The following is a 144,179-nucleotide window of genomic DNA, read 5'->3' as shown; positions in this document are numbered from 1 at the left end:
GTGACAAAAAATATCAGCACGAACATATTTTGTCATTAAGAACATAATACATTGTGGTTTATTGACTAAAACATTCATATTATTTTGCAAATTATTATTTAGTAAAGTAATCACAAAGGAAACACTAATATTTACAGAATACACTTTCAAATGTTTTGGGGGACAAAAATAGCTGTTTCAAAAATTGGTGGGGATGTCCCACTAGCTACATCCCCAGCAAATTATGCTTATGAGTGTAATGTATCTTTACATAGTTTCCAGTGAGTATTCTGTAAACATTTATAATTGTAAATACATTGCATCTTTATATGAAAATCATCAAACCATTTTTATATTTGTATAATTTTCATATTTCAAATTAAAATTTAGTAAACGTGAAACTCGGGTAGGTGAGGTCTAACAGTATAAGAACCAGTCATTCCACTTATTATATGTATTTCATTTATATTTTTAAACATTTTGTTAGTACATGTTTATATTTTGCCCTCTGATTCAGGCTGGAAGCTAATTTGACACAAATATTAGGTTAATAAATTTGTATGTGATTCAGGTTACAATATGGGCCGGCCATACCGAATGCTATGCTGTTTTATAGTGTGTAATAAATATTGATTCTAATTTGTGGGGTAAAAATGGATTAAGGCACAATTTTGCTACACTATCACAACATATATTTTGTAAAGTTTTTTTTTTCTCAAAAAATAGTCCTTTGTAGTACTATAAAATAAATATTCAGTTAGCTGTGCTTTGTGTCTATTTGCTTTATAAAGAAGAATAACTCTGCTGTTCACTGTTTAGTGGACATAATTTGAAGAGCTTTTTTTGTATTAATTGTACTGGTGTTTTCCTGCAGAGAGCAGTATTGACATTGGTTATGTCTACATCTATAGATGTAGCAAATCAGAATCCTATATGAACAGAGCAGCAAAATAGGTGATTAAGCTAACAAAACCCCTTCTATGCAGAAACTGCAATAAAGCACTCGATAGCTGTTCTCTTGAAACCACTATTTTGTACTACACAGTATATGATGATTTATATAACTTGTTCAAATGCTGATTTATATAACTGCTGTCCAATTGCCCGACACTGTTTACAAGCTCACTGGTGAAGTTGCTGAGCAAGACCCTTTTACTATGAACAGAGTATAACAGCACACACTCTGTCACCCAGCCCAGCTCAGTATAAACAATTCACACAAACCATTCTTGCTTATTGTTCAAGCTTGAATTTGATTTGGCATAAAGTAGTGGAGTGAGGTGATTGTATACTCTTTCTACCCATCTGCAAGTTTAGAAAATGTAAAAGGTTTGGAGTATGTAAACAACAGCACAACCCTATCTGTATGTTTTAAATGCACAACACTATCTGCACAAATCACTTGTAGATGTCTCACACTGCTACTTTTTATTGGCTGAGAGTTTTAAAACAAATGGCACTGTTCATGCACAGAGTCACTTTATTTATGGGCCAAGAAAAACACTGTCTTTTACACTGCAAATTATTCAGCACCCAGATTCACTGATGAACTGAAGGACTAACAAAGAGTGCAGCAGACATATAGCATGTTCTGTAGAGTATTCTAAAGTAATACACTTTCCATAGCACAATATCTTAAAGCAATGCACAGGATTTATGCATTTGGTCACCTGCAAAGGAAGAATGCTGATGAAAGTGAAAGGCTAGGTGCTGTTATATTTAGGTATGGGTATCCAGCTGGCCTGACTGAGTGCCAGAGTTCACCAATCACATTCCCTTTGTTAAGAACAAGTGGTATGCAATGTTAGAATAAAATGCCTGCAGACACTGTAGCCGTTAGTAGATACATTGTGCAATTCTGTAATAACTGACTGGAAAATGTTCATAATTTTGATGGCTGTTCTTTTTCATCAAAGTTCAGATGGAATTCTGATTTGTTCTAGAAGGGCTAAACCTAAAGTATTAAAATGCTGAACTTTTATTGACATTATTCTTAAATTAGTACTTATATAATATGATATTTGACTTGTCTAATTCACTATTAGTGAATGTTTTGAATTTCTTTTCATGAAAGCTTTTTGTGCATCTTCCTGCCTGTCTATTTAACTATTCTGATTAGATGGGTTAAGGAGAAAGAAGGATTTGCACATTCTCTTCTTAGTGCTTGTGTATTTCATGTTGCTCTTTTTGTGGGGGCCCCTGATGACAGTAAAATATGAATTTTGGCATGCTGGACACATTGGTTTCACACAAAATGAAATATTTACTAAAAAACTAACATTTGAGGTTGCTGTTATTACATACACATACACATAAACACCAGAGGTCAGTTTCTAGCTATGATCTTTTTGTTTCCTTACTATTATAGCTTTACGTTCGTGTACAGTCAAACCAATAAAATAATGAAAATTAGACATTTCAGTTACTTTCAGAATGATATGCTACTGCAAATATTGGGTATGACAGAGAAATTAAATTTGGATGCAAGATCTGCTTGGTTGGCTTTCATGAGAGCTGGTCAGTTTTCAAAACTCTTCCCAGCTGTTTACATTAAATTTCCAGTGATATAGAGTATTTTCTATTGGGTTCTTATAAAAATGAAACACTACATTGTTATATTTACATTTCTCAGCTTCATTGAAAAACTGTCCATGGCAGTTTATCATCACACCTCCTCCTTTTATTTCTGTTCTGCTCCACTGCAAACAGTGATGGAGATGGTAGAACTCCCACCTGATTGAGTTGAACTTTGTAAGTATCCAGTCACAATTATTAAATGACTAGTCTAGATGGCATATGGTCACAATCTTTGATTACATTTTAAATATTTTATACATTAAATGTTCCCTGTACATTATGTTTGTTTATACAGTTGTTCATGAAAGAAATTTTCCACTGACGTTTCCATTTTTTAATGATTATTCACCTGATTGTATCTTACAACTCACTGGCATTTCCTGCACAACAGTTTCCCTCCCACATCAGTTTTCAAATCGCAGTCATTGAGTCATGCTTTTTTTTTTTTTTGGACATCTTTAAAGTTCCCCAAGGCACAGCAGGTATAGTGCCATGGCAACAACTTCCCACCTGCAGCCCTGCTGTGCCTGGGTCGTACAGAGTTCTCCTTTAGGAGAACCCATTTTGCTCCCAGCTGTTTGTTTTGAGTAAAGCCATGAACAGGGGCACAACTGTCTCTTTGAGTCATTTTAATAGTCTGAATAAATCAGTGAGCTCTCTAATGGGCTTCTGACCACTAATCATACATGTGCAAAGTGTTCTGTCTTCCCATGAGGATGAAACTCCATTCCCAAGATTCAAAAACACTGTTTGGTTCTTATTAAGTAAAGCATCTATATTTAAGCTCATTTTCAATCCAAATTCAAGTTTAAATGTTCACTCTGCGACTGTTGCCAGGAATACTGCTTTTACTTACTAGATGTTTTCTAACATGTTACTTACGCCTCCACCTACTGCCAGTCTTGACAAGAGTACCATGAGTCCAGAAGTGCAACTGGCCCTGCATTATCACCCTTCTCTCTCTGTTTACTTCAGTGACACTAGCCCATCTCATGTCTATTGGGTCACGTGTAGAACTGGGTAGTTAGTGCTCTCCTCCAAGTGCATGCAGCTGTGCTGTGATGTGTCAGCAATATTTTAAAAAGGACAGCAGAAAGCCTCACATGGTTTGGAGGAAGCACATAAGCCCTTACTCTCCCAAGCTGGTAGCTACACTGCAAAAAGGGGAATAACAGGTTGGGAATTAGAAATAATTTAAACTGGGAGAAAACTGCTTTAAAAAATCTTGACAAAAGCAGATGTAATATAAATAATAATACTAAATTTATATAGCACCTGTAATACATAGTACTTTACAACATATGTGATAATTAGTATTACAGTATTATGAGCAATAATCAGTAAACTATGAATGAAACAGTATGAATGGGATAAGGAAAAAAAATAGTGTAAGTCCAAACACTAAACAAAAGTAAATAAACATGCCATCTGTTTAATAATAGTAATAAAAGTATGGACTAAAATGTAAATCTTATAAATGTATTAAATTAGAAGAGTAATGGAATAATGATTATTAACATAAAACATGAGAATGTAAATATAACAAAATAACAATTATAAATCAAAAGTAGGTACTAACAAAAGCTAAACTAAATAAATGTATTATTAGCTGTTTTTTTAGAACTCAGTGGAGGGTGCCTGAAAAGATTTTAAATATAGGGAGCTCCAATTCGTTCATGCATAACAGCCAAAGACTGCTAATTGATTAGTCTTTTTGTTCTTCTTTTTTACTAAGTTCTATAATTCAGAACTTGGCGGTCTTAAAACCTGTTCTTAAAATCACTTCTAAAAGAAACAGACACAGTGCAATGATGCAAAAACAGATGTAATGTTTTGGATCATTGCCTTGTATGTGTTAATGTTTGGGCTTAAATGAGCTGCAGTTTGTTGTGGTTTTGGGCAATCCAATGCATTATAGCAGTACAGCCATAAACAAATATTTAATATTTAATTATAAATGCCTTCCCACCTATCACAATTTTCCTATACTTATAATGCATATTATAACGTGATTTGAATGATGCACCAATACATTGTTCTGCTGTCGCTGGTTAGCTAATACTTTATGTAATTACAGATACAAGATTCAGAATAGTTTCACTGACCAAGAGAAATATGTATTTGGATCCCTACATCTAGATAATAAAACAGCAATATAAGGAGACACAATTCCAGATTCATAAAACATTTCGGTCAAGCAAAATGTGCGAGACAGTGGGCCTTTTTAATTCACTTTCATAAAATTACACTGACAATAATTAGCGCACGGGTGCCAACTTGCCGCTGCGCTAAATTCACCTGTGCACAAGGTGAAATAGTCGTGAGAACAGTCGTACGATGAAAACTGCCAGTTACATAAAAGTGTTATACATAACTCACCGAGACGGGAACTGCATAGTGGGGCTGGATTGAGGACTTCTGTGTTTCTTCTAAATCATGTTAGAAGCAAAATTGTAACTCTCATCAGCCTATATCTGTTTCTAGTTTCTTCATGTCTAATAGGCCTACTTAAATTTGCATTTCTTATGGAAAAGGTTCCTGACAATCTGAGATCCTACAAGTTACCTCCCTCTTAAATTCACGATCATGCTCACTCCAAATCGACCAGAAACGTGCCTTTTAAATTTGTCGATTAGCTAAACAGCTAAAATGCATGTGCAGAATTTTGTGGATAACTTGCATGTGTGACCAAACAAATTTAGAGAAAATAACATCCAATCTACATAACCTTATTAACCTTATTTACCGTCAGCCAAGATTTTTTTTTGTTGTTCTTGTTTTTTTGCGGAGCTGTGTTCCATTATGAACTGCTAACGTGGTATGCAAATAAGCATATATAACACAAACGATAATATACACAGGTAATCCACATTTACGAATGAGGAAACGATCCGATTTTAGGTTAACGTCACGTAAAATCCGGGTATTTATGAATTTGGCCAAACATAACTAAAATAAATTCTGTCAGCACAAAGTATTCAACTACAGCCATACAATAAAATATAACGCATTCTAATTAGTAAAACAAACTCCACCTATTTACCTATGTAAACAGTAATATAAACAGTTTTCAGAATGTGGCCATCGTTTGCATAAAGCTGCTCAAGATGTACACTGTCCAAGGATAAAATGATCCTTAAATCTTGTGGCACATGCTTTGATGCTTTGGTATCTTCTGCCAGTGCCTAAGGGGACAGCAGTGTGTCACTTTAGTGGACTGGGTACTTTATTATTATTTTGGCCTTATTGTAACAGATATATCAACATTGTTCATAGCTGGCAAGGGCAGTTATAGTAGTTCTCCCAATCTGCTGTATGGCCCTGTTGTTGTGGAATATTGTCCCGACACACACACCAGACTGAAATGCTGGCAGAGAGCCTCTCCACAGTACTTGTGTCCAGGGGTGGAAATTACGGGGGTGTGGGGGCATCCTCATTCCCCCATTCCTGGCAAAAACAGAGAGTTGTTCCCTTCAGTATATAATTGTGAACATAACTATATAATTGTAAATAACAGAATAATATGCACTGAAAGACCTTTTGCTAATTATAGATGCAAAACAATTAGTTTTTACATTTTGGGTCTTCAAGGGCCATCATGATGGCAAAAGGAAGCTGCAGGAACAAGATTTAGTCATACTACCAAGGGTTTGACCTCAAGCATATTTAGAATGACTTGAGCTCTATCACAGACCACAAAGGTGGGAAAATCTGCTATATGGGACTATCTGCCTCACTACTAGATGAGCTAAACTCCTACACTCGATTTGAGGAAAGCAACACAGAAACAGCAAGCAAAGAAACTACTATTGGGCTATGACAGCTGCGCACTAATCATCTCTTGCCTCATTTGTGCAGATCCTTCAGGATCGATAGCTCATGCATGCAAGGCACTTGTTCCTGATGGCATCCATTTTTTCGACTGATTTTCAAGGGGCTTGGTTTGTTAGCTACCAGACAAATATTTATAATGCAGAACACTGGTTCTCAGAACCGACATTCTACATTCTATTGGTTATATAGTAGTAAAAAGGGTTTCCTCTACTTTAGTAATATTTAAATATTTAATGCAGTATGGAAAGGGAGAATATTAGCCAATGATTTATTAACATGGTGGGTGAACTGAAATGCTTCTAGGTAGTCAGATATTATGCTAATAATGTGTAAGATTACTCTTTATATTTATAATGATGTGATAATCAACATTAGTGGCAGAGAATGTCCATTTCTCCTAACTGGTGTCTCAATCAAGGATGGGTTCCACACTCTTACTTATATTTCAGCTGCTGACTGTGTGCATTATACTTATTTTGTTTAAAGGTAAGAATAGTGTTCAATATGTTGGTAAAGCTAGGTCATGCAAATTCTACGTCCCTTCTTCTTCGACAGTACTGACAAACTGTCATTTTCCACATACAATAACAGATATGGCTTCTATTTACAGATCCCTAAAAATACTGGATTGCCATCAACAATTAATTGAAATAACTTCTAATCCTAATTAATGAATTAACTCCTAAATTGTTTACATTAATATAATCCTCAACACTAGGCCCTTTGCTATGTGAATTGCAGGTCATATTTTATGTTAAGTTTGATCAAGATGAGAGTGAGTCCTGCGTGCTGGCTATGTATGATAGAGGGTATTACTGAAAAGGTCATATCCTAATCCTGGATTTATTCACCTTAAAGGTTGCTATTGTAGCTGATGTAATAATTCAAAAAGGTCTCCTTCCTTTACATAGAACCCCAGCCTCCACTGGTGTATAGGGAAAATGCTGAGGTGCCTTGCCCACTGTGGACATCCAGAAGCTGGAATACAGAACAGTATGGAAAAGTTTCTGGGTCTGCCAACAACAAAGAGAGGTGTTGCCCATGCCAGGCCCACATTTGTTTTTTTTGTTTTTCTTTTTGTTTTTTTTTTGCCAGGGGAGAAAATTTTAATTTCTGAAGGAGTTTGTTGAAGAGGCGAAGATCAAAAGCCTATCCAGGTACTGACTTACTTTTACATCTAAATAAAATTTCAACGGTGAAGGAGAAAAGGCTGCCGGCTTGACAGCTGAGCTGCCAGCTGGGCTGATGGGAGGTCGCTATTCATTTCAGTCTGCTTACAACCTTGTGAGACTGCACTATCAGGATATTTTAGCAAGGCTGACTGACAGGCATGCAGCAGGCCTCTCCAGCCACCTCCTTGCCTAAAGCCCCCAGGCACATCCATTAAGGTGGCAGTAATAATGTCTCCTTTAAAGTATCTGGGAATTTGAGCCAACCCTAACTGGGCCTTTTTATACACCACTAGGGAATGACTTGCTGCAAGTCTCAATGTTCTCTTCACTCCACAAGTAAAGTATGTATACACAAAATCCTATTTTTGTCTCTATTTTTGGCAAGTAGTAAACAGTATGTGAATTTTTGATCTATATTTTGTGTACAACAGTTGTTAAACATTTTTGTAAAGTCAGAATAAAACTTTTAAAATAGGAATACATTTTCCATTGGAATAAGCTTGAGCATTAAATGAAGAACTGAACTCAACTCTTTTACTAGTCATCTGTTTCCCTATGGATATCGATTCAGTCTCTGTTGGTTGATAACAGGCAGCACTCATCCAACTGGCTATTGCACCTATAGTATTGTATTTCAATAGCTCTCCCAGAGGATGGGCCTTCAGAACCTCTCTTCAGTGGAGCAGACTCATAGCACTAATTCGAGCTGATGTAAAAGTGATGCAGGAAACAAAGAATTCCACAATGTCAAGAGAATGTATGACATCACAAGACTGTCTAGAGGACAGCTCAATAGGCAGAAATATTTACTTGGCAGGATCCATAATGGCCATTACAACTGCACCAACAGCAACATGTCTTCTCTTGCATTCACAAACAGCAGTATCAACATTAGTGACACAGAATGTCCATTTCTCCTAATTGTGTTGTCAGTCAATGTACAATGAATTGGGCTAAATGTCACTGGCAACTCTTTACCAAGGCAACATTCATTGTAATCCAAACAGCCATATCACACTTCATAATCACATCCCTATTGATGCCAGCAACACAACAAGCTCTTTATCTTCATGCATCTGTTGCCTGCTATTCTTGACCTGTTCTTCGGCAGTGATTGCTGGCAATTCTAAATATAATCTGTCATAAAGTTACAGCATTTTAGCACAACATTATTTTACTTAGTATGTTATGCTTAATTTGTGGTAGAATGTGTTCTGGCTGTTATCACCATGTCAGTAGCTTGCTCTTTGTGTAGGGAGTTTGTTTACAGCTACAAAGTTAAATGTCCTATAAAAATTAAGCTTCATTTGTCTACAATACAGTAGATCCAGAACATACTGTGGGTGACTGGACCATTCATTTATACTAAATATAACCCAGCTTGTTTATTTCCTACATTTGGGAAAATGCTATGTGGTCCTGTGATGTTCATACAAATCTCTGTGACTGAATAATTTCATACTGTTTTACCTTGATGCAGTAATCAGGCAGGTGTACAGATATAGTTCAGCTGTGTCCTATGTGAAATATATTTAGAGCTTACTTGAAATTGTGTAAATATTACTGAATTTGTAGCATTTGTTCCACCTGTACCATACTAATGTCCATGTTCTCTGTCTGCATACAGAACTTGCATGCTGCACTCTGCTTTTTTGTGCTCTCTTAAATGGCTATGAATATTGATCCACCACTTATAAGAGAAAGACTGCAACAGAAGCAGAACACAGAATCGCTGCTCAGTAAATAATCTGTCCAAATTCGATATAGGCTTATTCTCTCATCATTTTTAATTCTCATTTGGTAACTGTCGACGAGAGTTCGACTAGGAACTTTGTCTTAATTTTGCTGAAAATTTGAATTGTTTATTTGAACTGGCCCACATTGGACAATTTCACATTGCTGTTGGTCAGTCTATGTTTCTGGCCAAAGTGGCAGGTTTTCAGAAAGTGTGGTAATGTTAGTTTTGTTTACCACCTCATCTAGGTAGGACTAGCGACATCAGCCACAAGTGCATCTTCTTAGTTGTGTCCAACATCCCCTCCTCATCGGACTTCATTTCTTGCTGATGCTGGTGCTGATGCGAAGAAACTGGTGAGTTTTGGTAAACGTTCTGTGTTAGACTTCTGTTCCTTAATTTTCATTGTTTTGGGCCACCGCTGCGACACAAGTGCTTCATGTTTGGGGCACTGGTAGCTGAGTGGTTAAGGTACTTGCTTGGTAATAGGAAGGTTGCTTATTTAAGCCCCACCACTGCCAACTTGCCACTGTTGGGCCCCTGAGAAAGACCCTTAACTCTCAAGTTGTATTCATTCATAATTGTAAGTTGCTTTGGAAAAAAGCATCAGATAAATGTTTGTGAGCTAGATGGTGTATTATGTTATCTTGAATCTATTTAGTCATTTTTTTCAGCTAACTGTCTGTGGCCTGAAAGATGCTCTGGGGCTTGAAAGATCTCTGGGGCCCCATGCATATGCGTGGTGGTAAAGACACTACCTACCTACCATGTGATGGCAGCACTTGATGAGTATCACATCCCAGTAACAATACACTGGTGGGCATATTAGTGAGGTATATACACAGAGCTCATGGTCATTCTCATTTTCTACATTTTCCATTTGTCACAGCACAGCCTTACATCTATTGACCTTTACTCCCACACTGCCACTTTATCATTCTGTATCACTGTCTACTTTAATTATCCCACTCATTCCTATTCATTACCACTCTTCTTTTGGTATCAGATAGTGCTTACTAGTATTAGCTTAATGAATGTCCAGCTTCTGGTGGAGGAATGCATCAACCACTCCCTTCACAAAGCTATCCTTCACTGTGCTTTTACTCTTTAGTATTGTGTTTTTCTTTGCTTTGGTGATTGATCTTTGGGTGCAGTGGAATGCTGTGGTTGGGGATTCCTCCACCTCTGCTATGTGCTGTAGCTGCAGTACTGAGTACAGTAGGATGCAGATGACTTATTAAGTCTGCGGGTCATATCACTCATTGAAAGTAACAGCTCAGCTCTTTAGAACTATTTGCCAGAGTAAACCCCTGTGGCTAATTACAGTTTGTCACCATGGTGCATATTTTAATTACCCACTAACTGGGTCTATTATGTCTATTGTTATTTATGAGCTCAGTTGCACTAGGGGAGGGCTCTGTTCGTGTCACCATACTGACACACATTATCTAAACTGAAAAGAGTGCAGAGAAGGCAATGAGATTGTTGTGTTGAGCAGAGTCATGCTAAAAATGTTATATAGAGGTTTATTTATATGCAAGTTGTAGAGCAATGCATTTTTTGTTGCAGAAATATCATGCAAACATTTTTACTGCTGATCGACCTACATGATTACTAACCATTTTAAAATTGACTTCTTTATGATGTAGCTCAATAGCAATATCATAGAGAAGATGTGCTATTTCTAATGAAATCTTTTGCATTTCCAACACTTAATTTTGACTTGTCATTTTGCTGTGGTTTACTAGAGTAATACAATATATTAATGCATCTGTGTTATCTTGCTGTGAAGTGCTTTTGGTGTTGCCTTTCTTAATGAACCATTTTCATTGCAGCTGTTTAAAATGTATGAAATAAGTATATGATTGACTATAAAAATACTAATTTATCACCACACCCTCATGTTTGTATTTTACTGTATATTCCGTGCATCTTTCTCTGTTTGCAAAATTGCAAGTGCCTTTTAGACATGTCCTCTTGCAGCTGAGATAGCGTGGGCTGTTGTGATTGCCTGTGTGGTGTATAGTAATTGGAGGGTGGGTGTTCACTTTGTTTTCCCTCAGCTGATATGGATACAACTTGTGTGCATGGTAGGTCATTATCCCTGTCCACTAGTGACCAGAGACAACATCTAATGTTTTGAGTTTCTGTTTCTCTGTCTCTCTTTCTTTTTTGCTTGCTCTCTCACTGTCTCACACAGACTTATAAATAGGACTACTTATACATAATTTTCAACATTTAATTACTTAATATGGTTTTAATGAAAGGTCTAATTTTTAAAAGACACACTTGTGCTTGTCACTTGTGAAATTCACTTTTACATTATAGCCTGGCAGTCATGGTTATCTTTTCATACAAACATCTCTACAGTCCCCCACTGCTGAGCAGGCTTCTGAACCTTTTGATTTCCTATCAGTGGTTTTGTTGACCTGTTCTCTGAAATCTTTTATTCCCTTCAGGAAAGATGAGGAAGGTACTGTCTAAAAATCTGGCATTTTCTTCCCTGGCCTGATTCGTGACCAAAGACAGTAAACCGTGGGAGCTGCCTCAAGAAATTCTCACTAGGACACAAAACAGAATGATTTGGGTGGAAGCACATCTTTGTTTACCTATCTGTTATCAGTAATGGTTTGTTCACATACACACACTGTGTGTGTGTGTGTGTGTGTGTGTGTGTGTGTGTATATATATATATATATATATATATATATATATATATATATATATATATATATATATATATATATATATTTTTTTTTGCCTGGAACTTGATCCGGATTAAATGAGGGCCTTGAAGATAAAGAGAGCTTCTTCCTTAAAGAACAAGACATAGATGCTTCTAATTACTATTTTATAATTCTGCTTGCTATTTTAAATTAATATCAATTGTTCCTGTTTTAGATAACCTATAGTGTCCTCTCTGTTGAATCATCCTGTTGTTTAATCGAGTTCAGCTCAGAGTGTGTCTGCAGAGTTAATGAAATACTGTTTTTCACTATGGCTCAATATGCCAGAAATGACCTCGAGCTGATGGGTTCATATCTGATTAAAGCTAAATAACTCCTCATTTGTATGAACTATCCACCCACATGCGTGTACACACATTTAAAATATTACTCACACACATAGTTTAAATATTTTTCTTCTTATTGAAAACATGCAGTTTTCCAAGTTGCTTGGATTTGCTGTCCAATTGTAATGTCCTACTGAGCAATCCGCCACCACAAATAAACACCCACTATCAAGTTACCATTTAAATTTGCTTTTGTAATTAGGGCAGAGCTCTCTACTGCTGCACAATGTCTACCCTTCCTGCCTATGAGCCAATGAGAACAGTGGTCAACAGCATACCAAATCAACACCCCTAAAATGTCCTTGCCTTTACAATGGGAGCGACAGGTTTTTATATAGTTAAAAATATAAAAAGGTTTTTTTTGTGTTTCAATAAGCACACTGGACTGTGTTTTACTGTAAAAAAAAAAGAGTGAAATTGTTTAATTTAAGTCCATCTTGCAAAAACAAGATATTCAGTTGGCTGGTGTATTGTGACATAGAGAGTATGCCAAAAATATATTTAGTAGAAGATATACAGCCTGTACAGTACAACAATGTGTGTCTTTCACTGTTTTGAAAAAACTCTTTCCCAGTAAGAGACTTCTTGCCACTACCCTGTTCATGTTGTAAGACCAGACTCTTCACTGACATTCCTTCTCACATGGCTGCATTGATGCTGGATTCACTTCGCCACTGGTCTCAGTTTGTTCCAGATGAGTGGAGTTCTGGGGGAGTCTGCCAGAGCACTACCACTCATTCACCAGCAACCTGCCAGGCTGTTTTCATGCCCCATAGGATGGTCATGTTTGAAGTCTCCACTCAGCAGTGTGGGTGGCAGTTTGAAGGTATTAGGGAATCATGGCACACTTCAAGGATCTAACTCCCCCTAGGCTTTTGCCAAAGTGAACAAACACCCACTCAGCTGAACTTTACTGCCCAGATCCATGGCCACCTTAATGACAAAAAAACACATGACCACGGACATGTCTGTGTGAGAAAGGGTCTCTGATAGACAGCCACCTGAGGGGACATTAATATGAAGTGTAGGACATATATAAATAAGTGTTGGACAAAGGGCCTCATGCAAAAGCCATGCCAGATTTGATTTTCAATTCAAGATCACTTCCTTCATTCAAATATTTTGTATATTTAGACTTTTATCTTAGGTACGAACAAAATTTACAAGTGGTCCAGACCTGTTATATTAGACATTTATATTGTTCCCCAAATAAAAGAAACTATGAAGTAATGAATTTTACCTGTTTGAACTGCTGAAAGTAATCTGACAATGATGATGAAATTAAACTCCATATATAAGATAATGGTGATGAAATTATTCCCGACAGCAGTATTTTACTTTTTACCCTGCTATTCTATCATTGCGACCTAGCTCATAACAACATTTACATAGAACCACTGCCTGTAATACTGAAATTATACACGGTGATAAATTAGACTTTTGCAAGAGTTCACTTATGCCATTTAACTTTCCCCAGTGTTGACAGTTGCTGTCCAGGGGAACATCTTCCACTGTAATGTCTGACAGTGCAACATTACATATTATTCTCTCATCCATCTTCCCCTTGACCCCCTCCTGTCACAATGTGAACATGGTCCGCTTCTGTTTAGCATTTCTAGGATTCTGCAGCTCTGTTTTCCTGATGTTGGTTTGGTGATATGTTTCTATTTACTGAACTCTGAAGGCAGAAAAGCGACTCTCATTAACCTTGACTGCATTTTTTAAAATGATAATAATGAATATAGGGGTTATTATTCCAATAATCATGTATTTGTGTGCTCTTGCAATTGTATGCACTGACTTTATAACAAAGGAACAAAAAAATTAAGATGTAATAATCCAAATATATTCTTTGAGGATAAATGCTTTCTGTGTGCTTTGTTTCCTGAAACTTCAACTGATAATTAACCTAATTTTTTTGTAGTCGGCATTATCTACAGACTACTGGCCTCTCCTAATTTCAGCTAATTGTGTGTGTTCCTCAGGGCCACCAGTAGCATTTTAAAAGCACAGCTCTCCACAGCCCTTTGACCTTTTTCACTCCACAAAATGCCAATTGACAAGTTCAGGTCAGTGTATTGGGATAGCACTGAAATGGTACTGCCTGGTAACACTAACTTGATATTTGATGTGAAAGCAAAGGGCTCTGGGAAAGACTCTGATGCAGAATGCATGAGTCAAGAAGTTTAAAGCATGGTAGTTTTAATGAAGCTTTTCCTGGAATCAGTGGTACAGGCAGAATGGTTAAATAATTGGGCAGACAGTATGATGAATGACAAAATCATAACCAGTAAAATGTAAGAAAAAGGCAAGCAATCATGATTGGAACTAGGAACACATCTCAGTATTGCTAGCAAACCTGGCAAGACTTGACACAACACAAAAAGAGACAAAGCCAGTAGTTAGTCTACCATAGCCTACCTTAATGAGACAGGTGTTTGGCCTAGTAAACAAAAGTACTGCCATACATGGGTGCCATATTAAAAGAGGAAGAATGTAGGTAATCACATTCATCATGTTGCAATGTTTAGGAGTAAATTGTCTATATGACAGTGTAAGCATTGTGTGGTTGTATCACTATATGCTGAAATGCATTTGGGTGCTTTCTAACATGTAATTATAAACAAATAAACAGACATGCACTCAATGCAGTATAATATATGGGAAGCAAGGAAAAGTCTGCTAGCTCATTTATCTTCTTCACTCATTACAGCCTGACACCAGAAAGGTGAAGATCATGAGGGTGACAGAGGGAAGCAATCTTGTGTGAGTAATGATTGCCCTTAGTTTGATTAGATTTAGCACGCTGTTGATTTGTCTTTTAATAAAAGCCAGCGGTTAGAATTGATTTTCTGAGGTGTTTTTGCAGGTGCATAAGTGATTTTATCTGGGTCATCCTCTAGACATCACTACATTATAAAGTACATTTTTCCTTGCATGTGCTCTCTTTAAGAATGTCCACTATTACAACACTGAAATTAAAATACTGAGATTATCAACCGTGATGAAATTAAAAGACACCCCACATGTGGTAGGAAGTCATCAAAGTAATCTGAGAGGCTCACTTCTGAGATGAAGCTAAACTATTTTAAAACTAAAGTAACATATTGTATTAGTTTATTATGATGGTAAACAAGAGGCAGCATGCTCATATAGCAGCTGTAGCTGCTTTGCACTTTTAAAATGGGGAAACTGGGTTCTGACTCATAGAAAGGACCTATTGTTTCTGGTAAATCAGATTAAGAATTAATGGCAGTTTATTTTAATCCCTCACATGAGCAGTGAATCTGAGTGAAGCTCAATCAGGCGTTCTCAAATTATCAAAAATTGCAGCGCTCAAATTCTATTCTTTGATTTTTTTTTTTAATCTGAAATGAAGATAAAATTAAGTCTTTCATATCAGATATATTAAAGGCCATCCTTATGCAGGTTCTTTTCCTAGCTCTGCTTTTGGTTGTGTTTTCATTCATTTCTGGAGGATAGTTACAATAAACAAACTTATTGAATGTTAATGTTTTGTGGAATTTACTGCACTCATTAACCCTCTGTTTCTTCCTTTAATTAATTTCGTTTGTAATTTCAGTGTCCTAAACCTTTTTAAATGTTTAACAAATGTAGCTCCCACACTATGGAACCTTCCTGTAAATGTTCGAGACTCAGAAAGTCTTAATATTGAAGACTAGACTGAAAGCCTTTCTGTATAGACAGGCATTTTATTAAATACTTCCAATCTTAGATAAAGGTGTACTCTGGGTCCATTGAGTTATGGTAAACTGGGATGTTATGATACTGTCACCACCTCTTTTTTTATCACTCATTTGTTGACTGAGAGCGGCAGAGTGCTGATATTCCAGGGATCTTCATGCCTGCATTTCCTTCTGGCTCTATCATTTTAGCTATACTGCCATAGATAGATCGATAGAGTCCATCTTTGCATATTATATTTCCCTAATTTACACACCTTTGTACTTTGACATGCCTAATAATCTATTCTCTCTTTCTGTCGAGGTATACCTACTACTGATGTCATGTTATTTCTGAGCCTTAACCCATCTCAGCTGCCATGGCTCCTCCCAAAAACCCCTGATGCCCCCCTGCTGTAGCCCACCCCCCTCCACCCTAGCCAACTACTTCCCCATTGCCCTTGACAGACATTTTCATGCTAGATGGGTTTCGTGACACCGTCAATCCAAGACTAGGACTTCTAGAAAACTGAAATAGATATTCATCGCTTATTTCTTTATTTTTATTGTTAATATTTTCTCTCACTGCTTATGTTGCCCTTTTTGTTTATATTGTTGCTATTGTAGTGTCTGTTGTCGGCCAGAGAAGGATGGACCCACACTTTGAGTCTTGGTTCCTCTCAAGGTTTTTTCCTTATGCTCTAGGTTTTTCCTTGCCACTGTTGCCTTTGGCTTGCTTACTGGGGGCTTGGACTCAGATATGTGTAAAGATGCTTTGCTGCTGTTGTAAAAAGTGCTATATAAATAAATTTGACTTCACTTCACTAGCCCTAGAAGTTATCATTACTGAAACACGTCCTCTGAAGAAAGAAAAAATGGCATGTGCTTTAAACATTCTGTTATATCTTCAGAAGACTAAATGATAAACATATTTGTTCTATGATGGACAATAGCCTATCCATTAATTGTTTCATGGGATTACATGTCATTAATATAAGTCTTTGCAAGGTATTGTGTGGCAAACAATCTCTTTCTTTTTTATAAATATGAGTGAACAAAATTATTGCTAGGGTAGGCTAAATGTGTTGATCAACAATTAGTGTTTTACAATTCAAGTCCTGTGCACATTTTTCATTGCGTATCTATTGTTTCCCTCCTATGTACATATGAAAAAATCAGCAGGCAGTTTTGCAGTCCTTCATGAATTGCTATGTTGGTACTACAACAGGGTTTGTTGGAGAGTAAAAGAATTCATTTTCCTGTGTACTGTTTTGTCATGGAGCACTATCTAGTTATTTTTATACAATGTGCCTTAGAGACAACAGTATTGATATAAACTACATAAATCTATTTTTTCTAAATATCTCCTTGTAACCTCTTCACAGCTTCACATTTAGATTATTGCTGTGTAAAAGTAATCTGTGTCATATGCAGGGGGAAAAAAATCTGCATGAACATCACCTCAGTGCTCACCACAATCCAGGGAGGCAGAGTTTAGTCAGTTTTTGAAACGTCAAGCACAGCACAAATGCTGGTGTTGCAGTAGTATCTACTCAAAGAATTCCACTCTTTTCATGAGAGGTTTCAAGATTGTAGGACACATTCTGTATTAAATGGCTCTTCTGTGCTCTTCATGTAGGATTCTAATAAGAGTGCATCCAACTCATCTTCTCAAAAATGCGCTACAATGGAGACCTTTGATAAAATAATATATTTAAGTAATAAATAATAAGTCTCCCCAGACTCATTCTCCATTATTGCATTAATATGACAAATTAATTATCCATATTAACTTGCAACTTGTTCATGCGTTTGTACCACACCTGGAGATAACTGCTTGTAGGTGACGGGGAGAAAATACGAATGTCTGAAAACAAGGCCATAGTCACAATACATATTGGGGGAGAGAGAGAGAGAGAGAGAGAGAGAGAGAGAGAGAGAGAGAGAGAGAGAGAGAGAGAGAGAGAGAGAGAGCGTTCACTGCAGTTAGGATCCGTCAGTGTTTCCATCTGTTGTTGACGAGACACTTGTTATTGTAACCCACCACTGCTGGCTGGCTAGCTAACGTCTCTGATTTGTAAGAAAAGGTAACCTTAACATCAGTACATCATTCTGCGATGAAACTGTAGTTGTAGAATTTAATAATATTTTACTAAAAAGTATCAGTCATTTTATGAAGTGGGAATAGACATTTTTTGGTGAAAATGGGCCAATTTGCGAATGCTAAATGAACGGACCATTAGTTCTGACGTTAGCTATGATAGATAAGTTTCCTGTAAAGTTGACGTGCAATTGGTCAAACATTCTTGCAGCTTCCAACAGTGGTCTCGGGAATATTCAGCTAACGTTAATATTTTTATATTTCGTTATATTAGTTAGAAATCCTACTTGTTTCCGTAAAGTGTCAATCATCATAGTAATGTAAGAGAGTAGCAGCTTTAATTTATTGTATATTCATACAGTATCATACAGTGTAGCTGTACTTGCTTAAAATGGCATTAATATTGTTTGATTAAAGTGAAAGCAGTTTTTTATTAGTCAGGTTTGTCAACTTTCATTCATAGTAAGTCTTGAGCAAGAGGAAGAGTGAGGAAAGGAGCAAATATTGATAGTGTAGACCAAATAATGACAGTAACAAGAAGTTAATAATAATAATAAATAGATATAAACTAAATATAAATAATCAAGAACAGTCCTAATTAAAAATAAAAACATTAAGACTAATAAAGTGGTCCCCCAGCAGGTTGTAAAAAAACAAAAAAACAAAACAACAACAACAACAACAATTAAATACATAACAAAAAAGAAATGAGACAAGGAATAGATGAGAGGAAAAGAGAAGATAGTCCCCAGAGGAGAAGAGGAAAGACATGGAGAACTGAGAAAAGATGATTGGAGAACAGGAGAGATCAGGGGAGAGGAAAGACAATATATGATTAGAAAGGAGATTAGAATATAGTAGAAGAAGAAGAGGAATAAGGGAAGAGGGAAAGAAGAAGTCAAGACGTGAAAATGAGAGAAGAGCAGAGCAGATCTCTCTGATGCTCACATGGTACGGCCCCTCCTCCCTGATGTCTCTCTCTGTGTGTGTGTTCGTTTGTATGGCCATGCCAACCCCGTGTTTCACACCTGCTCCTCGTTTTGTGTCATTATTGTGCATGTATATAAGTCTCTAGTTTAGTAGTGGATGTTGTCTGTGAATAATCTTGCATTAGCCTATGTGTTATGTTGTCTGTTGTCTCGTGTTAATAAATAGAATTTTTGTCCCACTCGGCTCATTCCTGTGTCCTGCCTAGCCTCCGACGTTACAGATGGCCACCCAAGTGTAGTTGTAAGTAAATAAAAAATCACATTTCCTAAAACTTGCATAGTTATGGTTGCATGTTATTAGTCTCATAATAATAATAAATAATATAAATAATAATTTAATCTCATGAGAATTTATTTGGATTTGTACTGGCAGAGTGTGATGCTGTGTAGAATGAACAATCTTTGAAAGTGTGGGTAGGCTATTCCAAGCTCCCATGGGCCATATTCCAAGCTGGCGACTTCAGCTACTTTGGCCAAATATTGGATGTATACTTTGGGTCTGTGTTGTATTGAAAGGTGAACTGTAATCTCAGTCTGAATTTGTGTGCTCTTTGGAGGACATTTTCTTCAAGAATGTTCTTGCATTTGGCTGCATTCGTCTGTCCCTTGTTACCAGTCTCCCTGTCCCTGCTGATAAGTATCCCCATAGTATGCTGCAACAAACAACATGTTTTACCATAGGAATGCTATTAGCCTAGTGATGTGCAGTGCCTGTTCTTCGCCAGGCATCATGCCAGAGTCCTTTGCATGTCATTTAGCAAACTCCAAGTGGGCTGACATAGGCCATTTATTGAACAGTGGAGCACTGCATAGATGGCTCCATCTTTCATCTTCATGGTTCTCTACCTTCCTTGAACTTTATGGCTTGGTTTTTGTATAGACCACACACACACACATATACAGAGGGGGATCTTACAATCTTGAGTGACTGGTTTATCCACCAGTAGCTGGTGATTGGCTCCAGTGGTGTTCTTGCCAATGCCTTTCTGGGCTCCGCTCATGTATTGAACTTGTTCCTACTCATGTTAGCTGTAATGATGCCTGATAACAGGAGCTTCCATGTTTTGTGGAGGCATATTATCGGTCGGTGGTTGGATGAAACTGCCCCTTTCTGTGGGTCCTTCAGGATCAGGAATGTCTTATTTTCAGTTAAGTAACCAGTTCTGCCTTTTAACAGTGCCTTTTAACAACCTAAAGAATTTTCTTTCTGCATGAAATTCGATAACTTTTCCTGAAATTAAAAAATAAAAAATTACTTTATAAAATATTTTCAAGAAAGCTGTACAAGTTTGGGGTACAAAGATTGTCTTCAGGTCATTTTTACCTGGCATTTTACCCGGAATGTGTCATGATTAGTCCCTCCCAGGTTCTGTGTTCCATGTTTTCCTTGTCTTGTGTTATTTTAGTTCTATGCCATAGTTTTGTTTTCTCCAACCCTTGTTTGATTGCTTACACCTGTCTCTCGTTTCTACCTTGTTAAGTTCGAGTATTTAAACCCTGTCGTGTTCCTGGTGTCTTTGCTGTTCATTGCATGTTTATTTGAATGGTTGTGTCTTTTGTACTCTGTGCCTTTGTGTTTATCCTAACTACCTGACACATAAACAGAGGCAAAACCCACACCTAACAAAAATTGCAGCCATTCCCTACCACCAGTATCCAACACCAAAGTACCATACACAAAACAACAGCATTTACAACAAACCAAAGTAGGAGGGATGAAGCTAAATTCTAGGTCCAAATGGGTGAAACAAGGTCATATACAAATCACACGAATTCCAAACAAAAGCCAAAACCAACCTCTGCAACAACCAACAACCATTTCCTCCATGCCTTACTGCCCCCCACTCTCTTCTGCTTCTGGGAGGGGCCTTTATGTAGGAGGGGCCAGCGGGCCAGTAGATCTGGAGAGGAACTGAGCAGAGTCAAGGTCAGAAAGGGAGAGGAAATCTGGCACTGGATCTTGAATACACCTGGAGAAAAGAAACGCACACAAACATGGACATAACAATGTTCATGTTTTTGTTTTGTATCTGTTGTTTTATTCTTATTTATTGTTGTTTATACATGTTGTGGGTGGGTGCAATGGTTCAAAAAATGGGAGAAGACTAATATTTTATAGTTGAATTCCTCCTTGTACAGTATATACTGTAAGAATACAGTATGCCTGAGTTTGAAATAGCCTAGTACATACTACTTGCGTACTGATTGAGCCCCAAATCAGTATGCCGTATGCAGTATGTGCCCAAAAGAAATATTTCCAGATGACTGATGATGATGCTATTGTTTCCCTTCAAAAAATGCATTCAGAACTACTTTTTATACAATTCTACTACTTTTGTAGGCTATACAAGTGCAATGTTTCTGAGTGAGCTCCACATTTTCCATTCTGATGTATATATTTTTAACATTCATAAATGGCAAATTAAGCTAAACCTCATCTCTTTGCAAAAATGAATGTTTACACCTTATTATTAAGTCCTCAACTTTCTTAAATAAAACAGGACAGGTGTGTTCTAATAAGAAATATGATGAAAAAAATTAAAACAATTAAAGATTAAATACATTCTTTTTGCACAGAGGGAAAAAAACATGTTTAAAATTCAATTAAGCTTTTTTAGGGGTTTAGTGAAGGCAGACCATTTTGACCCTTAAGACAAGCAGTATGTTGGGACAGAATATTTGGACAACCGGAGGGTTAACCATTCAGCGTGGGTTCCATCCATTAGCAGCTGGTTCATTTGTGCTCCCAGGCATTCACGGAGTGCAGTTAGCTTCTTTAGCCATTCTGCAGGCATTCACTATGTCAGGGCCTGAAGCTGTTCAGATCTTCTTGGATGTCTGCTAGCATGATGGTTACTGGATCTTGTTCAGGGAGGTTGCTCTGGAATGCTCTCAGGTTCACCAACCTGACATCAGATATCAACTGGGAATTGTTGTTGTGGTGCCTCCTTCTCCCATATGCTTTTCTAGTATTGTTCAGTCTGAGAGTACTGAGAGTACCTACTTTGAATGGAAGAACATCCTGTGTACCTCTTGGCAACCTCCAAGGCCTCAGGTATGGACAGCTTCATAATGCTTTTCTGCAGTGTGTGTGTGTGTGTGTGTGTGTGTGTGTATATATATATATATATTATGACCCTCAAACTGCGTGAGTGGCTCCAATATGTGGCTTCAATATATATATATGTGGCTTCAATATATATATATATATATATATATATATATATATATATATATATGTGGCTTCAATATATATATATATTGAATATATATATTGAATATATATTGAAGCCACTCACCCAGTTTGAGGGTCACATTATTTATACACACTTCCCTGGGAACATTCCCTGCTGGTGCTGGTGTTCTCTGCAGAATATTGAAATATTTAACATAGCCTGATGGAAAGTGTGAGTGGGTTAATGTCTCTAGATATTAAAGTGTAGGTGGACTGATTTCATGTCTAGCCTGCCTATTCATTTTGCATCTTATTATTCTGTTGTATAGACAACAGTTGTGTAGACAGTCCACAGTAAGAAGTGCTGGGGCCAGGGAGTGCAATGTACTGGTGTCATTTCATTTAAAAAGCATCATCCAACTCATAATGAAAGTTTGATGATAAGAGTCACTGAATGGAAAAAGTGGCAATGCTGACTTCAGAGCAATGAGACTTTAGAATATATGAGATATATTATAGTAATGAGCACGACCAGTCACAAGTAGGTGAGCCTCTCTCAAAAGCCCATGTATGTATGTGTGTAGAGGTATTCAAAATTGTAGTAAAGTATGCAGAGTTTCCAGAGAAACAGCAAAGGTTCTGCATCAGCGTTATCCTAGGACTGGAGAAATTCCGCACTACAACCTCAAACTCTGGTACAAAAAAAAGAAATGCAGACTTGCCACAGGGAGTCTGTAAGTTTATGTATATTCTTTAAAGCATGACCAATAGTAGTGTTCTCTTTAAATGCTGAAGAAATATTCAGTCCCCCCGAGTAAGGTTTCCTTTTGTCTGGATGTCATCTTTCAAAGAAATGATGACTCACATTAAACAGACATGTTGGTCTGTGCTATTTCATTTCTGTAAAAGCAATACAAAGATGACTTTCTTGCTGAGCTTTGCTTTAGAACCTTGCCACAGGCTGATTGGTAGTCTTCAAGTTGAAGAAGTATAAATCTTAATTCTTGTGACTGAATTAGATTTAAGGAGATTCATCATTTCCAAGCTTGTCATTGTTAAGATTCTCCTTTTATAAAATATTTTTGAAGGGAGGACCATCATTCTTTATAGAGTTCTAATGAAAGAGGTGATTTGACAGTCAGAGAGGTGGATGTCTGATCTCTAGTGGATCCCATTCTTTTCAATAAATTTACACCTCATTGAGGCACCTCATTTATAGCTTGCTGCACAAGCTATAAAATCTAAAGCGCAGAAGTGGTTCATATATTTAGCAGTTATTGAGAAATTGGCTCCTTCTCTTTACAAGAACTCATAGCAGCATTCACCTTTCCTGTTAATTGGTATTAGTTTTTATTTTCACATCTGCTTGCTGATGAGGTGCTCTCTTACCAAAACACCCAAAACAGTATGTTAGTACATAAAGGTTTATTGCCCATGTTCTGCAAATTAAACCTTTTAGACTAATGAATCTTCATTGATTGTGTGACTGCTGTTCCTGTGGTGTAAAGTGTCTCCTCCTGCATGAGATGAAGTGTGGAAGAGCATCCAAATCCACAACATGCCAGCGGTATTTTGTTTCTGTAATTGTTTAGATTTATAGAGCTTATACCTCTTTTTTCAAACTCAACTGACTGTAGATACATACTCTTTCTGACGTTTCATGCTATCAAAAACTGATGTTTAAATACTTGATGACACAGAGTTTCACCTTATCGCTTTCCCATTCTCTTCCTTGATGCTTTAATGCAATCTAAATTACACTGCAGAGCTACATAACTGACATATTACTGCCATCACTCTGTAGCTTCATCACTCTGTAGCATATTGCTGCCATAACTTCTTGATCTATTTTTGTTGTTTTCTTAAATGCATGTGGCTTTTTATCAGTTGGCTAAATATAGGAATAATAACAATTAAAAATAAATAAATAATGAAAATTTTTATTATTATTATTATTATTATTATTATTATTATTATTATTATGCTCCATTAAAGAATAGAATCTCAACAGTTGATTTTTTGTAATGTAAATGTATAAAAATTTCATATTATGTAACCGAATTGTGAGCTACTACATTATAATCTTTCAGCTTCGCCTAGTCGGAGACTGAAAAATAGTACCGGCGCCAATACCGGCCACGTTGACATTTCATGGTAATAGGCCTACTAGCATCTCAAGGGAACCAAGTGGTAAGAGCTATTACACATATTACGGTAAGAAACTTGCGTCTGTATTGTCTTTAGTACATTACGGTAAATTTATACTTCTGTTGGAGTCTTGCCCGTTTGCAAACGGAAAGAATATTGCGAGGTAAATTTCTCAATAGCATTCGCTAACGATCGTCCAAAATAAATAAATAAATAAATAAATAAATAAATAAAATACGCAGAGAAGGAAAACTGCCAGGATAGATCACTCTCTCCACAAAATCGGTAAGACATGTTTTTGCCAGTTTTACAAGGTGCATAATTTTGCATTTCATCTGTGTCACTTTGATCACGTAGTTAGACGAGAGTTTTCCCCCTAGTCTGTCTTATTTTGAGCTTCATTAGGAGTCAACGCAAGGTAGTCCGTTTTCTTATTCTTCTTGTTTTTTTAAACAACATTGAGTTTTGTGTGCCAGACGAGAAATTCAGTTTGATACTGAAATTGATCTATGCAAATTTATGTATTAAAAACTGATGCATTGGTCATAGAACTTACTGAACTGTCGGTACTTTTTTATTGTGCGCGCGTCACACAATACACGGCGGAACGTTAATGATTTAACGTCATGTAAGAAAAGTTGCCAATCAGGTCGTTAAAATATAACGAGGCGATCCGGAATGTAAGTTAAAAAAAAACCTGCTTTCGATCATGGGGTGTTTGTAATCTTTTATCACTATCATTACTGCATGGTTAGACAGCCTTGACTGTTTGGTTTCTGTGGGTACCGAGTGACAGTAGGTCTTTCTTCCCCGAAGAAACATCCTAGTACATTCTAGTATCCATTCGGCTGCTGCTTACACTTTTTATATGTGCATCTTATTGTTGTAGATTTTATGAAAAAGCGCGACATTTTCGTTTCTCTCCAGCCTTTCTTAACACAGTCAGTTCTGTTAGCTTCTAAAATTTATTTAGGGTTTAGCCATAAGTATCCTGTATGCTGCTGCGTTTTTCTAGCGCTTGATGGTATCATAATGGGTTTTCTTAAACTGAGTGTTATTTCCTAGGTTTGTTAAACCTTATTTACAAGAACACAAGTATCTTCTAGAGCATGGTCAGTCGCACTTGAAATGGATTTAAGAAACCTCGACTTTCAGTCATGAAATGTTTGAAAGGTAGGGTATGCCACAGAGCCTGCAGAGTTCTTGCATTTCTCAAGTCTCCACACTAATTCCTTCAGCTAAAGGCTACAAAGATTATGTTGACGTACACTCTCCACCCATTTATATAACCTGATTATATACTGGCCACTTTATCAGGTACACCTATGTTATAGTTGCATTTCACATGTGCACGATTACTTGTTACCACGCAATTCATGAAATACCTCATATTCCATTCACCGGAAATTAAAACAAGTGCCATACAGTAGCTAACACATGTGAAGCACAAGTATTTGGACATGAACTCGGCTTCATATCTGTAATTCTGCAGGAAATCAGTGAATCTTCTTGTATTCACACACTTCAGTTTTGTGTTGATGAAGGTAAAAAAAAAATGTTACTATTTAAAAACAAACAATTTTTTTTTTTACAAAGGTAAAAGCTTTCATACCATTTTTTTTCTTCCCCTATAGGAGGGTCAGTTCGATCTGATTACCCATAACATTTTCTTGGGCTTAAACAGCTAAAACACTCACTGAGCAGCTAATGCAAGCTGTTATCTTTTAGCCTATTCGTTATCACACACCAGGCTTGACTTGCATCTCGGCAAAGAGGCTAGTCCTCCTCAGCACCTACTTCAGGGGCTGACTTGTTTAATATCAAAGCATAATTATCACAGTAGTAGCTGCTACGTGTTCTCATCAGCCTCCTGCTAAGAGGCCAAGGAATGGAGGGAGGGTTATGTTAGCAAAAACGGAGAAGCAATTGGCTATCTTTGGACTCTGCTATACAGTGCAATTGAAAATCAGTGAAAGTTGCCTTTATTATAAAGATTGTCAGGCACTCCCTTAAAGTGCATATGGGAGGACAATGGAAACTATGTAAGGATGTATGGGACACGGGCATTAAAAAGAAAACTATAGTGCACTTCCTGCAAGGCTTAATATTTGGTCTGATATGCAGGGTTTGTGAGAACGCACTTACCAGGCACTCCGTGGCACATATCTGCAGTGCTTCTAGGCATTCAAGGTCCCACAGGCTGATTATGCACTCTCAGTTGGAGAGGCCAGGAGCTGATTCATTCCAAGAGATGTTTTCATGCAGGAGTGTGAACCATTTTCTTGAGTTCGTCATTTATCGCATCACTTGGGATGCTCGTTATTAGACTGAGTATTCACCTTGGTAAGGGTGTCCCTCGTGCATTCAGCATTGGACACAGAATTGTAATGGCTTCAATTATACAGAGCTCAGTTATTAGATGCCCCCACTCATCCAATTACTGTTGGTCAAGCTACTGGAGGGATGGAATCTGTTGTGCCTCTCCTTTTCCCATCCTCTGTCTTATCATGGGTAGATGTCTTATGTCGATGTTGAAACATAATTCTTATGACAAGTTTCAGTTGTTTCCAAATGCATGGATGCAACCTCCAAATTACAAAACACAATCATTATTTGTTTTAAAAGCCATATTCTTTAGGAAAGGAAATTTAAGGGTGTCTTACATTTAAGCATGACCTATTAAATGTCCCCTGTCATGCTTTACCAAAATGTAAGCCATATTGCAGTGGAAAATTATGGTTCAGTAGAGGAACCTGTGTTAGCTTCTTAGACATTTTCATCATTTTAATTTCATGTCTGAAGCAAATCTTGCAGGGATGATGGTAATGATGATTAGCATTAAGAGACACAGCTCTGCACTGGTTGCAAAGAGCACCACATTCTGGGCAGTGTGAGCAGATGGTGACCTGCTTTCTGTCCTGTCTTAATTCCTCATGGAGTTCATCAAATGTTCATCCTAGAAGCCCTCTGTTTTTCAGTAGAGTGACATACGCTAAACTGATTCTCATAGAATTCATACTATATCTAAGGTACTTTATCTAAGGCTCTCTTCAGCATTTGTCTGGAAACTGAAGTCTTCCTGGTGAGAATGGATTCCTGAGTATAACCTTGTGGTGTGTGTGAAACAAGTAGCATCTACATTCATGTCATATTTACTTTAGCAGGAACATAACAAGATGCGATTCAGTGCTGGATTGCTCTTCGACGCTGGATTGGTGTTCACTGCCAAATTACACTTCAGTATTCTTCACTTCTGGATTACTCTTCAATGCTGCATTATTTTTTGATCATTAACAGTAGTTGTGAATCAGTGGTGGCTTATTCTTGAATGTGTGTCTGAGTGTGTATGCGTGAACACACGCACGCACACACACACATGCATACATACGCATTCATTCAGGACGACATTAGATTTGTTGTTTTTGCAATGGTTATATAATTATTTCTCAGTCTATTTATGGCTTCTGTAAGGCAAAAGTCAGTATTTATTGTGAACTCCCTTGGTATTAAGTACATCTTGAACACTTTTTGGGAGACTATCCTGAAGTTTTCTGAGGTAATCTTGTGTTACCATTCCATTCAGGTTTAAGAAAGCCAGGTTCCTGCTATTGCTCAAGTGTAAGGAGAGGTCAATAATAAATGCTTGTCACTGTAGCCTATATAATTAATTCGTTTTTTTTCTTCTGATGTTTTTCTGTTTTTAATGCTGCATACAAATTTCCTGTATTTTCTGGCTGAAGAAGCTAACTGCACTCCATGAGCACCTGGCAGCATATATGAACAAGCTGCTAATGGATGGATTCCACCCTGAAACGTTAACTGAGGCCTGGACAGTCCTGATCCTGAAGGACCTTCAGAAAGGGGCAGTTCCTTCCAAGTATCGGCCGATAACCTGCCTCTGCAAAATATGGACGCTCCTGCCAAGCATCACATGACTCAATAAATTGAGTGAGCCCAGAAAGGCATTGGCAAGAATACCAGAGGAGACGAGCAGCAGCTTCTGGTGGATGAAACGGTCACTTGAGACTGTAGGATCAGCCAGACCAACCTGTGCACCACCTGGATTGACTATGAGAATGTTTATGATTCAGTGCCCCACACATGGATCCTGGAATGCTTGAGGCTGTATAACATCAACAGGACTCAAAGGGCCTTCATTAAGAACTAAATGGTGCTGTGGAAGGCAACCCTAGAGTGCAACTTCAAACCAATAGCATGAGTCACCATCAAATATGGGATTTACCACAGAGATGCCCTTTCCCTGCTGCTCTTCTACATAGGCCTGAACTCCCTGAGATCACCAAGACTGGCTATGGATACCGGCTATGGAATGGCAACCATCATTTACAATTACATTTATGGCATTTAGCAGACGCTCATGCACTGACTTACAAAAGTGCTTTGTCATTTACTCATAGAATATCCTAGTACAGTAGGTTAGAGTCCAACATACCAGTGCACTAGAATACTGTAGAATACAGGGATCAATGCTGTTACCTAGAAAGACCTTATGTATTTTGTACATCTTAAACAATGAGCCATCAGCCACCTCCTCTACATGGATGACATCAAGCTGAATACATGAAGTGCATGAGACATCCACTCACTAATGCATCTGAACAGGATATACAGTAATGACATCGGAATGTCATTCGGACTGGATAAGTGTCAGATGGTTACGAGGAGAGGAAAGGTAGCCAGAACTGGGTAGATCATACTACCAGAAGGTAACATAGAAGATGTTGAGGACAGCTGTAAGTACCTTGAAATCCCACAGGCAAATGGGAATCATGAAGAGGCCAGAAGGAAAGCAGCTACAGCCAAATACCTACAAAGAGTGAGGCAAGTCTTGAGAAGAATGGGAAGAACAAGGTCTGGGCTATCAACACCTATGCTCTACTAGTCACCAGATTCCCCGCTGGCATAATAAGTTAGCTAAAGGGGGAGATAGAAGCCACTGACATCAAGATAAGGAAACTCCTCACAGTACGTGGGGGATTTAATCCCACATCTAGCACTCTGTACACTAAGCAGAAGGAGGGGGTGAGGACTAGTGGGTGTCAGAGCCACTATCCAGGATGAAACAACCAAGATCCAGAAGTACACTAGGAAATTGGCATCAAGTGAAGAAGTGCTTAGTGAGTACCTTAGACAGCAAAACCCAAGGAGGATGGGAATGAGGAGGAGCGGGAACCATCATGGGAGGATAAATCTCTGCATGGTATGTATCACCAGCAAATATTGGAAGTGGCTTATATTAAGATATCTTGCCACTGGCTGGAAAAGGCTGGATTGAAAGACAGCACGGAGGCACTAATCATGGCAGCACATGAACAATCTCTTAATAATGAACAAGTTCAATAGAAGCTGGGATCTGCCACACCAGACAGGACGTCAGATGCAGGCAGTGCAAAGATGCTCCTGAGACAATCCAGTACATAACAGCAGGATGCAAGATGCTAGCAGGCAGAGCGTACATGGAACACCATAACCAAGTGGCTGGCATAGTATACAGAAACATTTGTGCCAAGGTCAAAGCGGGATACTCCAATATACCAAAGGTGTTGGAGAATGACCAAGCTAAGATCATATGGGACTTAACAGAATAACAAAATGGCAATGGTTAACCAACTGGACATAGTAGTGATGGAGAGACATCAGAAGATGGCTGTAGTGATTGATGTATAGAGCCCAAGTGATGGCAACATAAGGAACAAGAAAAGCTCAAGAAATAACCAGCAGCAGAAAGCTAGAAAAAATATAAGGAGAAGGCAACAGTGGTAGTTGGAGCACTAGGGGCTGTGACCCCCAAGCTGGGAGAGTGACTCCATCAGGTCCCAGGAACAACATCTGAGATATCTGTCCAAAATAGAGCAGTACTGGAAATATTTTAGATATTTTTTAAAATAATTTTTTTTGTTTTTTTTAAATCATAAGCAGTGTATTTTCTACTCGAAACATAGACAGAATAGTTTAAACTAATTGCTTGGCCCCTGCTTAATCACCAGCTTTGTGAGCTTTGATCTTGCCCTTATTCGGTTTACAGAGCTCAGGCAGAGAGCAGGGTGGAGGAGCTGGAAGCTGGAAGCTATATATCTCTGTAGTTTCCAGTTTAATTTCCTATGCTGTTTGTGTGTCAGCAGGGCACCACTCTGCCTCAATGTGGAGCAGATGTCCTCCCCTGGATTTCTTGGGCTAGATTACAATCCCTAGGTAGTGCAGGCACTATTAAAACTGCATTTTGCTTGCTTGAAAACATTGCAATCGCATTCGTAAGTATAGGTGCTAGCAAAAATACACATCATCTGGTTTTCACCAGATTGTGGAGACCTTTTAACATTACAATTAGAAAAATTACTTGTAGTATGATTGACTAAATCAACTTTATATTTTACTTATGTGTTTATTTAGTAAATCTTTTGTTTGGATAAAGATGGATTCAAGATGAAGGCTGAGGCCTAAAAAACTCACATGTTCCTCCAAACCAAAATGTTAATCCATAAAGGAAAACATTTCTGTGTATAAGGCTAATGCCTAACCATTCTTTATAAATATACTGTTGCAGTGATGTGTAATTTAAGAAACTTTTTTTAATCTGATCTGTTGGCAGAGGGTCTTCTTCCCATTTCTCCATACGCTGGTGGAACCCTTCTCTTTCCTGTTTATCCATACAGTAAGCTTGGAGGAATGCAGTCAGTTTCCTGACACAGTTTACACATACATCCTTGTAAAGATCACAAAGTGCTGTTGACCAACCAAGCTACATCTGTAGCCTGTTTTAGGTGTGAAAGTCCTGAGGAATAGAAAGAACCATGTCACACATTCTCTCTCTGTTGATTTATTATTATTATTTTTTTTATTAAAAAAAAAATAATTTCCTCAATGGAGTTGGACATTTCTCTGGACAAATAGCCACGGAGCAGTATTTATCTATCTATTTATTTATTTATTTATTAGAACAATTTCACTGGCCAGTTTAAATCTAGGGATTGTAACATGTCTCTTCAGTCAGTGGTATCGGTAATTCATACACTCCCTGAGCCCTAACTTTTCATCTCTCTTGAATACTCCTCCTGAGCATTCAGTATGCCAGAAGTCTATCAGCATTAATGTCTTCCACCAGTGTGGTCTTTCTCACTTGAATGAGACAATGTATATACCTCAGTATGCTAAACATAAAAGCCTTACTCTGACCTATAATGTTTTTTTTTGTTTTTTTTTAAATGCATTTATTTCAACTGTCTTTTAACAATTGTAGCACATCTGAATAAATTGGAGGAAATCTGAACATAAGTATGTGAATGTAGCCTAACAAGCAGTCCACATGTTACTATGTACCTTCAAATCAACTAGTTACAAAGTTACATTATTTATTCATATTTAAACTTTTGGGCAAAAGACCATTTATTTAACAGAAAAGATGTGAGCTATGTAAATGAGGAAAGGGAGGCAAAACACTGAGAGTTCTAAAGGAGAGTCCTAAATGAAAGACACCTGCATGCATCTGACGGGGATGGTGAGGGCTTCTAGGCCTACTTTAGGCTGCTTCTGAAGGGCTTTGATTTACAGACTTTCCTCTTGCTGCTTTAACCTCATCCATGTATTCCATGCTCATGAAAGACTGATAAAATTTTAATGAATTGAGAGGCATTAAGGGGTCCTATACATTTTGATTTTTTTGCACCATAAGGTTTCTCTCTGTGTAAGAAAATGAGTATTTCTTAAGTTGCCCTTGGAAATGTTCCTTTCTGTTAATGTAATTTTAAATAATATATATATCCTATATATATATAATATATCCTATACCTTGGGGGAGCATGGTGTGTGTTATGCCATGCCATGCCATGCCATGCCATTACAATCAGTGACTTTATTGAATCATATTAGTGCATTTTTTCATTTTGATTTATTTTACTGTGTAGACAGCAAAGTGCTCCCAGAAAAATGAATTTGATTTGAAACAATTTTAACCTAAAATGCGTCTTACTTAAGAGTTTTTGGTTGAATGTAGATAGTTTGTAGCTAATGTGACTGCCTTGCTACTTGCCCTATCCAAAAAAGTTGATTCATATTAAAAAAAATGATAGCTACTAATAAAAAGGTTGGGCTGTGTGGATCCACTTGTGGAAAACTATATCACAATGAGCACATAGACACGTGCAAACATTCATGTACACATATGTACACACCTCACCTGTTAACTTCAAAGAAAATCATTGTGTATATGATTTTATTATACAAATGAGTAGAACTAGATGCAATGCAACCATTATACTCAAGTTGTGCTCTTATGCAGCTGTTCCGTTATTACACACACCTACGGTTCTTGCTTCCATTTTTTTTTTTCTGGCCCAGTATTTGTAATGGCATAATCATGCATGGCATAAGTTAACTGTTAGCTTTACCACCAAGAATCTTTTCACTCCTCTAGCTTCCCATTTGACTGAAGCATAGTCCAGAAAGTGGCAATTGTTTAATCCTTCACAAAAACGCATATAAAGTTCCTTTTAAAAGGCAAGAAATTGCAGTGCAGCCATATGTACCTTTAGACCTTCTACTTAAAACAAAGACACATAATATACTGACTGTAAGGGTTTTGTTGTTTTTGTGTTGTAATTTACAGATAGTAGGGACATTCTGCATCAGTTCTAAACAGTTCCAAAAAAAGTGACATGAAGACCAGCTGTTATCTAAAACATGTTCTGCATAAACATAAAATATACAGAGTTGTCTTTAAATATTGACAGTTCCCATTTTTGAAGACATGGTTTATCTTGGTTTTTGAAGCCTTTAGTACTTGCCCCATTGCACCAACATGTTGCTGAAGAGTGACACTGTCTTTGTAATACTTCAGCTCATCTTCAGGTCTCTTTGTATGTCTAGGTGAATGCTCACATTCCATATTTAAAGAAAATACTCATAAGGCCACTCAGTGAACACTGGTAGCTAATAGGGGTGGTAATGTTGCTCATCTCGCAAATAACATGGAGAAAGGAGATACGGAAATGCACTGTAGACCTTCTGCACACTGTTTCAAAGCAAGTCTGCCTCCTCTTTGGATACAACATTTCCCTGATGGGATCCCAGAGGAGAATCTGCTGTTTGAATCTGAACTCTGCAGAACTCAGATTATGTAATGTAATCTCCAACCCTCCACTCCCCCAAATACAGAATGGCTGAGAATATTCATGCAGAAGCAGGAAACTCCAGAAGTCCTACAGTCATCCTTCTGAGGAATAACTAGATGTGTTGGTGTGTACAGATTTGCTAAGGCTGTTAAGTGTACAAGAAAAGGTACTGTGTACATTCTAATGTAAAGCCATTTTGAATTATATCAGATTGTACTGGCCAGGGAAACTGAAATCTTTCTGATTTCAATTTATTGCACTGTAAGTAACAAGGGACCAATTGCATCTCTGTGTGCGCATGTGCGTCTGTGAGTGTGAGTGTGTGTATGTGTGTTAGGAAGTAAGGTCATGATAGAATAGAACTGGTCAATATGCCAATATGCCAGATTTTCAGTCTGAGCTGGAGAAGCTTGTCCACAGCTGCTACAGGAGTACAAATATCATTGGAGACAAATGCATTTAGCTGTAATTAATACATTTAGTAATGGTATAGGATAATTAAAGCCTTAACAGTGAAGCGTACAATTTCCTTCTGGATCAATAAAGTGTTATCATACCAAAACTTAGAGAACATACTAGCCCATTACCTGTTTAAAAATGTTTATATAATAAAAAGCTGCTTTTAATTAATCAAATTCTTATCCTAGTCAACTAGGAGACTTGACAAAGAAAGCATAGCTACCATTGTACATTGTTCAATATCTCTTGTGCTATACAAGTAATATACAATTACTAAATCTATTACACCGGACGACAGAATTTTAACTTTTTTTTTTTTTAATAAAAAAAAGACTATAGCCCCCCTCAGCCCCATTCAAATCTGGTCATATTCAGACTACAGAACCCCTGCTAACCGGATATTATGTGTAGCATTCCATTCTCAACATGGCATTATCACTGACATGGTAGTGGCATTGTTGTTCCTAGAAGTTGGGTGTTCCCAAAAGCCTGTCTTTGCTTATAAGGATTTGGTGTATTTCTTTTCCTCAGTAGGTGTTTATTATTGGCGGTTTTGTAAATTTAGATTTGTATCACTATGCTGCCTCCTTCTAACTGTGGTGTGAGCTGCAAGGTTCAGAAAGACTCTCTGAATGACAGTCCAATGGATATGATATCTTGTTTGCTCAGGCCTCCAGTGGTATGTCTGATATGAATAAGATAAATACAGAGCAACTGTATTTGCTTCTGCTGAAATGCTAGAAAACATTGCTGCCTCCTTTAGGAAAGCAGGACGGGGCTTTGAATTGGAAATTATATGCTCTTTGCGCAGTAGGCAAAGGATGCTTGCACTTGCCAAGAACCCTTTCTAGAATAAGAACAAGGCAGATTGTCTTGGAGCCACGTCTTTGACCTTTATCAAGCAATTAATCACTCTGCTGAGGAGTGCCCCCAGGTGACAGGCATCCCACTGCTTTGTTGTCTGTCAACCATGTGGCTGCTTAGTAACCAGGTAGAATGACAGTGAGTGCAGGGACGGATGATGGTACAGTGAGTTGTGAAATTGACATGGAGGTTGTGAATAAAACAACTTGGTTGTTGGATTAGCAAGGACCAGAACTCTAAATTGCAGATACCCATGTGACTTTCACACCACACAGAGGGTGTTCAATGCATTATGTGATATTATTCTGTTTCTCAGTACTCGCATGTTGTTGGCTTTGTGGATTTTTGAGAAACAGGAATATTACTAGCCCGACTAATTCATATATTGAAAAGACCATGTGTGAAATGTTTTTTGTTTTTGTTTTTAACTTGCAGTTCTAATCTGGAAGTTCCCAAAGTCTTGATAAGACTCACTCAGTTCTTTTTCTCTGGGTGACTGCCGAGACAAAAAGAGTCCTCATAGTAGGACAAACATGCACAGTCATCAGAAATGGGACATTTCTCAGCCTGCTTGTGATGGGCTGTCTGTCAGTGATCCTGCAGGGAAGGCGGGTGATGGTGGCAATGATAATTTTCCCAGTGGTGTGAGGTATAATGTCATCTAGACTCCAGGGACCTACTGTCACTCACTTTAAACCACAGCAGCTGTATTAATCACTTGCTGCAGCGCAAGATAAGACCTCTCAGGCAGTCGCCACACTCACAAGAGTCATCTGATTGTGGCAATTCCTTTCAATTTTGCTGGGAATATGACAAAGAGAATTGTTAGATAGTTTTCTCTTTTCTTGGATCCAACATGGTTTATTAAACTAATAAAAAGATAATTATATCATGAGTACAATCAGATTTGTTCCAGAAAGCCCAAACTCTAGAAGGATTGTAATAAGATAGACTATGATAGGATTACAGTCATTCACTCTGATCAGCCTTCTTCAATCATTTTTGATAGTTTGTGTTAGGAATTTGTGAAAAGAAAATCCAATTTTACAGCTGTTTATAGTGGTTTCTTGCAAAAGCTGTTCTCCTGAGTGGTCCTCAAGCTGGCTGCCTTACTTTAACTCTTTAACTAGGGGGTCTTACTGGTAATGTGTTTTCTTTAGAGCATGTAATCTGCATGTTCATGTTGTGGATGTAGCTGATGATGGTCAATACCTTTCTGCTGGTTGTTGCTCTTGTTGGATAAATGGTGGCATGCCATATTGTTGGATGTCTGTTTGTTTGTTTTTTTGTTTTTTTTTTAAAGAATTCATTATTCCCTCATCTGCACTCATCTCCAGTGCATTATAGAAACCCAGCCTGTGTTAATCATAGTCATGACTGAGAGATATCAAACCTAATATAGCTACTCAGATACTATTTTTATGAAAGAAAAAAAAAATTTATATAGATAGATTCTATTCTATATTCTATACATGCCATCTTTCTATATTATTTCTTAGTATATTGGATAAATCGTTAGGATCCTTATTAGATCAGCAAAAACATTCAAAAATATTGAGTTTAATCTTGTCAGAAAAATGTAAGGCAAGTCTAACTTCCAGTTTAAGGTGAAAATGCACATATTCTGTATTTTTAAATTGTTCTCTGATGTCTATATACATTTTCTATGATTAAAATTGGAGTTTGGTGTCACGGCACAGCCCCCACAACTGCGACCCCTGTGTGTGTGTGTGTGTGTGTGTGTGTGTGTGTGTGTTTGTGTCACGCCCCTCCCTTGTTAGTTGGTTGTGTGATACACCTGTCCCTTGTTAGTCATCATTTAACATCTATCTTTATAGTAGCATAAAGTTACGAGCCATATAGTAATGCTTGTAGTAGTGTTTATCGCGTGGTGCGGTTTTTTTTGTTGTTTTTTTTTTTGTCTCATTTATACGTAGTGTCACTGTTTTGTGTTTTGCTTTCCATTTTGTACATGCTAATAAATGTCTGTATGTGATGAACAAGGCTAGTCTGTGCATCCTGCCTCGCCTCCCTAACGTGGTTGGGACAAAAATTGCCCACACGTGGTTTTACATGCCCATTCTCAAATGCTGTGATTTGGCCCTACAAGTCAAAACCAATTGTTAGTTAACTGTGAACCAGAGGTTAACCATTGAGCGTTTAGGCATCAAGCTGTATATGCTTGAGTCTGCACTGGAGGACCTTTCAGTTCTCAACAAATAACTTGTATTGTAAACTCATGTGACAACATGGGCTATTTCTTTGAAAGAGGATCAGGAAGGAAAATTAACATTCAATTCGTTATACTATTAAATACCTAGCCAGTTACTTAGAGCTAGCTAGTAGTTAACCTTACCTATAGTAGCTGCTTGTTTTCAGTCTCAACAGCACCACAAAATAAACTTGTTAGCTCACTACAAAATATTTGAAAAAAAGATATTCTGGCTTCCATCAACAAAAAGTGGACAAAATCACATTGCATGGCCAGTTAGCCACTTACAGGTCAGGCCTCTGATGCCACTTGTCAGAGCTGAACTAGGAAATCCCACCATTGACCACCAGAGGTCTTCATTCAGAGTTCTGAACGTCCCTATGGATAGTAATCATACTCACCTCACCTACTCACTGCTCTACCATAGTCCACTGAATAATACCCATGTCAACATCCAACCATTGTGAAGCATTGCCAGTCTACCTCTAGTCTGCATACCAAGCAGTTGTTTTCTCTGGATCTCTCTGTGTATGACCCTCTGTTTAATCTTTGTGTTTGTTGACTGTCATCCCCTTTGGTACTGCTTCCTATCATGTTTCTGGTTATCAAATCTTGCCTGCCCAGGTTTCAGTATACTGCCTCTGTCTCTTTTTACCTTTTGTCAGTAAGGTTCACCTGCAAATGGATCCCACCTCTGTATAAGTATCTTCTTTGTTACACCAATGAAGTTGGAACTGTCCCTCTTTTCAGTGTCAAAGGCTGAGCAAAGCCTTCCAATATGGTTTGAGAAACTGTTCAGAGTGAAATGTGCAGCGTAAACTAACAAATTGTTTGGGATCGTGTTATGAACGTCATTCATGCTCGTTGCTCTGTTGTTATTGTTTTCTTCTTCACAATACCTGCAGAACTGGAAGTTTTGCCTGTGCAGGTCCATTTTAATATTACCTGGGGTAGCACATGGACTGGTGTATGCAAATTTTAGAGGTATAAATATGAATCAGTCAAAACGGCATTTTTGACGACATTACAATTTTGACGACATTACAATTATAACATTGTAAAGGTGTTGATCTTAGAAAGGCTTTTGGGTCCTACTAAAATGTCAAAAGGTCATTCACTCAGAAGTGCATTTTGATCATGGAGCACCTGTTTTACTAAGATGCAGACTCAGCCACAGACACACACATAGAGTGCATTTACATGCATTTAATAATCCGATCACAATCGGATTTCTCCAGCTATCTGATTATTCAAGTGGTCATATAAACAGCATACTCCTATTTCTTAGACTGGGATATGGCCTAGAAATCAAATTAAGAAATCCAATAAAGAGAGATGGATTTTAGCTCAGTAATCTGATTTCTCCGAACATGTATACCATTACTCATATTTGTTTCAGATTTCTCAATCTGTGCTTGCATGCAAACGCAACCAGATAGAACGTAGAGTTGTCTCAGAAGCAGCTAGCAGAATTAAATGCAGCACCCACTCTTTGGGGGGGTGGGGGGGAGCTTGTATCTGTCTTTGCATCAATATAGGGAAGGCTGTAAAAAGGGCAGCATTGCACACTATATTAATTACCATAAAAAAATTTGATAACCAAATAACCCCCCCCTCCCCAATATCCATATTTGCTGCTAAAGTGAATCCATGTCTGAGATTATTGTCTTGTTGCATAGTAGAAATCCAGTAATTCCTGGAGTTTTCCCATTATCTGAATATCCAAGTACATGCAAACGCGTTGATCGGATTACTGGCAAAATCTGATTTCTGCAGTTAACGGATTATTAAGTGCATATAAATGCACTCATTGATGTAAAGTCTGGCAAATGTGAGACTAATTGAGCTGTTACTTTTAGTGTATCACTATCTGTCAGTTAACATGTACCTATCTATCAAGGGTACTGTGCAAAAATAGATATTCTTACCCTAATCCTGGAATATTGTGTTTGCTATTTAATATTACTTGTATATGGAAATCCAATTTCTGCATATTATTATCGAGTATGAAAAAGTTGAACTGAAGGAGATGTTTTTATAGTTTTTCTGAATTATTTGAAAAGTATCTGCCACATTGTTTGAATCAAGTGTTTTGGCTAAAACAGCAAAACCTTTTGTGCATCAGACTTTTGATTTAATCATTAGCTTTTCAACATGCATTTTATTGGCCATTTCATTTTAACATATTTATTTTTATTTGCATTTGGCCCTCAGACTGTGTGTGCACACTGGCAAGTAGCTCTCCTGTAGTGTTGTACTGTGTGGGGGCATACTCAGCTGGTGTCCAGGACTTTTCCAATCTTTGGCCTGTCACTCATAGTAAGCTCCTGGGACAGACCATAACATGGCTTAAATACTCTGATCCTATACAGCAAGCCCAACACAGGAAAACTCTGATCCTATACAGTAGGCCCAGCCCATCTGATGTGTCCAATCCTCTAGTGCCAGTTCACTTAAATGATAAATGTGTGCACAAGCTTACTTGTTTTGAGTTGCTACTAACAGCTCAGCTTCCAAACTTCACTTCAGTGGAACGTCTGGGCATTATTCCTACATTGGCCATTTAAATCACTGGTGAAAAAAAGCTCTGTAATACGTTTTGTAACATAGCCACTGAAAATAATTCTGGATGCTTATGTTTCTAGAATAGCGATGATTGAACTATTATGGAATAATTATATTTTATTGATTTATCAACATGACCTCTTGAACTGTAAACATTACCCGATTAAACAAATGTTATCAGTATTTAAACCATGCAGTAAATAAGCAGTAAACACATTGTGAGGAAGAAGACAGGTTAAATTACATTGTTGTCTTGTGATCATGGAAAAGAGTCCTCTGATCTCCTCTGAACAGCTGTTACACAGAAAACCAGTAAACCACTAAACCAGAGGCCGAGCCTGTCATGCCTGTTCTGGTGAGCTTCATAATGAGAGATCAGAGATTGATCTCTGAACACCGAAGACATATTGCTTTGGACTAGAATTAGATTTATTATAATTTTTTAAATAGTGTTGTGTAGTTTATTATTATGCATTCGTTTCAGATAATAGAAATTAATTTTACTTTATGTGTACTAAAACAAAACAATAACTTGAAGTGAGGAATTTTCACATAGGCCATGGGAGTATGCTGTGCTTCTTTGCTTTTGCTGACATTTGTAGTAGTGGTAGGCAGCAGGTTAAAATGCTTTCTATAATCATAGATCATCATGGTCAGACAAAAGAGGCTAGGATGTGGAGTGCAATAAAATGGTAGTTTACTATTTTGATATTGTGTTAAGGGCAATCACATATACTTAGCAAATATTTTTGTGTTTATTTTTAACCAGTAGGGAATGTCCTTTTTTCCTTTGCTGTTTGCTGATTGTCTTTTTAGTTCTTTAGTCTTTTAAAGTGCTGATTCGCTGACCCTCCTTGTTTTGTTTGTGTTTATTTGGGACTGTTTAATAACTTTCAAAAGTATATTCTTTAGATTTTAAAATAGCAAAGTATTTCTTTTTCTTTTTTCTAATTTTGATAGTATTTGCTCCTGGGTTACTGTGCATGTATATATACACACACACACACACACACACACACACACACACACACACACACACACACACACACACATACCTCCATGTGATAAGGCAGGTCCATAAATAAATAAGTAAGTAAATAAATAAATATGTGTGTGTGTATATATGTGTGTGTGTGTGTGTGTGTGTGTGTGTGTGTGTGTGTGTGTGTGTGTGTGTGTGTGTACCTCCATGTGGTAAGGCAGGTCTATAAATTATATATATATATATATATATATATATATATATATATATATATATATATATATATATATATATATATATATATATATGACACACATATACTGTATAAAATGTGAATACTGTACTATCAGCCACCTCTTGTATATGAATAACATCAAGCTATACACTGAAAGGGAAAGGGACATTCACAACCATCTGACCAGGATCTACAGCAAGAGCACAGGAATGTCATTTGGGCAGGAAAAATGTGGTTGACTGATGTTAAAAAGAGGAAGCGGGCAGATGGACATAGTTCAGTTCCCCCCATCACAAGGCTGATTAACAGAGCTGGAAGATAATAACTAGCTACAAATAACTAGGGAATCTGCAGCCACACAGGAACCATAAGACAGAAATGAGGATAGCAACATCTAAGTACCTCCATAGGGTAAAGCAGGTCTTCATGTGCCAGATGAATGGGGAATAATATGTGAGCACTGCCAGTCATCAGATACCCAGCAGGCACAACAAGCTGGCAAAGAGAAGAGCTGGAAGCTGTTGATGTAAAGAAAACTCCTCACAGTACATTGGACACTCCGCCCAAGATCCAACATCCAAAGACTGTACCCCAGCCAGAAAGAGGGAGGAAGGGGCCTACAAAGTGTAAGATCCACTGTCCAAGTTAAGACGTGCAACATCTATATATACATCCAAGACATGGCTTCCAAGGCTGAGCTGATGAGGGAATGCCTCAGACATATGGGGGACATGGTCACCATGGAAGCAGAGGAGGTGCCTTAGAAGGATAAACCTCTCCATGGAATGTAACACCAACAGATAGCAGAGGTGGTTGATGTAAGACAATCCTACCAATGGCTTGAAAAAGTAGAACTGGAGGACAACAATGAGGTCAAGCAGTAGCTCAGTCGAAGCAAGGGTGTATTACACTATCCAGAACCCAATGTGCAAGATGCTGGCAGGGAAAGCATGTGTCAGTGATTATATAAATAAACATATGCAAGGCATATGACCTGGACACTCCAAGTCCTGAATGTAGAATCCATAGAGCGTGGTGAAGAAACAAGTCTGAGATCCTGTGGGACCTCCAGATCCAGACACATAAGTGTTATGAACAAGTCTTGGCTTTGAGCCATAACATAATGGAGGTGTATTGCTAGATTAACTGTATGACTAACAATGGCTAAAGCTAAGGTTAAGTGGGATGAAGAGAGAAAAGAGAAATTGAATAGACACAGACACTGAAAATGGGAACACTACACAGATCAACAAGCACACATCAATGTTAACTAAGTTTTACCAGCTACTGAAAAAAAATATAAACAAGACAGCCACTTCCCTAACTTCCTATTTACACATACACATATATGAAACCCCCTCCCAACACAACCTTACACTTGAGTGTTACTATATACTGTACAGTAATCATACAAAAGGCATATATACAAAGTTAGCATGGATGACAAGACTATTTGCAAACTCAGCAAAGGTATGAAAAAGGGGCAAACCAAACTAAATCCAAATGACACGTAAAGCAGTATTACAAAAATCACAACAAACAAACAAACAAAAAAGGAGTAAAGGGTTCAGAGCTGCAGGACCTAGAGGACTTGAAAAGAAAAGACAGAACTAAGAACACACAACATCCAAAACACAAACAGCAGAGCATAACATAAGCAAGTAGTAATGAACCAACCAGACATCGTGATAGTTTAGATGCAGAAAAAAAATAGTGGTAAAAGGTGTGGCAGTCCCAAATGATGGGAACATCAAACGAAAGCAATTTAAAAAGTTGAGAAAATATCATGGATTTAAAAAGGAAACGAAATGCGGAAGGCTAAAGCCAAGGTTGTCCCAGTAGTGACTAGTGGCTGTGTCCCTTAGCTGGTAAAATGGCTCCAGCAGATCCTTGGAATGAGATGAATCTCAGTCCAAACGAATACAGTTCTAGAAACAGTGAAAATATTGTGCTACAGCCTCAAACTCTTAGGCCTTTAATAGAAGGCCCAATTATAAAGAAAAACGATATGACCACCCACTGGAAGGGTGAGACAGGAATTATTAAACAGTTTGTTTTTCTCCTTAATGGAGATTCCACACTGTTGTCTCCATGTCTCTCACTGATCCTTTTTGTGCTGTATTATTAAGATCTTATTTAAGGAGTCTAATCTTTTTCCATGACTCTAGGAATTTTTACTGTCCCAGTGAAGAAATACAAGAGGATTCTTCTCTCATCCTTCACTCTTGCATAGTGTTTCATGGTTACCTGCTTTTGTGGTTACCTGCTAGAGTATACGCATGTTGACTTTTATTAACATAACATAAAATTCTAGTTGTTCAATAATAGACGGAAAGTTGTTTTTTTATACTCATCGGAGATAGATATACAAACTTGCAGCACATGGCTTTCTTGCACATTTGTGTATCTTCTCATTCAACTGTGGGGAAAATGGATCCACAAGCTTTGAACATTTGGTCAATAGGTACTGTCACCGTCTGAGGAGAAGTGATTTGAATTGTGACCAAAGCAATTTATCCAGGGAATAATGAAGTAGGCTGACAGGTGCAATTGTGTTTGTTCCATTAATAGACACACCAGCCCCATGCCCCATTCACCTGCATTGTGACAGCTGATACACAGCTGGTGTCCTCTTGCTTTCAGGTATGATGGCAGCCTACAAGGACTGAATTTAAGCGTTTAGTGTTGTAAATGTTTGTATTGTAAATGTTTTTGTTTATTAAATTCTGATTCTATGTTGTTGTTGTTTTGTTTTTTTTATACAATATCTTTACAAGACAAGGATATCTCAGTCGTTGTGATTCTAACCCAATATTTTTAGGTTTGGGATTATGGGATTATAGGATGACTGAGTTGATGTGTATTTTAAAGATGTACATTGCGTTGACGTACATTATTTTGTTGTTGGTCTTTTGTGCTAATGATTAACTAGGTATTTGAGAAATTACATAAATGATTAGACTAGAAGATGGAGTCATATATGTCCATATATGAGACATATTTTATAAAGGAAGGGACTCTTTCTCTAAGTGATCAGTATTTGAACCTGCTTTAATAAAACAAATGATATCTTAACCACTGAAGAGAGTTCAAAATATGGCTAAGTTTTTGACCTTTGGAGCCTTTGAGCCAGTTCAGAGCAGTTCAGTGTTTGCTGACCATTTTAGAATAATATTTAAGCTTTTTATAGCACTGTTCTATTTCAATATATGCAGTATATTGGTTATATTTGCTGTATGTTTTTTGCCATATAACATTTCTGTACTTTCCAATATATTCTTATATCAGTGTAAATGAGGCTCTGGAATCAGCTTCCTCCCAAGTTGAAATAGGTTATGTTAAATGTTCATTCATTCCTGTTGCCTTTGTAAATTCTTTGGTTGCTGTTCAATGTTAAACTGCACTCATAATGTTTGGTATATCTGAACATTGTTCCTTGCAGAAAAAAGCAAATCCAAATAATAATAACCTACTAGCAGAACATAAAAATGAACAGGGCCTCTCTTAAAGCATGAAGCCTATGTTTTATCTATGGAAAACAGAGAATATCTTATAAAAAAACATGCCTATGAATATGATAAAGCATTTTTACATTTCAGAGAAAGGGAAGAGTTAATTCTCTGGAGTGTGTTTAATAATGTGCTCTTTTTTATGATATGCAAACTAAGGGTAGTGGTAGAAAAGCAACTAAATCTTTTCAAAGGCTAAAAGTACAACCAAAAATATCAGGTACCAAAATAACAAATATTTTACTCTGGAGAACTAACAGCATCTGTTTGTTGATTTATAAAAAGCCTAAGATTAGCATGTGACTAAACATTCATAATCTTAGGGGAGCAGAGAGCATAGCAGAGCCCTGGCTCTCAGCCTCATTTTCCATTTGGAAAGTAAAGGAAACAGAAGCCAGATCTGCATCATGGTATCTCTGTGGCATCTCTATTCTGCTGTCCCAGTGCCAGCACTTGTGCCTGGCCAACATCAAGAGGAGAATCCTCCAGCTGTGCTTTTTGTCTTGTGTTTAATGAAAACTGTCACAGGCTGTTTTAATAGTTTTGTTTCTGCTGGGCTGTTGAACGTGCTTCCCCACTCCTCCAGTGCTCACGGTGCTCCAGTGGGCAACAGGAATGACGACAGCAGTAACTTGGATTAGGACAGCAAGAGCTCCCAAATGCCATGTTGTCATTACACTGACATCTAGTTTGCAACAGGTCTAGTCAAGACCTGTTACTGGCAGCTGGCTACATTCTTGCTTAACTGGCTGAAGCCCCTGATGTGCAGCCGAACATATGTCATTCATTGGCATTACTGTTTGGAAAACTAGTGATTGATTCAAGGGGAAAACTAATCATTTCAGACATGCATCATCTGAAGGTAAGGAAATGAATCAGGGAAAGGTCTCAATTGTCTTAATCAATTTTAGGGTTATAATCAAATAGCTTAAGGGATCCTATTGTTAGCAGTGTTAGTCTGAAGACAATTTCTATTGCAAAAAGCTAAAGTCCATTTGGCATTACTGGATGAGTCAGTTCACCTTTAGTGTAAATCACCTATTTTGTCACAGAATATAAACAAGTTAGTGCATTAGTACTCAAAGGTATTTTGATGAGGCTTGGTTTAAAAATAGCAATTGTTTGATTCAGACAGCATAAAAGACCGATCAAGGGTTAATGTATATACAACATGTCCACCTGGGAACTTCTTGTGACTCTTAATGTTGTTGCATTGTTGTGGTCATAAGTATTGTCTTCAGCACTGGTGACAGGCTGTTTGCTAATTCTTTTAACATTAACAAGATAAGGCAATTCAGTAATTGTAAAACAACTGCAGATAATATAACTGAATGATACCATCCCCAGAGATACTGCTCAGGCAATGGAGCAACATCTCACATATTTCTTTTCTTTGCTCTTCAGGTTTTGCCTGCAAGGAACCTATCCATTAGCCTACACATTTTAACTAGAGTATATTAAAATGACTGGGTTTAATGATTAAAAGTAAATTTGTCTGCTTGAGCCCCCCCTTATATGTGTTACAGAGAAGGACACATCAAAAAGTAGTGGATTATGTTGTTATTAACAGTCCAGGACAACACAAAGTGTAGTTTTCTTTTTGAACATTTAGTCAAAACCTGAAGAAACTGCTGTGGGAATTATAATGCAAAAGCAATTTTTGCTGCTGTAGCTCACCTGATAGAGCAAGTAGAATAAGGTCATGGGTTTGATTCCTGAGGGAGCACATATATTGTCATACTTGATAATATGTAATATAATAATATGCTCTGGAAAAGAGTATTTGTCCAATTCTAGATCCTTCCCAACTGATTGCATTGGCTTCAGAAAGTGCACTGTGTGGTAAAGCTGTGGATTTATCTGCTACATAACATGCATTAATTTAGTTTCATGCAAATTCCAAATACTTTTCATGGTAGCTGCCCTTGTTTCCCAGAGCAAATGATCATCTTTAATTTTTAGTTGTCGTACATGGTTTCAATTAGTATATCTTTCAGGGCCAAATGAACTGGTTTCCTGTGAGAGGTTCTGAGGAGGAATGCTGGTTCATTTCAGTAATGGAATTTTCCAACTAGTATTAACTAATGTGTTTAATTGTAAGTGAAGCTTGTGACTATCAAAATTGTGTTTCTTTTGTGACCATCAAAATTGTTTCTTTAGAACATAGGTGTTTTTTTCCAGTATATAGTTAATTGTGCTAATGCTAATCAGTTCAGGATTGTATAGAGCTAGCTTTCAAAGCACTACAGAAGCTTATTTGGATGCAGAAACATTTTATTTTGTAGAAGAGTCTCAGTGTGTTTAGTCAGTGTCAGTGGGCAAATTTCAGGACATGTAGCCCAAGCATCTCTGCTTGGATGTAAAAAACAAAAACAAAAAACAAAACAAAACAAACAAACCAGGAAAAACAGGGGAGAGGTGTTACACACCCACATCGACTAATTATGAAGTGTGTGAAGTCCTAAGTGTGTAGTGTTGTCCTTATCAATTAGAATAATAGCTTTTTATTAATTTGTTCATATGTTCAATTATGCATTGTAATTAAGCATGATGACTCATATAGTGCATATATATTTCCTAACATTTTTTTCTTTTTCTTGACCAACCACTTTCATGACTCATTTTCATTATGAACTGTAATTAAAAGCCTCATAGATTCTAATACCTGCTATTGGTGCTTTGATGTAGTCGAAACACATAAAATCATGAACTAAACAGAACTGTTTACATAACTTATTAATGCCTGTTTTTTTTAGTATGCGCTGTTATTATTTCTAAACACAGTATGATAAGGAATTTTGAAACATATGTCCTTTACTTATGTTTATGTTTACCACTGGTATGTACTTCAATACTGACCATGCTGAATATGCAAGAGTGAACAGCCTACTAATAGGTGGGTACAGAGAATTCAACCCTTGTCACTGTGTGTTGTTAGTTTGAGGTTACATGTCATGTCATCTGTGGCTGGTGAGTCTGAGGGGTTACAGTCTATCTGAGAACGATAACCAAGACAATGCCCTCAGGCCAGCTCTGAACACTTGTGTGGAAGAACTTTTTCAGTTCTTCTGTTCATGGATTTCCTGCCATTAGGTTTCCTGCATCTGCAGCCAATTATTAATAATTGATGCAATTTGTCTGTTTTTGTTATCAGAACACCTCAGTGTAAAGACTGAGTCTTTGAATATTTCTCAGTGGGTCTGTGGGCTGGACTGAGGTTATTTGGCCTGAGGTTCTATGATGGGAAAACAAATCTCTCATTCTTTGAACAGATCAAAGAAATTCAGATAGCCTGACCTTCATATTTTCTTTTTCAGTGACATTGAGTTCCTAATGACACTTTTCAATGACCAGACATATCCCAACAGTGAAATTGTAATAATGAGTGGTCAATTAAGTGTCCTTAAAAGCATCATTTACAACTACTAGTATGATAACAAGGGAAGAGAGCATCATCCACAGGAAAGGAGCATCACCAAGGAATATACTTTGAATAATGAGAGACTGTCAGATGTAGTCTGGGGTTGCTAGGCAACTGCATCAGCATCACACCAGCAGGCGAGAAACAGATTGGTGCTATGCTGTTGAATAGGCATCCGAATGGCTGTGGAATGCGATTTTGCAGCACATTGATTGAAGCATACCCGTATTGGATCTCTCACATCTGTGATAACTTGGTTACACAGAGGCTGTGAAGCACAGCTGGAAATGTGGCCCTGCATGGCTTAGTGGAGTGAATTATGAGTGACACCATCACTAATGCTGTATGATGAGCATCTGTGGGTTAACTGATGTGGGCTTAGTGTATCATAGGTGAAGGATTCCTTTGAGCCTGGTTCCTCTTCAGAGCAAGCCAGCTGTCTGACACAGCCATCTGTTAATGACACTTGAGTAAAAGCTCAAGGGGACAGGCATTAGTGGTCAAGTACTGGCTATATGTTTTTGCAGAATAACTTATTGAATTGATAATCTAATAAATTAATTTAAAATGATACATAAGATTATAAGTAATTTGCACCTTACACATGTTTTCTATCAACACTGATGGCATACATTTCCCAATTATATATTTTATTTCTCTACACTTGACAACATATCTGGCAAATAGAAATTCCTCATATGCTGTAATAAGTAAAAGTATGTGGACAGCTGATCAGCACACGTGTATGAGCTTGTAGGACATCACTTTGTTCACAAGGGCAGAGTCATGCAAGAACAGGAAAGGGCCTTTCCCAATCTATTTACAAGATGCTTTAGCAGTCTGCTGCTCCATTATGTGAATTTCCATTGTCTACTGCTTCGTCGCTCAACTGTTGTTGCTCCTTGACATTTTAGAGTAGCAGTTACAGATGACCATGGAGGATCTAGCTGGGGAGAAATTTCATAAATCTGAAAATCTCATAAATCTGAATACAGATCATTTTTTGTTTGAATTTGCAAGCAGTTCCCTGGGTTTAGCAAACATGGTTTAGTTTAATTTTTATTTTCTTCATTTATTTTGCCTTACAAGGTGGGGTGGTATTTATGTGATCTGAGGTGAGCACAGAGGAACAGTCAGTGGTATGGTGTGTTGTATAAGGTATTTCCACTTTGTTTGTATGCTTGCTTATGTGGGAGGGAGTTCCTTATAATGCCACTGAAGGTCTTGAAAGACAGAAAGGAAGTGTCTTTCTAATTATACAGCATAGAGCTTTATCAAAGGAGGGCTGAGAGAAAGAACAGCCACAAGTGGATGAGCAAAGGAAGAACTAACTATAATTTGCAGAGTGGCCTTACAGCAAATTAGGCTGGTTTTTAAGTTGTTCTTGAAAAGTACACAGAATAATTAAATGGGGAATGATTAGAAATGTGGTGCCATCACTTATTTCTGTTTAAAAAACAACAACAACAACAATAACCCCCCCCCCCCAAAAAAAAAAACAAAAACAAACCCATCTAGAGTTATTGCTCCAGCAGGGATGAATTAGACTACATTTTATCTTGATTTTAGCTAAATCAGCATGCAGTCTGTCTTCCCATTTTTAAAGAGGGAGCCTGTATTATTATTATTTTTTATTTTTTATTTTATTTTTTTTTTAAATGGGAAGAGGCGGTGCATTTTTTAACTGACTGTTTGCCAGGTTATAGGCAAGAAACCTTAAATATGTGTCAGTTTTCCAGATCACAACCTCCACAATCAACAATGGCTTTAGACTCCTCATCATGTTCTTTTCTAGGACGACTGAGTAAACAGCTGTTTGACGCTTTCGAGCATGTAATAGCCTGGCTTTCTCGTTGGCAGTACAGCCTGGATAAGCTATAAGCTTGTGAGGTGCAATTTTCATTCTCTTCAGCTTTTACACCTCCTTGGCAAGTCTTGCCACAGAGGCAAAGACACTCAAAATGACATTTTTATTTAATGATGCCAGGTTCAAGGATACTGTCTATTGTCACAAGGTGGTGGGAAGTCCAGTTACCAGTACTTGTTTTACTTTGTGCTAAAATATTTACTTCACATGGGTCTGACACAGCCACATTATGGTGATTATGGCAATGGTAGCTCAGTGGTTAAGGTACTTGACTTGTTATTGGATTGGTTGCTGGTTCATGCCCCACCACTGCCAAGTTGCTGCTGTTTGGCCCCCGAACAAGGCCTTTAACCCTTAGTTGCTCAAGTTGTACTCAGTCATAATTATAAGTCACTTTTGATAAAAGCATCAGATAAATGCCATAAATGTAAATGTACTGTGGTACTGTACCTACATGTGTATGCAGAAATACAGCCATAGATAGTAGGTAGGTAGTCTGTAGTGCTACTCTGTGGTAGGAATTCAGAAAATGTGTCTTGCCTCACATTTCCTCCAGGCATTAGGGCATCAAATCTTGCCTCCTCTCCTTTATTGATTTTGGACATGGTACTTCTGTTTCCCCATGATGAGAAGAGACCAGCAGACTGCTCTGGTGCAGAACACCTTTGGACGTGCAGAGAAAGGCAATCCCTATATGAGCATTAGAGATGGAAGACAGTACTGTGGGGTTCTCAACTAAATCTGCCTGCAAGCTTTGGAAGAGCAGGAAGAAATACATGATGTGGAATTTGTGTAGTTTTGGCTGTATGGAGTAGTTCATTTTGCTTACTTATTTAAGTAATGGAAGGTTTGCAGTTGCAGTTACTGATGAGTTATTGTGGTGTAAACCCTGGAATGCATTAGTGTCATAAACATACTGGCATGTTTACTATGCTTTATGCTGTGTTTCATGCCAGGCTGTGTGCAGCGTAGTGGAATTCTTATTGTTTAAGAATTTATAATTATTTTTTCAAATCTCACTTTAACACTATACAAATCACACTCCTCCCCTTTCTTTCTACCCTTGCCCCATCCAGAGTTTCAGCATGACTGCCAAACCTCATCCACCGCTGATGAAGAAGCACAGCCAGACTGATCTAGTTAGCCGACTGAAGACCCGCAAGATACTAGGAGTTGGTGGAGAGGATGACGATGGGGAGGTGCACAGGTCAAAGGTCGGCATTTTTTTTGTGTTTTTGCTGTACAGCTAGAAGTCACTGTGTCACACCTTGCACTCCCTAATAACATCCTCCTGGAACAGACACTGGTGCAGTTACTCATTAGACTTTGAAACATGAGGTTTGCCACCGATTTAAAGCACTCATTTATACTCTCTTAAATTTATACTCAGCTAAAATATTTAGGGTTTTTTTTCAACAGCACTTCAGCATTTTTTTCACAGCACATTTATATCATATTAAAGTGCAAATTGATGAGCACTTGTCACTGCACCAGAACCCAGAAACTTAGAATGAGAATGAGAAATCACCTTTAATAATTTCTCACTTCAAAGTTATATATACTCTGTGTGTGTGTGTGTGTGTGTGTGTGTGTGTGTGTGTGTGTGTGTGTGTGTGTGTGTGTGTGTCTGTCTAAATTATAACAAGCTAAGATTCTGTGGGACTTCTAGATACAGATGGACATGGTAGTGATGGACAAACCTCAGAAGAGGGCCATAGTGATGGATGTAGCAATCCAAAGTGATTAGCAACATCAAAAACAAGGAACACGAGAAGCTTGAGAAATACCCAGGGCTGAAAGAAGAGCTAGAAAAGATGTGGCAGGTGAAGGCAACAGTGGTTCCAGTGGTAATCAGAGCACTAGCAGCTGTGACCCACGTACTGGGAGAGTGGTTCTAGCAGATCCCAGGATCAACATATGGGATGTCCATCCATAAGAATGCAATCCTAGGAACAGCTAAGATACTTTACAGGACCCTCAAGCTCCCAAGCCTTTGCAAAAACAGAAAACAAATCACAATCACTAATAGTACATGTAACAAGACAAAATGTTGTAAGTGCTAAACAGGACTCTATACATACATAAGGTTAAATACCGACAAAGGCTAACAACTAAACAGGACCTTAAATACATATGCTAACAAGTGAGATAACAAGGCGCAGGTGTGACACATGGGAAAGATGTGGCAACAAAGACTCTATCTATCTATCTATCTATCTATCTATCTATCTATCTATCTATCTATCTATCTATCTATCTATCTATCTATCTATCTATCTATCTATCTATCTATCTACAAGCATGTATGATGTTTTTGTCTTGTCTGTTGGAGATTAGTGGAGGATCCTTAAAAAAGGATGTGATCATTAATGACATCTCTTTTTGCATTGCCAGTTGTTGCTATGGCAGTAATTAAATTAGGAAACTCAAAGAAAAAGAACTGATCTACACTCCTGGAAATTTAGAACCCCATGGGATGAACGTTATGATTTAAACATCTACTTTATCTACTTCAAATATAAACTGTTTCCTCTTACAAATTCTGAAGCACTTTGCCCAGCTCATAAAGGAGCTCTGTCTGAATGATCCTGTTTCTCTGGAACCTTGTATAGTTCATTACAATTTTGTCTATCTCTACATCTTTTACTATTTTACTACAGTACACTGCAGTTACTCACCTAGAATATTCAAAGATATATACAGCCCCTAGTACTCAGATTACTATGGGTGCTATGATTACTCCAGAAATCTTCTACATCTTTTCTAGCTATGTATATATTTCTGGTGCACTTAATGCTTATTAATTTAGCTACCATAAAACATTAACGTTAAATGAGACACTTGTGACATGCTACATGTTGTTAAGTGTCAGCCATAAGTAAAAAGGTCAAGGATTTCTGGGCAAATCTTTTGGAAAGATCTCTAATTATTTAGAATGACCAATTCATTATGAAGGACAATTAATAAATAATGGGTAAAATAATAAAGTGATAATTAATAAAGGGGCAATTCTGATATAGAAGGAACAATAGAGCTATAACCTAGTTTGTATGTATAAAGGTCTAGAAATGTAAGTCTAAGTGCTTACATTTGGTCCTACATTTTTTCCTGGTATATGTTATTCTAGTTATACTCTGCTTTCTATGACTCATACAAAGCTATTATGTAGATCCTGTGATGTTGTATCCCCCCCCCTACCACCACACACACACACACACACACACACACACACACACACACACTTACTTAAAAAAAAAAAGTACAATTGTAACTAAAGATTGTAACTTACTTTAACTCTATTGAGCTAGACCAAGTGAAATACTGGCTTTTCCTTGCCATGAGCTCAGACATGCCTGTTTCAGCCATCACCCTTTCCTTTCTTGCTGGAGAAAGACTCGGGGGGGGGGGGGGGGGGGTGGAAAATGTGTTTTCTCTGAGTGGGCACATTGATCCTCTAATACATGTGAGTTTCATTTATGAACTGAAAATTTTGGATTCTGTAGGGGTTTAATGGAGGCCTTGTCATGAAGATTTATGCTGCTTTACACTTTGTGCTTCAGGATCCTTTTAGTATAACATATTAAGCATTTCTTTGCCTTCCCTCTATCACTGTAAATATTTATTATTCAGTTCCACCACTGTAAATATTTATTATTCAGTTCCACCTGAATAATAAAGCATGCAGCAGCATTACAGGTTTGAACAAAAAGTCTAAACAGCATGATCTCACAATATGCGTTTTCCTCCATTGTTTTCCACCCTCCTCACGTATGAACGCTTCCAATCGTAAAAGGCTTTGTCCCTGCATGTTTGCGCCAGTGTGTGATGGATGAGCAGGTTGGCAATTAAGCACGCCTCATTGTTCCCTCCAAAACAGCTTTTTTTTAAATTCCTGCCTTCTCCTGCCTCCAATCTCCCCTCTCGCCCTCCCTGATACCCTGTCAAATTTGCCCCCTCCCGGTAGTGAGGCTACCTCAGCTAAATTTACACCTCTCTTTTTAGGTGTGCCATCCTCCCCTAAATCTGCCTCTTTGTCTGTAGGTCTGCCTCACCATGCTAAATTTGTAGAGATCTCTGTAGAGGTCTGCCTCATTCATTCTACTAAATTTGTGTGTCATTTGTGCTATGAGCTCAGCTTCTGTTCCTGTGAACAACAGCTCGCCTAAATACTGAGTCAGTAACATAAGCACAATTGCCAGAGGCAAAATTTGGGAGCAGAACACGCCACACACACACACCACACATGCACACTTTATGGATTAAACATTGATTTTGAACAGATAGAGCTAAAACTTAATTAAACTCACATCCTCGCAAATGAGAACCCAGATACCAAGATTATTGTGAAAGCAGGAGAGGAAAATGAAGAGAAAATCTTCACATTTCCCCCATGATGCATTTCTCTCTAATCTCTCCATTTCCTCTTGTAATGAACACACCTTCTTTAATGTCAGAGATCTCTGAGAATGCTGAAGACAGTAAATAGTCACCGGGTATTAACTTGTTAATGTCTGGCCTTTTCCATGGAGGTTCATTCTGAGAGCTGGAGTAGTCTGTAAGACATAGTCCCTGCAGATGGTTACACTAGCAGACAACTGGGCTTGAAGACTGAAATAATAGTCATATGTTGTTTGTGAGGATTCACTGCTCTCTGCAAAGGCCCACTCTTGTTTTGTAAGATAATGGGGACAGTGTATAAACAGAATGCACACTTCCTGTCAAAGGTTTGAGTTCACACTATTTAAATTATGTAGACATGTCTACAGTTTCATTTAAATGCTGAAACTAAAAAGGAGTCTGCATATAATAAAATCCCCAAATTTATGGAAAAAGACTTTCCAACAATTGCATTGAAACTTTTTACCAGTAGTGTAAAGTGATATTTGGCCCATTCTGTCATTAGAGTAGGTGTTTAAGAGGCATGAAATTGGCTATAGTCATAGAATTTACTATTTATCATGTTGTATTTCATGTTATTGTTTTCTCTTGTTTTATAGCCCTAAACAGGATGTTTATAGAGAAGAAATACATGAGATTTGCTTAGCTTGTTGTTATCACCAACTTTACTAACTTTATAATGTCCAGAAACCAGTATTCAATTTACTTTATTCTGGTTGAAAATGTATATACATAGGCTAGGAATTGTAATATTTCCTGCTTCAAGTATATATATCTGAATCCTAACAAGACCCTTGCAAGACAGAGCTCTTGAATATTCATGATGAAACGTGTCCATGCCATGAATTAGTTATCTGTACAGAGAACTCCCATCTGTACAGAGAACTCCCATCTGCACAGAGAACTCCCATCTGTACAAGTCTTGGACAACCAGCAATCTTTGCTCGTGTTCTTAACATGACCTGGACATGCAGGATTCTAATTACATCAGGAGAATTTGGCCATTTATTCTGAGGGAATTCTATTACATTCAGTTGCTTGTTCTAACCCTTCTCATCTCAAGACTGGATTTTTGCAACTCACTTTTGGCCATTAATCCTATACATTCCACTAGACTTTTACATTTGATCCAGAATGGAGTTGCACAACAGTCTGATCAAGAATGAAGCTGCACAGCAATCTCTCCAAATTCTCCCATATCACTCTACTGCTGTGTTATGTTCAGTCATGTTATGTAGTCGCCAGAATCAGATTTACAAAAAGAAAAATGGACCAGCCAACACCTACCTTAAAGAACTGGTCACACCACACTCTGTACTGCTCATCTGGAACCACTACGTGTCAAGGTACGGCCCCTCCTTATTTCCTTGTGTGTGTGTGTGTGTGTTCGTCTGTATGCCCCCCCCCCCCCCCCCCCCCCGTTGTGTATTGTTAGTATGCATGTGTATGAGTCTTGTGTTTGAGTGCGAATTTTGTCCGTGTTTGACTCTGATAGACTGCGAGCTACGTCGTCATTGTGGTGTGTATTAATAAACATATGTTCTGTATTCCACAACTTATCCCTGCATCCTGCTCTGCCTCCTCATGTTACAGACCGCCTAAGGATGCCAGGGAAGAGGAGCAAGAAGACGAAGAAGGGGAAGAAAGCGCGTAATCATTCCTCCCCAGCCCTTACTGAGAACCCCCCGCCCCCCCCCCCCCCATAGTCTTAGACACTCTCCATACTGGGACAACAGGAGAGAGTGCTCCTGGAAACTTTGGGGGGGACCCTGTGTATTGCACAGGACAGACCCTCAACATACTACCGGAACTGGTACGAATACGACCAGTATCCAGGTACGGACTCCGCAGGGTCCTTTTATCTGTATGAGGACTACCGAGAGGGTTATGAAGATTATGGAACGACTGGGGAGTACAACGACGTTAGTCTGCAGTCGGCCTCCGAGTCCGATCGTGAGGAGGACCCATCAGTGGAGGTTGAGCTCTATTAGCGACACTGCAGACTCCGAGAGCGACGAGCCTCCAGCACCCAAGGCGTGCCACTCTGGAGCAAGCAAGCTGCCCCAGGTGACTTTCAAATAAGCGTCGTTGTCGTCTGAGGAAGACACTCCTCCCCCTAAAGCAAATAGCCCCAGAGCACATGTGCCTACGCTTAAGCCTCGTAGAGGCAAGAAGGCAGCAGCACCAGTGCCTGCCCAAAAAATAGGCAAAACAGCTGGTGCGCTTCCCGAGACGCCTGTGCCAAAGCCTGAGCAGCTGCCACCCAAGCCGGCGAAGGACAATTCCGCTCCAGCTAGTCAGACTCCAACCCAGCCGACAAGTGGGGGACAGGCTGGGGCTCCTTCTAGCTTCCCCGGACTTATTCAAAACTCTTTGTCTAATTATATTCATGTACCTGTCCCGGTCACTGTGCCAGTCTCAGTCACACTTAAAATGTCCGACACTCTTTGTGTCTGTGTCTGTACCTGTCAGTATGTCCATCCCTGTGTCTGTTGTCGTCCTCGTCCCTGTCTCCCTACCCTCTGTCTTGCTCGCGCTGGCCCATGTCGGGACGCTCAGTCTGATAGGCTGGTGCGCCAGGAGTCACGTTGTTGCGGAGGGGCTCTGTCCTGGTACGGCCCCTCCTCCCAAATGTCTCTGTGTGTGTCTGTGTGTCTGTATTGCCATGCACCCCCCTTGTGTTTCACACCTGCTTCTCATTATGTATCATTAGTATGCATGTATATGAGTCTCATGTTTGATTGTGACTGTTGTATGTGTTTGACCCTGATAGCCTGCGAGCTACGTTGTCATTGTGGTGTGTATTAATAAACATATGTTCTGTGTTCTGCAACTCGTCCCCGCATCCTGCTCTGCCTCCTCACGTTACACTGCTCGTCAAAGGACAGGGAAATAAGCCTAAAGAATCTTCTCTGTACAATCACCCAAGTGGTGGAATGAATGTCTGTCACCTACCTGTATGATGGAGTCCCATGCTGTGGTAGACCAAAGGCCTACCACTTCAAAAGGCACTTGAACAACCCATAGGCACTTAAAGGTAGCTACTTGACTGATCACTAATCCTGCACTTAGTATTCATTAAAAAAACCTTGTTCATTGTGCAATGTTCTGTCCTGTATGTTGGATACAAGTGTCTGTTAAATACAGTAAATATAATTTAAATGTAAAAGCAAGTAGCTATTGAGCAGTAGTCAAAGTTTTGCCAACAAATTTTAAAAATATAGATATTTAAAAAATTTTCTCTGGCTATTTCTTGATATGTATTCTCTAGACATGTGTCTTTATGATGATCTCTATCTAGCTACGGAGGTCAAAGCCAGCAGTAATCAACACCCTTTTGTAAGGGTAATTCAGTCATGTTCTCTTGTATTGTTTTAAACAATGAGCCTTCGCTTTATTTTTTTCAGCAATGACTCTCTTCCGCTTCTTAAGACCAGCGCACAGTCCACTTCCTGCCAGTTCCTTCTTCTCCTACTGATATCTAAGTATAAATGGTGTTTATGCTCATTTGTGCTTTGATACTCCTACTAAGGTCTTTGTTTAACTGGTATAACTGGTGTATGCTTGGCAAGTAGAGGGGCATCATGGTAGTAAATTAAGTGTTAAATACTTGTAATTAATTTTTTTTAGGCACAAAAATGCTCATAGTGAAAGCTTTGTTTAGTTTTTACACATCATTTTGAGCATTTGAACTTCTAACCATTATCCAGCTGAATTTGTTTAATTAACACCTACTGTATTTCAACAGCTGTGGAGACATCCTCTTTTATTGTTGCTTTAAGTTTGCTCAGTACTTTGCGCAAAGTAAGAAGACTTCTCCCCTCCCATACAAGTCACAGCATACTGTTATGCATTATTGCTGCCAGACAGAACTGAAGAGCATGTGCATAGTGTAACATTACCTACGCCATTCTGTCATCCACTTGACTGACTTCTAATGTAATGCATGTGAGAAGGTGAGAAGGCCTCTCAACATCAACACCACCTGTCGGGCCGATAAGACTCCCACCTGTTAAACCTCAATCCCAATTTTAGTGTGACGCACTGAACAGCTCTTTAAGTGGGTACACCCTTGCAGGAGAATGTTTATAGTACAGTAACTCCATTTTTGTGCATCCTCATGCATAAAATAGATTTTCCCTGGTTGTGTTGGCATTGTCAATCATAAAGCAATGTTAGGCTTTTTTGCTTTTTTTTTTTTTTTTGGCTGCTGTTTTTCTCTCTTGCCTCCGCATCCTTTAATTACTTTTTAAGCAAAATCCCCTTCCTATGATTGAAGCATATGCTCTAGAAGAACTAGGTTATATTCTGTTTTTGAGTGCATCTGTGAGCATGCCTGTGTGTACGCATGTGTGTGAATGCACATACAGCTGGAATCTAGTAATTATTCTTTTGTGCATATGTGGTTTTTAATTTAGCTGTTTGGTGTAATGGTGTAATATGATTCAAATATCATCTATTTATATTTGATAGTGCAGTTGATTTTTTTTAGTGTGTGTTTGTGTACATATTATTGTGTGTATTGTGTTTTTACTCAATCTTACAGTAGTACTTGTGGAAAAATTATCTGACAACACCCCCCACCCTCAATCCCCTCTTTTTATTTATGACTTAGGACAGAATACACTGCTGCGGTCAATAACTACATATTTCACTGCCAGTTCTATTGTGTATGACTATGTATGTGACAAATAAACTTTGAACTTTCCATCTACCTGCTGAGCACAGAGAGGAGACCAGTCTCCTTCTTCACATTAGTGAATACTAGTCATTTGACTAACATGTGATCAAAGAGGCACTCTGAGATACAAGGAGTAGTTTTTCTATCATTGGTAGGCTAAAACGTCCACTTACAAAGAGCTAGGTGATATGGAGAGGGTGCACTTCAGTCTCTAACATCTCTGTTATATAATAAACATGGCTATTGTGCAATATCAAATAGGAAAGAAAACTACTGCACTTGATCAGTTATGACCTGTTTGCCCAATTTGGTCTTTAAAACAGCCAGTCTGCTTTGATGCTGACCCACTACACACTCTCTATATGAGTTAGTTTGTTGAATCACCTTTTTATTAGGTCCAGGGTTGGATATTTTGGCAGAACTGATGACTCTATGGAGATTCAGTATTTATTTTTACATTGTGTTTTGGACAGTTGGGGGAACATACCAGACCATGACAAGGACTGAGATAATTTACTAACACTAACTTTTTAAGTACCAGGTATTATTTCAGAAATTATTGGTTTCAAAAGTGGCTTCAAAAGATCAGCATTGCATCTACAACTGGTTTGATTTAATGAGACAAGGCTACTGCTTTATCATAGCAAAGGTTGCTATATTTAATTACCTTGCACACTAAAATTAGGTTGTGTTTTTCTTTCTACTCTTGTCTGCACCACTGTGAAAATAACAAGACAAATGTGTGAAATATGCTAAACAAACAAATAAATAAATAAAAAGAGATTGATGGCAAATAATTGGCACAGAATCTCACAGAGTAGGATTGTCATTAAATTGAGGTGACCTGCTCATTTCATACCAAATATATGTGTACAGAAAGGTAAAATATATCAGTGTGTACTGGTGTGAAAATCTTATTAAACAGTAACTGAAGTCACATGTTTTTGCTATCTTGAAATTGTAGGCAGTGTAGGTGGCTATACAGAGTGTTATCTGCACACTTCGTTGTAAATGTGTGATTCAGCAGTGACTAGTGTGGGTGGTTAGCTATAGAGGCTAGTAGTTGCCAAATTGGGTTTTATGCTAAATAAAGACATTTTATTATTCCACCCATAACTTTCAGACCTTAGTAATGGTTGCTTTGATGCAAATCAGTCAGGTTCTGCTTAATCTCTCAAGAATGTCTTTAGACATTCTGTCACTAGCACCCACACATAATTATCTTGCCACGATCAAGACACACATCACACTCATTTTAATTGTTGAATTAGTTACATTTGATATTTTCATTCTATATTTTGAATTTATTCAAAATATATTTTTGAATTTAACAATTTCTTATGTATTTTTTTCTTTTCTTGTTGTCTTATATTTTAACATTTTCCTTCTTGCTTTCATACTGTCTCACTCTCGTTCTTTCTCTGTCTTTCTCTCTATCTCACTTCCAATCCACATGTCTCTATCAGATCAGTCAAATGCTGGGGAATGAGATCAAATTTGCCATGCGTGAGCCTGTGGGTTTGAGGTAAGACAACAATGCATGTTCTCAAAAATGTGCCACAGTTTTTTGCAAGTACACACATACACGCGCGCGTGCACTTGAGGCAAATTTAAAAAGAACATTTTAAAGGAAATGTTTTTAATTGTACATTTTAACTGGTTTATATGATGTTTTTTGAGTGTTTGGAGATTTTGCCTTAACATATTACATTTTGTGTCATTTTGATGTAAAATTTATATTTCAACAATGCAGTTTTTATTGTAATGCCATATTACTTATATTTGTACATGAACATTTTTGTTCAGATGATTTAAATGATGCTTGGATATACATTTAGCAACAGTTGCAAAAAGTTAAGAGTTACAAGTATTGCAGTGCAGAAATATACATTATTAGGTATAATTTGGTAACTCTCTGGGCAGTTTCTCCAGATTTTTCATAAGGAAGCACGGAAGTGTTATTATGCCCCCAGCCACCATGGAATAAAAAAAATAAAAGTGCACCAAGAAGTCTGTACTACCCAAGGCACCCAATGGTTGATATCTTTTGAATCCTGCCAGAGCTGGTATGCCAGTTGTCTTTTTTCTTCTTTTTTTTTTCCCTCTGACTTTCAAAATTTTTCTTCTGATGCAGGATTTGGATCCTTTTCTCTGCTGTGGTCTTCACTCTGATGGCCTTAATGGTAAGTCAGAACAGGAAATATTCAAGCCAATTGTTAATGTTTTGGTTTGGATGGTTTGGATAGTTTGGGATGAAATTTGTTGATTACATATGCTACAGTTTTTGTAGTATATTTGATAATTTGGTAGGCATTCATTTGCAAAATCCAATGGATTATTTGAAATTTCAAGCACTTTCTAGGTCTCCTAGAAAATAGCTTGAAAGATCTATGTTATAATTTTATCTCTTTAATATAATTTTATATATCTTAATATAATTGTATCCCTTTAATATAATGGCATTTTAGCAAACACTCTGACCTTAAAAAAGCTCAGGACTCATTGACAGGTTTTTGTTGTTAAGTGGTTAAAAAAGGAATACAATTTGTATTCTTCAAAGGATCTCTCTTCTATCATCATGAAATGTACTGCCCCACAGGGACAATTTAATTTAAATTTAAAATTTGTCCAGTGCTTTTGGTAGGCTATAAGACTTTATTTGCCAATGTCAAGACAGATTTACTCTCTGAGGAATCCAAATTAAATTATAAGTTGTGACAAACAATTAGATCTGTGTTAAAAATCAATATGCATAAAACATCTATTTTTTTTTGTTTAAAACTCAGAGAACAGCAAGTTTGTACACTTAAATAAAAATTACATTAGAAAATTGTTTGCTTGCACATAAAACGTCAAACATTTCTTTATTTAACTGCTAAAAATGACAAACCACCAAAATCTTTCTTAGTATTATTTCAGTCTTTCATATGAGATACAATTTCACCTTGGTCAAGGTAATCAATTTTATTTTAAAAATCCCTTCTCCCCTCATAGACTTCCCGTTGTCCTGTCTACAAGCTCAGAATCCTCAATATTTACCAAATTTTCAATTGATTGATGTTTAGTATAATCATTATGCTTTATAGATTCCAACCATGTTTACCTTGTACTGAGCACAATCTCCACTCCCCCTCCGTGACGTAATCGAACCACTTGCAGATATAAAAGGGGGTTTTATTTATAGTGGCGCGATCAGCAATAGTAATAATGAAACAGGCAAGGATCAAAGCCAGAGCAGTCAGGTGAACAAATCCAAGGGGCATAACAAAAATACAGAAAAAAAATCATTCAATGAGCATATCCAGAAGGCAAACAAATCCAAACAAGCGGGTGAATACAAGAGACAAGGGAAACCAAAGTAGGTCAGTAGCTAGCAGTAAGACAATACACAGGGAAACGCTTAGTATACGCAATAGAGTAGAGGCAATACTTGACAGAGAATGTACAGAACGGGAGAGAATAAATAGGTATGTAGGTAATGAAAAAGTAGTTAGGTTTGCTGTAAACGGAAGGCAACTGCGTGACCCCCAGCCCTGTGTGTGTGTGTTAATTAGTGTTGGAGCATTTGACGGCGTTTCCCATTCTTTTCTTAAGGTCCCCTCTATGTATACATGAATTTTAACTGCTATGACTGATGTATGTTTGCCTTTGCTGTCTGTGACGTGTAGGCCTTGGCCTTCCCTAACCAGATGTATGAGGTTGTATTTGACCAGGAGCAAACTGCCATCAGTATCTCCATACGTCTTTATGGTGGGGCATTACTGAGTAAGTCCTGCTCTATTTTCTTTGTCTTTAAAATTAGGTTTCTCAAAATAATGTTCCCATTTTTGTAGGTGACTACCAAAAATGTTTGTTACAGTGCAAAAGTATGTATAGATGATGTAAAGATGTGAAATGATGAAACAGACGAAGGTACAGTTAAATAGCACTTTCAGTGACACAAATTGCTACACTACGACTGGAGAGGATATACAGATGAGCTTTGCAGTTCAACTAATACAGCAGTTTAGATTTCTAGTTCAAACGTCAGAAATCAAGGAGCCCAGAACTGCTGATGCAAATCTAAAGATGGATCAGAGTCACTCAGGTTTGTGTTCTTCAGAAATGGGATCTACCATTTTTGCCACTGTTATTTGCTCTTAAGCTACTGATTGGTTTATTTTGTAATGGAGCATTATTGCATGGCTGCTGTTCAGTTTTACCATGGTGCCATTTGGTAAACTCAGTCTATGTCTTCAAATCCAAATTCCTTAGAGTGTATATTTTACCTCTATTGCACCAGATGTTTTCTCTGAAAGTAGCTGGCATACTCTATCATTTTCTGTTCTTTACAAACACTTATTTTTCTGTAGGTCTTTCTGTTATCATGTGGAATGGTCTCTACACTGCTGAGAAAGTCATTATCCAATGGACACTGCTCAGTGAAGCATGCTACTTTGCAATCCAGTTTATAGGTTTGTTGGCCTTTTAGTTTTGTGTTTATTTCAGAGGTTTGCATGGCGCCAAGTTGGCGTATCTGGTATCTGTTTGTATCAACACTGCCCTCTTGTGGCAGTTTAACACCACAGCACGCCTTTGTCTTTAAACATAGTTTCCCTTAAAAAATATATTTTGTACTATAAAAGTGTTACAGTACAAAAGAACTGTAACAAGAACTTTACCAATACTTATTGACCAGTGTGGTCAAATAAGATGCCTTACTAACATAAGTGTTCAATACTTATGTATATTAATCAATGTCTTAAAATCCTTCTGTGTATTTCAGTAACCTCAGTCACCCTTGTGGAGTTGGGTTTGCTATCAAATCCTGCCATCCTCCTCCTCCTCAGTCACATACTGTTTCTCATCATCACCCTGTTCTACTACTACCACCTTGGCCGTCGGCCCAAAAAGATCTGAAGGTCCCATCCTTAAAGGAGTGGTGGACCTGTGTGGAGAAACCTCATTCGAGTTTTAGTGGGAAGGTTTAACAGTGATATGATCAACTTTATCAACATATTATGGCATGGATCTGGCCCATTTTTCACATTTTTTTCCCATCTGTTCTGGCCAGTGGGAATGGAAGGTGTGGGGCACATCAATGATTCAAATCTGAATCCATCCACTGGGTTTCACCTTTGTGCTGCTAAATGTATGCTTTCATCACATATACACATCAAATGGAAATGTGGCTTTGGTATGCATCCTTTGTACATATTTGATTGGGGAATAATTACAAGGTTATAAAGTAAATAATTTATTTCCTGCTCTGTGCAGCCACCATGTAGCCTTCCAGAATCATAGTTAGTGTACACCATAGCTGAGCCTGATATACTGGCGTTATTGTCTATAGTAATGGAATAAACACACACCAGTCACTTTATTAGCTACACTTGTTCAAAGGCTCATAAACACAAATATCTAATCAGCCAACCACATGGCAGCAATTTATACATTTAAGCATGTAGACATGGTCAAGATGACTTGCTGAAATTCAAAGCGAACATCAAAATGGGGGATAATGGTGATTTGAGTGACTTTGAATGGTTGTTGCTGCTAGATGGACTGGTCTTAGTATTTCAGAAACTGTTGATCTACTGGGATGCTCATGCCCAACCATCTCTAGGGTTTACAGAGAATGGTCTGAAAAAGAGAAAATATTCATTGAGTGGAAGTTCTCTGGGCAAAAATGCCTAGTTAATGCCAGAGAAAAATAGCAAGACTGGTTTGAGCTAATAGAAAGGCAACAGTAGCTCAAATAACTAATCATTACAACCAACATGCACAAGAGCATCTCTGAATGCAAATGTCGAATCTTAAAGTATTATGGACTACAGCAGCAGACCAATCCTGTTGGCTAGGAACAGGCAACTGAGGCTACAATTTGCACAGGTTCACCAAAATTGGTCAATAGAAGTTCGGAAAAATAAGATGGGTTAGATAACACTTTATTGAGCCCAAAGGAAATTTTGCAGATGTTGAATGGTCTAATGAGTCTCTTTGCATTTTACTGCTGCAAAATTCAGATCGTAGGGTCAGAATTTGGCATAAACAACATGAAAGCACAGATCCATCTTGCCTTGTATCATTGGTTGACTGGTGATGGTGGTGTAAGAGTGTGGAAGATATTTTCTTGGCACACTTTAGGTTGGGCCCCTTTATTACCAATTGAGTATCGTTTAAACAACACAGCCTACCTGAGTATTGTTGTAGACATGTCCATCCCTTTATGACAACAGTGTACCCATCTTCTGATGGCTACTTTCAGCAGGATAATGCCCTGTGTCACAAAGTTCAAGTAATCTCAAACTGGTTTCTTGAATAAGACAGTGAGTTTGCTGTACTCAAATGCCATCCACAGTCACCAGATCTCTGTCTAATATAACACCTTTGGAATGTGGTGGAACAGGAGATTTACGTTATGGATGTGCAGCTGACAAATCTGCAGCAATTACTTAATGTTGTCATGTCAACATGGACCAAAATCTCCCAATGAATGTTTCCAGCACCTTGTCAAAACTATACCATGAAGAATTAAGGCAGTTCTGAAGGCAAAAGGGGGTCCAATCTGGAAGGTGTACATAATAGCAAGGTGTACCTAATGCACCTAAAGTGGCTGGTGTGTGTGTATGTGTGTATGTGCATGTGTATATATATCCCAATATTACAAACATGGCTTCCTGTCACACACTGAGGGCCAAAGGTTCTGTTTCTGACAGAGAAAGAAGGAAGGAGAAAGAGAAAGACAACTGTGTGACATGGGACAATTTCTCACTCAAGAGCAGACAGTGTTGAGTTATATGCATACAGTCTGAGTTCTAAGCTTTGCTCTTTTACAGGTGGCACTGATGTCCACTTAACTCATTATGTACATCTCTATATAAAACCAGCACATATTTAATCCCTTCTTGGGGCCTTTTCAAAAGATAAATCCCTCGTGTAATCTTGAGTAGAAAAGGGTGATCCCAAAGGTAACTTATTTATTTGAGTGACTGCCTGGACCATTTAATAAATAATTTGATTTTCAGTGGTGATGATTCACCTGAATACTGATTTATCAGGGATAAATTTATAGCACATAACATGTTGTAAGGATCCAGTGTTAACCAGTTGTGTTTTACTGCTTTTGTGTTTATAACAAATTTAAAAAGCAGAGAATGGTCATTTAACACAGCTTATATGTACTGGTTCCACTTTTTACCTATCCACTCACCCAATGTTTGAAAGTAGGGGAACAAACACACCTCTTTGCTAAGCTAAATATATAACTTAATTCCGACACGTCCACATTAGAATATAAGGGGAAATCCACATGTCTATTGTCAACACTGAATAAAATTTTGAAATGAAAAATGGCTATAAGAAGTAAAAGTATTAATTCACTGATTGGAATAAAATAAGTTATTCTGACAATGTAATTTGTATGAATTTTAATAATACAATTAATTTTTAAAAAACCCATAAATCTTGTCACTAGAACCACAGAGAACTTCTGAAACCCTGTGTGAGAACTATTGTTAAAGTATTAAAGACTGGATTGCCTATAAAAGATCAGAGTAGGTTTGGTAACGTTTGGTGTGTTTGTTGGTAATGACACCCTGGAGATTCAGGGCAATGTAGCACAAAGACATTTGGTTCATGTTATTTATGAATGTAGCAGAACTTTCCTTTATAAATCTGATATTGCCTTAAAGTAGCATTCATATATCCATATGTGGATTGCCAATATTATGTATGGATCTCTGAACATTGTTAAAGAATTGCATATTTGTGTTAAAATTGAAAATTGTTTTTTTTTTCTTTTTTTTTTCCTTTTCTTTTTTTCCTTATTGCTTATTTATTTCACAGTTTTTGAGCAGTGTTGTTCCTTCAAAAATACAGTTAAGGGAAACTGAAATCAAGCATGTTGTTTTTCTCTGTCAGCCAACAAGCACAAATAATAAATAAGACTACAAAACATACAAATAATACATGACTAGTTACAGTCTCAAATATACACATTAATCTATTATTGATAGAATTGATTTGTTTGATTTTCAGTAAGTTTTCTGAGTAAGGCATTTTGATTGTGATTATACATGGAAAATTTTACTTTCTGGTTGTTATTAATTCCTGCAGGAACGAACGTTCTAACACAACCAATTCAAATAACATTTTCGGGTTTACTGCTATCTTTAGACGGCATCTTTCACGTGTCGGCAGAATCACAAGGATGCTTATTATTTTCAAATGTGTATGTAATTTATTGTGCAAAGCATAGTTTTTGGGGACTTGCAGTGTTCTCTTTTGGAGTAAAGAAATGTTCAAAAAACATCTGCCATATATTGTGATATGAACTGTTTCTATAATTTACATCTTTACCCATTTTTGAGACATGCTTAGACATGTAATGTCATCCAGTGACGAGGGTGAGAGACAGGATGACTGAGAGGCATTTTAATGAGAAAGATGTATAAATAAACAAAACAAACAGGCAATCTAACAACAAAAGCAAACATGAAACAAGAGCAACAAGGCAAAACAAAAACCAGAAATAAGTACAAAGAAACTAGAAAAGTGCATTTCCTGAAGTAAATGCAGAGTGGTTGTGCAGTTTAAGTGATTCCCATGTAGTTGCTACGTGGTCACTATGGTATCCCTGGTGGTTTCTAGGGTGTTACCAAGCGGTTGCTATGGTATCCCAGGTGGTTGCCAGGGTGCTACCAAAAGGTTGCTAGGGTCTTGCTAGGTGGTTGCCATAGTATCCCGGGTAACTGCTATGGCCTGCCTGGTGGTTGCTATGGTACCGTAAGTAGTGGCTATGTTGCTATATGTTGTTGTTAGTTGGTTAAGTGGTTACTATGGACTTACAAGAGGCTGATGACACGTTTACCAGTTTCGAGTGAGCGTGGCCATGTGCATGCGAAGGTTTCGAACATTCCATGCTTTCCCTATGTGAAAAGAATTGGGGGAAAATGGTTGCTACACGGAAACCGGTCCTCCAAGCAAAAAGCGAAATACTAGGACCGCATGGCAGGCATCTGCGTGGGTACCGCGCCGTTAGGAGAGGGGCAACCGTGACAATGTAATGCCAGGCTGAAAGACCTTATTACATAATGTATGGTAATAACTAGGTTTTACAACTAGGTTTAGCATGCCATGAAGAAGACAGTATTGTGCACCTTGCCACATTATCCGAGTAAAATCATTCAGACTTTTCATGGCCGTGGAACAGCAGTTAGGACTCCGTGAGGCACCTCTCCTACGCCATGTTGGCTAATGGACCGAACTGAATAACTAGCGTTAAATGACTTTACTTTGCTGTTGTTTTAGGAAGGCAAGCTTCCTGTTGTGAAGAATTTGATTAAGCTTATTACTTCCCTTTTCATTATTCTGACTTGTACCAACACTCACATAAACCCCTTCAAATCTGCAAATGACGTTTCCTCAATAAACAATTTTCTGGTTTAAAAAATTCTCAGTACTATCTTTAACCATTTAAAACATTTCCCCGGGACGTTCACCGACAGTATTTATTTTTTTTTTAAATAAAGTTGGCTGTAGGGCAAACAATGTGAGTTGTCGGGTGGATGATAAGAGGGTGAAATAAATCTGAATATCGAGTCTTTTCTCTGCCTCTCCCAGCAGAGACTATTTTTCTTTGCGTCATGCTCTCAACCAATCACAAAAACGCGTCTTATCTATTCGACGTAGTTATTTGCTTTTTCATGCGTCATTTTGAGTCATAAATTCGGCAGATATAATCAAATTTTCATAGAAGCAGTGTCTGACGTTTATAAATTGTAGATACAGAAAATATCCGGGTTACACACACTCCCTTTAAACTAAACCACCACCACAAGTAAATTCTGAACCTAAGGGGGCAAGTGGGTTGGCCAGCAATTTTTGTATAGCGCCACCCTTGGCTATGAACTTCCAGAGATTGAGGCCTGGCTTTTGTTCATGCCCGGACATTTAAAACAGCTGCAATAAATAAGACAACAACAATAAAAAAAACCACCGCATGGTTTTACTCGGGTGGTGAAGGAGTTAATTATCGGAAGAAGATACTCGGTGTGCGTAGACTCAGTTGCACTATTTACTCGCTCAGTTTGCTGAGATCAGAGACTCTGATAGTTGTGGAAACTGTTTTTTGTTAAAACTGAAACGGTAAGCCTTCACTCTTAATCTTGTATAGCTAGCTAGTTACTTAGGATGAGTTCACTTCATAGTAGTTGCTCTAGAATTGAAATGAAGGTATTCGCCTGATTTATGCGCAGACTTGAAAGTTTGTCTCAGTTCATATAGGGCTCGTTCGCTGTTTCATAGTTACCGTGTTTGTTAATTTATACACGGCTAGACTATAGCTAGCTGGCTAAATAGGTTAGAGTTTAGTAAATTTCAGCTTTATTTCCTGTATGCTGGTGTGTCGTTTTACTTAGCAATGTGTGTTTCACGTTAATGTTCGTGAAGATGTGTTTATCTTATAACCGGAGCTCGTTGCCCATGGCTGGTTTGATTTTCTGGCGTGTCTTGGTTAGCCAACCTAACCAAATCTAGCTAAGTTAGTGATTTATTTGCGGTTGTAAGTTAACTCGGATATTTTGCTACTTCTGGTTGCGACGACGTTATAACTTTGGCTTCGCTGGCGAGGAGATGTGCTAATCTGGTATTAAACTCGAATGAGATGATGCCTGGTCTGTGTCTACGACAAAATATTCAAAGCATTCAATCATCAGCGTTTGCCAAAAAAAAACTAAAGACGCAAAATGCGCTGTCTTAATGCAAGCTGTAGTTTGGTTATCTAGGATTAGCGGTATAACTAGCTAGCTAGGTAGCTGTTATGTTCACTGTACTTCTGAAGTTAGGCTATGTCTTTTAAAATATTTAGGTTAATGACAACAGTTTGAAATGGGTCAGGCACTTTGTAAAGTGACTATGTACTGTAACGCAGACCTATGATTTACGTTAGCTATCTCTAGCTAGTTACATTTCATTTAGACTGGACTGATCTCATATTGCGTAGGACTGGGTGGTCCTCAATGAATGACAACGACGCTTTAAAGATGTATTTAACTTAGCTAGACTACCACGGACACAATCGGGACAATAAATCTGATATTGGATTGCAGAGTTAAAAGGTTGTATTCCATCTTTGTCAGCGATGAAAGGCTGAGTTTCATCCTTCTAAAATGCATACAAATAAAACCAACAATAAATAGTCATCCATTTAATAAGGCTTTTTTTTTTTAAACAAAAATGGAGCCACGGAATTGATCGCCAAATATGGTTTGCATGCCAAATTCAATAATAAAAATCCCTTTTACAACTCGAAACTAAATTTACGCTAACCTATCTTAGTTTATTCAGCATCTGCAGCAACTCTGTTCGCTACTTTTCTGGGAAACTACCTTTATTTTATTAATCCATTTATTAATCAGTCAACTTTGCTTAGGTAATCTGCCTAGCACATAAATTGGGGTAGAACAAGTATTTTGTAAGATATGGCTTAACGCTATAGCGTAATGTTTTGGTTTTCATTTATTTTTTTTAATTGCTTTCAAAAATGGCTGGCTGTTGCATTCACTTTTCATTTTGCTGATTTCCTATAAAAGCCCAACTAAAGGGAAATTCCCATAGTGTAGGTAGGCATCTTGGTGAGGGGTTTTTCTGTTTGTAGCCGACACTCCTATTGAGGCATATTGCTTGTTTCTGAAAAACTAACGTGTTCCTTTGATCATTTTGTTGTACATGAGGAAATGTTGTTGTTTTTTTTCCCTTTCGGGATCCATCACTTCAGTTCATGACTCTCACAGGACTTCCCACAGGACGGAATGGGTACTATACTCTATTATGAGTAAAAACAAGTCAGTGGGGTTGATGGAGGATTGTTCTTTGCTTCATGCAAATTGGTGCTATCAGTTGATGTGCTGTGTTCTTGTGGTGGTCAGATTTAGTTTGTTTATTTATTTATATAGCAGACAGTGAATGCTTAGTGTTCACATTTTATATATTATGCTTAATTTTGTACCCATGCAGGGAGGAAAGGTGTTTGTCACTAACTTTTGCACCCTTGCATCCAGAACGGAGCATTCTTTGACTCAAGCGGGTTTAAGTAGAAGCTGTGGGGTAAACCCTTTCAGCTGCTGCTGGCTTGCACTGATGTGCACTTATGTGGTGCCTCTTGGACAGTAGGATGGTAACATTCTCCATGTATGTTTGGCCAACAGTGGTCATGACAGAGATTCGATGGTGTGGACTTGTGGATGTTCTTTTGTCTCGTTTTCAATTTTCTGCATCTCAAGCAGTTCGGGGGAAAGCAGAATTTGGAAAATAAGAAACTTGTTTGTGTTGCAACTTTTTCTTCCCCATTAGTGGTTTTTTTTTTTTTTTTTTTTTTTAGGGTAAAAATACCTCTAGAATGAATCAAGTCTTGACATTTGTTTTCTGGTGTCTTGGCTATAGTGTCAGTCTACATAACCAAAGATAAAATATAGCATTCGTTACTAGAACTTGCAGACCCGCAGTTCTTATGCTTGGAGTAAATATGGAGGAATGAAGGATAAGGGAGCTCACTGCTTCAGACTTTTTGACCATTTTCACTTTTCTGTGCTTGGTGTTCATTTAAGAGGGACAATCAAGTGCTCTGTGCATAGATGATGTAAATGAATGAGGGAGTCTGCAGAAGTGTGTGTGTGTGTGAATTGATAGTGTGTGGAGTGGTCACAAGCCCACTGGCCTGGCCACATGCTCCTTAAGAGTGGTTCTCCTGTCATTTTTACAGTAAGTGATCAAGTAATCACAGCTTTTCATCTGGCTTTCTTGTTAAACACAGCAGCCTTTAAGCTGACAAATTCACAGGTATTTTCACTGGTGAGATGGCATTGAGCACTACTCAAGATTTTAAGCTTTCACATTTGTCAGACAGCTGTTCTGTAGCCATGCTCCCTGATGCCACAGTGCTATAAGAGTGTTGCTGTGATGTTTTTTTTCAGCCATTGTTTTCCTCTGAGTGCTAATTTAGTTTTCCCTCTCTCTCACACAGAGCTGCAGCTATGGGGAAAGGATGCATTACAGCCACCAAATACTTCCTGTTCTTGTTCAACCTCCTTTTCTTTGTAAGTATACACCATCTCCCACCTCTTTGACAAGCCCCATTTAGCTTAGTCCCAGTTAGCCCATGCCCAGTTGGTCTACCCCAATTAGCCCAGTCTCCTCTGTCAGTGTCTTGCATCTCCCAGCAGCTAGGATTAGATTATACTGAAGGACTTGTAGTGACACACAGGCATGTCTGTAATTAATACAACAAGAATGAGATTTCCATATGCTTCTCTATATATTAAGCACACAGTAGCGTCCCCATTTTTTGTTAGTTGTGAATGCTGTGATTCATCACAACACTCAGAGATGTAGTGTTGTCTGGGACCGATCAGGATGCTTACACACAGCAAGAAGAAATGCTGGAGTGTTGGACACCACATTTACATATTACATTTTCCCTTTTCAGTATTGTAGAGGTCAATAGTGCAATATTGATTACCAAGCAATATACTGTACAGCCCTGTGTAAAAGTGAACTTTTTTTTTTATGGAAAGATAGAAAGCGAATGACCTGATATTCAAGACTTTTCTGTCAGGTCTATTTTTTCTGATGAAACAAAGTCTTAAAAAACTCCTGGCTCAAAATGAGGCAGAGGTGGTACCATCCTGATTACATATTTGCACACGTACAGTGCCTTCAACAGCAATACTTTAATTCAAACACTTTTTTTTTTTTTTACAAGCAACAGGCCTGTTTTATGAGTTCTAATAATGAGAGAATTGATGAGTCATTATGCTCAAGTATATTAAGTCCCCTGTTCAAAATTAAATGCAACTTTTATTTTTTTTTAAGATATATATAGCATAAATTTAAGAAATGTTCACAAGGTTTTATGGCCGCATTTGTCAAGATTATTGATTTTTAAAATATACTTGTATATTTCTTGTCTCTTTTTGACTTTAAAAACAGTTTTCCATTTCACAAAATGTCACTTGTGCTGTTTCCCGGCCACCACAATAAAAGTTTATTTCTATAGCTTTTTGAAACCTTTTTACAACAGCCTTGGTCATAACATCTTTACGCATGTCCTGTTCCAAGCCCCAAGAGAGCAAGCCAGAGGCGACAGTGTTGAAGAAAAACTGAGGCTTGTAGGAAGAAACCTCAAGAGCAACCAAGAACTAACTTCCCTCAAAGTGGATGCGTCTTCCTTTGATTGAGACTAGACAGTGTAATGATATGAACAGAAATAATCATAATCAAAGAAACACAATATAAGCACGAATGTTTTCTGATAATGCGTTTCATTTTATTGACTAAAACAAGAATATTATACAAATTGTTATTGAATAAAAAAAGCAAAGATGTCTTGCAGAGGAAATACTTGACCGGTTTATCAGTTTGGTAAAAACATCCGTTATCACATTACACCTTCCTTGTACTTGTTGTTGTGGCCTCAAACTGCTTTGAAGACATACAACACTTGTTGGACAAAAAATAGTCCACAGAGTGCAACACTTGCTTGAAAAGAGCGTTTTCTTTAAGACAGAGTTTTGTTGAGAGTTGGAGGTGGCCGCCTGGTAATTCTCTATGCAGGAAAAACCCTGAGCTTGACTTCTCTCCCAGATACTTGATGTGTAGAGTTAAAGTAAAGTAGCGAATTGGGCTGCTTGGACTAATTAGATGTGTGTGAAAGACATGTTACCCAGAAGCTAACGAAGATGTACCGAGAAGCTCATGAACAGCCTTACCCATAGACTGATGGTGTGTGTGCGTGCATGATGTCTGTCTTGCTAGGGCAGAGCCCTTTAATTAGCCAGCAGGCCAGCAATTTACTGCCTGCCTAACCATGGAGGCAACCTCCATGGACTGAACTTTCAGACGCCAAGCGCTGTAATCAGACTGTAGATCATTGTGTATATAAACATACATATATTGTATGTACATTAACATTTTGTGTGTATGTATGTGTGTGTTTTTTTTTCTCTCCTCTCTGCACCCCTGTGTGGGTGTTTTTTTGTTTTGTTTTGGTTTTTTTTTTTGTTTTTTGGTTTTTTTTCTCCCCCCCCCCCCCTCAGTTTGGACCGAGCACTCTAAAACCATTTCACTGCGAGTTATACTGTGTATGACTATGTATGTGACAAATAAACCAAACCTGAACTTGATTTGGGCCCAAGGGACAAGGTCAGGGTGGAGGGCAGGATGGCTTAGGCCATAAAGGAAAATCTTTCTCTCCCCTCCCCTTCTGTGCCTCTGTGTCTCTTATTTTCTTCTCTCCTTCCCCACTCATGACTACTGGTCACATAAACATGAACTCGTATGCATTGAGTAATAATGAGCATTGCATGCATTAATGTCTCTTTCTCTCGCTCTTTCTTTTGATCTTTCAGGTTTTTGGAGCTCTCATCTTGGGCTTTGGACTGTGGATTCTGCTGGATAACAAGAGTTTTATCACAGTCCTGCGTAAGTGCAAAGCACGCTGAGATGTTTTTATACCATATGTCAACAGCTTTAAACCCTATGTCAGGGTATATTTTGTGACATGATTAAAGTCTAAATGAGCAGGGGACAGTAAATTCTCAGAGTCCTTGTCACTGTTCAACCTGCTTCTGTTCCCTTTCCTGTGTATTAATTGCAAGAAGGTTGCTGGGATCTGTGTAGAACTGTGACACTCATTTGTTATTTGTCCTGTCTTTTTTCTTTTTTTCTTTTTTTTTTTAAACGCAAGCAATTCCTGGGTTCAGGGCTGCCTTTAGCTGGGTGCATATTTCCATGGGAAGTGGCTCTCTGTTTCTCTGCTCTGACAGCATCTACTCTCCACTTCAATCCAGATGTGTAGATATGAGTGTTTTGCAGTTGTTTAATTCTTGCTGAGGAAATTCATATTGTAGGAGCATGAGTCATTTATGGAAGTGATTTTAAATCTGCATTATCAGGTGTTCTCTCAGGAAAAGCCATCCATTGACTTTTTTTTTTTTTTTTTTTTTTTTTTAGATTTACACAAGTCTATACATAGCATAAACTGCTTAACAAAACACTGTTTTGGAAGAGGTTAACCAGTTTTAAAGTTGTGTGAGAGCCTTTTACCTTCTATGTTCTCATGGATGTCTGATTAGTTTTTATTTGCTTTTTGACTGACTCTTAGAAACTTGTAATTTTTGGTCTCCATTAAATATGGTCTCTATCCCCTTTGGATGTTTTTAAGGTAACATTAAATTGTTACACTTGTTCATTATATTATCTGTAATTTAATGTACTTGTTGAATCTACATGTTGAGTCTATATTGATCAGGCAAGGTGTTTTGCTTGTCTTTGCAGCAGTGCCTATTTCCTACACAACAGTCTTGAACATCTGCATTTTCTCACACTCAAGCCACCGACGCAGTTTCCAGAGGCCCTTTGGGTTAAGCACTGTACGTCAGTGAGCTCAAGCATGTTTCTGGACAAATGTTATATATGATGCTGGCAATGCTGATAAATTTGATTACATGAAACCTTTATGACAAAAGCAAATGTAGAAAGACTGAATAAATAAAACAAAACAAGTAAGTTCACAGATTATGTCCAGCGTGGCTGCTGCGCACTCTGTAAATAAACGTACGGCTGAAAGCAGTGGAAGAAAACTTTACGTGGAGGCTTTGAACACAGAGATCCTGTTATTGGCTGAGCTTAATGGAAGCTGGGAGTAAAGACTTGAGTCAATAAATAAGCAGGTCTACATATACAAGACAGTGCAGGCGAAGTGTATAATGGTTTGACGACATAAATAAAGCAGAAGTTTGGACCTGCATGAGCATGGGGTTGGGAACATCATAAGGCTGCCCCAAAGCTGAGGAAATCCTCATGTTACTGACATTGAGCAAGTGGCACATCCGCTGCTCTCTCCAGAGGAACAGCTAGATTAGAGAAGGAAAAAAAATTGTAAAATGGTTGTGATTAAAGGAAACTCCAAAACGGTCCAAAGTGGTTTCTAAAAAAAAATGCTTACAGTATAATCAACAAAATAAATGTACTAATTGCAATATCATTTAAAGATTTGATAACGTTTTAATACTGGTAAAAAACATCTACATCCATTACAGTAAATTGCTGAATGTAAATACTATCTGATTACTGATCATTTTAATCTTCTGTCCAGGATTTGTGAGATGGTTAAGTTAATACATGCTGTTAAAAGAATTTTAGCCTAACAAATAGCTTTTTCAGATATGTTGAAAGGCAACCTAACTTGAAAAACAAGTTTCACTTGGGGCAAAGATAACATGTAACAAATGTTATACCAAACAACAAGGTGTCATAGTTCCTCTTGCCTATCCTTTTGGACATGTATGTCTTTCTGTACTTTATTCTTAAGCCAAGTATTTTGATAAAAACAAAAATATTTATGAAATTTAATCCTAACTGATGGTGTGCCATTGAGTTTTCCTACTTGGGCTGTCAGTAAAGTTTCATAATGTGACAGCACAACAGGTAGCACAGCAAATCTACTGCACACACAGCTGTGTTTTGACAGCTTGTCCAACAGGCATGTGGTAAGGACAGAAGCTTCGAGCAGGTTTGAAGATGAGGCGTTGCTCTGCATACTTTCATACTAGGCATGTCTGTGTACATTGGGCTGCTGAAATAGAACTGTCAGTTTGTGGTTTAGCAGAGCCACACTTGTTGCTGCTCTTTGGTTCTGTACAAGCACCAAAAGAGCTCTACTAATATTAGAATACTAGAAGTAGAACAAGTGAAGAGATGACTTGTTTCTCCTTTAAATTATATCCCCACCCCAAACTCATACACACCCAGCCTGCACAGACCCTGTTCTCTTGAGTACCAGTCTTTGCCTCTAATTACTGCAAAGCCTCTGATTTTGTATATAGCTATACATAGCACTGGTTAAGTGTCCTTTCTAGGTTAAATATTTTAACAGAGACAGAAGTGTTTTGGATGTGGCTATATGGAGTTCTGCTGTATAGGTAACCTTGCTGTTTCTTAAGCAGAGAGAAATATAAACCGTCCTAAAAGTGCTGCTGTTGTCCTATGAATTGAATTGGCTTTAGTTTTGGTGGTGTTGCTGTCCAGGAATACATGGGATATACTGGATTTTAGCTGAATGTTTAATGTACCCTTTTCTGTTAAGTGATTACTGTAGTTTAAAATCTAATGCACTATAACAAAGTTTTAAAAGTAAGATCTATAACCATAGTGTTCTTGCATGCAAGAATTATTGGCTTACATGCAAAAATTGTAGGTCTTATTGTTGAACACATCCATCTGTAAATCTCTGCTGTGTGTGTATATACAACCTTCCGATGAGCCCCCGAATGCATAACAAGCCCACTACACCTGCATCTTTTGTGTCCCTGTGCCTCTCCTCCTATTGTACCTTCATCAAAGACTAGTCCACTTTCAGTTGTTTCAAAAATGATCCTCTTCCTCACTTATTTCTACTTATTTCTGGATTGGGCGTCATCCTTGTCTGGTGTTTTAGGATACCAGGTAAGACGCAGCTTATGGGAAGTAAACATTTTTTACTTCTTTTAAAATTTTTAGTTAGTTTCTAAACTACACAAGAATATACTTTTTTGTGCAAATTGTTTTGAGGTAGAAGTGGTTTTCTTATTCTGCACTACTTGGGGGGGGGGGGGGGGGCACAAAAGATGAGCAGTTTGAATGTAAAGGTAACAATATATTTTAAGAGCCAGATAACTTCTCTGCATTTACTATTCTTGATTCAAAAAGGTTGATGACAATTCACACACAACCTGAAATATGTGCTTATACTATACTATGTTAAAGTGCTGTCAAAAAATGGAAAATACCATTTGACCCACTTGAACCTTGCACTTGAACATCAAAAGAAACATACCTGATGCATTTTTGCTCTTGTTGTTCCTATGAAATTGAAAGGAGCCGGTAATGTAATGCTATGGAATTTTTTACATAACAAAGAAAAAGTGGAGTATCTCAAAGACCTCCATGCTTTTTGCATATAGTGGGAGGATCTTTCGATTAGAACCCAGAGTGCAGTAATGAACAAAGTAATGTATTTATTAGTTACCCATTTCATGTATACAACCTTCTGATGAGCCCCCAAATTCAGGGTGCCTCTGTATAAAAGAGCCTCCATATACAAACACTTCTGACCAGCTGAGCATGTCATGCAGGCATTGTGCTGTGTGTGGGGGAGTTGCATGGAGCCACTGAGCCAACCTCTTCCTGTTGTCTGTCACATGTTTACACAGAGGAGTCTTCCACAACACTGAAGGTTGGATCCTATATTCTGATTGGTGTGGGATCTCTCTCTATGCTCATGGGCTTCCTGGGCTGCGTTGGGGCCATCTACGAGATTCGCTGCCTACTAGGACTGGTGAGGTTACAGAATGGCTTCAGAGACGAGCAGCATCAATCCTCTAAGTCAGTTTAAAGGCCATTTTCCTTACTAGTTTTACGCTCATTTTGTTCACAGATGCCCAAGGAATAAAACAGCTCTGCACTCTTTTAAAGAAAGCTTTTTGAAATCATTTTTCTTTCACAATGATTCAGCTCGGCAATGCCACTGGACAGCATAATTGTCTTTAGATTGAGAATGCTAGTTTGCAAAATGCTGCACTTGCCAAGCATGTCCAAGTACAGCAGTGGGCCTGTAGCCCAGCACGGAAATGTCACCGAGCCCGATGTTTATTACCATGATAAAGACGTTGTGTGAAGTGGGTTTCTGAGGATAATGACAGTGGATTCGCTGAGCTTGGGTGACTGGGATGAGCTGGTGAGGTTTACGGTGGGGATTCATCAGAACCCATACCCTCTAGAGGGTTAAACGAGCATTGGAGTTGATGAGTGCCTTTGAACCGTTTGATTCAATTACCATGTGAAGTTGGGTTAGCCAGCTGTCCCTGCCTTTTTGTGCTGTATATGGGATTCTGTACAGCCATTCTCCCCTGTCACACAGAAGCACACCTAGATAAACATTTCTTTCACCATTAATGAAATACAATCATATATTAAATTAATATCAAGAATACATCTGTAATTCAGACACACCTATTCTCAAGCAGATTGCATCATTAATTGGGTGTATGGGGAATTGTTGAATGAATGTGTATGCGTTCTAACGTCATGTGTTCTGTGTTCTTTTCTACACCTGTCAGTACTTCACGTGTCTTCTGCTGATCCTCATTGCCCAGGTTACAGCAGCTGTGCTCATTTACTTTCAGCGAGACTTGGTAAGTGTTCTGGGAGTAATGGCCCATTCTGCTATTCTGTTGGCATGCTTCTCCAAGAGCCAAGAGTCATATAACAGTGGTTATGAAATGATGTAATCTAAGCCGTTTTGATGTGAATGATGTGTGGTTTATTGACCACATTGGGACCGTTGTATTGAACAGGTTCTTAGGCCCTGCTTTAAGGTTGGGTGTGTGCAGTTATGTTTACTTATTTCAGTCATAGAATGCTCCTGTCTATCACAGATTAAGTAGAACTTGTTGTGCAGTACCACTATCTGTGCTATGGCACAAAGTGCTACTATTTGTTCTTACATATTCTCTGTACTGAGATTTAATGAACACTGCTGTCCCACCCTGTCCTATCTGAAATTGCACTATATAATCAGACATCCTAACATTTTTGTCTTGGGTGTATAGCTTAACTGTCAGTTTCCATTACTTGATCGAACATGTTTCTCTGGCATGGATCATCTGGAATATATTGTGTGAAAAATATATGAAAGCAAAAGACCTTGGAGTCACTTCCGGACTGAGGTCACTTCCAGGTCTTCCCTCCATATACCAGCCACACACAGGAAAGACTGAGCATTCCTGATAGAGTCCTCTATAAGTGCTAGGATGGTGAGATTACAATTTTTATTCTTATCATCAACATGTGCTCAAGCACTAAGAGTTAGGGGAGGTGAAAAGATGAACCTGAGGTACAGTATTTTTTTTTAGTATTTTTGGGCAAAGGTGGGTTTACTTTGGAAACTTTGCTTTCTTTCATTTCAGGCAACTGATGTCTGTACAATTGGCAGAGCTGTGATTTGATTGTGGTTTTGAATAAAATAGTAATAAATATGGTGAGGTAATTTGAGAGAAAAAATAAAAAGCCCAATATAAGTGCAAACATGTAGTTGGAAGTTGGCAGTTACCAACTTGGTAGAGGAAAACTGTTGTGAGTATTTCTAGTCCCAACTTTGGCTTCTGCACCCTTTAACGAAAGCCTTTACAAACATTAAGCTTTAAGGAAGGGCCTAGCCTTCCATTATGCTTATTCTGTTTGGATTATTCTGTATTAACGGGAGCCTGCTAGTTGGCGTGTATGCTCCTCCACAATTGCAGTAATGACACAGGGATGCGCTTTGCCTGGGCATGTTACTTGTTCCTGAAGTTCTGCTTCACCAAAGGGCAGGGTGCAGCGCTCTTCCACAGCAGGGTGAGGTTCCCATCCCTCTCTGCACAGACTCCTAGCTGTCCCCTTCCGATCTGGAGCCACCTCATCCCTCCAATATAACGTGCAGCATTGGTTTATTCACGCCTGCTTAATTAAACCAATCAGTTCAACACTTTCTGCTGCTGGAAAGGTTTCCTCATTTTCAAAAAATGGTTCTGTTGAGGTTTGAAGGTGTTGAATGTTTGTGGGGGTTTTTGACATTCAAATTATTTGAACACACTAGCCTAAAGTAACATTACATAATGAGATCACATGAATGTGTCTTTTAAATGCAAATCTGAAAACATAATATATTGGCTGTTATATGGTTGTTAAAGACAAACTGTTCTCTATATTACTTCCATAGCAGGTTTGGAAATGTCTGTTTATTTGTCTTCATTTATCTCATTTCTCTCAGCTGAAGCATGAGATGTCCAGCATTGTGAACAAGATAATAGTGAATTATACAGGTCAGAACAGCACCACAGATCGTGCATGGGATTACATCCAGAGAACGGTAAGCCTTTTCATGCCTGTTCCCAAGCTACTGAGTGTGGCTTACCCTGGAATTTTTCCCCTTCTTTTTCATTCATTTTATTTTATGCTAATTAATGAACAGGCACCCCTGACACAGGGTGACTGTTAGCACAGAATGCATATCTTACTGCTTACTAATATGTGGTATTTGTTTACTGTGTTGTCCACCAATACAATTGAACATATATTCTCTAACCACCATATTCTCTAACCATGAGGAACACCATAATCTGGTGACTGTGGAGGCAGTAGCCTCCCCAGTGGTCATGGAACCAGTTGGAGAGGACTTGTCCTTGGTGACATGGCATTATCAAACTGGTAGTAGGCCTAGCCATTATAAGATGACTAAACTGTGGCCATAAATGAATGTCGATGTATACGCAGATGACATTATGCATTGCACTGTTGACATATAACTGGCAGATTGGATAGTTACATGAATGAGCAAATGTTCAGGTGTTCCTAATAAACTGGATGGTGAGTGTATAACATAGTTTTTCAAATTTTACATTTTTTTGTGTTGGTTTTTGTATGTTTTAAGGTTTATATTTGGGATAATTATTGCATTCTTTTTCTGTTTTCTTTCTCTCTCCCTCTCTTCAGATCCAATGCTGTGGTTGGACTGGACCATCTAACTGGACTGAAAATGTATTGATTAAGAACACCACACAGGCCATGTATCCATGCTCCTGTAGGAACGAGTCCATTCCTGGTACGGAAATGCAGAAGATGGGTCTGTGCAACAGTCTAGCTTCTGAGTGGCCTGTCTACACCAAGGTACGCATTCTCACGGACGGCTCATGCTGAAATCAGACACCCACCAAATGCTGTAAGCCTGACTATTAAATAAGTAGATGTTCTTTGATCTTTTCAACCATGTCTACAGCCTGTTTGTGTAATTTAACCAAAAGTCTTTATATTGTACCACTGAGCTTTTTTCATATCTTTCTCCTGACATTTTCCCTTTCTGTGCTCTTGTTTTGCTCCTGTCCTGAAACCACTGGTCTTTCTAGAGAAGCTTCTCCTCTTTTCGTTCAGGATCACCTCTGTTTTTCATGCTTTTTTACTTCAGCTATGTTACTCTCTCCATTCTTTGTGTCCAGGGTTGCATATCCAGTGTGGAGGACTGGTTCCTGAACAACTCTGGCGTTATTTTGGGGTTGTGTGTCGGCGTGGCAGTGATTGAGGTAGAAACTCAAGTTCTAACTGGATCCTCAGCATCAACAGCACCTTGTGTAGTGCATTTGTGTGTTTTACCTTCAGCTTAACTACAGCTCGTCAATACATGAAGAAAATATTTTTATATACATTCACGAACCACTTTATTAGAAAACTTTAGCTTATGGCAAACTTTGGTTCCTTTGTTGGAGTGTGAGTGTGAGAGAGGGGGTGTGAGCATCACTAATCACAGCTTTTTTTTCTTACAGCTCCTCGGTATGATTCTATCAATGTGCCTGTGCAAGCGTGTCCACCAGGAGGACTACACCAAAGTCCCCAGATACTGAGAACAAAGACCACACACGCACACAAGCGTACATACAGACACACACACGCCAATAAATACATTCACCACAGCAGTCGAGTATTTTAAACAGTTCAGTCATTCTTTATATTATGGCCCTCCTGGTTTTAATTATTGGTATTACACCCTGTCCTGTGTGTCTCTTTTGGTATTTGAACCTTTTGTTAATTGAAGAAAAAAAAAACATTGTATTGGTGTGTTATGGTTTCTTCTTAGTGTGCTTTATTGCATTCCTTTTTGTTGTCTTTTTATCCTCTTATTTTTTTTTATTCTTGTGTTTTTTTTTTCTGTTTTCTTTCCTACAGAGAACGTAAAAGCCTCCTTAAGCATATCTTTGTCAAAAGTATGATAAGCCAGTATCATGTGTCGGTGAGAAAATCCTGGAAATCACAATTACATGGTGGTCTGGGATCTCCAGGACACTTGGAAAATTAGATAGAGCACTTAATGAGGGTGTTACTGTTGTGTATATGCAACCCCCCTGACCTCTAGAGGGAGAGACATGAGAGAGGCGAGGGTGAGGTATTACGGGGCACTGTATTCAGTGTACATTGAGTACAGTCATTATGGGACTGATGGGTAGACATGAGCGTTAACCGAGTGTGCATCCCATAGTCCCTAGTGTGACTGGGTTTGCTTTGTCAGTGACTGCATTCAGGTACCTTGCTAAATGATCCAGCATCGCATTTACCAGTGTTTTGGCCTTTTGGCTCAGCACTGGCCTTTATCTATAAAACTCCATTTACTTGTTTAAGTTATATTGCCCAGTAGCTGTTATACTGTGTAACTCAATACTGATTACAATTCCAAAGATGCACTGGAGTGGAAGTTATTTAAAAGCATGACATGGTATGAACAGACTTTTTTGTATTTGTTTGTTTGATTGTTTGTTTGGAGAAAAAAAAGATTTCCATTTGTGTTGTCTTTTCTCTGAATTTTCAAAAATCATAATGATATGCCATTTCAGTGTGACAAATTAGAACTATAGCTTTGGGTCTTTTGGGAATAAAATGGAAAGAGGTTCTGCAGGTCGTAGTTTGATGTGATGTCCCACTGCTATCTTAACTTTTTCCTTGTTACACAATTCCTTCTTGTCTGCCAAATGTCTAATTTGGAAAACTTTAAGTATATCAAATCCCTGCCTGCTGTTTGGGAAACACCCAAACAGCCTGTGTAAAAGATTACCACAACCCAGCAAAGCCCCCCCCCCCCCCTGATTTCAACTTGAGGGAAGATGTGTAGATTGTTAATGATTAACTCTAGGGTATGATGAGGTAATGATGGCCAAGGTCCAGTGCCTTTAATCTCAGTAGATGACAGTATTTCAGCCTGCAGTATTTTCATATTACGTTTTATGAACACTTGTATTTACACTGTTTAAAGGAGGACAGGAAGTTTCCTCTAGTTCAGTCTTCTCTCTGCTTTCATTTTCCTTCAGCACCAGCTGTGCCCTGCACTTTACATATATCAGAATAGTCTTTCCTAGAGCCTACAAGTGTTTACAACCACTTCTTCCACTCTTGCTGTGTTTTTTAAATCCCGCTATACTGCTTTTGTATATGTGGTTAAAACTCAGCTTTTTGGGGAATAACTTGTTTCCCCCAGCCATTGTTCTCCTTCTGAAGAGCAGCATGTTGGCTGTAGTCGTTCTCTATCAGTAGGAATGGGGATTATGGTTTGCTGGAAAGCAAAAACTGCTTCGGCCTGGGTTGCCATTCCCTAACACACTATACATGTAGACACACACATTTGGTCTAAGGAATCATCCATCACAAAAAATATGCTGGAAAGTTAGACAGAAACTTGCAGTGTTGGTACATGTCCAGAACTAACACTTGACTATTTTTCCTTTTTCTTACATTTGACACACAAATGCAGTTTGAGGTTGAGGGTGTAGCTATGTTTTTATATATATATATATATATAAATATAAATATATATATATATATATATATATATATATATATATATATATATATATATATATATATAAACTTTTGTAAGCTCTACTATTTTGTATTGTCTGTTGATGTTCTTGCTGTCCACATCTAAAGCATTTATGATTTGTATTCAGTGATTTAAAAAATATATATATAATTGTTTTGTTTCCAACCAAGCATTTGTACCAAAAAAAAAAAAAAGGTTTATATGAAAAAGCCCTGCTTTCAAGAAAACTAAGTGGAAATTATAGCAGAATGAACAAAATTGTACATTTGAAGACATTTTTACGTTTTATGGGAATTTACTGTTAAAGACCCATATGTTCCATTTTTATGTCTGCTGTAACAGTATTGAGGATTTCTATGCAGTAGCAATTAAATCTAATTTGACAGTTTGCTATGAGAATCTTTTTAATTAATTAAAAAAAAAAAAGTTACTTTGCTGTAGTATTCATCGTTGTTTACAGTCACTAGTTGAGGAACTTGGAAAGGTTAGGAGCAATTGTGGCTGTGTCCAGTGGAGGGCAGTACATAATCCGGGAGAAATATTCTTGTCAGTTCTTTCTGTAAATGTTGGGGGATATGGTCCATAAGAATTTTTGAATCCTGTTTTTGTAGAATAAATAGAATTAAGTCTGGATATATTAAGAACAATAAATGCAGTGATGAGCAGGAAATTAATCATTTAATACAGTAATGAGTATTTTAGAATTTCTAGTTGGGAGTAATTACACTTTTGTAGAAGACATTTAAGAAGTCTTATGTATTAATATCTGCTAGCCACTTCTTCCTTTCCCCATTAGCTCTAACTTAAGGTGAAAACTTAAACTAGCCACAAGGCCTTTTCTGAGTGCAGGTGTAGTTTAAGGGCTGCAATGATGTCTAGTAGCCTATATACATCAGTCTGGATAATAGAACTTTAAATAAATGTAAATGTTAGCATACATTTTGCTTCAATTTGTCAAACAGCATCTAAAAACATTAGACAACATCAAAAATATATATAAATGATCATTTTGTATCACTAGGAAGAGGAATACAATGTTTAATGGACCGTTATTGTAGTGTAGGTTAGCTGATATGTAGTGCTGATGGGCCATGGGGGAAGGGCAGCTTCTTAGATCTGCCTTGCACACCTTCAGATGTTCTGGGTGTCACAAGCACTACCTCTGTCTGTTGCACTGTGCCAAGGCGAATCTGCTATTCCTCTGTGTGTGTATTGGTATTACATACATGTACAGTGTCCTATACAGAATTATTGTTACTCTTAGTAAATATGAGCAAAAAAAAAAAAAAAGCTATTGTTTATTAGCTTGACCTAAAAACACTAAGGATACCAGAGAATTCTAACATTTCAGTAAGGTATAATAATTTATTATTATTATTTATTATTGACATGTATTTGCTATATTGCACAGCTAGCTATACATGTTTTAACATGTTTAAGCAGACTGCAGTCTTTAAAAATTGACCATGCTTGATTACATATTTTTCCTTGCATAGAAGTATGAAGTGACACACAAACTTTAATTTTGCTCCAGTGCAGGAAGTTCAGAGAATACAAAAGTTCAATGAGACAGTGCCCATAAATCACTCAATGTAGCGTCATATCCAAAAAGTGCCAAAATCGGGACAATTAAGATGTTTTAAACAGCTGCAACTGAAAGGAGCCTGCTCTGGTTAGGATAGTACATTTTGCCAAATATTTGGTGGTGGACAGTAGAGGTGGTATTGGCATAGTACATAATGTGATGTTTCAGAGCTATTGTGCTTTCAAAGACCTTGGGATTCTTGTTAGGACACATGGCATCATGAGCTCAAATACTACAAGGACATGGATGGAAATCTGCCTGGGCGGCTGGATCATCTAGCGAGACAATATACAGTTGTACTAAATACAGGACTCGTAATAATTTTTTCATAACTATGTTTTCCTTGGCTCACTGAAATATGACGTTTCTCATATTTTCATAGTAAGATCAAACTAGTAAACAGGCTTTTTAAAATAGCTTTTTCTTGCTTCCCTTTACCAGTAATTGCCAATAAATCTGGAGGATACTGTAGCTGCATTATAGTACACTGCTATGCATGTGGCCCACATTCAGTTAACGTACAATGAATTATGCAAAGGGCCCCTTTCATTCTAAAATCTCAACTCCTCCATAAAATCCTGCTCTTATGTAGACTTCACTAGGGAGAGTCCACAGGAATATATTTATATGTCTACTTCTGTTTACCACTCAGGCATTACGAGAATATGGCACCTGGCAGAGTTGATTCAAGAGGCCCCTGGAACATCCTCCTCGTTTTCCATTTCCCACCGCAAGCGCCTTTCCTGTTTCTGTAATGAGCTCTGTCCACCTGAGGGGCTCTTCCTCATCCTGTTGCCTAGTGCTCCTGTACTGGTTCTGTTTAAGTCACCCCCACACAGCATGTGGCAGACATGTAGAGGTCAATGTGGTGTCTGTTACACAAGAACATACAAAGTAATTTGTCTTAACTAATAAACCTTATTCCACACACACGTGAATGTACATATTCTGTGTTAATTATCATAATAAATATTTTTGATAATATGATGTAAAGGCAGGGAAGTAGATATTTGTGTTGTATGATGTGTGAGTGGTTGATCAAAAGAAAGTCTCTTGCAAAGTTTGCATTTCCTTCTGCAGTTCTCAGAAGAAGCATAGAGAACTTGGTTAACTAAATGTTTTTTCAATCATTCATGTCTCTTTAAACGTAAATGTTCTAATTCTAAGTGCCTTTTGTCAATGTTATATTTATTTAGCAATGTACTTAAATACGATTGGAAAAACATGTTGATATAGCATGTCCTCTGCACTGAGTATGACCATTTAGCATATGTCATTGCCAATTTCAGTGGCACTATTAATGTATGTTTTAAATTTCTTTTCATGAAAGCTTTTTGCGCATCTGCCTGCCTGTCTATTTAACTATTCTGATTAGATGGGTTAAGGAGAAAGAAGGATTTGCCTGTTCTCTTCTTAGTGCTTGTATACTTCGTGTTGCTCTCCTTGTGGAGACCATATGGCCCCTGATGACAGTAAAATGTGAATTTTGGCATGCTGGACACATTGGTTTCACACAAAATGAAATATTTACTGAAAATCTCACTTAGTTTTTTTTTAATGGCAAAATGTTTCCTTTTAGTTATTAAAACAAAATGTGTTGTGTTCTTTTTATTATTGCTTTGTCTCGTTTGTTCAACTTTGTTAGACATGAAAATTCCAGATTCCAGATTAAGAGTTTTCATGTCTTTGTCATGATTATATGTGGTCTGCAATTGTATTTGCATTTTATATACACTTTTCTTGTGAAATCAAATAGAGCAAATCTGATTCATAGTCCTCAGTAACAGTAGAAAGGTTATATCACAAAATGCAAACCACAAATAAACCACAAAGATTAACTTAGGCCAAAATGATGATTCATCAGAAAGTTTGGGCACGAAAGATAGAAAGGCTTGCTTTTCTACCTGTGTAAATTTCATCTGTAATTATAGTTCCACTGTCTGATGCCACCTCGAAGAGGATGGCTTTCCACTCTGAGTCTTGGCTCCTTCTAAAGTGTCTTCCTTGTGCTGTCTCAAGGAGTGAGTCTATCCAAGCCTCTGTTGCCCTTGGCTTGCTCTTTAGAGGTCTGGGCCTGGATTCTATAAAGCTCAACTGTTGGTCACAATGTTTTATAAAAAGTGCCATGCAAATACAGTTTAATTTAGCTGAATAGTGGCATCACATTCTGAATCCCTTAGAGCGAGGAAACCTTACCTGCAGGTAATAACTGAATATGATCATTTTTTGTAAGGATGCCATATACTACACTTCATGGTAAAATATTCCCAACGGGCAACTTCCTGATTTCCATTCCCAAGAAATCAGTTGGTCGTGCTCTGACTGGGTGGGAATAATGGCTTAGTCTGTCTCTCCATATCAATTCTGAATAAGGGGGCACCTGTTAGGTCTTATATAGAGAATTGGGTGGTTGGTGCTCCCAGTGCATTCAACTGTCTCACAATGTTGTGTTATCAGCAGCTCAAACAGATGCAGTAGGAAACTATTAGAGGAGATGCCTCTACAGTAGACAGTAGAACTAGGGCAGTATAAAATAATATACATTCCTCTCTGTCATAAATTTGCTGTCAGTTTTTCTCCATAAGAAAATCGCATAGCATAAAACACTTATTATCAATTGTGCATTTATGTTAAAATTTGTTGCTTGGTAAAGTCTATTGTTATAGTAGCATACCAAGTGCTAAACTGAGAGCAGGGTAAATTTGACCTGAGCCTATAGAGCTGAAAATCTTGTGCACATGCAGGCAAACACACTTAGAAGAAAAAGGGGGCAGAAGAAGGAAAAATATTAGCATATTCGTTTTTTTGGTTCTTTTGTGCTCAAGAATCTATCTCATCCATTTTGAATCTAAATTTTACAGCCACAGAACCATTAATGCCCAAGAGAGTCTGCGGGAATGGAGAGGATCATGAACAAAGGTAGCGGAAAGACAATGTAAGCGGTCTTTTCTGCACCCTTGTGCATGGCAGATAGACCATAGGCTGAACTGTTTCTCTGTGCTCATGGAAGGCTTGAGGTTTCGGCTCTTTGTCCACAAGAAAATGTTAAAATGGGTATGCATGCGTGAAACTCCCAGAGACAGCCTGGCTGTGCAGTTCTACATCTAGATTTGGTCATGTGTTTCACCCCCTGTCCCCAGCCAACTCATGGCAGTCTTATTGCATCTCATCAAATCAGGGATTGAGTGAGCCCACCTCAGGGCAACTGGGTGCTGGATCTGAAATGGGACTCTGGATGGTGATTTGTGAACCCAACTATCATCCCTTTCATATAGGAATAGAGGCTAAAAATGTTAAGAGTTAATGAAAGCCACTGGGAACCAGATAATATAAGCTCATTTGAATAATGTTAGCTGACCTGTCTAGTTTAGCATAAGCTCATTTGAATAATGGCTGACCCCTCATAGTTTTCATTGATTACCAGATATATTATCTTCCAAGAGTGAAGTATTCCTCTAATAAAAAACAAGTCATCCTATTGTATACATGAATGAAGGACCCTGAAGCAGGTAGAAGGTCTCAGTATTGTGCCAACAGTACTGAATGCAACAGATGCCATGCAGAACAAGAATGCCCTGGGACATTTAATCAAGCCTCTTCATAAAATAATCTTTGAATTTATTTCGAGGACTAATTTATGCATTAGCACTGGGAAAGGATGGGAGCTGGGGTGGCAGTCACACTAAACCCAGGCTTGGAGCGAGGCTAGCAGTGAATAATATTGGAGACTGATTAGAGAAGCAGTGGTTGCTAATGAGATTCATTGGCACAATTTTAGAAAATGAAGAACAGCCTTACCCCCCTGCTGTGCCCTGTCTGTTCCTGTCCCACACACTAATTCTCTTTCTCTCTCTCTTTCTCTCTCTCTCTCTCTCTCTCTCTCTCTCTCTCTCTCTCTCTCTCTCCTCTGAACTACTGCATTCCTCTTTAGTTCCTCTCAGAACAATTTTGTTCATGTGCGGATGGTTCATAGGGGGATCTGGTCTTCCCTCTGATCGTGATGTGTTTGGCGCACCTGCGTGGGTGCCACACGTTTCTGCCTGTGATTCTGCTTTGTTCCCTGCAAGAGAGAACTGACAGCAAGGCAACTTGGGATTTTTAGTAAATGATAGCATCTCTTACTAAAACAGCTGTGCTGTGCAAAGTGGACTAATGAACCTGTCCTTGCTATTCCCTACTGTTCCCTCCACGTAGGTGTACCATATCTCAGATTAGATGAACATTATTACTCTAATTCCTATATATTTTGATGTACTATTTAAGAACAACCATTTGTTTGACCACAATATTTGAAAAAATAACAGAAAACAGATGTTTGATACCCAGCACAGTTTAATATCAGTGGAAAGTTTTGCATCTAAATATCAGTTTTGTATCTAATTTGTCCAACGTTTGTCCAAAGTTCTGTTCTCATGCTATAGGAAAAAGGGAATTTCCCTGCAGTAACTTGTTCCATTAATTAGCCATTTAAGGAGACAAATGTCAAAGGGCAGAAAAGAATTTCACCCAGATTTATGAGGTTAAGGAATGGAAGGGGAGATGGGGGCGTTGAAGGGGGCAGGGCAGTGGCAGAGCCACAAGTGGTGTCTGTGCTGAAGTGAATGTTGTCTGGATAGAGGCTCGGGTTTCTGTTGTGGGGACAGAGGAATCGGTTAGGTGACGTACTTGCTGCATTTGTTTGCTCAGTGACTGGTGCCTGGAGTATGAGGGAGTGATGAGAATCAGCAGGGGGGTGGGGAAGAACCCTGGGACATATTTTACCCTCTTTGTGAAAGGAGTTGCAGATACAGCAAGCAGAAGTACTATCCTTCAACAGACATGGAAATGTAACAACTTGCAAGCAAAAGGAATAGACTTTAAAGTTAAATTTACAACCCCAGGCTATATATTCGATACACCATAGTGAAATATATAGAATTTCTAATGATGGTTTCTCTATGCGCTGTATCATTTTTAGAAAATATATTTCTTAACAAAACCTCTTAAAGGCATTTTCTTGTTTTTTTATATTAAGTGTTAAAAATAATAATTAACCCTTAATAAATTGAAGCCCAGAGATGTGGAACCATACATCATTAAAGACTCTAGAACCAATTAGAGACAATATCCACATGCACTCTCTGTACTGCTCCCTGTACATCTTTGCATGTTTGCCAAAGGTAAAGGAAATGGATCTCACAGTAACCTTTCCATTTGAAAACCGGGACACAATAGTGCAGCTTAAGCACTGGCCAAGACTGACGTCCTGCCCCCTGAGCCTCACATCCTCAAATATGCCACCATCAACTGTAATGGTAGTCAAGGTTACAGGACTGATGGAAAACATGAGGTCTGAAACAAGCCTGTATTTATCTTAGAAGTAGAGTCAAACTTACACTCTCATGCTTACACAATCTTGAATCTTAACGCTCACAAGTCTCATCCAAGATATTCCATACAATCTACCAAGGAATTTCAATTCAATTAAGTTTGTATTGTCATTTTGCTAATATTGAATTTGCTAATATAGTGAAGCATAGTCACCCTTATTATAAACTAGTATCTTTCAAATATACTAGTTATGTCTGAGCAAGAAAAATTATACTCAACAATACTTCTACTTCACCTAAAGTTGATGTTTAAAATTACTGTGAACTTATAAGCATTAAATAGAGCTAAAACACAGCAAGCATAATTCTACAACAGCTCTCACACTGTTTACCAAAACCAAAACACAGCACTTTTATTGGAGTAGACCAGGTGTTATTTTGTAGGGGTAAAGCCAATACTTTTGAAGAAATGGGTTTTGGCATGGAAGGGCACAACCCTATATGTTCATAAAATCACATCCTTTTTTTTTAACTTTCTCTATTCAACTGAGGTCAGCTTGTAAACTGTAAGGGTTGGTGCAATCATCTGAAAAGGGACTATGATGCTCATCTTTCATTGTTTGACAACTGAGTTGGATCTTGTTTGCACATCCATCAAATAACTGCAGTTTTAGGTTTAGACCTTAGGCAAAGTCTTCAGTGCAAAGCCTTAGTCCCAGAAAAGGCATTATGGAGCCATGGAAAACAGGACACTTATATACTCTATTGAAGTAAGTCAGTAACCAGCCAGCAACAATGGTCGAATGCTAATTCCATCATACTAAAACAACTTGTTTTCGATACTTTAAAGCTTTAATTCTTGCAACACATGCAGCAACAAATTTAATAACTAGTCAAACATGCTGCTCAGCTAGCACGTTTTAAACCCGAGAGGTGAGATTTGAAAGCTGTCATAACCAAATGTACAATAATGTACAGTAATATACTATCTGTATTCCAAACACTAGATTTGATGATCAAAGTACACACTAAAGTTTGCTCTCTCTCTCTCTCTCTCTCTCTCTCTCTCTCTCTCTCTCTCTCTCTCTCTCTCTTTCTCTGATAGTGCCAAGAACTATCAGACTAGTTGGCTGCAATTCCCATCATTACTGCACCTAAATATCACACTGATGTTAGCCTTGAAGATTCAGCTATCAGATGAAATTAAGACAGTCAGAAAACCTCTCATTTTAACTTTTTAACCTCTGTAATTTCTCAAATAAAGACCTTACTGTTTATCTCTTCATTTCAGCCCATTTATTGATATTTCAAGATTATTAATGTCTTAAAATGTTTAGTTGCACAAAAGTTCATATCATTTTGTGTATAGCTTTCTTTCTGTGCAATAAAAAAATCGAACGAGTGAAATCCTTCCCCTACCCATGCCAGATCTGATATCAGTCATGAAATCTTTTCTTTATAACTTAAATTACCAGAGCAGTCACATGTGCAGGTAAATTACGTGTTGGTCAGCTGACTTGGGACAGTTCGGGAAGGATCTGATGGAAACTTGAACAGTCTCATTTGGAACTGGATGGTTGTAAATCCATCATACTGGGGTTTTACTGTGTGGTCTGATTTAGTAGACCTCAGCCCACCAATGGGCAGGAGAACGTGAGGAATGACGATAGAACCACACTTTAATAGGCCCCTCTTCCCCATGTGTTTTTTTAAACTCATCTGGGTTCTATTACCACTTGTTAAGAGAAAGTTTGTCTGGCTGCTGCTGTCAGATAGAAGAAGAAAAATGGAGGGGCTTGAGTGTGCAATAGGAGTGAAGTAAGAAGAGGGCACGTGAGGCAATGCATTCATCACCTGAGCAAAAAAAAGAGCTGCAACAGGGAAACATAATGATAGAAAGATATGTATGCATTTGAGAAAAGCTACTTTTGGATCTAAAATGTCTTGCTAGTTCCAAAGTAACAAAACTGATTTGCACAGACCACACCTCGTGACATTTGGCGTTTGCATCTGGAACACTGGACCAACTATGTTTCACAGACCACGGCACGTGACCAAGGACGCTTCACAAACCAATGACACTTGAGCAATGATGTTTTCACAGACCATGGCGTATGATCAGCTACATTTGCACAGGTCACAGCTTGTGACCAGTGACACATGTCTCTGGTCTGAATGGTTTCATAACTATGCTACTAAGGCTGAATTGAAGTAAAGGTTTAGTAAAATGTCTTACAAAGACCCTCTCACAATGGAAAGGGGAAATGTGTTAGCAGGGACAGAAGGGCTTTGGCCACAAAGTGGGTGAATAGGGCTTGGACACAGAGACGCACGTGGTAAAGACAGACAGTGGGTCAAAGAGAGGAAGGAAGAGATTTTGAGAGAAAGGAAAGGGAAGGGAGGAGAATGAAATAATCAAGAGTAAAGAATGAGTGAAAGATTAGACAAAGAGTCAGAGGGGAAGAGAAAGGAAGAGAAATAAAGACAGAATGGGCAATATTTTTGTGGCTAACTAACCATGGTAAGAGTAACCGCTTTATCCTGTCACTGCTTGTTAAAAATGTGCTATCATTGTTCTTTTTTACTTTGTCTTCTCTGTGCTCCTGCAAGATGACTTATAATTTATACTAAAGCTGAACTTCATCAACAAAGCCCTTCCTTCACCGACAGTAACAATGAATATGTGACATTCAAGGTGTGAACATTTTTGTTAAAACTAGCAAGATCTTTGGGTGCTGTGTTTATGGGTTAGTATGCTTAAAATACAAATGACAGTCTACATGTTACAAATGAGCAACACTTTTACAGTTACAATGGAGGTTTGGACGTGTGCACGTGTGTGTGTGTGTGTGTGTGTGTGTGTGTGTGTGTATGTGTGCGTGCGTCTGCTTGTGTATGTGTATTTGAATTTGAAATATAACTTTTGAACATTTGGGAGACATTTGTCTGTATATTGCACTTTTACTATATGTTTCTGTACTGCACATTTAATCTATGTTCTATTTTTCCATGCATGTAACATTAATCCTAAAATAAACCAATCAATCCTAAAATAAAAATGAATAAATCCTAAGTAAGGCCAATTGTAAGAATAATAATAGATTTGTAGGTATGATGTTTAAAAGATTTGGATTAAATTTAAATTAAAGATTTAAATTCCAGATTAAAGAATTAAAGATTTAATTTAAGTTCTAGGAGATTTTATCAAACATTTCCTTTAAGGAGCTTCATAAAAAATTTTTGCAAATTCAGACTCCTCTCCTCTCCATTATGGCAGACTGCGCATGGCTGAGAAACAGATGTCTGACAGAAGTACCCTGAAAGACTGATCCACAAGCCTGTCCTGAGTTTCAGATAGTGATTCACAAATGTTAATAATGCTCTCCTGTTCTCAAATGTCACCAAATTTTTCAGTTACCTCCACCACCCCATTGCCTCTTTCCCGCTGTCATTTTCCCTGAATCACATATTCTGCCTAAAGCATGAAAGTAGTGACTCTGTTTAAAAAAACTTTAGAATCCACAGCCTCATCTTGGGGCACAATATCTCTCTCTCTCTCTCTCTCTCTCTCTCTCTCTCTCTCTCTGTGTATGTGTGTGTGTGTGTGTGTGCATGCGCATGCTTGTGCATTAATGTGTGTATATGACTAAGAACTAGTTGCATGTTTTTGCATTTTTTCTCATCCATGTGAAAATATTTCCAAACCATAAAATACCACAGAATGGGAATGCAATGTAAACACAATACTATTTATTTATCTTTTGTTTTTTCAATGATGCTAACCGTTAGATTTCAATTTTTTTTTATTTCAAGCTAATACGGATAATCACAGGGGTTCTCTGTGCTGATTATAATTAAGCTATAGCATGATTTTGGTATATGTATATGAATGTGTTTTATTTTTATCATGTCAGAGATTCCTGGTGCATCTGAGTCGTAAGAATTATGTTTTCTTTGTTAGCAGAGAACCAGGCAAGGACCCACACCTCCTAGCTTCCGTTCCAAGCCCTCTGTTGTTATGGCAACAGAAAACGAGACACCTATAGATCTGCAGGAAAACAAGCCTATGGTACTGCATTATGCATATGTCTATCTGAACCCTGGCTGTAAATATTAAGCTTCCTCATATCCAGTCCTGGAAGGCTGCAGCACTGTTCATATTAGTACTTGCCCTGGTCCAACATGACAATTCAACTCAGCAGGTAATTACTAAGCCCTTTAAAAGCTTAATCTAGTTTGCTAGAGGCAGGGGAAAATGAATTGTCTCTTTTCTATGGCCTATGACTGTACAGATGAATAAACACCATTAAAATGGTTACAATAGTCACTGTAGTTTTGGACAGTGGTCAGATTAAGACAATGGCAAATTATTTAACATCAAATCAGTATTGATACATGGATTAATTGTTGAAATTTTAGCTGCAAATATTGAGCAGACCTAGGCTATTAAAAGTCTCCTTATTTATTCCATAAACAGTAATGGTTAATGTCTTTCATTAATATTGTAATTTAAGGAGTCTCTCTTGCTCATATTAAAGAAATATGCTTCTAACTTAGGTTAATGACAATATGTAAATCCTTAATAGCATTATAAACTTTAGCCATGCAGTTTACATGGCTGTTTGGCAAATTTCCTTGCTGTATATCATGACGTGAAAGTACTAGCTTGAAAGTGTGGCTAATTCTGCTGACAGACATGAATTAAACTAGGCAGATTCATGAATCACATTCATGTTCCCTAAGATAGCATTGGCATTAATTTATACTCAAATCCTTAGTTGACCTCATGTTGTTGTGTTTGTTGTTTATTAGCTAAAAAGGTCCAAGCCATCATGCCTGGAGTAAATCAGGTGTACTTTTGGACATCTATCCTTTTTACTAGGACAGAAGGTCAATGCTACTTACACTCTTATCTTTAAATACACCAAAATCTATGATGTGAACAAATGCTGTCCTTCTGGGTTTTTGTTTTTTTTTCTTGTGAGGAGAGTTACTTACATCAGACCCAATTTTCATTTTTGTGCTGACATAGCAAGTACAACTATTCACTCGTTCTTCAGTTGATCGAAGCCCTCCCTGGTGGATATATGGAACCTTTCAGTGCTGCCAACCAAGCTTTCAAGCTTTTAACCAAAATATAATCTTCTGAGTGTAGCCCATGCCTTCTGTTAATGATTGTGTGGTTAGGGGTGATATAGCTCATTGAAGGTGGGCTGGAGTTCTGGGTAGCTTCTCCTATGCTCTGGAACACTGGACACCTTTAGCAGAGATCTGAAACAGGAGTGCAACAGGAACTCCAAGACGCAAAAGCACTCTGGTAGCTTTCTTTCCCTGTGTGCACAAAAGACAGTGGTTTTTAGCAAACAAGACTGAAGGTTTCACATTTAGTGAGTTTATTGGGGAACACCTAAAGCTGCTCAAGTATCACAGATTTTTTTTTCTACTGTATCCTCTGTGGTTATCATCTGATTTTGACTACTACTGACAATACTTTGGCAGAAGAAGAACTTGCTCAAATTTGTTCTAGTTTGCTAGATTCACCAAGAGAGAGGAAAATAACTTCAATAATTAAAAGACCCCCTCTGGCAGTCCTGTCTATATCATTAGCAGTAATTAAACATGTGCTCTATTCAGGTTAAACAGCTCCATAAGGAGAAGAAAGGCTTCCTGAGTGTCTGAGAGATGAGGTGCCAGGTAGACACAGGTTCATAACTAATCTGGTCATTAAAAATGCTGGAAACCTCTACTAAAATGCTTTGCAAGCAAATTCTGTGAGTAAACTATGGCTGAAATATTAATGCGCAGCAGGACTAGTAAGCAGTGCTAAATAACTGATGCAGTTTGCAATGCTGAAAATGGTTTTGCCTTTTTATTGTTTTCTCACTGTTATTGGGGAAGGAAGGGGAGAATAGCACTGAGTTTTTTGAATAGCACATAAGAATCTGAGCTCATTCATCCTTACACAATCTCTTCAGATCCTTAGTCTGTAGAGGTCTATGGACTCTCCTCTTTAGCTCACTGGCAGGTTTTCTGTGGGGCTTAGCTGAGGTGATTGGGATGGCCACTACAGAAGCTTGATTGTATAGTCAGTGAAACATTTTGGGTGGGTTCTAAAACATGCTTTGGATCACTGTCCTGCAGGAAGGCAGGGCCATTTTACTGTTTTTGTTTACCCTCAGACACTCATTGAATGGTCAATAAGCTGCTTGGACATTATTGTTATTATGATTTTTTCCTGTTGCTCCTTGTAATGGTTTGCATATCACATTGATTATGCTGTGCTGCTATTAAGATTCATATCTCATGTGCAGTTTGTAAAGTTAAATAACACACTCACCTAATGAGCTAATGAAAGCGCTCCAGTTGCAGTAGTAAATAATAATTGTCACATAAAATGTTTATAATATATATCTTTTAATTTTTAGACTGTATTTGAACTGTTTTTCCTTTGAATAATTTGACATGAAAGATTAGGTTTCTCATCTTGAGCGCAAGATCAAACTAACAGACAGCAAAAATATTTTTTCATGTAATCTTTCTTTCCTGAAACAGATTCACATTCAGAAATGCAGACACATATTCACATTTATAGATACACTCACATACACCCCATGAATCACCGAAGATATTTTGCAATGTTTGGCTTTGTGTATGTTTGATGTTTTCATGGATTTTCCCCTTTGGAAGCTGCTTATTCTTATCTGTTACATTTAAACTGGCAGGGCTAGAGAGACCATCAGAGAAACATATTGTTGCATTTTCTCCAACATATGGTACATATGATTTCAAAATGATCTCAGGTCATTTCAATGTTCTAAACCACATCCAAACATCAGGTCCTGATATGTCTCAAAACAATAATTCCTTTTCCTGCAATGTCCTTGACTTGTGATTTGTATTGTTTTAAAATTCCATGAGCTCTCAATGTTATTTTCTGATATATTTATGGTAAACAGGTAATGTAATCAGGTGAAATATTTACTGCCTGGAGCAAAGCTTCTCCAGTGAAATATCTTTGCAGTTACATAATGTCTTAAATTCATTTTGGCAACACTTAAATCCAAACACAAATATGATGTGATTATTTACAATTTTACAATATTTTCAATACAACAAAACGAGTACTACCTTAACCTACAACAACCTACTTGAATCTTATGTGAACAGTATTTTTCTCTATGTAATGAACATCAATATTATTTTTACACTAATCATATGGTTTTGTATAAACATGCATGTTGATGAAATTAGTATATATAATTTTGTAATAAAGCAAAAAGGGCTGCAGTTTCAGAGGTGCAAATTATTTTTCCAATCATTGTAAACTTCATAAGTCTAGCATGAAAGTTATTTATTGTGTAACCACTTCCTGATGTATGACAGAACGGCACAGAGGATTGGGGATGAGGTACTAAGCCATACCTGGTCAAAGCAAATGCGGGGGATGTTTGAAGACTGGGGGTGGGGTCCTTGTGCAATCGATGTTGGAGGTAGTGTGAGGGCTCAGGGTTCACGGCTGTATCCAAATGCACACAACCATGGGGGTTGTAGTGTAGAGGTGTGGGAGTAGCAGTCAAGTAGAGTGCTAGCCATTTAGTAGCTCTGGATGTGAAGTAGAGTTAGAAGCTGAGCCTGGTTTTGAAGGCATGTATAGTTATATAGCACAAGGGGAGCTAGCCACATGGTATGGGAAGCAAACCGGTGATGGGTCATTGTGGCCACAAACTTGATGCTGAGAGCTTTCTGTGGATGTAAGCTACTATAATTTTCCTGAGTGGCTGGTAGACTATTCATTTTAGGACTTTCCAGGTAACTGGCATAAACATTATTGTGAAGTAGGTCTGAATTCTTTCAGTAAATCATCAGGAAACTCTTATCAGAGTGGAGGAGTTGAGAAACCATGAAAGGACCTCTGAGATGTGTACAACAGGAACATGAAGCTGGAGACATAGCCTACAACATTTTGTTTCATCTGGATGAGGGAAGGGTCGAATGTTTTCCTGATGAGGTCTTTTGTTTTGCTGATGTTGTGGACCAGATTGTTGACAGTGTACATGCTAGGTGCCAGGAACTGATAATTGTCATTGCTGGAAATTAGCATTGTCACCTGTCAGCTCAATGATATTGTTAAGAGTTGATTATGCTGTTAAAAGTTATGAGCAGGCATACAATGCTAAGTGAAGAAAGAGTAACATATTTAGGAGATCAAATTACACAGTGGGGAGCTGAGGTCTTTGTTGTGAAGTTTGGAAGTCAGTTTACTAAGAATGATTATATCAGTTAAGATAACTGAACATTCTGATATGTGTCTTGATCCTCTATATGAGCTATAGTTGAACTATACTATATAACCATTACAATAGAACTATATTGTGATTCATTGGCAACTTGGCATTGTCTTTGAGGTATTGGGGGGTAGAATGTTGATTTTGACGTACCTCAGGATTAGTGTCTCAAAGCTCTTTGTGATAAAGGAGGTGAGACTCAACCCTGCTGTAGTCATTCTTCACTTGTTGCTCTACTGTAGTTCTGTACTGTACTGTAGTTTTGCCACACCTATGTGATACTTTCATTGTGACATTTCTCCTGCTTTTGTATAAACCTTGATTCTGTGAATCAAGCCTAAAGCACATTCTCAATGCTCTCTAAGCACTTTCTGAGAAAGCAGCCTTTGGTACATAGGGGGTTTGTGTTTCATCTGTAATACAGGAATGCCTGGTAATGATCCCATTTATTATTCTTATTGCAACACTTTTTTCCTCCAGATACTGTGCATCTTATACTGTATACTGTTTCTTATTCATGCTTATTAACTAACAGAAAAAAGTTATTAGGCAAAAGTACAAGACGTTTCAGATTGTGATCATATTTGCTCCTTGAGAAGGCACAAGAATAAACCTCTGAATGTTTGTTCGTTATATTTGATTTGTGCAGACAGGTCCTGAATCCCTAATGAGTGGAGCAGAGAGAAACTGACTGGCAGATGGAGCAGTAATGAAAAGTAAAGTCACCCTTCCCTGTTGACAGCTGCATGTAGGCCTGCTAGATGTAGCCTGCAGCAATAGGGTTGCTAAGGAAGAGCTGTCAAAGTACCATGTCCAAAATAAAATTTAGCTTTTTATGGTGGGAAGCATATATGTAGGTATGGTTCATGTAGGTATGGTTCTAAGTGGTGAAGCAGTGGTTGAGATTGTTTATGAGGAGTCACACATTGGAAAGAGTCCTTTGCAGGCCTTTTTTCAGCCTAAGAGTAACACAAAGTAGTTGCATGTGCCAAAATTCACTGAAGAATGTATGCAATTCATCTGAACACACACACACACACACACACACACACACACACACACACACACACACACACACATATATATATATATATATATATATATATATATATATATATATATATATATATATATATATATATATATATATATATTAAAGAGAATTTTCATTATCAGGAAAAAAATGGATGGCTACATCCCAGTGTGATTTCTGCCACAGGAGTAAGAAGGGACCAAGGCGCAGCTCTCTTGCCCTAGTTTTCTCCTCTCTGAGGAATGGTTTAGGTGCACAGTCGGCTTCCGCCATGCTTGGCCTGTCACGGAAGCACAACGTGGACAAACGGCATGGGGGAGGGGTGTCCATGTAGTGAAATGAGAATGTTGGATCCATGTTTCCACCTCTAACTAGCCCGCACACGCTCTCTCCTTCTGTCTTACCTTTTCATGTTTTTTTTTTCTCTCTCAGCTTTTTTTCCCCTCAGCACTCTTTAGTGGTGTAGATGTCATGAGCTTCACCAAAATGTGTTTGGAGGCTCTCAGTAATATGTTCGTCATTGAGTGAACTGAATGTAAGTTTTACTCTGACAGCGATAATGGGGATCTACTGTCCACTCACACTCAAACAATTCATGTTGAATGCACAATGGCAAAGTGCTGTATTCAACAGAAAACTGCATTGAACAGAGCTACTAGAGGGGGTCTCCCCATGGTGATGAATTATTGTCAATGGATTTTGTTGAGTTTTCATTTGATACAGCCTGGATTCCTGAGTTATCCGCATCGATGGTCATGATTGCTTTACCTACAAATAGTGTATTCAAATATGAATGGCATATACAGTGAATTCTGAAATTATATATGACATATATGAAAACATTTGAAAGCAATTACAGTTCATACTGCTAAAGCTAAGTATACATATTGACCAGGATTAAGACAAAAACTGCCATAAACCATCTTGTCCTCTGTAAATTCCCACAGGTCCCAGAGCCGTCAATTAGGGTCTGTCTGCAAGCTATGGTCTTATTCCACCTGAGGTGCACAGACAATGTTCTTTTCAAACAGTTATTATTCTCTGAATAAGAAACCTTAATCCAGTCAAGAGCCAATATGTTATTGAATCATAAAAATAATTTAATGACTAACACAAACACCTAAAAATTCCTCATTATAATGAAAGACATCAGTCAATGGCATACTGATGACATATACTTTATATAGGTTTCATATGTCTATATACTTTATATAGACTTCACAGTTGTGTTTGTTGTTATATTCATATTACTTCATCTCATACAATGGTGATCGTGTGATATATCATGACAGGAAAGAAGTTATTTTTTCTCAGTCAGCAGAATTCCATAAAGTGCTGGTATCATTCTCTTAACTCATTTCTTATCGTGATGTAGTTTTCTCTACCTGTCAGTTTTGTGTTCTACACTGTCATTTTGGACCCTGGGGGATTGTGACTAGGAGTTGGGAGGGGCAGGGGCTATGACACAAGGTGCTTGTCCCTTGGGTGATTTCTGATTCCCCTCAACATAATGATGCTGTCTGGCTAAGGCATAACGGTGTGAGTTGTTGGATGGGGGTGGGGGTGGTGTGTGTGGTGTGTGTGGGGGGAGTGATGTTTTCTTTGCATACCACAGTGAAGGCTACAGCCATGTGTATCTTACACTAAGGTATGCACACAAGGCAGGCTGTAAGGGGTGCAATATTTTCACAAGTGGGCAAACAGCAAACTAAACATGTATCCCTCAAAAACAGCTGACTATTTTCAAGCTATGTACAGTGATCAGTCAAGCCCTTTATGTAAGTGTAAGGCTCAAGATACCAACATTAAACAGACTTCCCATCTCTTATAATAATAAATAACTCTCTTATAATAATGACTTTATTGTGGTGGGTTGTGTCTCTTATATTTTCTTAAGAAATAAATAAGTGGCCTTTGTGACATGACCCCATTTCTTGTCCCTGGTGTTTTTCCTTCTCAAGTTGTGACACCCATCACAAGAAAACTGTCATTTATGTATATATTAATTTTATTAAGAAGTTACATGTGTTTGAAGAGACAATATCTACATTACTTATTTCTTGGTCTTGATGTCTGAAGAACCCGAAAGCCCAATGCTATCATTCAGTCTGACACTAGTCTGAGAATATTAAGAGAGAATATTAAAAGCAATTGAACGTTTTTATTTAACGAGAAACCCCAGTGTTGACTTTTATAGAATTACTCTTCGCCGCCATTTACGCAGGCTATCAACTGTTATACTGTTCTTATAAGACTTCGTGATTGATCAACTTGCTGTGACGTGAATCGTTTTCGAACTTAAAAATACTAAGATAATTAAAACTGAAATGTGCTTTGTGGCTGCGTGAGTGTAACGATATCATGTACCTCTCAGGGAATTCTAACATCGAGACCTTTTTTTGGGAGAAAAATTACCATTACCTACATTACTTTACTTATCTTGTTCACTATCTGGAGAGATTCTTGAAACGTAAAGCACTCTGCCTACAACATGCTGTCACTGCCCACAAATTTAAAAGGCAATGTTTAAAGAGGAGTCATACTGAAGAATATCTGAATTCTCTGGTAATTTTCTAGCCTATGTAGTGAAGTTTCCAGATACCAACGTATTGCGATCACACGTCGAACCATCTTAAGACTCGTATATGACGGAAATACAGTAATCAGCATAGGCGATCAGAAAGGAAAGTAGGCGTCAACGTAAATGCTGTGCACGCCCTCAAGGTTGGGCAGTTGTGTGGCCGTAATTTACTCGGCATGTGTTGAGCTTGAAAACTGTTGGCGAGCGCTCCTAACACGATTATTGCGGCAGTAATACTGAGGGGTTCTGGAATTCATTAATTAAAGCTTAAGAGCTTGTCTTTTCCCCTGCTTTCAAAAGAACCGTTGTCAGTGTTGTATTAAATACTGTCTCACGCAAGTCTTGGACACATCAAATTCATGCTCATCGCCTTTTGGTGTAAAACAACGTACGACGTGATCTTAGACGGCGTTCTGAGGTGAGAACTGCTGATAAGCACTATTTTCCATGTATGATTGTCTAAATAGATGTAGTATAACTTGACTAAACACTGAATTTGTAGCAAACACATGTTATGATTTGATTAGCTTTTAAACTAGTGATAATATCACAATAGTTAAGCAGTTACTTAACTACTTGCATTATAACAAGGTAGAGGTATCGCGCACGCGTTTACATTTCTGTTGTCGCTTGTTTTAATTGAAACACTTTCTCCTGAGGGAATGTTTATTTCCCCCTTTAAATTAGCTAAATGTTTTGAAGAATATGGACATGTATTTACCGTACTTCACCACTTCTCACAGACACAAAGTGACCTCTTCATCGATCCTAAAATTGCTGTATTGTGTATTATAGAAGCGAAGCTTGAAGGAACATTGGCTTTCGTGCATTATGTCTAAATGCACATCTTTATATACACCAGTTGGTCAATGTTTTCTTCTGATCGGTTCTCATTAAGTCTGATTCTTCTGCTTTATCCTCATTAAGTCTATTTTAAGTTTTTACCTATATGCGCGCGACAGCCTATTAGCTACAGTTCAGTGAATGCCAAGTGTCCTAGTGAATTCCCATTACAACAAAACATTTTCAGCGTTCGGAGTTTCACCACATTCTAATAAGCCATGCTTTAAGAAATAAAATGATTAAAGCAATGATTCTAATAAACTTTCTGCTTCTCATATTGGGCTCTCTTTATCTATGGGATTCAATTAGGGCTGAAGATTGTAGACCGAATCTCGTGTTCATCAAACTGGCAGTTTTCCCCCGACGCGTGATAGCACAGAGAGCGCTTACCATGGGATCTCCTCATTAACTACATTATCTCCCCGCACGCACAAGGTCAGCCAGTGGAATTGGCGGCATCTTCACTATAGTACATGAGCTCTGTCGGATGCTCTTCTTAGGGGATCATTCTCTCATACATTATTTGAACTATATGAGAAATCAGATGGGCAACGTATATTTAAAAATGTAATTTCTAAAAGTAAAACAAGCACTTGAATGTAATAATAATGCATGCCATAGGCCTTCATAATACAACTGAGTGCAGTCCAGCATATGTATTGTTGCTATGTAACTACAGTTTACCGAGTTGTCACTTTAAATTATCTGTGTTTTCAAGATGTAAAAATGCACCAAAGGACATGATGGATGGGACTAAAGAATCCCATGGGGTGAAGATCTGAGTGCATCTGCTTTTTATCATTTTTGAGATTTTTATTTGCAGACATCTAGTAATATCTTAAGAATCAACATTTAAATCAAAACTTCAGGGCATATTTATTTATTCATAACCTTATGTGCATACTGCTAAGATTTTATCAAATATTTGAGCTTTTCCCCTAATCTAATTATGCTGTCTGACTGTATGTCCATGATCCCAGCCTACTGATCATTCCAAGAGAAGAAGAGGTTTAGACTATCCACTTGGTTCAGGAACTATTGCTTATAGCCTCTGATAAGGAACCTACTCTCACCCCAGAACAGACCCTTAGGGCAAATCAAGTTTAACTTGTGTGTAAACATGACCGTTGTGGCAACGAGGGATCCTTTTAAACTGGTCTTTGGAGAAAGGATTTCAGTTTGATATAGATGGTTTATGTCAAAATCACTAAGAAAGTTTCCCTCTCTTGCATAGGCTTTTGTACTGTGAGGAGACCATTGAAAGGCTCTAATCCAAGTTTTTATAATGGCATTTACTGCAGGTAGGATTCTAAGATACATGTGGTAAAACTTTTATATAAGTTAAAGATATCCAGTTTGTTTTTCTTATTTTTCAAAAATCATAAAATGTGTGAAGAAATTAACGATACAAAGGCAAATAAACATTTTCCTTTAATTATGAGGATAATTCACTATAATTCATCATAGATCAATGGGCTTCTTGTGGAATTAATTAAAATTAAATATCATGACTGTCATGGGATCCCATCAAAGGTTGTTAGCCAGAATTATTACTCTAGAAATATGTTAAGAAATACAAAGGAGGGTTTTTTCTTAAATTGGTCAAACTGTTGTCAGAGTGTTTCTGTACTAAAAAATGTAGGTTTCATAAATAGCCTAGTTGATACTTTGCTTATTTAAAGTAAATGCTACCTGAAGATTGAAGAATATGGTTGTGGAATGAAGCTTTTAAAAACTTTAATACTTTTTTCAGGTATACTACCCATAGCTGATGACTTTAAAGAGCTCTTTGAAATGATCATTACACAAGGGTAAAAACAATGGCCACATTTCAGCTTCACAGTTAACGTTCATTTTGTTAAACAAGTGATATCTGTGCTATGAAATATTTCACTTATAAACAGGTTTTAGTTTCACAATGCTTACCATTATAAATGCACTCTTTTATGTTAAACACATTACACATAATCACTGTCTTATTATCATCAGATTAATTGGGTTGTTTATTTAAATTAACTAAAACTGCATTCTCTTTTAAGGTTTGCACCAAAACCGAAGTCTAAAGATTGCATAATTTAGCTAGCATGGTCACACATTAAAATTCTTGTTGTGGTTTGATCACAGCTTCTCCACAGTCAGCAGACTTATTGAGGCATGTCCTGGTATTACAGAGAATATTTCGTCCCAGCATGCATTTAAATGCCCCTGGACATGTACAAACAAAATACACAAAGGGGTCGCTTATTTCTTTTGCCATAGGCAGCTACAGGAGTCTATGGTGAAAAAATATATTTTTAATGAATTAAAAAAAACACTTTTTTTAACTTATGTGATTAGCAGATCATATTGCATTATAATAGTCTACTGTATATGAATTGTGACTTCAGTTATGATCGGTGGTTTGTCATTTACAGTACATTTTACAGTATATTTTTATGTTCATTCTGTTGTTATGGTTCTTTAAACTATAAAGATCTATAGTTCAATCTTTAAAAAATGATCTCCCAATCCTTGTTAAGAACCTGAAAAGTACCCTAAGTAGCCAGGCTAAGAATATCACTGACTGAATATAGGCTAGTGTTCAGAGTTAGATTTTCAGTTTAGTTTTATTCACTCTAATTAGCCTAGGTGGTTATCTCTGCATTCTCACATCCACTACCCAGTACACATCCTTTGTGGAAGGCTGGCAAAGAGACTGGTGAAAAAAAAAATAGAGTCTGGGTCATCCCTCTCTTCATAGCACCACTAGCTTGCAGTTCCACAAAGAGCCTGCAAATAAATAGAGGACCCATCTGCTTCAAGTACATTTTTTACCTCTCACTGTTGGAGGACTCCCAAACTAATGTATGTGACACAGAGAGCTTTGCCAATAATGGGGTTTCGATCCTTGTTGCGTTGAAGATATTTAATGAAAATGGTGGTTGGAGTTAGATTAACTTGAAAAGTTTTTAAGGGGCCTATACTGAGAAATATTCTGCTGTACAAGGTGTTTTGCAAGCAAGTATTTAAATGTCCTTTTTTGCTTTCAATTAGAAGCCAGCATAACAGAAACCAATTTTTCTTCTATTTCAGGAAGCCATAAGAATAAAAGTTATAGAGCCCAAATGTCACTTGAGACATGGGTCATTGCAAATGACAAATTCTCTTTATCAAGAAAAAACAAACCATTTATGCTTCTCTTGAGATTCTTCATGCTTATCTCTCATTCGGTCAGATTTTGTCCAATATTGGTTACTTTGTATAGTTAACATGGTTTACAGGTACATATTGACAAGCTGAGCCCTGTAGAGGCATAGGTTTTCAGTGTCATTTGACAAGTTGGTCATCTTCCCCTTGAAGGCTCACTCAGAAGTTTCAATTAGTTCCATGTGGAGGAAGGTTCTCCTGAAATGTGACATGTTGGTATATGAATTTGGCATCAGTTATAATGTTACTGCTAGAGATTTGTCCTATTTGTTTATTTGACCTTTTCTGTTTTTCTACATAAAATAGAGGTAATCTCAATTATTTTAATTCTTTTATGGATATTCATGTTAATTATTCAGAATATTATGACAATTTGCTTTTAATAAAGGTTGTAGAAAAAGGACAGATTATATATAGTGTTTACAAACAGGCTTGGATAGATGTGGATATGCCCTGAAGATGCGTTTGTTATGATTGGTTGCTAGCTCATTTTACATCCAGAATTTCAGAAGAAACCTTTTTTGTCTTCTAAAACTGTAGATTTTAATAAGAGATGCCCATGTAGCAGTTGTTGATGATTGTTCTTACATTCTACTAACAAAAACTGTAATATGTCCCATTTTATTGATAAAATTAATCTGCTTCCAACTGCAAGCCTCTGAAATTCTGCATTCAGCAGCATTCCAAAGTGCTAATAGGGTAGTTTCTGAGCCTTGTCCTATGTTCACTTCCCCTCACGTGCATGTTTCTTTATGAAATCAGATTCCTTCAGCTCCTATTCTTGCTCTATTTCTTTTGCTCTAGCAGCAGTTTAAACCCCAAATAGTTTCACCCCCTCCTTCCCTCCCTCCTTACTCTTGTGGTGTTGGCGACATTTCTGTGGTATGCTCCTGTGCGTTGAACTACTTTGGGGAATGCTACATGAACTTTCTTTTGTGTGTGAAAGGCATTTATTAAGTCTTTGCTGCTGTGCCTATTACTGTCAAATTTGTTTTTCATTTTTACAGAACTGAATATAGCTCTTGAGGCCTAAATATATAGTATCCAGCATTTGGTAGCATACATTCATATGCTTGTGATTTCAGGACAAATGCTGTATTAGACTTGTACGGTTAACTTTGTTGATTGTTTAAAAACAATATTACATCAAATCGCTTTTACATTACAAATCATTAATAATTTTATTCATAAGACAGTGCTTGACTGAGAAAAGAAAAAAACTAAATGTTTTAATAGTAACCAAGTTTAAAAAAAATAATATATATATATATATATATATATATATATATACCTAAATCTCAAACATCAAAACTTATATATCTATACAGAATACCTATACTGTAGTCTATATGTTTGCTGAAATGCAGCAGTGTCTGCACAGATGTCCTTAAAAGGAAAAGGATAACAATGTGATAGATCACTCACAAATCAGGAAATAACCACACACACAGGTAACCAATGAATGTGAACTATCTGGATAAGTGTACCTGCCAAATGTTGAAAATTAAATGCAAGTGTAAACCCATCGGTTTTGACAAAACTTGGAGGCTCACGCTTGAATTGTGGCTTGAATTGTAACATGGTTTTGGCCTTTCAGGTAAGGATTTTGTGCAGCCAATCCATTCACCATCCATGTAGTACAGCCAGACAAGTATCTTTCTGGTGAGATAATGATGCAAATTTATTTTAATTTCTTTTAGTCGTGAGTGCAAAGATACAGTATAAAATACAGCCTGAGGTGGAAAGGCCCTACATATGTTACTAAAGAATGATTTTCTTTGTTTGTGCTGCTGCAGTTTTCCTTTTACATATGCCACCTCAGGCTACAATCCTTTTGCAGTGTTTTGTAAATATTCTACGTTATGCAAAATTCTAGGCTACACTCTGAAGAACTCTTGAATCCTAATCAAAAGATCTTATAGTTTTTTGCATCATGATGTAAAATATCATCATAATGTAAAATGGCAGCCTTACCAGATGGCTCTGAGTAATGTTTTATTGTACTGGATAATGAATGCAAGACTGTTTTAACTGAAGAGTTTGCTTTGTTGTTGAACTTTAGTTCAGTGAACTTGATATGGTCCTTATATGAGTAACCTCTATGCTATCTTTAAAAAAAAGATATCCCAATAAAATTGATAGCTAATTTGAACCATTATATGAAACATTGCAGCTTCAGATTAATCAATTAATAATTAATGAACAAATTTATGTAGTATATTTTTCTGCAGCCATAGATTATACTTAAATGTATTTATGAAATCATCAAATTCAATTTTTGCTCAATGAAAATGTTTTCTTCACCTTTTCAATGATACCAAAGGTCAGTACTGAATATTTGTAGATCACACAAATGATTGATTACAAAGCTTTGAAGTAGTAAATGGCTAAGATAGCAAAGTAAGATAGCAAAGTATTCCATCATAGGCTTACACAGGCCCATGATAAAACTACAGTTTGAGGTGTAGTGGGGATGAGTGGGTATAATCAACTTGTTCCACATCGAAGAGATTACAGGTTATAAGACATCTAGAGTGTTTTATGGATGTATATACTTAGCAGCTGAGTTTGTTTTTAGTTGCCTCTTCTTTTTGGAGTGCTTTGGTCTGGGGCATAAGCTCTCTTTTTATTTCTCTGTTCACTGCTTCCTTGGCCAGAAGGAGGAATGCACAAGATTTTTATGGGAGATTTCTGTGGAAAAATGTCTGGCTTTTTTCCCCTTCTAACTCCTCCCCCTTCTCCTGGGTCCTAGTAAAAAGGAAGCATATCTCCTTTAGGATGTCTCATCTCCTCCTTTCTGGGAGCAGTTAGATTTGGGAATTCCAGGACTGAAGAATTCAGTTGAGTCTTCCCCTATAGTAATGAATATGCAAATCTAATAATCAGAGTAAATCTAATAAAATGACATTTTAAAGAAACATTGCTGAAGATGTCATGGGGCGTGTGTGTGTGTGTGCGTGCGTGCATGTGCGCGTGCGTGTGTGTGTTTTTATATGTTTTTTTCTAAGCAATTGAGGAGTTTCAGGATGGCTTTAATGGGCAGGACTTAAATGAAACCTGCTTGTTTATGAGGAGGTCCCACTGTTGACCAGCTCCCTAATGAGGAAATGGTCCAGCTGCAAGGGTCCTCACACTTGTAACTCAGCATGAGGTCTGCTCAAAACCTGAGCAATCCATTCCACTCAAATCCTCTGTTGCATCAAGGCCAGTCCACTAAATCACATCCAACCCACTAGTATGTGCAGTCTACAGCATGGTCTACTTTTTTATTGAGTCTCTCCAGGACACTTTAAAGATCAGCTTAATTTTTTGCATTTCAAAGCTGTGCACTGAGGATACCTTTCAGATATATACTTTTTTGCAGCGCACTCATTTAAAATTTCCTGTTGCGTATTGTGTTCCTACTCCTGCACTTAGAATTATCACAATACAGATGCCTATTCTAGATACATCTGATTAGAGATGGATATCTCCAAAGCTTTGAGAAAAAAGATTATCATCATGTGGTGGAGTGTTCATATGTTTACTGTGTTATAAGGTGGTTGCAGTTTCTTGCTGTAGGGAAACTAGGCTCAAGAGTGTGCTTTCTAAAAGACAGACAGCTCTAAAAGTTCTAAAAGAGAAAGCTCGTGCACCTACAACAATATAAGCATTCCATAGAGCTTGAGAAAGAGGTATAGAGAGTGGTGAGCCCTTCCAAGGTCCTTGTACAAGTTTAACAGTTGGTTTGTGCATAGATCATAATGCAAATAAACCCATTTAAAGATCTTAAATTAAATGTCAAATGTCTGCCCAGCCTCAAGTGAAATAGGTATAGTTAAACTAGTAAAAGCAAGAATTTGTCACAACCCAAACTGATTAACTCCTGTTGGACTCAAGTCACTCTAAAAGGTATAAATTTGACACATTCTACAATTACTTTGTGTTACTACATACCTTAGAACATCACATGCTGCTGTATGATGTTTACCTATGATTATAATGGTAGATTTAAATTGGCACCAGATGTGGGTTTCACATGTTAAAAGGATGTTTAAACATCACGGTTAATATGTTCTGAAAAATATTTTTTAAATATTGTCTTTCTTATTCTGTAATCTCATTTGGTAGAACCAGGGCTGCTAAGTTGATGATAGTTTAGGGCAGTTTATCTCTAGTCTAGGTAAATGTTTATCTGAATGTTTAGTAACTCAATATTACAAATCAAAGATCATTTTAAAAGTCTTTAATGATGTAAATCTTAATTCTAAAGTGATGTCATGGGAGCCCTTGTTCTCTCAAGGACAAGGCTGGATGGTTCAGTCGCAATATTTTAGTTATTTGAGGGTGATGCCTCTTCCAGGGAGAAGACAGAAGCCTCCCTTCAGGTGTTGAGCATGTAGTCTTTTCAAACATATGGCTACACTAATGCAATCATGCAGGCAAGATTGACTGCTGCTCTCAGTAATCTTCCATAAGATGTGGGGTTTGTTGAATGGTATATACTTAGGTCATACTGGATATATCACACATTTGGGGCTTTCCACACCAAGTCTGGTGTTTCTCAAGTTTACCTTTTGTGTTTAAGATGACCAGATCCGGGCACACTGTTAAGGTTGATTCTTGCTCTGAAAGTGCTCTGTAGGTGTTTTGAGTTCACCTTACACTCCTTTTGATGGGATCATTTCTTGGGATGCATCTGGGCAACTGGCTCATACACACATTATTTTAATGGCTGGCTGTGTTGTGCGTGACTAGACTCACCTTGTCACTTTACAGGAAGTCTGGGTCTACGGAGATGGCAAATAGTGTGGCATTTTCTTGAGTGGCCTCCCATGTGCATATGTCATCCAACACAGTGGTACTTGTGAACTGCAGTCATTGTACACTTCTTCACTATAGCAACTCTCTCAGTGTTTGGGGTTGAAGGTTGTGACATAGCAACATTTCTTCCAAAGATCCCATTACTGAAGATTATTTGTTGGTTCTTTTGATGAGTTTCAAGGACACATAAGATGATGCACTCCTATCTTTGTCTAGCCAAAGGATGTGTAATTTTCTGGACCTTTTCATCATATAGGTTTTTTTTTTTTTTTTAATAGTTGGAATACATTTGCAATGTATATTTACGACTTTTGGCAGATGCTGTTATCCAGAGCAACATATTTATCAGTATGCAATACAAAGTCTGTTTCATTGACTCTTTCTTGAATTGTCCATGAGCTGTCTGTTTTGTTTATGAGGTAGCAAGTCATTTAAGACCTCAGTCAGTTAAAGGATCAGGGATTAGGGGTAAGCCAACAATCTACTTCATGATTTCTTCAGATTGGTAACTTAATATCACCAAAGTCATGAAGGACTATACACCCATCTTACCTTGTGTTTTAATAGACAGGATAACTAGCTAGGAACAAGATAACCCTAACCATAACCCTTTCAGTTCTCTTGTTCCTAGCTAGTTTATTTCACATTACAACAATATTTTTCCTAATTTGGATGATGATTTGCATTAAGGAAACACAAACAAACATGGATTTTATGCTGAATGGCTGACAAATTACTAACCCTTTAGCAGGTTTAATAAACTGAGGAAAGAACACGGGGAGCATGGGACAGACTGGCCAAGAAGGCATTACAGTAAAACATAACAAACAACGATATATCAGTTGAAACATTTGGCTAGCTGGCCACTGGACCAAGCACCAAGGAGAGTGAGTATGACACAGAACAGGGTAATTTCAAATAGGAGAAGGAGTCTGACCAGCTAAGACAAAACCAGGGAACTAACCTCTGGGGCAGAGAATTAGCTAAGCTAGCTGGCCAGCTAAATCCAAATACCTAATTTCTTCTAATGTGCAGTTTTAAATTGAACTAATTAAATGTTAGTGGGAAGTGTGTTAGTTAAATAATTCGTGAACTAGCTAGCTAGCTAACTGATCACACACATTTAAATTTACATTTAAATAGTTGGATACCTAGCTACCTTACAAGAGTTAGTGTAAAGATAGTAATCAACTTCACCACTATGATCAATTTAAATCCCACTGTTTCTTAACTGCCTCAGCATAGGACCATGCCATCGTACCATGACATAATGTAATAAGAATAGGTCTTTCTATGTGTACGTTATATATAAACTAATTCTTGAATTTACAGAAAATGTCATATGTATCATTATCTGGATATGAAATGACCTACATCAGGATATGATAATTTGGTCATATCGCACAGCCCTACAATCTGGCAGTTATCTGATAATTTATTGATCCATAGTTGCATATATTACCATTTATTTATATCACTATGCTTCTTCATTTTTAAGCCATTCTTATTGTGAACTATGGATATTTTTTACTAGTGCAGCAGTTGATGGGCAGATTCTATATGAAAATTCGAAAGGTATGTTTCTTTCAGTAGAAGGTATTTAGTAACACCAAAATATTTATGACTGGAATAATAACTGCTTTAATAACTTACCCTGTACTAAACAGTGTGATATGTATTTCATATCACACTGCCACAATCCCTTTTCATTGCAGAGCAGACTGGCAGACATACCACAGTAATACACTAATTGCATGCATTATGAGCAGTGCAATACCAATAAATAATTTACGTTATGTCACTACATTATGGAAATAAAGCTGTAATTGTAATTGTACAGCTCATTAAAATAATACTTATAAGCTCCTGTCACTCTTCAGTACTGTACACTGTGCTCTGAAGCTCTCGGTATGAGTTTTGAGTTTCATGGTCTCTATTTGATTTATTATTTAACTGAAATGTTAAAATGTAAATCAATGCTCTGACCAATATATTTCTAAGATATTGAAGTTAACAGTACTTTATCATGATTTGCAAGTGTTGTGATAAAATATTTATGATGTTGCTTTGAGAGCATAAATAAATCTGTATGCCAGCACAAAGATGTAAGATATGAACACTCTTGTGTTCATACAGATGTGCTTTCCATATTCCAAATTAAAGGCCAAGAATAGATGGTGTGTAGGCTATGCTACAATATTACACAATTTAGAATTCCTGACAATTTGCAATTTTCTTTCAGATTGTCCCATATCATTATCTTTTTCCTTAAATGATGGATCAATTCACAACCGTAGCAGCTAAGCATGTCAAGGCAGTACACCAAGAAATATATATATGAAATTCAAGGTTACTGCTTCAAATCCTTTGGATAAAAAGTGAAGTCAACTTTGTACTGGACATCTGAAGGTTCTAATATTCTCTCTCTGAACGCATTAAGGCCCCCATTAAGGTAGCTCATGGATGCACCACAGTGGATAGTGACATCCCTGTGCACTTGATTCAGCAGGGTATCCTTAAAAAACAGCAGAATATCTGCCCTACTACTTCTTAAAAATGAATCATAAATAAATCCATCTAGTATTTGTTAGAAGAAAATGGTTATATTTCAGTATATAAGTGACAAGATAAAATAGCAAGAATAAAGTAGATCTACAATGGTTATCATTCTGCATCATTACTAAATTATTGTATTTAATAGGCAGTAGAAAATAGTAATTATTATGTATTTGTATAACCCTTTCTAAGGAAAAAGTGCTCTTCATAATGAAGTCCCACAGGCTTAGTGCTTTTAACTTCTTACTGTGTCTGTAACTGTGAACCCTCCTCTTCGACTTCTCTTAGTTCCCCTGGGTCGAGCCTGACAATTCTCTCTCCCTCTTAATTACTCAGCTTCAAAGACCTATTTTGATACCAATGTCTCCCCTCTTTCAAGAGACAGAAAGGGGTCTTAGGAAATAGCAGTGGGTGATAGAGGAGGAGGGGTAGCTCTGGGCAATGTTTTAGAAGAACTCTAAGCGAGCAGCTAAGAGACGGCTTGTTTTCATGGCGTTTAGGGTTCTGACAGTAACCAGAGCTTTGTACATTCAGCAGCACCTGGACATGTTCTTTCACTTCTGTGGCCTATATTCTATACCTGCTGTATGCCAAAACCTTTGCTAGAAACCTGAGGAAGGTTAGGTTAAATCCTGTCAGGTAGCAAACCAGTAGCTACTGTGCTTGACTGAAATGGTATTTCAGGAATTTCATGTGGTTCTGTATATGTGAAATCTCAGAACTCCTATATTGTGTGTATGTGTGTGTGTGTGAACTAATATATGATTTTATATATATATATATATATATATATATATATATATATATATATATAAAAGATTAGTAATATAGTCAAATATTTGCCTTTATTTAGTTGACCTCTTAAAATTATGAGACCATGAAAAATCATTTGTTTAGCACTTCCTTTTTGAGAGATTGACATCCTCTGGGAAATGCCATCATTGCCATGCATCCTGGCAGAAGGGCAAGAGGACAGAGATACGCAGTCAGAAAGAGAAAGGAATAATGTAGGGCAAAGTAAGTGTCCAGGAAATTTGCAAGACTAAATCATAGAACGGATGTCTTTTATTGCCAGTCCCCTAAAGATCAAATCTGTCAGCACGGAACTGGTGGTAGGCCTACATTGGCTCTTTTAGTAGTGATGGACAGAAACAGGGGCTTTAGTTATTTTGCAGATAAGCACATTTCTCTCCTAAACAAAATGTCAATCAGAAATCAATTAACTGGGCCACATATAATCCCTGTACACTGTGGTCAGTATTAAATGTCATTGATTTGGTAGTAAAAGGGGATTGTGTTGTTTAAAAGAAGGCCCTTAAGTGGATACAAATGGTGGACATTGAATCTACCATTCTGTTTTTACTGATCCATGGCTAACCAGGTTCCCTTTTTTGTGTACTATGCAATTCTGACTGACTCATTAAAATGTTCTCACATCCTGGGTTTTTTACTGTACATTCCCTTTCCTGCTTCTGCAGTGTTCTCTTTATAAGCCACATAAAGATCAATTCGGTGCTTCACTTTGTCTTTTAGCAGGTTGCCATGGAAACCAAACAATAATGATGACCCTTGCCACAACTGAGCCTGTATGAAGTAATGACACTCTAAACTTGGGGTTCTCATATGCTCTGTCGTTCTAAGTCAAAGGTTGATGGATGCAGAGCTGTGTCTATAGCTGCCCTGTCCATTTGCAGCAGTAGGCTTGTCATGGAGGCCTACTAAGTATAGACACAGATACTTGGGTAGTGCTATGACCAGGTCACTATTTCGGCATGAACACAGCAGGGTGTGGTACTAAATGGCATTTCAGGCTAACACTGGAATAATACTTTCTGTGAGTTATTGCAGGAAATAACCAGGTTTTAATTGTCCCTTGTCTTATTCTGTATTGTGCAGCTGGAAGATGCTTGTGGTGAAGCAACAGTAGCAGCAGAAAAGCATAAAATCATTTAGCCTTGTTAGCCACAGACAGTTGGAAACCCACAGTGACAGCAAGAGTTTGCTGCAGGTAATTAGTCAGAAATGCTGGTATCAATGAATTATACATGAGCTCAGACTCTAATTAGGGTTAGTATCATGGGAAACATGGTCAAGTAAATGCAATTTAGGATCCAGCAATAAAGGGTAATTTACCAAGCAGAGAAGGAAGCAGGGCCTAGCAACAAGCGGCACCCATTAATATTTCACCAGCTTCCAGTACAGAGCCACTATGATTCCTTTTAAAGCTGGCACCTTGTTCATTCTGTTCCTGTTAATTTTAGCTTCTAGCAGTAGAATACAAGAAAGTCGCATGGGTAAAATATCTCTGCAGCAAGCATTAGGGAATGCGTTATCAACCGTGTAGCTTACATTTCATCACCATAGCTGTCCCTAAAGTATCCTATTTGTAGCTCACATCTATATAAAGCAATGAAATATGCGTATGAGCTTTATAATGAGTGTATGTGTGAGGGTAGCATTCTAGTAGGCTTGGGCAATAATGTACATTTAGACAAATGACTGTCTTCAGAATAATAGTGTTAAACGATTTTACTGTGTTGTAAATGTGTCCCTTTTCTTGTATCTGCTGCATAGCCTGAGTGATCTGAGCATCTCACTAGAAGAGTGATGGAAAATTCAAATATAGTGAATCTTAATTATATCAAAATAAAACAACTCTATTTTAAATCAACTTTGTTTATGTATAGTTCCAAAGTGGCTACTAGTTTAAAGTTTCAGACTGGTTCATACATGAGCATACTACAAAAATGATCATCCTTTTAACACCTTGTTCATGATTTTATTTTAAATAAAAGGTTGACATCTAATCATCTTAATTTGGTTGGAAACCAAAATATTGCTGTTCTAAACTATTCTTTGTTTCTTTGCCTGACTGAAAATCTTTGTTATATCTGTTATCTTTTCAAGTGGCATTTCTAAAAAAAATATATTTATAGTTAATTAGTGTTGTGTTGAAGCTGTCTTTTCTGTTGCATACATTTTAACTAACCATATTAAGAGTTTGTAAAAGGGAAAAGAATAAAGGAGAAGCCATTAAAAAAGGTTTGTGCCAATAGTATGTGACAAACAGGACATCCTATATGTAAAATCTCTCCCTTTGTGTTTTATTTTACAGCTCATGAGAACAAGAGGGAAAATAGAGAGCAAAGAAACTGCATCCTTGGATCTATATCTTGAGCTTCATCTGAGAAATAATGGTATGTAGTCACCATAGCATATTTCATTCTACTTGGTTTTCATTTTGTATCAGAGTTTAATGTGTACTTACTGATTTTAAAAACAAGCACAAAAGGCAATGTAAAAGGCCAAAAGCACAGCTACACATTTTTACTGCATTAATATTAGTATTATTTCTTGTCATGTTTTGTATTTTTGTTTACCATTAGTTCTCAGATATTAAGAAAATCAGCAAAAATAAAAAATAAAACTTCCAGTACCTGTGGAGGGCAGTTTACATTATATATTTTTTTAGATTTTCATTTCTATATCCATTATCTTTATTTTCTGTATCCTTCTAAGCCCCATGGATGTAATTTTTTTCCTACAACAATTTTGCTCCCACAAAAGGAAAGAGGCACCTCATTTATTATAGATACTCTTTTTGTACTAATCCTACCCCCCCATCCCCTGGCCCCAACAGGGAGACACACACACAAACAAACAAACAAACAAACAAACAAACACAATGCACACAACAGTTAATGCATTAGCTTAACTTACTGCATGAATTTCAGGACACAGCACAGCAGTCCTCAAAATGCTACTACAGCTGAGAAATCAATAATAAGGTGTATTGTGTTACTCCAAGTCAAGAGCACAATAGAGTTTTGCTTCTTTGACTCTTCTGCATTTGGGACTTTCTGTTTGTAATATGTTGAGAGACATCAGTAAACCTCAGAGGTCCAGGTCAGTTTATAGATACACGAGCTGTTATTGACTATTGATGGAAAGTGATTTGTATATTTGTATATGATATATAAGCATTTTATTTCAGTCCTAGTGATGGTGGGGTGTAAAAAAGTCTGCAAGTAATGCCTCTTTTCTATAAATAATTACTAATATTATATTATACTAGATATTGTTAAAGATATACTAGATATTGTTAAAAAAAAAAAAAAACATGTACACCGGAATTTTGGGAGCTGAGGGGAATCAGACACCAGGGTAACAGACCGCTAAAGTGGTCACCTACCGATATTCCAATCATAGTCCTCTAGGACCAGGTTCTACAATTTTACAGCCTTTCTTTATCTAGGCACTAGGTGTGATAAAGTGGCCAAAAGTTACATTAACTCTTTATTTATTTTTTGTTTATTCATTTATTTACTGAATGAGATGGCACCATCATACCTTGCAGATATTCTGCAGGTTCGTATTCCATTGAAAGCTCCTATGTCTGCCAACCTAATACTTTTAAAGATATCCAGGTCTATACTCAAAAGCAGAGGTGATCAAGCCTTTGCATTAGCTGTCCCAACTCTTTGTAACACCCTGCCTTTCCATATTAGGACTGCTCAGTCTTTAGATATTTTTAAGTCAAGTCATTGTGGAAGACACCTCTCTTTACTTTAGCAGTTGACTCTAGTTGAGTTTGTGTACTGATTGTAACAATTTCACTGTCAGATGTTTTCAAATTTAGCTTTTACTGCTATGATTACATGTGTTTAACCATATGATAATTTTAATATTAAGCATGTACAGCACTTTGGTAAGCCAATGCTATGTTAAATATGCTATATAAACAAATTTTGAAATGCCTTGCCTTATTTAACTCCCAGTGTTCACAAAATAGAGCACAAATCTAAATTCGAGGCCCAGACAAATACCCATCAGTTTTGCTTCAGCAAGCAGGGAGCTCCAGCAGTAGTTTGCGCTAATGGGATCTGGTGTTAAGAGAGAATGCCAGACCAACAGGCTCGATGTGAAGGGTTTCAGCCTTTTTCCTTTCTTGTTTACTATAAAGAACAGCATGATTCATTTAAGATCATTTCCAAACGAAGGGGCAATTTAGGATAATAACTGTTTGTAGCAGTAGGACATTTGCTTGCTCAACTTCTCCATGTGACCATAAATCTCTTAATGGTTACAGGCAGTGCTTAAATCCACACCCCCCACACCCTGCCCCCAATGTTGCGGTCTTTGCTTCCACATGGTACATTCATTATTTTCATTTTCTTTGTGCAAAATTGCCTGTTTTATCATAGTCTGATTGATAAACCTATAGGTTTAAATTCATGAGAATTTTGTTTTTTGGAATGAGGCCATATAAAGGCATTGGAGTGATGAAATTAGCACTAGGACAGAAAATCTGTTTTGTGGGTAATGACGGTTACATCAACTCTGTGTGTCCATACTGCAAACAATCTGTGACAGCACACTGTCAACATGCATGTATCATTTGGCATCAAAGTTTAAAAATTATTCCATTGATTTTTGTTGTACAGTTGTAAATGATTAAATTCAGCAATTTGTACACTAAGAGGTTGTGATCATTTACCAGAAGAGAAAAGCCTCACTCTTGATTTTACTTTATAATTGTAAATCTGCATTCAAAACCAGTGATGATCTGAATATTGGCCCATATATTGTTGAGTTTTTAGTTTTAATCCTGATTCTAGTGTTAATCATGGCAGTGATTTTGATTAATTTATGACTCTAGTACATGCCTGGCCAAAAAGAAAGCTTGGTGTTAAAACATACTGTGGTGCAGTAAAACTTAAAACATTTTCAACAATAACATTCAGATGTAAATGTATTTCATTGATAAGAGCCATTTTGGATGACCTCACTACAAAGTACTAAAAAGACTCACTACAAAGTACTAAATGTAAAAATGTTTAAGAATTATTATTTTTCCAATTACTTTGTCACTTGATTTTTGGGGTGTGGGAGAATAGGGCTGCAATTCCTATGTGGTTGTCTTATGATTTTTTGTTTGCTTGTTTACTTGTTTGCTTAATCATTATTTTTAATTCAATGTTAAACTCTTTTTTTTATAATTGGGAATTACATACTTTGATATTTTTATATCATAGCTATAAACGAGAATGACAACCTGTGTTTGCCATGCACCTGAAAATACTTTAGAATCCTCTCCAACCACTACATACTTCTTTTAAAAAGGAGAAATGTAGAGGAACAGAATGAGATCACTGTTAATCTCACATCACTACAAAAAGTAAATTACCTATACAAAATATAATGGTACAAAGCATTATTACTCGACTTTAAATTAGTTGTGTTTAGATTATTTTAGAGGGAAAGTTCATTGCCATGGGAAATCTCTGAGTGATGTCAGGCAGGAATGAATTAGTGTTGCTGAGTTTGCCAGCACTGAGGGGAAAAACAGGCACAGGTTGGCCAGCAAACACAAGGAAGCCCTTCTGATCTATACTATCAGTTAGTTTGCATTGTGTGGTATTGATCTATTTATCTCTTTGCAGTGGGTAATTTCTCCAGGCAGACAGAGATGCTGACTCTTTAGCTTTAGAAGCTCTGAAACTTTTTATTACTTGACTACTCATCTCTGAAATGTAATTCAGATCAATATGTATTTGCTCTACTTAAAGAATGGCTTCAAGTTTTCGGTGAGTGTCTTTTTCTGCTCTGGTGCTTGTCCAAATTCAATAGTTTACATCAGGAGTTTCCAAGTTTGGTCCTGGAGGGCTGAAGTCCTACAAAGTTTAGTGATTGCTCTACTCACACACCTACAAAACCAAAAAATTGATTGATGAGCGGAATCAGTTGTGTTTAACTAATATTAGTTAATATAGCACTGTGTGAAACCTTGTTCCAATAGGGCCAGAGACCAGTGTGTTTTGATGATTGCATACATAAACGTACCTGATTAAACCAATTATGCTTCTCATACCTATTAATTGCTTCTCATACCTAACAGCTGCACTAAGTGAAAGAGCTCAAAACAAAATGTTAAGGGACTACCAAAGAAATGAACATTGTATACCTGTATCTAATGCAACTCTAGAAACATTTCAGAACGTAGGTTTGAGTGTTGATATCCTGATCAATGTTTTGTAAGTCCAATCCAATTTTCTTTTAGTGAGATCAGATGTTACCAAACTTTGATGTGGACAGGCATTGCAGGGCAAAAACACTAGAGGCAGTTGTAGCCTAACTATAAACGGGTTGTAGTCTAACTTTTCGTTTAGTGGAGATGACAGTGGGCATAAGAATTTTTCTGACAAAACAGAATAACAGTAAAACTATCTGCAGTCTTGTTTTTTTATTTTTTTTTATTTTTTTGTGTGTGTGTTGTCTAATAAAGTTGAAAGTTTCACCACACAAATGATTTGAGAGCAGGCATAGCAGATCTGGGTGAGATATCAGGTACTGAACTCCCGAGAACAGCTGGTTAATGAGTGCAATAAACCACATAAGTTTGGTTATCATTTAGGTGGTGCTGCTGTAGTTTTGTATCTCTTAAATGTCACTTGCACATATAATGTAGTGTAGCCTTTCTTCACTACCTCTGCTACGTTCAGACATTCATTGTATGTGGCTGAATGTACTCTAAGGTGCTGAATACGGTCAATCCTATTAAAATTCTTAGTTTTGCTTCCTAATGAGACAGTTACATTACAAACAGTAGAAGACAGGTTTGACCAGAATTAGATACTTGAAAAACATTCATACAGAAGATCATTTCTCATACAGAAGACAAGTTCTCACTCCAAAGCATGCATCAAAACATGGCTCACAGATTAGCTCTCACTATCGATCAGGCAGATGGCAGGAACACTGGCCAATTTGGAAATTCTCATTATGATCCATAGCCGATTCTTCTAATTATGGTGTTTACACCTTTTTTACCCTATCCTTATATACACTGAGTGAGGATGGAGCTAGTTATGATGCATTACATCCAAGCTTCCAGTTAAATAGGTTGCTGAGTTATATCATCGAAAACAGTATCTCTGTAACTTAGTAATTATATCCATCTCTTGCCATAAAAGATGATGACATTATTACATGACCTGCTATAATTACTGCTCATTTCCAGCTTGCTTTTTGCTTGCACAAAACAACATGAAAATATCAAATTATGCTGGGTTACAGACATTGCACTAAAAGTAGACCTAATCACAAAAGCTTTATAAAATTACACTTACACTGGGATAGTGTATTTACAAGGGCCTCCCTTTTTTGTGCCAACCCTCCCACCCTCATGCAATGTGAAGTGTACAAGGCATGAAATAACCTAAATGCACTTCACACTGTCATGAAAATATCAGTACCAGTGGTTGTGCTATACAAAGGATGTTGCAGCAGTCTTTGCAAATGTGTGAAAATGGGGCCCTAGATATGGCAAAAGCCATTGTATGTGTCCTGTGCTTTATTTCATGGGCTGAGCTGATTTTTGTATCCTATTTAATTTGACTGTTAATTGGCCCATTCAGCTCCAGATTTAGGAAACCTCAACCCCAATGCTGATGATAAAATGTCTAATAAGCCTGTGTCCAAACTTGGCACATAATGTCGCTGTGATAATCAGGCAGTGAGTGGTATTAAAACACATGAGCGTGTTGTCTTCGTTTCCTTCACTCTGTTCATTAACCTAGAATGACAATAACCAATCAACAATTTATTTGGCCTATTATGTTCATTTACATTCAGAAGTGTGCTTCTCTGCAGCATCATGGTGGTTTTGTCACAAAGTGCCTGGACTCCCAATATTTTCTTGTTGCAGCTGTAATTGTTGAAAATATTTTTTTTTTTCACATACTATTGCTTTGCCCCAAAATTGAAATATAAATTCTAATATTTTTTTTTTGTCTTTTTGATTACTATGTTGTCTATCCAGTCTTTTTAAAATTGGTCTTGAAATAAATCTTGCCTAAGATGTACCTTTGAACTTTGCAGCACAGGACATAGTTTTTCAAAGCTGTGCTGAATCCTTACCAAATTTGACATGGCAATCATGTTTGTGTCTCTGAAGCAGTCCAAGTGTTTTGTATATTGGGTTGTTATAATTAAATTCATAACTAGGCTGAAATATTGTATGTTGATCGAGATTAGAACAGAGATTACTAAAATAAACTTATCTAAAGGGTCCAAAATGTAAAAAAATTATATTTCATACTATTTTTCTTAGAGGCAAGCAGCATCAGAACATTTGTTATAAACCAACAATGTTTTCAAACATTGCCAATCAAATGGCTGTTTTGCAAATGTTTTGAATAATTTAGACTAGGATTTTTGAGCTAGACAACTGTTTTGTTTGTTTGTGTGTATTTTTGAGAAATGTTGAATGCTCCTTTAAGTGATAGTGCAGTGCATACCTCTAAAGAACACATACATGATAATCCTGGTTTAAATTACAAAACTGGATTTGTTGCACTGGATAAAAACTCATGCAATCACTTTAATGACATACAGTGCTTTCCTGAATTAGCTCCTGGTAAGCATGCGTAAAAACGAGTTGTGGAAAAATGTCAGGGATCCAAAAGTACTACATGGAGCTGTGCCAAAAATTAATTAAAAGAAGCTATGCCACTAAAGGAATATGCTTTTGAGGAACCTGTTTCTTTGAATAATTTTACACATTTTAAAAGGCTATATCTCTCATTTTTTAGTTAAGATGATAAATAACAGACATCTTATTATGTTTATCTCCTATATCTCCTTTCTTCAGCTGTCAGTAATTCTGGAGGATACGGATCGTACGAGTTATACTAATTTCATTGAGTAGATTTTCTATCAATAAGTAAAGACTAGTTATAAATAAGGTAAGTAGTCTAACAGTTAGTGATTCAGTGAAGCTAAAGGAAGAGGATAGAGGCTGCATGATGTTCAGCATTATGCTTTACCTATGTAGTGTATGGGTGACGGTCAGGGAGCAGACACCATGTCCTTGATGTTGAGCTAATGAACTTGGCCCTGGCTACAGGGGGAGAGCAGCTACAACAGAGAGTGAATTAATCAAGTTGAAAATGTCATCCTCAAGGGTAATCTTTACACTGCATGCAGGAGAGAAAGCCCTTGTTCATGGATCACTCTTAATATGCCTGTTTTCTCAGATATTCTCAAAGACAGTATAGCACTGGTTATGATGTAAGCTTTGATTTTAGGCATAATAAGTGGCGGAAAATAAGTTGAAAAATGTTTTACTGTTTTAGTGACTGTCTGTCTTGCAAATCGAAAGCTCTCAAGAGATGCTTGGCACCACATATCACATCCAGTGCCCTTGAAACAGTTTAGTTTAGGATTGTGCATCTCCAGCTGCTTCTCCACACAGCCTTTGAAATTTGTTTGCAAAATAAAGAATGTAGTAAAAAGTAAAAAAAAAAAAATTATTAACATTTTAACACAATTTTATTTAGTAGAGGGACCAGTAGAATGTTTTGTTTTATAGATACTATGGAATAAGGATATAATTTAGTATATATTATGGTATTTGGTATATTATGGATTATTGAAAATAATTTGCATAGTGATGTGTTATGGAATAAGGATTTAATTGGGATGGTGAGGGATTATGGATTATGGATGTAATTTGAGTGGTCATGTGTTATGGAATATGGAAACTATTTCGATGGTGTTGTATTATGGATGGAATTTGAGTGGTGGTGTGTTATGTGTTGTTGTTTTAATGTTAATGCTTTGTTGATGTATCCACAATGTCTGCTTTTAAACAATGCCAAAAAGTGATCCTATTCATTTAACCTTAAAGTGCATTTGTCATTTACATTTGCCATCTCCTACATTAACTAGCCATTGAGTATGTTTTGTTCTGGGCTCTGCCTGTTTGAATTACTGAGCATGCTTCACACTGGATCTGAGGCACAGTCTTTAGAATAAAGAGAAAACATACAGGCTGATGCATGCCCAAAACCAACTCTGAGATAAATTGTCCAAAGCTGACATTCTTAGAATAAACACTACAAAAAGATATTGTATACATCTTTTATTGTTGTGTAAATGTTTAAGTTTAAGTTGCTAATGTAGTCTAGATAATATGGATCATGTGTCTAGTGTCGGTTAGTTTTTACCCTTATTCCTTTGTGCTGTAGTGCTAGTGCTTGTGCTCCTTTGGTCCTCTGCTGGGTATGCATATCCACCCTGTAAAGCAGTCTTGTTTCTTTGCTCACTACTGGAAGCCAGCATATACTAGCACTGCTGGGCAGAATTTCCATATCTCAGCTGCTTTGAACAGTTCCTCTGTTCCGCAGGGCATACAATCATCAGCTGCAGCTTCGGAGACAAGTATCATACCAAGATCATTTTTTGTCTGCTCTTGGTTTGTGTTATGTCAGCCTTAGAGCTGCTGGCCTGCACTTCGTCCTTTAAGCATGCTGCACTGAGTGGGAAGTCTCTTCGTGAACCCTTGCCTATGTGCAGTATGCACCAGAGCTCCCCATCTGATCGATGAGGGGCGCTGAGCCATGGGAAAAGCTGCGCTGTTTACTCTGCACTTTCTCCAGGGCCTCTGACGCTCCTCTGCCAGATTGATTTATACTGGTCTGGGTTGTTTTACACCCACTCAGTCCAACTGGGAACTTTAGACTGGGTCCCAGCACACACCAAACTGATGGTGGCATTTGTGTTTGCACACATAACCAGGAAGCCCTCTCCCCAAATGTGGATTCAATTTTACGAGGCTGTACATTCCTCAAATATCCCCATGAATGTTTTCCCAAACTGTTTTCCCAATAGGTCACAGTGAAAACCATACCAAGAAGGTGGAATAACACTGGTTGTGGTAATAGATGCACATTTCATTTAAAACTAAGCTGTCTGCCCTTTGGAGTGAAGGAGAGTGATTAAAGTCCTAATGGCCCTGAGGGCTTCATAAGTGCTCAGCTGCTTCACAAGGACACAATCGATATCAGGAAGCCATCAAGGTGATTGAGAGGATGTATTTAACTTTGACTGCTGGTCAATTAATTCCTGAGTATCTTCAGTAAGGGTTTATGGGTAAGAATAATTCTATCATAAAATTGAGTGAGGATTCATGGGTAAAAACTATCCTAAAAACCATTTTAATTGAGTGCTGAGTTCTGACATTTATTGATGGTGTCTCTGTGGGAGGACATCAAGGCATTACTTATTTGAAGTTTATTGATCACTTTGACCTTCCCTAGAAGATGCAGTGAGTCATAAATGTTTCAGAATTGGCTCTCAAAAATGCTTACAGTGCTGAAGCATTCTTGGATTAGCATAGTCCTTTGTGAAAAATGTAAACCATTTTAAATAAATTCACATAAGATGAATCTGTTCTGTGCTTCATCTCTCTCTTTCTCTCTCTCCCTCTCTCTCTCTCTCTCTCACTCACTCTCTATCTATCTCTGTTAATCTTAGGACAGATATATCGCAACATACTAATTCATGTAACCATGTCTTATTAGCTGCATACCTATGCTTTAGCATTCCTGTGTGTGTGCAGCTGGTTAACTGCAATAGTTCAGCTTGCTTCAATTTTATTTATATTGTACTTTACACAAAGGATACTGCCATGAAACAGCTTTAGAGAGATCTGTGAGCTAAAGTGTGCTACTGGCAAAGATGAAGCCCTTGACAGGAATGAAGACAGTGAATGGGGACTAACCATAATTTTTTTCATAGTACACAGAGAGACTATATTTTTGTCTTTGACAGTGGCCATTTCTGGAAATGCTGCTTATGTATATATGCAGGGAGTGCAGTCAGTAGCATTTCCCTATCCCTCGTCAGACTGACGTTTCTGGATGATGCCTGGCAGTAATTGGCCTTCAGGCCTTCACTCTTGTCTGAGTAATGGTGCAGCAGCTGTGTGAGTTCACGACTGCAGCCCCAAGAAGTAATGAAAAAGGTTCCATTTCATTTAAGTAAAGTGGCGCACTCTAATAGGTCTTCATCTCAGTGAGTGCTTTATCAGGCAGAAAGAAGTTTCTCTGCGACAGAAGGGGCTCCTACCACTAATTGCACTAAAGAGACACGTTTTGAAATAATACGATATAAGAGCTATAAACCAGGCAGGTTGCTCCTGAAAGGTTCAAGCGATTAGTGTAATATTTTCATATTTGAGGAAAAAGCTCTTTGAAATGCAAAAATTTTGGTGACAACACATATTTTATTGTATTGGTTTAATCATTCCATAGAGTATGTGTATGTAAGCACCCTATATTCATACACACACACACACACACACATATATGTGTGTGTGTGTGTGAGACCACTATCCCTGTGTGTGTGTCAGTGCACACTACAGACTGAATCTGTTCTGTCTTCCCCAGGGGCTTGGGGAGGCTTCAGCAAGAGGGACCAGTATGGAAGGCGACTGCCTCAGCTGTATCAAGTACCTCATGTTCGTCTTTAACTTCTTTATCTTTGTGAGTATTTGTCAGTCCTCTTAATTAGGCTACAGTGTTTCAAATGAATGAATGGGACCAATGCTTTTCTCTATAAACGTCTCTTAAATTTAGATCTCTAAGCTGTAGTGGATACATATGTGTAATGTAATACTATCACCATTTTATGTTTTCTAATGGGATGTTTTCATAGGAACTTAAATTGCAGACCTTAGACACTTCTGCAGTTTGCTACATTTAAGGTTCACCCCGTCCAGGAGAACAGTGGTCATAGTTAAAAGATTCAGGATAGTTTATGGCTGCAAAAAAGAAACTGGAGGTGCTAGAGAGAAGGAATATAAGGAATAAGATGGAATGAGTAATTAATTCTTTATTGTACTAAATGTTCCTTTGATCAATTATCAATGTGTCAGTGTTTATTGTGTGAGAATTGACTAGGAGCAGTACTGAAGACCCTCTCTGAAGGATCTCACAGTTTTCACAATACACATGTGGAGCATTAATCAGACCAACACAGATATCATCCTGCTAACACAGAGAAAATGGTTTGCATACAATTACAAAACCACAGCTTACCCTGAGTTACTAACAGACACTTATTCCATGCTTTGCTGTTGTTCACAGAACATCCATGTCCTGAATATATTCATACTGTTTATCAAACTTTCATTTATGGGTAAAGTAGGTGTCTGCAAAAGAGCCATCGGCTTTCTCTGCACGACAGGCTGACAGATTGCTAATGCCATCCATGAGAAGAATTCCAGATCTGGCTCATGAGAGGCAGGGAGAGGGAGAGAGAGAAACCTAGGAAGATGTGCATTTCTGTGTGCGTGTATGTGTTTGTGGGTTTTTGTGTGTATGAAGCCCTTATCTCAAAAGACATGTGCACACACACTCAATCCCTCCAGGTGTTTTATCATCACCCTGGCGTCTACCCAAGCCTTCATCTGTGTGTGTCTGTGGGAGAGTTGGGTGGAGTGGAGGGAGGTGCACTTTCACTCTGACAGTTGGAGGATTGCTAGAGACATGATCCTCCTCTCCCCTCCCAAGCCCTTTTCTTTCAGAGGAGTAGCACAACTCATTATGTAGCTTTTTTGGACTGTCTGTGACTTTGTCTATTCTTAAATGGTTTTAACAGTTGTATCAAATAGGATATTACAAATACACTCTGAAATCATAAAATCTGCTTGTGAAGCATCTGTTCATTAGGCTGTTTGCTTTGTGAAACCCTGCAGGTGTTATCTCATCCTCTGCACACAGTAATCAGTGGTCTGTGTGGGCTGTTATTTTGTGTTGGCTGTTATTTTCTTTCCCCATCTAGCAATAACATTATTATGTATTCCATAGCATAATAAAGAACAGTACTACAGAAACTTTCCCAAAAGAAATGGCATTGAAAGAAGTGCATCTTGGCATCATCCAGGCAGGAACATTTGGCCAGTAACTTTGCCAGTGAGTGATTAACATTTGTCTCTTTCCCTCTCTCCCCAGCTGGGTGGTTCATTTCTCCTGGGAGTGGGGGTATGGGTGCTGGTGGACCCCACAGGCTTTAGGGAGATCATGGCTGCCAACCCCCTCCTCTTTACTGGAGTCTACATCATACTGGCTATGGGCAGCATGCTCTTTCTACTGGGCTTCTTAGGCTGCTGTGGAGCCATAAAAGAGAACAAGTGTCTACTGCTCTTTGTGAGTGGCCACATATGCACACTGTGTGTGTGTGTGTGTGTGTGTGTGTGTGTGTTTGTGTGTCTTGGGAGATGTTTTTATTGTCTTGGAAGAGAAGTTAAAAATGTGGTTTTATTTGTTTATGTTCTTCCAAAGACTTGTTGCTGTTGACAGCTACATAACATTGATCCATTTGTGTTTATAATGGTGAGTGATGTTGGCATTAGTTGTGAAAGCATGAGTATGCATGAAATTAAAAGCAGTTTTGATTTAAACTCAAACATTATTTCCAACTGTCTTTCTCCCTCTTTCTCTTTCAATCTGTTCTTTTCTGTCCCTATCTCTGTCTCTTTCTTTCTTTCTCTCTCTCTTCCTTCCCCCACCCCCTCTCTGCAGTTCTTCATACTTATCCTCATTATATTCCTGGCTGAGCTGGCTGCTGCCATACTGGCCTTTATATTTCGGGAGCATGTAAGTGGCTCTTAAGAGTTCTTCTAGGAACAACACATAGCACACTGTGAGACAAGTGGCATTGTTGTAGACACCGACTGACACTTAATCAACTCATGAGACATCTTTCTATTTGTGCCCACAGCTGACCAAAGAGTACTTTACAAAAGAATTGAGGAAACACTACCAAGGCTACAATGCTTCTGATGTCTTTACCTCTACATGGAATGCCATTATGAACACAGTATGTCTACTCTCTCTAGAAAATAGCCATTGTTATTGTGTGAAGAAACATGTTCTATATGATAGTCAAGGACCTTCCATTCCTGGATCTAATTAGTGACAGTGACCTATACTGTATAAGAGAGATTATATATCACATGTAAATGTAAAGAATGTAAACAAATTGAGAAGAGAAAATATTTTATAAGCAAATAGAAATATTACTGTAAATATATACATCATAGTCTTATGCCAAGCATGAATTTGAAAAGATACAGAAGAAGGAATTAATTTTGAATTTCATTAGAAAGTTGCTATTTCAGATATGTAGTACATGACATGCTGTAACTATCATGTATGTCTGAATAGACATGTCCTTAGACTCCCTGTCTCCCTGCTCTTCTGGCTGCAGTTTGATTGCTGCGGAGTGAACAGTCCTGAGGACTTTAAAGAGAGCCTCTTCAGCGTCCTCAACCCCAGTGAGATGGTGCCCGAGGCCTGCTGCCGTAGGAACAGTCACCTAGGAGATGTGAGCTTCAGCAACAAGGAGGAATGTATCTCGGGCAACATGCTGTACCGTAATAACAAGGTTTGAGATTGACACAGTCTTCATTCCCTTAAGGACAAGTTTCTGAAAGTACAAAGAATGCATGTCTGAGTAGGTTTACTTTGCATTGTTTAGCCAATATATATACGCGCACAGTTCCACTGGCAGAAATGTATGTGCATGCGTGTGTGTGGATGTGTGTGCTATATTGTATAAACAATGCATATATGTATGTATTTATTTATTTATTTATACTTAAAGGCTTAAATGCCCCATTTCTGTTGGTCAGCTATGTCCCTTCCACTTCAAACAGGACAAAATTGATGTAGAGTACCTGTACCCTTGAAAAATGGAATTATGACTCTGCTCAGACTCTCCACGTGTTCATTAGTGCTTTTTCATGTTTTCAATGTCAAGTGAGCATTTGGTGAATGGTTGTGAGAGCCACAGGATGATTGAAATGAGAGATCTTTGCATGACTGTTCAAGGACAAAGGCAGAGAAGCCTCTTACTGTCAGTAATGCATACATTATTAAAGGACACTGAGCCTATGAAGGACTCAGACATTCTTTACTCTCATGGAACAAAACACATACCTACCATCCTTAGACAATTATTGTTCGTATTCTTTATGTTTGTGTTTCAATAGGGGTGCTACTCATCGGTTGTGGACTACTTTGAGTTGTACATTTATGTGGCTGGTGCCCTGGCTATTGTTGTACTCACTATTGAGGTATTGTTTTGTTTACTACATTTCCTCTATGTCGATAGTGAATTATCTGAATTGTATAAAATATTTTTTTAAAAAGGACAGGTCCAATGATGTCTCCTTCAAAAACTAGAAACCCCCCCCCCCACACACACACACACACACACTGAGGTTTGAAATGCTTGAAAACATGAATTCTTCTGATTTACAATGATTAACTTCTGCCCTCTTGTGGTGATGTATTGCAAACAGAAAAGAAAATCTTTATTTTGCCAGGATGAATCTCCATTATTTTAAAAATCATAAATATTGATGTACACCACAATGAATTATGAGTTTTAATATTTTTGTGTTTTTTCTTCACAGCTCTTCGCCATGGTCTTTGCCATGTGTTTGTTCAGAGGAATTCAATAAGACAAGCACAAAACTGACTTTCTCACAATTATTAAAGAATTCAATGAAAAATGAATCATCGAAAGCCCTGTACTTCATAGCTGGACCTTTGAGGTGCTAGGTAACAAAAACCAAAAAAGCAAAAAAAACAAACAACAACAAAAACAACAAAAAAAGAAAACTTGGATTGTAGAGAAGCAGACTGGACCTGCGCATGGAGGGCCATGTGGAAGCTGAACCAGGTGTGAAAATCCAGTTGATGCCTGGAAAGAAGTGGACAATTGATAATGCACTGATCCTGGACTAAAAGTATTTATACCAAGTGATGGTGACTTGTTTTTATAGGTATTTGTGATGTTATCTTAAAAATAAACAAAAAAAGGCAGAAAATCACACTGCCTGTCCAAAACACTCACTGCCATATGGCATTGTCATTGCAGACACATTATAGTTGCTCTGATCACTTATATAAGTAACCATTCCTGTTATTGTGAATCCACCTGTGTTTGTCTTTCTTCTACATGCTTTTCTTTTTTATTGTGATGTTTACTGCAATGGTGCTCATATGTGATTTAAGATGAGAATTACATGTGTGAATATATGTCAAAGCTAAGAATGCCATTAAATAAATTTTTGATGTATTTGAGTCAAGTTATTAAGTTATTAGTACTTTTCATTTTGGTGTGTATTATATTTAAGGCTGCACAAGGGTGAACAGCTTGTGTGTATGAAGTTTCAGGATATATTATAAAACACCACAATTAAGTTCAGCATTTGAAGACTTGCAACAAAAGCAGATAATTTAATGTGACAAGGCTAATACAAAATGTTCTAAGAACTATTGGTCCAAAACGCATGCAGATTATCTTTGCTTTTTGCCATAGCACATCTGTTCTAGTGATAGAGACATCACTAGAAATGTTTATTTAATTTATTTTATTTAACTCCTAAATTATGCCAAATACGATCTCCTTACAACATCATTACTAAGTAACTCTATTTTTTACCCACCTCTGGTATAAAACAATGAGGACCACCTTAAAATCACCACCTCCCTACTGGACCAACCTTCTGTTCTATGTGTCCTGCAAGACTTTCTCACTGTGATAAGGTCACAGTGTCAAATGTAAGGAATTGCGCATTGGCAATACATTCCAAGTTTCTCACTGTACTAAATAAATAATCTAAATAATCAAATTTTAGATAAAGGACCATTTATTAACTTAATTTTCCATTTAATTTACCCCAGGCAATATAAAATATAAATCATAGTTGAGTAAAAATACAACAGATTTTCCTTTAAGGCTGCCTTGTATACACATTCCACCAAAAATACTTATCATACTTTTTTAGTTAGGGATTTAGCTAGTCACACAATGTTTCTTCCATGCAGTGTTAAGGACCTCATAAAGGACCCATGTTCAATTATTATTTCAGTGTATTGGAACATAATTGGATGAGCATAATGCAACAACTTGTAAGACAGATTTATGTGATGAGAAGCCAAGGAAAAACCTCAATGCAAAACAGGAAAGGATGGCCAGAGAGGTTGACAGGTGAAATTTTCAAATCAGATCTTTTTTCTTTTAAACATGACTGGATGTATAGATTAGCTGTAAATATGGAATGCAAATCAATTACGTTTGATTCATATTTAAGAGCAAAATAAAAATGGATTCAATCACCTCATCATGAAAAACCCATGTACAGGCTTGTAAAGCATTCAATGCAGAGCCATTGTCCTGGTCAGTATAAAATATGTCTAACTATATACCAGTAATTATGAAAAGCCCCACTCTCCTTGCCAAGGTTAGCAGTAAAACTGTCTACAAGGCACAATGGGGTTCTGTGCAATCACATTTTAACAATCAACAGTCAGAGACAGGTAGGTTGAATCCAATCCTTGACCAGACAATGGAAATGGTACCAGTGAGAGTTTATACTTTCCCAAAGTACTGGGTATCTGTATCTGATGATTAAGGAAAGAGTCTAAGACTAGTAAAAAGCAAAAGATGTCATTATTTGTTTATTATTCTAAAAATTAATCCACATATCTTTGGAAAATGTCTGATTTTACAATAAACAGTGTTTTGTTGTCCAAATTTGTGAATGACTATGTACAAAAGTAGCAAAACAAAAAAAGCTATTATTGCCTTCATACATCAAAAAACATTTGATTTTGCTTTCCTAAGATAAAAAGATTAACATTAGAAAAATGCATTAGCATTCTTGGCTAAATGCTAGTGGACTGAAGGAAGAGACTGGGTTGAGAACAGCTATATACTTCCTCAGCAATATCCTTCAGCCAAGATGCTGCAGGGCTGCATTTTGTTCATCGTTATTTGATTGTTTGATAAAATAGCCATTGTAGATTCTGGCAAAATCAAGAGCTTTCTGAGTCTTCTAAGAACACTACACCAAGTTGCCATTGAGTTTGGTCCACTCAAATATGTCCTGCTCACACACAATGTCCGAGTTGATGAGCAAGTAGCGGTCTCCCACACAGAAATGCTTCTGACAGGCAGCACATTTGAAGCACTCCAGATGATACACTTTATCGCGCACGCGCATTGTCATCTCAAAGGCACGGATTCTCTTCTCACAGGAAGCGCAGAGTCCATCCTGACCAAAGAGTCTGCAGAACAAACGAGCACATATGAATGAGTGAGTAAAGCCCTTATTAAGCTCCACCGTTGTGAACACCTATTTGTGTTTAACTTGTGGAACCTTTTATGCACAAGATTCAGTGTATAGAAGGACACACACAAATCAGGTTTCATTTCACAAGCTGTTTTTTACTTAGGCAATGTGAAAAGCAGTACTCAAAGCAGTACTTATTACTTAAACCAGAAGCTTTATGAAATGCCAAGGTATATTCAAATAGTCCATTTTATTTTAAAATACTAACAGAATTTCAAAGCATCTCTACCATTCATTTATCATCTATTAATATCCAAACTCAGGCTTTTGAAGAACATTTTTAAAAGTAAAACTTATGCTTGAAACAAAAAATATATATAAAAAAAGATCACCATGCTGCATATGTGCAGTGGGCAAAAGACTAGAGGGGTGAATGAATAAAATACTTTAAATATCTTATTTCAGCATATTTAAAAGAGTAGAAAAGCACTAATTAAGGAAGGTAGAAAATGTGTAAAACAAGGGGAAACAAAGTTAAATGTTGGTGTGGCAGGTGAGTATAGGTACAAAGTAAATGTTTCTAGTAAAGTGTTTAGCATCTGCAGAAATAGTAATCTGAATGACAATATGAATAAATAATTTAAATTTAAAAGTATTTAGTGCTCTGTACAACATTCAGTTGTCATTCTAAAAGCTGAGCCCATTGCCTATCTGCATTTTTAAATTCTGACTTAATCCTTTTTGGACTCCAGAGTGTGTACAGCAACATTAGATGTCCAACCCATGATCATTAGAGTGGTCTCCTAGAGAAAAGCATAAGCTCCAGACTCACCTGAGATAGTCTCTCCTACACAGCTTCCTTCCCAGTTTGTAGTAAAGCCTGCGTCCCACCTCCCCCAGCCTGCAGCCACAGAGGTCACAACTCAGGCAGTCCTCATGCCAGTACTGCTCTATAGCCTTCAAGAAAAAGCGGTCTCCAATGCTTTGCTGACAACCGCCACACGTCAACAGTGACGGAGGCATCTGAAGGACCTCATCCACAGGTTCCCTGTGGATTGATGTGAAAATTACCTAAAATAATTTTTCTTCAGTGAAAAGTGCCTGGCCACGTCATGTGCGAAGTTACCTAAACCTGACTCACACATGACTTAAGAGAGCTCAGCTATAATTTTATAGAAACATTTGTATCTCTCTAAATAGAAAACAAAACGGAGGTTTGTTATATATCTACCAAAGTACACACAGATCCCTTCCACACACATCAGTGTAACGTCTAATTGAAAGCTGGAATCTCTATCCATGACAATAAAACACACAGAGGAGATTAAAAAATAAATAAATAAATATTTTTTTTAAACATAAAAGATGAGTTTACACCATGAGTCATGTATTACACTGCTTCTACCACTGTCCGTGTTCGTTGATATTGCATTAATTAATATCGCCAGAGGGTGCTATTTCAAATTACCAAGTCATTTAACAAAAACCTTAGGTTGGAGATTAATTTGTCATTGGTGATATAATCATTTCTATAAATAAACCTTAGTATATTTGCATTTATTTTTAATTGAAAGACCTCTTTATGAATGCGTAATGCATCAATGACTCCTACCACGGTCGATTCCCCCCGAGGGGAATAGTGATGCAAAGCCCTGGCTTGCCAGCGGTTATAAGTACTCAGACCTACGCACTTTACTGTAATTGCAACATAAACCGCTAATACACAAATTCCATCTTAGAAAAAAAGTAAAGTAGCTTCAATTAGGCGTTGTTACGTGCCAAACGAAGATGTTGGTGTAAACATTTGGCATCACTTATTATAAAAGGAGACTATATGAGGCCTCTACACAATTACATAGGCTAGTGTTGAGTCTGCTGTAAGGTTACACGCTTAAAAAGGACAGTTTTGGACATTCAGGTACTCACTCGTTAGCTTCCAGCGTCTTCCTTTCAATTGTAGATGCCATTTTACATTTAGCTATCAGCCCACGTTGTTACAGAAACCAGGGTGAGATGCATTTGTTGTCAGCACTTTAGAGAATGTCCGTTGCGTTCTCGTCCGTGGTGCTTATAACTGAAATTCCAGTCAACGCAATAGTCTGTCAAAGAAAGAAGGTAGGCTACGCTATAAACAGGGATGAACGATGCGCAAAAACACACCTGCTGCCGCAATATTATTTAGCATGTAGCGTGTTCGACAGCAAGGAATGAAAGTGGTTTTTCTTCATTTTGGCGACAATCGTTCTAATACATCAAAATGAACAGAAATATATAGCTTTTAGGCTATGAAAGAGATCTGCAAAAGATGACTGGATCTAAAATTAGATCCTCTAGTTCTAATGTGTAGAGCTGTCAGAAGTCGTCGCGGCGAAGAGTTCGTTAAATTATCCCAAGGTAATAGGAGACTTATGGGTGATCCAAGTTAAGAGTCGTAGCCAATGCTTATGGCTATTCTACTTTTCATGTTGTTTGCACAGCCTCCTAGTGAAGCTATGGTCCCCGTTATTGTGCAGGTATTTTTAAATAGCCCTGCCCCCTGGCTTTGCTTTCGTTTCCGACTTCCTGCTCACGACCACTCGACAATGAGAGGAAATAGCACTCTTAGTTGCTGAGAGTCAGCACCAAGCAAAACTCCATGGTCCAGTGACCGTGCAAGGCGTGAGACAATAGGTCGCGACCTCAGAGCTGGACTCAGTTTGACATTTGTTATTTAAAACTATGTTTGAGTAGTAAATGTCAACATACGTTAATGGTTATCAGAGTTATTGAACAAGCTGCTTCAAACAGATAGGTTCATAAGTAAAATGTATAAATAAAATTTAAGCATTTGTAAAGTCCTCTGTGGATATCTTAAGACTGCTTGTATACAGATAGGTACAAGCAACCCAATAGCAGAGTCTTATTAGATGTTACAATAGGCTTTAAACACTAACTATGCCAAAAACATGTCAATTTGTTAAAAGAAAGTTCAATAATGTAGTTTCATTATACCCTTCTCATCATGCCTCTCCCAATTAAAGGAGACAACAGGGATTCAAATTTGAAGAGTTTGGAAAAATGCTATATTATGAACCATCTAGAATTTTCCAGCAGACACCATAGCAAGAATACATATTGAACAAAATGTTAATCATCTATTCGTGTTTTCTTAACTACACAATTTATTAAATTACTATTACTACTTTTACAAGACAGTGAAAGTCCAATGTTGAATGTGATAGTGGATTATTTAACCTGTTTAAGTAAGAATTAATCATTTTTGACAATTTGTCATGTATGCTGTATGCCTACTAAGTTTAACTAACACCATAAGTGTCATTCATTTAAAGCTCTTAATGGACTATGTTCTGATATTAACTACAACTTATCAAATCTGTGTTTTAGTTTGTTAATATTTATTGCCCATTTTCACCAGTGCTAAAGGTCAAGTTCATTTTTATGACAAGTGTTCTCCCATACTATTAATAATAATAATTGCCTTAAGACTAGTAAGAACAACAAGCATATAAACATCTACTTTCCTCCATTGACTGATCTCCCTCTAACACCCTCCACTGGGGAGAACTCCTCTGATCTCCCTCTAACACCCATCGTTGGGGAGTGCTCCTCTGATCTCCCGCTAACACCCACCATTGGGGAGTGCGCCTCTTATCTTCTGCCAGAGCCTTGGGGCATACTGAAGGAGGGAGTAAACTGTTGGCTGTTGGAGTGGACCAGGAGATAAAACAACCAACTCTGCACTTAACTGTCCTCTTCTCCTGAGGGGATATTGGAGGGGTCTGGAAGTTACAGTGCTGAGAGAATCTATTCACACACTCTAAATGAAATTCACATTCTTGGGTCAAATGCAGTATGTTGATGTAACTGGCCCTAAAGCTTAGTAACTTTAAAATGAATATAGGCCCTTATCACAGGCTTATGCACACACACACACACACACACACACACGTGTGTGTGTGTGTGTGTGTGTGTGTGTGTGTGTGTGTGTGTGTGTGTGTGTGTGTGTATATATATATATATATATATATATATATATATATATATATATATATATATATATATATAAACCATCATTGCATTAGTTGAAATCTTATGGCTCCCTACACCCTAACCTATCTTATTAACTAGAGGGCCCTTACAGTGGATCCTTTTTCATTACAAACATTATTCTGATTATTGCAGAATATCCTGACTGGCTGAAGTTTTACAAAACAATTTAGGAAGCTGTCATGGCCACATTGATGTGGGCTATAAAATGAATATGGTGGTCTTTCCGTCTTCAACATGTAGCTGGCTTTTTTCAGCAAAGTCACATTTGTATGCCTTCAGTGCATTTGAGTTCCATAATGAAAAATGTTAAAAACAGGTCAATAATGCCATAAATTCTACTTGTGGCTGTAGGATTTACTTACAGAAACAAATGGTTTATGAGTAAGAGTATATGTGCAATTATTCTGGGTGGATAATCACATTTATTACGACCAAAATTAAAAAAAGAAATTAAATTAAATTAAATTTAAAAAAAAAAAGGTTTTTTTTTAAAGTAACTTGTAATAAAACTGTAAATTACAGATATCTATGTTTCCCCTTTATACATGTGATGAAGGAACTCATCACTTGTTACAAAACTCATCACTTGTTACGAAATTAAATTGCACAAAATTGTATAATAGGATTTTCAATGTCCAGTAATGCCACAGTCAAGCCCCATATAACGAACTGGACAGTTAGCATTATGCTCCAAATGTGATGAGGTGTGCTACAATGTTGCATGCATGGCACTTTGAAAAGCAATGGCTGGTGTGAGTAATGTTGAGAAAAAAAATGGGTAAATATATATTTTTGAAATCTATATTCAATTTTATGGGATGACGGAAATGGCTACAATAAGGATTAACTACAATAAATTTCTGTGCAGAATCTGGTTGTCCTGTTCGGGATGACTAATAGTCGACTGGATGGAGGACTGTAACTATGGAGTGATGTCAGAGATAGTCTGTCTATAAAACTCATACAACAGAAAGTGAGTGAGTGTTTCCTTCTTGTAAAGGTCTTTTCTCCAAATGACAAATGACAAAGCTCTACCTTTCTCAGCTGGTTTAATGTTACTTCTTTTGTTTAAATCTTTAACCAAATATCATTAAGAAATTTAAGAAAGCTTTAAGAATCATTAAAGCTGGTTTGAATAGCACCAACTATTAAAACCTTTATATTCTAATTCTTATTAATACAGTACTTATTAATAAAACTCTTCATATTGCAAGAACTGCAAAAACACCCCCCAAAAAAAGGTATAGAAATGAAAAAAAAGACTCCAGAAAAGTTTGGAAATGTGTGAAGATTTTAATAATTGTGGATTTCATAAGGACGTCACAGCTGATGCCTTTTCTTGTCAATGATTGTTTGGTGCTCACTTATTATACTCCAAATACGACAGTGGTTAACATTATACTTAAACACTTCAGAATCTTGCAGGATGATGTAGAGACCACATTCTTTTTAAGAAGCCTTCACTAATCTCCTACAGACAAGACAAAAACATCAAAGACATGCAAGTGAGATAAATGATCAGTTAAATAATGAGCTACATGTAAATCGATTAACACAACCTTTAAAATAAATAGAAAGTAAGGATAAATTGTTCAATTCCTCCACATTTATTACTGCAGGACTTCTCTATTGTATATCTTGCAAGAGATGTAATCAGCTTTACATTGGAGAAGCCAAGAGTATGCTAGCTAATTGTTTTGTGGAACACTTTGGGACCACCAGAGTTAATGACTTTCCAATGGGAGGGCATTTTACTGCTTATGCATTGCCTTGCCAATTGCTGTTAATGGCAGCAATGAAGTTAGGAAAAATAAAAAGAACTGATCTACACTCTCATAACATATATATATGCCAAGGATGAAACATCAAAGATCCAGGAGTATGCCAGGAGGAAAAGTGCTTAGTGAGTACCTCACACAGCAGATACCAGAGGAGGATGGAAATGAGGAGGAGCAGGAACCATCATGGGAGGATAAACCCCTGCATGGCATGTACCAATGGCAATAGAGGAAGTGGCTGATGTGGAGAAATCCTACCAATGGCTGGAAAAGGCTGGACTGAAAGACTGCACAAAGTCACTAATCATAGCAGCACAGGAACAGGGTCGGAATACAAGATCAATAGAGGCTGGGATCTACCACTCCAGACAGGAACCCAGATGCAGGCTGTGCAAAGATACCCCTGAGACAATCCAGCACATAATAACAAGATGCCATCAGGCAGTGTGCATGGACTGTCATAACCAAGAGGCTGGCATAGTATACAGAAACATCTGTGCCAAGTATGGGCTGGACGTTCTGAGGTCAAAGTGGGACACACGCTCAAAGGTGGTGGAGAGTTCCAATTGCACTTCCAGATCCAGACTGACAAAATGGTAACAGTGGTTCCTGTAATAATCGGAGCACTAGGGATTGTGACCCATAAACTGGGAGAGTGGCTCCAGCAGATCCTAGGAACAACATCTTAGATACTTTCATATTGTTTGTTACTGCACTTATCGTTGTCTGAGATAGAGTTTATACATGTTTTGCACTTCCAGGCATCAGCATTGGTCCCTGTATTTCATAAGTATTCTAGCTCAATAGTATCTTGAACTCTAACCTACTGTACTGGCTAGGATACATTCTACAAGCTACAGTAAATAACAAAGCACTCTAGATAAGAGTGTCTGCCAAATGCTAAAAAGGTCAATTTAAATCTCCAAAAAAAAAGAGGCCGTCTGGATGAGGGTGAGTGGGGAATATATATTGTCACAGATTTCATGAACCACGATCATCCCTGCACTGCCACACCCACCTCTTCCCACAGACGTCTCCAATCTGGTTCACCAGAATATTAATTAATATTGACTATGCTCACCATTGCTACCCTAGTATTTAAGATCCCCTCCCTCGCACTCTCTTTGCAAAGTATTGCTGCTCTCATGTTGCATGCCAAGCCTTTCTTTTACGTGTTGGTCTTCTTGGTTTCCGAACTCTGCCTGTTTTCCAGAACTCGTCTTTTGCCTGATCCCTGGACACCACCCGGACTCTGCTTCTTGTTTTCAACCTCGGACCGGCCTGACCTAAATTACCAGCTAACTCCTCCGTACCTGACTTGCAATGCCTCACGCACACACACACACACACACACACACACACACACACACACACACACACACACACACACATATATATATATATATATATATATATATATATATATATATATATATATAAAACAGGCAACAACAACAATATTAAGACTCTGACATTTTAGCAAAGACAATCTTACTTTCCAGTGATTAGAGATGATGGAAAGAATGTGTTATTAGAGCTTTTAGGTCACCACCTACTCCAGCCAGGCTTTCTCACAACTAATCACTTCAGCTGTTTGTTCCAATAGTTCATGTTACAATAACATAGCATTGTTGAGAATGTGAGGCGTCCACTGCTTCCTGTGGCTTGGAAACAGCTAACACAGAGGATATACAGGAAATGAGCACAGATGAACCCTGGCAGGAGGTGTTCACAGTCATGCTGACTTCCTATTCTCTGTGCTTAGCCACTCTACTGGATTCTGATAGGCTAGATGACTCCAGATGGCCCTGCTTGATAGGAGTATGGCGCTTGCTAAAGTGCCACAGAAAGCCCTGCCTGTCAGCATTGGTACAGGACAGGAAAAACCTACCAATGTCTTATGTTTCCCTCAGTACCAACTGAGGATGTGGTAGATATGTTACAGCAAGTATATATTTCAATAACAACAAAAACTTAAGATCTTCCTTACTAAGATTGTTGTAGTTTAATCCAGGACTGACCTAATTGCTCTTTTTCTGTGCTTGGCATTAACCGCGGGATACATATCAATGAACAGAAATGTTCAATGTAAAAGGAGGAACATCTGAGAAACACATTTTGTCAACCACCTGCAGTGTTTCCTATATTTTGTTTGATAAGCCTAGTTGTTCATGGTAGGCATATGTACATGTCTCTTAAAGCTGATAATCTGTTAAAGATAACAACCTTTCAGTCACTACCTCAACATAAAAAGTTTATTTAACGTATCCCAAAATGTGCTTTCAGTAATATCTGGCCAGACTTCAGAAATATCTGGCCAAAGGAAACTTGAAAATATGAATTGTCAGTATAGCATCAGGAAAGAGAACAAAGCTTGTAATCAGAGGTTGCCAGTTCAAGCCCCACCACCAAGTTGCCACTGTTGGGCACTGAGCAAGGCTTTTATCTCTTAATTGCTCAAGTTGTTATCAGTCATAACTGTAAGTCGCTTTGGATAAAGGTGTCAAGTAAATGTAAATGCCATAACTCCCTTTTACTGGTTCTCAAAGCTTTTCAGTGTTTCTGTCCAGTACAATGTAGATGTAGAGGACTGAGCCATAGTGGATATCTGGACATTGGGTCACTGTCACTTATTGTCACTTCATTTGTATCAACTGATTCCACAATAACTGTAACATTCTCACAATGAACGCCTCTACTCCTCTATTTTAAATCTTTGGAATTCCCTTATTTTTAAGTTGTGAAGGATAATTACTACAGTCTTTAGGATGACGTTTGAACTTATAAATTGACATGGTATTGCCATGTAATAAAATATCTGGTTGTGTATATATAAAAGAGAAAGCCGTAGTACTTATATATGTATATAAGAAGATTGGTTTTTTTTTTTTCTATTCTAACTTCATTAGTCAGAAAAAACAGCAAATATATATTTTTAATATTTCTCTGCCTACTTTGTTTTAATTAGCTGCCCAGCTGCCTTGTGAGTGATCCACCACAGGCTGATTAAACCAGTTTCCTGTAGGGAGAGCGTCTGGATGTGTTGTTGACGGTCAGATAGCACATATTCTGCAACAGCAATATGCAGGCTACTGCTTCCTGCCTAATCTTAGATTCAGTGATTTTTGGCTCCTTCTTTAGTTGCCTGTGTGAACTTGATTGTTTGGACCCCCTTAGCCCTTTGTTATGAAAGGCACATAATCCATTTTTACAATGGTATATAAATTAAGGAAGATCAATGACCAGTTCTTCAAATGTCATCAGCAGAAAGGTCTGAGGGACTTTTAGTTTTGAAATGGGTGACTACCCCTAACTGACTGAAACTCAGCAGGCTACGGAAATGAGTCACTCGTTGAAATGGAGCTTCACTTCCCCATGGGATTCTCCTTTAATCAGTATTATCCCCAAAAGAAAACACCATTTCAATTGGACAGTGCTATCAAAGTGAGGAGCAGCCATGTTAACTGCTTCCTGTATTTGCCAAAGAAAACCTCAAGTGCAGTCCACTTTCCTAATGCCACTGCTTAGTTTACTCAGTCCTCCAAAATAACATGCAATTCAGAGCTTTATTCTAAATATAAAATGTATCAAATTTCTCCTACTAAATCATATTGTGAACTACAACAAAATAATTGTTCAGAATAAAAAAATAGACTAACCAATATGAGTAGGAAGCTGTCTTCAGACAGTTTAATGAGAAAAACAACACTTTCTCATGACTTTAACAAACAAATGATCATGCAACCAAATGACATTACAAAAGGCATGAGATTCTGTATTTCTACTATTTTATCATTTAGCATTTGAATCTAACAATAATATTGTACATTTTGCATATTGTTATAGTATTTGTGCTGGTCCTTTTTTGAGAATTTGTTGTACAATTTTAGTACAACCATTATATTTTAGATGTTTTTTTCCATTATTAGTAGTACAATTATTAGTACAACCATTATATTTGAGTCTGCCAAGCTGCAATATGTACCACTGAAAAAGTATGTATTTTAATTATTATGGTAAACACAAGCTTTTTAAG

At 37.7% G+C, this 144,179-nt stretch overlaps 5 protein-coding genes and 1 long non-coding RNA gene across 7 annotated transcripts in view; 5 read left to right on the top strand and 1 right to left on the bottom strand.

Annotated features, from left to right (window-relative positions):
* The window catches only part of si:dkey-29p10.4 (tripartite motif-containing protein 14), a 6,688-nt gene extending 5,682 nt beyond the window's left edge, over window positions 1-1,006 (top strand). Inside the window, exon 7 of the mRNA XM_027008834.3 lies at window positions 1-1,006. This exon is cut by the window's left edge and continues 917 nt beyond it. The gene's annotated coding sequence lies outside the window, so the exon portion shown is untranslated.
* Window positions 1,007-24,623: 23,617 nt separating this feature from the next.
* On the top strand, window positions 24,624-64,969 carry tp53i11b (tumor protein p53 inducible protein 11b). The gene is made up of 7 exons (XM_027008817.3): window positions 24,624-24,751; window positions 50,785-50,922; window positions 60,254-60,312; window positions 60,922-60,970; window positions 62,456-62,552; window positions 63,140-63,241; window positions 63,553-64,969. Exons 2-7 carry the CDS (start codon window positions 50,794-50,796, stop codon window positions 63,684-63,686), a joined length of 570 nt encoding a protein of 189 aa, XP_026864618.2. The 5' UTR covers window positions 24,624-24,751; window positions 50,785-50,793; the 3' UTR covers window positions 63,687-64,969.
* Window positions 53,132-58,732, top strand: LOC145658601 (uncharacterized). Its single transcript, XR_014124235.1, has 3 exons — window positions 53,132-55,452; window positions 55,700-57,143; window positions 57,514-58,732. It is a non-coding gene; the product is annotated as an uncharacterized LOC145658601 (long non-coding RNA).
* Window positions 64,970-68,633: 3,664 nt separating the features above from the next.
* cd82b (CD82 molecule b) lies at window positions 68,634-84,589 on the top strand. The gene is made up of 9 exons (XM_027008803.3): window positions 68,634-68,915; window positions 71,791-71,863; window positions 74,174-74,246; window positions 78,017-78,141; window positions 78,923-78,997; window positions 80,614-80,712; window positions 81,336-81,509; window positions 81,836-81,919; window positions 82,160-84,589. The coding sequence occupies exons 2-9, from the start codon at window positions 71,801-71,803 to the stop codon at window positions 82,235-82,237; spliced, it is 771 nt and encodes a 256-aa protein (XP_026864604.1). The 5' UTR covers window positions 68,634-68,915; window positions 71,791-71,800; the 3' UTR covers window positions 82,238-84,589.
* Window positions 84,590-103,170: 18,581 nt separating this feature from the next.
* tspan18b (tetraspanin 18b) lies at window positions 103,171-132,352 on the top strand. Of its 2 annotated transcripts, XM_027008759.3 has the most exons (9): window positions 103,171-103,412; window positions 117,498-117,579; window positions 127,615-127,710; window positions 129,181-129,375; window positions 129,751-129,825; window positions 129,950-130,048; window positions 130,439-130,615; window positions 131,223-131,306; window positions 131,649-132,346. In XM_027008759.3, exons 2-9 carry the CDS (start codon window positions 117,577-117,579, stop codon window positions 131,694-131,696), a joined length of 777 nt encoding a protein of 258 aa, XP_026864560.2. In that variant the 5' UTR covers window positions 103,171-103,412; window positions 117,498-117,576; the 3' UTR covers window positions 131,697-132,346. The 2 variants fall into 2 exon arrangements, with proteins under 2 accessions (XP_026864560.2, XP_026864563.2); XM_027008762.3 differs by lacking the exon at window positions 129,751-129,825 and having other exon boundaries at window positions 131,649-132,352.
* A 1,326-nt stretch (window positions 132,353-133,678) lies between these two features.
* On the bottom strand, window positions 133,679-136,926 carry lmo2 (LIM domain only 2 (rhombotin-like 1)). Its single transcript, XM_027008757.3, has 3 exons — window positions 136,242-136,926; window positions 135,148-135,363; window positions 133,679-134,310 (listed from the first exon to the last, which is right to left on the bottom strand). Exons 1-3 carry the CDS (start codon window positions 136,280-136,282, stop codon window positions 134,088-134,090), a joined length of 480 nt encoding a protein of 159 aa, XP_026864558.1. The 5' UTR covers window positions 136,283-136,926; the 3' UTR covers window positions 133,679-134,087.
* Between the last annotated feature and the right edge of the window lie 7,253 nt (window positions 136,927-144,179).

This window comes from Electrophorus electricus, chromosome 6, assembly GCF_041902795.1.
Source record: "Electrophorus electricus isolate QZ-2024a chromosome 6, ASM4190279v1, whole genome shotgun sequence".
NCBI classification, from domain to species: domain Eukaryota; kingdom Metazoa; phylum Chordata; class Actinopteri; order Gymnotiformes; family Gymnotidae; genus Electrophorus; species Electrophorus electricus.
This window is presented reverse-complemented; position numbering and strand designations above follow the sequence as displayed.

What these genes read in the sequence shown, in the direction of transcription:
- tp53i11b (XM_027008817.3), top strand. Translation starts at nt 50,794, where the DNA reads ATGACTGCCAAACCTCATCCACCGCTGATGAAGAAGCACAGCCAGACT. An exon ending in TTATGGTGGGGCATTACTGA is followed by an intron (nt 62,553 to 63,139) that starts GTAAGTCCTGCT and finishes ATTTTTCTGTAG; the next exon opens with GTCTTTCTGTTATCATGTGG. An exon ending in CTTTGCAATCCAGTTTATAG is followed by an intron (nt 63,242 to 63,552) that starts GTTTGTTGGCCT and finishes TGTGTATTTCAG; the next exon opens with TAACCTCAGTCACCCTTGTG.
- lmo2 (XM_027008757.3), bottom strand. Translation starts at nt 136,282, where the DNA reads ATGGCATCTACAATTGAAAGGAAGACGCTGGAAGCTAACGA. An exon ending in AAGACGCTGGAAGCTAACGA is followed by an intron (nt 135,364 to 136,241) that starts GTGAGTACCTGA and finishes ATCAATCCACAG; the next exon opens with GGAACCTGTGGATGAGGTCC. An exon ending in TGTAGGAGAGACTATCTCAG is followed by an intron (nt 134,311 to 135,147) that starts GTGAGTCTGGAG and finishes TTTGTTCTGCAG; the next exon opens with ACTCTTTGGTCAGGATGGAC.
- tspan18b (XM_027008759.3), top strand. An exon ending in TCTTTAACTTCTTTATCTTT is followed by an intron (nt 127,711 to 129,180) that starts GTGAGTATTTGT and finishes CTCTCTCCCCAG; the next exon opens with CTGGGTGGTTCATTTCTCCT. An exon ending in TTGTTGTACTCACTATTGAG is followed by an intron (nt 131,307 to 131,648) that starts GTATTGTTTTGT and finishes TTTTCTTCACAG; the next exon opens with CTCTTCGCCATGGTCTTTGC.
- cd82b (XM_027008803.3), top strand. Translation starts at nt 71,801, where the DNA reads ATGGGGAAAGGATGCATTACAGCCACCAAATACTTCCTGTTCTTGTTC. An exon ending in TGTTCAACCTCCTTTTCTTT is followed by an intron (nt 71,864 to 74,173) that starts GTAAGTATACAC and finishes TTGATCTTTCAG; the next exon opens with GTTTTTGGAGCTCTCATCTT. An exon ending in TTTACTTTCAGCGAGACTTG is followed by an intron (nt 78,998 to 80,613) that starts GTAAGTGTTCTG and finishes CATTTCTCTCAG; the next exon opens with CTGAAGCATGAGATGTCCAG.